The sequence below is a fragment of the Suncus etruscus genome, chromosome 7, assembly GCF_024139225.1.
Source record: "Suncus etruscus isolate mSunEtr1 chromosome 7, mSunEtr1.pri.cur, whole genome shotgun sequence".
Classification (NCBI taxonomy): domain Eukaryota; kingdom Metazoa; phylum Chordata; class Mammalia; order Eulipotyphla; family Soricidae; genus Suncus; species Suncus etruscus.
The window spans coordinates 20,511,940-20,631,842 of record NC_064854.1 but is presented as its reverse complement, the minus strand read 5'-3'; the positions used below and the strand labels follow the sequence as shown (position 1 = coordinate 20,631,842).

Below are 119,903 nucleotides of genomic sequence, written 5' to 3'. Positions count from 1 at the left end.
AGGAGCAAAAAATACAAAGTGGAGAAAGGAAAGCTTCTTCAACAAGTGGTGCTAGGAAAACTGGTCAGCTTCATGCTGACCATGAACTCAAGACTTCTCTCTCTTTCTAACATCACACACAAAACACACACAAGTCAAAGTGGATTAAAGACCTTGATATCAGATCTGAAACCGTAAGTTTCAAGAGGAAAATGTAGGCAGAACACTCCATGACATTGAAGTGAAAGGCATCTTCAAGTATGAAACATCACTGACCAAGCTAGTGGAAGCAAAGATAAACAAATGAAAATACATTAAATTAAGAAGTTTCTGTAAGAAACACAATGGTAGGTTGTTTGCCTTGCATGTGGCGACCCAGGACAGACCCAGGTTGAATCCCCGTCATCCCATATGGTCCCCATAGCCTGGCAGGAACGATATCTGAACACAAAGCCAGGAGTAATGCCTGGGCGCTGCCAGGAGTAGACCAAAAACCAAAACGAAAAAAAAAAATTTTTTTTTGTAGCTCAAAGAAAATTATTCACCCAATACTCACATAGCATATCAAAGATATATAAGGCTCTGGTAGGGCTTAATAAGATTAAAAATATCCAACTCTATCCAAAAATGGGGAGAAGAGATAAATAAAAATTTCCTCCAAGGAAAAATACAGATGGTCAAAAGGCACATAAAAAATGCTCCACATCTTGGGGCCAGAGCGATACCACAGTGGTAAGGTGTTTGCTTTGCATGTGGCCAACACAGGACGAATGGCAGTTTGAATCCTGGCATCCCAAATGGGCCCTGAGCCTGCCAGGAATGACTTCTGAGCAAAGAGACAGGAATAACCCCTGAACACTGCCGGGTGCGACCCAAAGACAACAACAAAAACAATGGCAAAATGCTCCACATTACTAATCACCAGGGATGTGCACATCAAAACAATAAGGTATCAACTCACACCACAGAGACTGGCACATATCACAAAGAATAAGAACAACGAGTGTTAGTGAGGAGGCAGGGAGAAAGGGACTCTCATTCACTACTGTGGGGAAATGTCAGCTGGTCTAACTTTTTGGAAAACAATATGAACATTTCTCAAAAAAGCTAGAAATTGAGCTTCTATTTGACCCAGCAACACCTCTCCTGGAAATACACTTTAGGGACCCTGAAACACAATGCAAAAAAAGACACCTTCAGGGGTGGACTGCTGGCACAGTAGTAGGATGTTTTCCTTGCATGCGACCAACCCCGGACAGACTCAGATTTAATTCCCGGCATCCCATATGGTCCCCCAAGCCAGGAGCAATTTTTCAGCATAGAGCCAGGAATAACTCCTGAGAGCCGCCAGGTGTGTCCTAAAAATCCAAATAAATAAATATAATTAAATTTAAAAAAGACACCTGTACTCTTATATTCATAGCAGCACTATTCACAATAGCTAAAATCTGAAAACAACCCATTTCTGAGGACAGATGAGTGGAAAAAGAAAGTATGGTACATCTACACAATGGAATACTATGTAACTGTTAGGAAAGATAAAGTCTTGAAATGTGCTTATACATGACTAGACATGGAGAGTATCATGTTGAAAGAAATGAGTCAGAGTGAGAGGGACAGGCATAGAATGATGACATGCATATGCGCTATATTAAAAAACGGTATGAGGGGCCCAGAGAGATAGCATGGAGGTAGAACATTTGCCTTGCATGCATGGTTCAAATCCTGGCATCCCATATGGTCCCCCAAGCCTGTCAAGAGCAATTTCTGAGCATAGAGCCAAGAGTAACCCCTAAGTGCTGCCAGGTGTGACCCGAAAACCAAAAAAAAAAAAAAAGGTATGAGAATAATACCTAAAGACAATGGAAATGTTGGGGGGAGTGCAATTAGGATAGAGAAGGGGCCACTAGGACAAAAAAAATAGTTGGAAATGATCACTCTGGATAAGAACTGAAAATTGAAAGAAAGTAAAGTGATATTTGGGACACTCCTTAAGTAATAGTACTGCAAACCACAGTGACTCAAGATTGGGGGGTGAGGAGGGAGAGAGAGAGAGAGAGAGAGAGAGAGAGAGAGAGAGAGAGAGAGAGAGAGAGAGAGAGAGAGAGAGAGAGAGAGAGAGAGAGAGAGAGAAGAAAAGGGAAAAAATGTTTGCCGTAGAGGAAGACTAGAGGTGGAAGAGAGCTGGAGACAAGAGTGTAATTGTGGGCCCGGAGAGATAGCATAGCGGCGTTTGCCTTGCAAGCAGCCAATCCAGGACCAAAGGTGATTGGTTCAAATCCCGGTAGTGCGTTTGCCTTGCAAGGGCCAATCCAGGACAGACCTTGATTTGATCCCCTGGCATCCCATATGGTCCTCCAAGCCAAGAGCAATTTCTGAGCGCATAGTCAGGAATAACCCCTGAGCATCACTGTGTGTGGCCCAATTAAAGAAAAAAAAATACAGCTTAAAAATAAATTCCTGGGGCGGGGAAAAAAATAAATTCCTGTCTTGTCTCAAGATTGACTTTGCAGTGGATTTAACCAAAGCACACACAAAAAAAGGATCCTTTGGGGCCAGAGAGATAGTACCTCGGAAGGTTATTTAGCTTGCAATGCAGCTGATCCAGGTTCCATTCCCAGCATGCTCTATGGTCCCCTGATAACTATCAGGAGTGATATCAGAGCACAGAACTAGGAATAACCCCTGGACATCACATGTATGACCTCCCAAACAGAAGAAAGAAAGAAAAATCGACTGTGGAATCATTTTTCAGTGACTGTCATGATTTTGACTCAATGTTAATTATAAATATATACACTTTGGTAGGTTTATTTGTTCATTTGGTTTTGGTTTTAGTTTTGGGGTCACACCCGGCAGTGCTCAGGGGTTACTCCTGGCTTTGCTCAGAAATCGTCCCCACCCCTGGCAGGCTCAGGGGACCTATTAGGAAGTCAGGAATCAAACTACCCGTTGGTCCTGGCTTGGCTGCCTGCAAGACAAACTCCCTACTGCTCCGGCCCCTGAAACAAGGCTGTTTATACAAAGTTGAGAAAATTTATTGATTTGTTTCCCCTTACACGTTCATAGGGAAAGGCTTGCCTGTAACCCCTGAAGACAGAATCTGCTCTTAGCCCAAACTGGAGAGTCGGGGACAGGGGTCAAGAAAAATGGTCATTTAAAATATTATTACTTTGAAATGTTTTGTCCTTAATTATATCCAAAGTATTATCCTGGCTAAATGGAATTTGCAATCCCACTAGAACTGGAAATGCTAAGTTGTTAATATCCCCCTAGGGACCCACTTCCTACCAGGCCACCTTCGATGATTTCATCACAGTTTAAATATAATAAAAACTCATGTTATGCTCCAAGGCATGAGAGATCCTAAATGGGCCTCCATCGAGATAATACTCAGCCTCGTGGCTTTTGGGGTAACACTCAAAAAGGCATTGCAAAGGGGAAAGAGGGGAGCTCCTGGCCAGCAAACTAAACAGCATGGGTTATCTATCTCTTTAAAGACATTTCAAGCACCTTTGAGTTTTACATGCTTTGTTTTTGCGTGGAAGGGAAGGACCCAAACAGTTGCTGTCTGAATTTGTTATTACTTGAATTTTGTCTGCCACCTTTCAGAGCGACAAGAAACTACCGAGTTCTAAGGAATCGACACAAAATTGTGTTTGTTCCATGTACTTTTTTTTTTTTTTTTTTTTTTTCTGGAGAAAGGGCCCTGAGATTTGAGATTTGAATGATCTGGAAGCTCTTGCTTACACAAGCTGTAGGAATGGGACAGAAGCTTCTCCCAGGGGCCTGTCCAGCTCCGAGGGGTCCATCTTACTCTGCTCCTGCTCTCCTAAGCCTGGCTGGGGTTTAGGCCAACAACACACCTAGGAAGCCACTTATGACTTCTCACCATGCAACTTTGCACGGGTACCCACAGACCCAGTCTCTTTTCTGCTTCAGGGGAGCTCCCCAGAACTGGCCATGTGCAAGAGGGACTCTCCAGGCCCGCGGTGGGTCAGTTTGGGGTGACACTTAGCTACATGTTCCTTAAGTTTGGAGATGCCATTTCGAGGGGAGGGCAAAGGAGCTCCTTAAAGAAGGGGTGCGCTGGGCATCACACAGCCAAGGATGCACCCCCCCACCTGCTCGGGAGCACAATTCTGCGCTCCACCAGGGTCCCCCTTCTTTCCTTGCACCTGCGAGGCCTTTTCCCTCCCTGAGTCAGCAGGGAGTGGTGGTAAGGGGGGGGGGGGGGGACTCCCCAATCTCCAAGTTCTCTGGGGCCAGGCAGCCCACACATAGAGTGAGAGGGGAGACCTCAGGAGTGCCTAGATCTCCGCACATCTTAAGAACCCTGCTATCCGCTTGGCAAGTTTTTAATTTGTGGGTCCCCTCCCAGCTCCCCCAAAAAACTTGCTTAGAATCTTAGCTTGGCCCTGATCTCTCCTTCCCGTTGACTTCTCCTTCACCCCTTTCTCCTTCCTCACCCAACACCCATCCCAGCTCGGCTTGGAGGGTCCCCGATGGCCACCCCCCAACCCTCCACCATCCCCAAGCGCACCGTCCCCCAGTGGGGAGGCCGGCTGCCTGGTCGGGCAGCAGCTGGGCATCGGGGCCGGGGCCGAGGCCTCGGGGCGCCTGCGGTGGCCAGGCCGGCTGCGGTGGTGCTCGGCCAGCAGGTGGCCCCGGGGTCCCCCCCAAATGGGCGCCGCCCCCTGGACGCCCCTCCTCCCGCGGGGGCGGTCAGCGAGCGCCCTGACCCGGCTCGCACCCTGCGCTGCAGCCGCGTCCCCGGGGCCGCGCTCGAGCTGCGTGCGTGCGTGCGCCCAGGCCCGCGCGGGGCTCCCCGCGATCGGCCGGCTGCGCCCCCGAAAGGAAAGTTGCGCGCGGGCGGCGCCGGGGCAGGGGCGCGCGCGCTTGCGGGAGGGAGAGAGGGAGGGAGGGAGCCCCAGCGTTCCGCGGCGCGGGGGGCGCAACTTGTCCCGCCGCCGCCGCCGCCGCCGGGGCCGGAGAGGAGACACGAGCCCGCGCCCGCCGCGCCCGCCGTGCCCGCCGCGCCCCGCCACCGCCGCCGCCGCCGCCGCCGCCACCATGGAGTTCTCGGCGAGGAAACGCAGCCGGAAATCCCAGAGCTTCAAAGTGGTGAGCCGAGGAGGTAAGGGGGCGCTCCCCGGGGCCCCCCCAAGTCCGTCCCCCTGCGGGGGGCCCGGGAAAGTTGTGCCGGGGGAGCAGAGGCGGGGTGGCCCCTCGGACGTAAACAATGACACTTGGAGAGCCCCCCTTGGCTCGCTTCTCGGCGCTCCCACCTTCTTCGCTCCTCCTGGGGTGTTGGTTTGCAAGGCCCTGAACCCCGATCTCGGGGTTTTCTATCGGAGGAAGGGAAGCTTTGAACGCGCGCACCCCCCTTTTTATTTCCAAGAGAAGGGAAAAGCAAGCGCCCGCCCTGGGGTGCGGGGTTTGGGGGGGGGGGAGCTTCTTGGGCAAAGGAAGACATGCAAAGGAAACCCCAAAGGAGGTTTGTTTGTTGACATCCAAGCTCTTTTTTTTTCTTCTTCTTTTCCTTTCCACCCACCACCCCCCCTTGGGGACGTGATTGGGGTGGGAAATCCGGCACATTAGGGAAGCAAGTTCCAAATTTAATTGAAAAATATTTTTTAAATAAAACCCAAACAGTCCGCTCCTGAGGATATATATATATACATAGCAGGTGCACCAGCCAGCCAGCCAGCCAGTCTCGGGGACCCCTGGGGTCCTTTTTATTTTATTTTTTTGAGGGGTGCTAAAAGTTGCTTGGCTCCCGGCACTGTTTGGTTCACTTTTTAGGGTCTCTGTTTCTCCCCCACTCCACTCATCCCCCCATATCACCCCCCATTGGACTTTTAAAAAAACATCAAAATATCTCAAGTTTTGTGCAGATTTCAGAAAAGGTCTCCCCAGTACATGTGTTACTAGAAAAGCAAGTGATGGGACATTTCCCCCATCCACCCACTTCCCCATGGCCCCCACTTCCAGTTCACCTTCCAAATGCCAGAGTTAAAACCACCGGTGTTTGGTCTCTGCTTGGAAAGGAATTTGAGCTCCAAATCCAAACTATAGAGGCTGTTGAGTTTTCCTGGGGAATTGGATCTAGCCCCTAGCATCCAAGCAGAACCAGGCCAGGATTTCAAGCCCCTAAAGAAGTGGGGGGGGGGGGGGTGGGAGAGGCAGGCTCATGGAAATGGGGAGACAGTTGCACAGACTCAGGGCCTCTAGAACGTGTGTTCTGTTCAGCCAGTTTTCCTGAAAGCTGAAAGTTGGCCTGAAGACGGTTGGATAATAGACGTTTTGAAGATAATGTTCCTTCATATCTATTTCCCCTGGTGATACTGTTGAATGAAAGACCTGGCATAGTTTGACGTCTTCAAAAGATCTGGCCTTTCTACTTGCAACGTGAATTCCCTCCTTGACACCCCCCCCCCAAAAAAAAACAAAAAAAACCATGTGGATTCTCCCGGTCATTTGCACTTTCGAAATCTTCCCATATGTGATCAGCCAGTCTGTTTAGTTCAGGATTGGGGCACAGGGAACTTAGTGCATTACCTTAAAAAAGTGAAAATAGTTTTGAGAGACCTTGTCCCTAGAGGTCTAAGGCCTTAAAACTGGAGAGGCTCTGAGAGTCACCTAAGTTAGGCTGATTTTCAGAAATATGCTTGCCAAAGCAATCACCTTGAGGGAAGAACTCGGTAAAAGATTGTACTTGAAAGCTGGACTGATGTAGCAGCTTTTTCTTCTATTTAAATTAGGCCTGATTCTTTTCTCTCCAGGTGCTTGTTAAAACATTTTTTTTAGAAAATAAATTGCTGCAGATTCAAATGTACTAGAGAGGGCTGGAGAGATAGTATTGTGGGTAGGGCGCTTGCCTTTTGCACACAGCTAACGGGGTTCCATCCCTGGCATCCTATATGGTTCCCCCTCCCCTCCAGCATCACCAGAATGATTCCAGTGTACAGAGCCAGGAGAAAGCTCTGAAAATCACCAGGTGTAGTCCCCAAACCAAAAGATAAATAAACAAAATGCACTGACAAAGGATTTATTTTGTGAGTGATGAGCAACTTGCTTTCTTATCCAAATTACTTTTTTTTTGGAACTATAAAATCAGTACTTTTCCTATGTGCTTGCCTGGAAGAAGCTGGCTTTCAAAAACCACCGTTTTTCTGGGCAAACTAAGAAAACAATGTCTAGCTAACTCTCAAGTATACTGCAGCTCATCTACTCCTGGCGGGGTAAATTTGTGGGGTTCGGTTTGAAATTCTCTTTGCCCCACTGTTGAGCAAGGACTTCTCTTCCTTCTAAACATCCTCGCCATCTGAAAGGCAGGGACCCTGCAATTGGCATCTTTGGCCAAATTGACTGTGAAAACAGTTGTGATCGAGGGAAGCGGTTTTCTCAAGTCAAAGTAATATTTCAAGTTTGTTGTGCTTCTTCCAAGTAAGCCAAGTTGTGGGGAGTCTCTTTAGGTGACAGCAAAACCTGTGATAAATCGAATGTTGGAACATTTTCTTATGCAAACTAAAATGCAGCCCGTCCCTGCTCATAAGGAGATTCTGGTCTCCAACTTGCCTTTTCTATTGTGCATTCATCCAAATTCTAATTTTAGTTTATTTATTGTTTTTTTTTTTTATCTAGATGATCACCATGAGGTTTATAAGATCTCAGAATTCAGCCACGATGTTAATGGGCAGGCCAAAGAGACACAACCCATTTTTATAGGTAGGTCTCTATGTCAGTCAATGTCTCAGCAAAAGTGTGGCCATTTGCAAAGGGGGTTGGCGTATTTGTGTGTGAGTGTGTGGGTGTTTGTGTGTCTGTCTTTATGTGGGGGGAATTCCCCCCACACCCAGTGTTTGCCATTGCTTAAAGTCTGCCATTCTTCTCGAGCCCTTTTATTTTACAGATTGCCAATAGATCCCTTATTAACATTGCTAAAAGTTGTAATTTCAGACATAAATGTTTATTAGTGTCTACCCACAGTGCTAATTACCATTCCCTCCCCCAGCCAGATGCTGACTCGGCGGTTTTGCCCCTCCGCGCTCACCCATTCCCATTGCATATTGGCTGGCATGCTTCGCTGGCAATAGTTTGTGTAATTGGGGTATTACATCTTTGACATCTGGATAACAGAAATTCAATTTCCAGGAAGCCGCTATTTGTTTGGTTTTGCTTCTGCCTTGGGTGGGATAGAGGATTAATGTTCTGTCTTCTTCTAATGTCCCTTCACCTCTTGTGGCCTGCTTGCTAATTCTGCCATGACAAAATTCAATTCAATTGACAGTCAAAAGCGCAAGGGAAATGAACGTGGGGGGAGCCCACCCAGCCACCCCTCAATGGAAGGGATCACCACCCTGCTCCTCTGCTGTGCTCTTGACCCTGTGGTTGGCGCCACCAATGTCCAGGGGCTGAGCAAACAGGCCTGCTGGGCCTTCTCCTATTTCTGGGACGCTCCCAACCAGGGGTGTGAAAGGACAGGTATGTGGCCGATCTTTCAGGGTGCAGGTATTGGTGTATCCACACCCACAATTGAAATATCCTGTGTCATTTGGGATTGCAGGCAGTGGACCCCAGTTTAGGAGCAAGGGGATCTGGGTTCTGCACATTCCAGGAGGGAGTGTGAAAAGCAAGAACTGGGGTACAGGAGAGGAGCCAAAGGGCAGCAGTATTGTGCCTGAAATGCGTGAGGCCTCATGCCCCAGTCTCATGTGCCCTGGGTTAGCCAAATCTTACCTTGTGGTCCCTCTGACCCCTCCAAAGAATAAGCAATGGGTATATTTGCCATACCTGAGGGTGTTTTGCAGTGGAACTGAGCAAGGAAAGCGGGGTTGATATTCAACCCAATATGAGTAGTATTGCGGCTTTAAGAAGCAAAACAAGGGGCCCGGAGAGATAGCACGGCGGCGTTTGCCTTGCAAGCAGCCAATACAGGACCAAAGGTGGCTGGTTTGAATCCCGGTGTCCCATATGGTCCCCCGTGCCAGCCAGGAGCTATTTCTGAGCAGACAGCCAGGAGTAACCCCTGAGCAACGCCGGGTGTGGCCCAAAAACTAAAAAAAGAAAAAAGAAAAAAGAAGCAAAACAAAACAAAACAGGAAAAGGGGTGATAGTGCAACGGGGAGTGCATTTGCCTTGTACACAGCTGACCTGGGCTCAATCCCCAGCATCTCATATAGTCCCCCAAACCTGTCAGGCGTAATTTCTGAGTGTAGAGCTGGAAGTAACCCTGCTGTGGCCAGTGTGCCCCAAATATGTAATTAAAACAGGAAAGTCGGTGCCAGAGAGATAGCATGGAGGTAAGGCGTTTGCCTTGCATGCAGAAGGACAGTATTTCGAATCCCATATGGTCCCCAGAGCCTGCCAGGAGAGATTTCTGAGCATAGAGCCAGGAGTAATCCCTGAGCGCTGCTGGGTGTGACCCAAAACCAAAAGAAAAAGAAACAAAAAAACCAGGAAAGTCAAAGGACAGTGGCCACTCCTCTGCAAGTGCTCCTTTGCTTTCAGGAGAAAGTGGATGGCACGTGGACCCTTTACCCTGGCACAGGAAGGGAAAGTGCCCTCCCCCCAGCACCTTCCAGCACCTTCCACCAGGGGGGAGCAGCTTTCCCATGCCTGGCACCGAGCTAGGTGCTTGCTTCCTGCTCAGAGAACTGAAAGCCAGAAGGTAACTGGGCCGCAACAGTCGGACCCAGGAGCAGATGCCAAGGAGGCTTAGCCTGTCCTTTGCCCCCCTCACACTGAAGGCTTCTGCCTGGCTGTTCCGTGCCCCACAATTGCTGACTGGGAATACTGTCCCTTTCATGTAGCCATTTGAAATGAAGAATTTGCCCTTTAGAAGAAAAGACATTTGTCATTAAAAAATAAATAAATAAGTCTAAGAACATCACATCCTTGATTCGGCCCTTGTTCCCCAAGCAGGACTTTTTCCGCTATTTCTGTGGGGAGTGTAGACACTGATCAGTTGGGCCTATGGTGGCCCAGGGTGGAGCCATGCCCTGATGTCACCCCTGTCCAGGACACAGATTCTGGGGGGCCAGGTGGGCCAGTAATGAGGCTGCAGAGGGAGACTGGCATGAGGCCGTGGGCCTACCAGGGAAAGGCTGCCCGGGCTGTTTCTCCAACCCAGACTTGTTGTGGGGAAAGCATGGTGGCTCCCAGAGAATGTTTCTGTCCTGTGATCCTTTGGCCCAGACTTTTCTGAGCAAGTGGAAGAGCAAAGGTTGGCACCAAGCTGGCATGATGGCGGATGGTACTGAGGTGAAGGCCTCTGGGCTGTTGGGCTCTGAATGATTTGCTTCTAGGTGCCCTTCCCTCAAGTTGGTCTTAGCTTGAGTCTGTCCACAGTTGTCAGGAAACATGGTGTTCAGGAGATGTTGTTCACCAATGGTCAGGCTTGTTGAAATTCGAATCCTCAGCCTGTCCCCCTGGTGGTAGGGAAGGACTTTCTGCACTTAGGCCTGAGGTATTTTAGGGACATCTGTAAGGTCAAAGTATGTCTTGGGGAGGGAAAGTGTGTAGCTGACTTTGACCAAAGTGCTTGATCAGATGGAGCTGCTCCAAGCAGGGAGGCCCAGGGATACCACAGGAACTGCCGTGGAGAACAGGCAGCGCCAGGCCCGACCCTGTGGACATTGACTTGTTCTAGTTACTCTCTGGCGATAAGACGCCCATAAAAATTGGGGCTGTGCTCATGGGCGTTGACAACAGCCAGAGTTCCGGGAGTAACACGCTCAGGGGTGACGGGACCCTGTACTCAGCCAAGGGAGTAGTCCTGTTTGTGTTTCCAGAGGGGAGCACTGCTTAGAGCAGGGGTCTCAAACTCGCAGCCCACAGGCCGTTTGCGGCCCTCTGTACAACATTTTGTGGCCCTGCCCTAGAGGAATCTTTTTTTGTTTTGTTTTGTTTTAGTTGTTTAGGTCACACCCTCCAATGTTCAAGGCTTACTACTGACTTTGCACTCAAGGATCACCCCGACTTTGCCTCCTGCGGCCTGCAGGTAAATTGAGTTTGTGACCCCTGGCTTAGAGAGTTCCTCTTACCTCTGATCCAGCTTAGAGAGACATTGGGTGGGGGGGACTTGGGGACAAGTGTCTGTCTCTGCGAACCCTGAGTGATTTTGCTGCTGTGTATGAAGGTGGAGCGAGATGGGTGGTGTTGATTTCCCCAGCATGGAGAGAATTGGAGAAGGATCCAGAAGGTTCTAGAAGGTTTCAGAGGGAGGTGGTGGGGGCGAGGGACATGGTGCCCTTCTGTCAAAGTGGAGCTGCCCTATGTCATTTGAAAAGTTCTGAGGGGGTAAAGTTGCTGCTCCTGAGTGTCCTGTCCTTAAAGCTCCATCTCCCCTGGTCAGGTCCTTTCAAGGATCATCTGGGAGTTACATGGTGATAGTGAGTGGTGCTTATAGGAAGGATTTGATGAAGGCTTTTCACTGAATATCACACTAGCAGTAAGGAGATTTACTTCATATCCAAACGGCAATAAGGGAATTCACTCAGTATCGAAACAGCAATAAGGAGATTCATTTAGTATCAAAACAATAATAAAGAGATTCATTTAGTCTCAACACAGCAATACCGTTTGCTAAGTATTGTGTTTTTGACTCGTGCACTGTAGTATGTGATTGTGAAATACCTAGTTTGCAGGTTTTGCCCTTTGGGGTTATACCGAGAAGTGTTCAGGGCTCACTCCCTGTAAGGAACCATGATTACCAGGAATGGAACCCTGCCCTGGTTGGCTTGGTGAAAACCAAGTGCCTAAACTCTGGACTCTCTCTCTCTGGCCCCCTAGTTTTTTAGGCTTTCGACACATTCATCCATCCATCCCTTCAAGAAATCTTCTCTGGGCTCTGGAAACAAGGCAGACCTTCTCTGGGGAGCTCATTGGGGAGGGGGGTCTCTGGGATCTCCCCAAAGATGGCACACTCACATTCCCACCGGTGCAGCTCCTCTCCACAGCAGGTGGATCTCGTATGTGGAGGAGAGGCTGCACCCCAGTTAGCTGTCAGCATACCCCATATGGGTTGCCCACCAGAGGGTTGGCAGGACTGAGGTTTGGAGTCTGGGTGGAATTGAGGCTTACGCCATGGTGCTTTTCTGGAGAGGATTCTGCCTTGCCTGGCACTGTAACCCAAAATTTGTGTTTTCCTCCAAAAAGTACCATTGCTTTTTTTTTTTAGGTTACCTATTTTGGGGGTCCATGCCAGGCAGAGCTTAGAGGTGAAGCCTGAAGCTGCTCTGGGGACCATACACAACGCTGGAGATTGAACAGGGACCAGCTCTGTGAACCTCAGACACCGTACTAGCCTGTGCTGCATAGACTCTTGTAAAACGGGTGTAAACTCTGCTTCTCTCTGAGTCAGGCTGAGCCAGGCCTCTTCCTCCATGATACACTCACTTGGCACAGAAATGGGAGGGGGGGTTCTCATGCTGATCTCTGAGCTACAACTGGGATATTTGAGGGACCTCACCCAGCAATGCTCAGGGCTGACTCCTGGTTCTGTGCTCAGGGATCACCCCTGGCAGGACTCAGAGGAACCATCGGGGGTGCTGAGGGACCAAACCTGGGTTGACTGAGTGCAAGCCGAGCACCTTTCCTGCTGTGCTAGACTCCAACCCTGGAAATGTTTCTAGAAGTCGCTGGTACAAACCAAAACTGAGGGTCAGCACCCTAAGTGGCCCAGCTCACCCCCCCCCAAAGTGTCCACACTAGTACTAACACATTTATCCACAGTCTGGCCTGTGATCTGCTTCCCAGAGCCATCAGAGGCAAGGGGCGACTCTTAAAGTGTGGTAGAAAGCCACAAGCTAAACATCCTCCAGCCTTGAGCACTGTGGGAGGGAGTGGGAAGTCTGCAGGGGCACCTCAGCCCCCCACCAGGGCACCCCAGTAAGACAGGGATATGGCCTTCCTTATGGATCAGCATCCAACTTCCCACCAAGGAAGGACAGCACCCAAGAGCTATGACAAGTAAGGTCTTCCCTTCCCGGGGAGTACCGTGACCCCCCCCCCCATGAGATAAGGATTTGGGAATTTCGTGTTTGCAGCTTTGGGTTAAAAATAGCCAGAGGGACTCGTGGGCAGCAAATCTGTGTGTGTCTTAAGTGCCCAGTCTGGGTGCTGCCTCCTGAGTCAGGAGTGAGGGGTGTGGGGGAGGGGACATGACCAGGCGTTGAACCCCAATCATCTCATGGATGAGCCTGCATAGCTGCCCTGTAGGTGGAGGCCAGGACTCCATGTGATGGGACAGGCCCTGCCTGGAAAACCCATCTTGGCTTCATGCTCTTTTAGCTCCAGCCATTTCCCTTCTGTGCCATCAGGCCTGGCTTCCTCTGTGGGTCCAGCACTGGCTCTATCTGGTCTAGGAATCTCACACTTGCACCTGTTCTCCCTTTTCTTTGCTCCTCTCTTCCTTTATTTATTTTTTTTTGTGTGTGTGTTTTTTTTTGTTTTTTGTTTTTTTGGTTTTTTTTGGGCCACACACGTTTGATGCTCAGGGGTTACTCCTGGCTAAGCGCTCAGAAATTGCCCCTGGCTTGGGGGGACTATATGGGATCAAAACGTGGTCCTTCCTTGGCTAGCGCTTGCAAGGCAGACACCTTACCTCTAGCGCCACCTCGCCGGCCCCTGCTCCCCTCTTTCTAATCCCCCCAAAGGCTCCATGGAGATGCCATTTTCTCCAGGCAGTCTTCTAGGATTCCCCTAGCCTGTCTCCTTTCACGGCCTTCTATGTGTCTGTCTCACCTAAGGCATCATTAGCGGGGAGTGGGAGGGCCTCAGGGCTGTGAGCACCCCAGAGATCACCTTTGTGGGCCTCCTGCCCTGAGCTATACCAGTCATATCACAGATATTACCACCCAGAAGCCAAGGAGAGAGGGACATGGTCAGTTTCAAAAGCTGAGTCAAGGGGGGATCAATTCGTGTTAGCCCAGCTCTGAGCTTGCTCCCCGACAGCAAGGGCCAGACGTACCTGTTTCACCTTTCTCATGGCTGACTGGATTCAAATCCATCCCTGAGGCTGGAGCCATAGTTAGTGAGGAGGGCACTTGCCTTGCACGCGGCCAACCCAGGTTTGATCTTCAGCATCTTGAATGGGCACCTGAGCCTGCCAGGAGTGATCTCTGAGCTCAGAGCCAGGAGTAAGCCCTGAGCATCGCCTGGTATGGCCTAAAAGCCAAAAAAAGAAAAGAAAGGGCCCGGAGAGATAGCACAACGGTGTTTGCCTTGCAAGCAGCCGATCCAGGACCAAAGGTGGTTGGTTCAAATCCCGGTGTCCCATATGGTCCTCCCGTGCCTGCCAGGAGCTATTTCTGAGCAGACAGCCAGGAGTAACCCCTGAGCACTGGCCGGGTGTGGCCCAAAAACCAAAAAAAAAAAAAAAAAAAAGAAAGAAAGAAAATTCAGCCCTGTAACCAGAAGAATGCTCATTGCATTAATGTTCATTCTTCATTAGGGCTCTAGCGAGCACCCCTTAAAAGGGCTCAGACAGGACATGCCACCGTCCTGTATAGCCCTCTCAACCCCTCGCACACTCTCGGGTACCCCTTGAATGTGCCGGTCCTTCTGGTCCTGCCCACCCTTGCCTACCTGGCACTTGCTGTCCCCAGCTTTGCCCCAAAGTCTCAGCCAAACTTCTGCTGGGCAGGTCTCTGAACTCTCTGCCTACTGCCCTGCCCCAGTGCCAGATCATGCTGGGATAAAGGACCTGGTGCCTCCAGGTCAACATGACAGAAGCCATAGGCCGTGGGCACTGACAGGGCACACAGGCCAGCTGCTTTGGGGGGGAGTTTCTCATGCCTGTATCCTACACACCGTGGGGGTCTCTACACACCACCCCAGTTTTATTCACTGCAGCAACTGCTAGAACTGGGCTTGTTCCTTAGCTAAGGGGTTCGGGGGCTTTTAGAGTGAGTCCAGAGACCTCAGTGTACTGCCCTGCCCAAGACAGACCCCAGATGTCAGGTTAGCACAGAGGCAGAGAACAAGCTGGAAGCCCCATCAGCACCCCAAGAAGAGGCCTGGGAGGGCACATTTCCTGTGGTCCGGGGGCATCTTTTAGACAAAGAACCATTTGCTCCATGCCTGTCCAGTCCTGTACTTGAAAATCCTCACGAAGCTTAGACTGATTTCCTCCCAATAATCTGAGATCATTCACATCCTTGTAAATCCGAATCAAAAAAAAAAAAAAAAAAAGTCTTCTCTTAGTATTTCCTTTCTTTCTTTGCCTCCCCAACATGTACCAAATCTAAGGTGTTGTTTAAATTTCAAGAGCCTTACAATGATTTTTTTTTCCCCTCTCCAACTTGGAAATCAAATTTTCTATCTGAAAGGTTAATGGCAAAAACTAATTATGCTCTCTGGTAACCAAATGTGTGACGAGACATTTGTCTCTGTAATTAACAGCAAGGAACTTTTATCGTTTCATAAAACCCGACACTACCCGCAGGAGCCTGTGCGCATTTGTTTGGATGGGATGTCCAAAACAGAGATGTTTATGGATGATATAAAGTTGAACCGAAATCAAATGCAGGTGTCTGAGCGTCTCCTTGCATTTCTCATTGTTGAAATGGAAGCCAGAAGATTAATAACTTGACTTTGTCATGATAAAATAAGTAATGTGTTCTTGGAACAGTGGTACGGTACATAAGTTACTCAGTAATTCCAAGAATTTATTCTGTTCCAGGAATAATATCCTTAACAATTTATTTTTACGGAAAAAAAAAAGTTGATGCAACATAATAGCATCTGAAGTTGCCTGGATGGATGGCTAATGGAATTATAGCTCAAATCTCACTTTACACCTAAAAAGCGCAGAGCCCCACCAGAACGCCAGGTAGAGGGAAAACTGAGAAGTGGAAAAGAGTCAGAAGATGCACAAGTTAAGGATCTTCCGTTCCCATTAATTCATTCTCATTGCACATATATAATTTTTTCAATTACCAGCACGACTTTAATGGACGCCTTAATAAGCACGGCATGAAATACGGTGGCAAAAGTGGCCGTGGGCTGTGCTCAGTTCCTGTTGCTGTTCAGAGCATCTGTGGCTGGCTGTGACAGGTGCCCCTGTCTTTGTGCTCATCTGGGGCAAATAACTTAGTTTCCCCCACCCTCACCCTACACATTGGCCCGTGATGCTGATAGGGAGGTGCATCTCTTCTTTGCTCTCTGCCTCCAGGAAGACAGGTCTGTGCTGGAAACACGAAGTTGGGGGTGGGCTCTGTTCACTGTCCCAACCCTATCATGACCCCCTTACCAAACACAGGGGCCTGTGGTGTCTCCCATTTCCCACCTCCTTGGCACTCAGATGTGAGACAGGGATTCCTGGCTCTGGTTTTAGTCCATTGGTCTGAGTCCCAGAGCTGTTAAAGCTGCTCAAAGGAGCATGAGTCCTGGCCAGCCAGGGTTGGATAGTGCCTGGTTAGCACCTGCTTATAAGTGCAAGGACCCGGCCGGAGAGATAGCATGGAGGTAAAGCGTTTACCTTGCATGCAGAAGGACCGTGGTTCGAATCCTGGCATCCCATATGGTACCCCGAACCTGCCAGGAGTGATTTCTGAGCATAGAGCCAAGAGTAACCCCTGAGCGTTGCTGGGTGTGACCCAAAAACCAAATAATAATAATAATAAGTGCAAGGATCCAGGTTTGGTACCCAGCACCATGTGCCCCATCACTGGTGGGTGTATACTGGAGGTCCCCCCAAGGTATGTTCCTAGTGGTCCCCAGGAACACGGGACCCAGCAGTGCTGATGGGCGAGTGTAGCTGCAAGGGATTCCTGCCCTATGAGCACTGCTTGGGAGTGTTCCCACCAAATTAAATTAAATTAAAATAGAAAAAGGGGCCAGAGCAATAGCACAGCAGAGAGGGCATTTGCCTTGTAGAGCTGACCTGGGTTCAATCCCCAGCACACCATAGGATCCCTCGAGCCTGCCAGGAATGATTCTGGAATGCAGAGCCAGGGGTAAACCCTGAGTACCATCAGATATGGGCCACAAACAAACAGAAAACAACATTAAAAAAGCCAAATATAGCTTTTTACACCCATTGGTCATGGGATCAACAGTAACTAGAGACATAACAATAATACCAGTAAAGAGCAGAGTGCAAAGTACTCACGTGGGGCTAGAGAAGTGCTGTAGGAGAAACAGTGCTGGCCCTGCACACAGCCAATGAGGGTTCAGTCCTTAGCACCAAGGGGTCCCTGAGTCCTGGCAGAAGTGATCCCTGAGAAGCATGGGAAGGGGAAGAAGGAAGGAAGGAAGGAAGGAAGGAAGGAAGGAAGGGAGGGAGGGAGGGAGGGAGGGAGGGAGGGAGGGAGGGAGGGAGGGAGGGAGGGAGGGAGGGAGGGAGGGAGGGAGGAAGGAAGGAAGGAAGGAAGGAAGGAAGGAAGGAAGGAAGGAAGGAAGGAAGGAAGGAAGGAAGGAAGGAAGGAAGGAAGGAAGGAAGGAAGGAAGGAAGGGGAAGGAGGGAAGATAGGAGAGGAGGAGAAAGGGAAGAAGGGAGGGAAAGCTGCCTGATGTAAGTGCATTGCATGTATGAAGTAGAAATTCATGAAACTTTATTCTGTTCATGGGATGTTTGTGTGTATGACGGAACATATATTTATAGGTTCCAGAGAGATAATAAAGCAGCAGGGCACTGGTCTTGCATGTGGCCCAGGTTTGATCTCCAACATCCCATATGGTCCCTCCAGCATTACCAGGAGTGATTCCTGAGTTCAGAGCCAGAGAAAGCCCTGGGCGCTGCTGGGTAAGGCCCAAAACCAAACCAAAACAAAAAGCAATGCATTCTTTTTATTACTGTGATCACCGGTAAAGCCTCCCTATACTTATTCCCTTATTCCCATCAGTCTCTCTCAGGAAGACTCCCTGCTCCCACATGCCTGGGACACCATATTGGGTCCTCCGACCCTTGGGAGGAAAAGGAGCTGTAGATTTAACCCACTTCCCATCACTGACATCATTAACAATGGAAGGGGGAGAAGGTGGGCGCCACCATGTATATTTACTTGGAATATTTTTTCAGTGTTAAATAACTGGGAAATATTCTAGAACCAGGGTTTAAGCAGGTCTGGGATAGTCCAGAACATAGCTTTGTAGAGTCTCTCTTTTGAGGGGTCGTTTTGTTTGTTTGTTTGTTTGTTTGTCATTCAAGGGTTACTCCTGGCTTTGTGCTCAGGAATTCCTCCTGGTGGTGTTTGAGGGAGCACATGTGATACCAAGGATCAAACCCGGGTCTGCCACAAGCAAGGCAAATGCTCTCTCTGCTGTGCTATCCCTCCAGCCCAGCACAGTCTTTTTCTATAAATTCTGATTTTTTTCTATTCTACTGGTGAAGGCAGAAGTCTGCTTCCCTGTCTGCAGGAATTTGGAAATAGCCCAATCTCCAATCTGGCTCTTGTTTCCCCTAGAGGTGTCTGCAGCCTTGGAGCACTTAAGCTCCGTGTTTCCCAGAATCACAGTCACAAATCTTTGTTCCTGCATCTTCCAACTTTTAATCTGGGGCTTCCCAGGAGCGAACAGGCATCCATGAGCCATGGCTACTAGTGGGAAGAAAGTTTTTGTGCCTGTTCTTAATGGGAGACCTGGCAACTGAGTGAGAATTCAAATATCAGGGGTGCATGGGGCCCCTCCCTTCACCCTGTGTGTTCAGGCCGCACCCAGCACTTGTCACAACACCTCTTGGGTCCCCACACAGTTTGATGATGGCGCTAAGGAGGCGTTTCCTGGCGTGGCTGTGTTCTTGAGTGAAGACCCGGTGGGTCAGTTAAATCTGGAACTATCTAATGTTCTTTTTCCTGGGGAAACTGTTGGGCTGTCTGGCTAAGCTCTCAGCCTCTTATCTGCATCACCAGACTGAGTGCATGCCAGAGGGTCTGAGAGGAGACCTGCACTTTGTGTCTGTCCCCTTTCAGGGGCCTTTAAGCCCCGATATGTGACCATAGAAGGGGGAGCACAGAAGGCTGGTGCAGGAGGGGGGCAGGGTGGAGGGGTTAGGGCTGCATCGTCATAAACATGAGGCCACCAAGTCGGTCCTGTTGTAGCATCGGGTGCCTTGATGAAAGCAGAGCTGGGGGAGAAAATGGGCTGAGCCTGGGCAGAGCTTGGAGAGGCAGCTTAGGCATGCGGAGTTGTGAAACCCTCCCGCCCCGCCCCGCCTCTTGCCGTCCACATTCCTGGACAGTCTTACAAAAGGTGCCTTGATGTCCTGAGCTCCTATCAGGCGTGTCCCCCTGCTCCCCTGCTTTCCGGCACCCCACAGGGCAAGGGGCATGGAACCCTGGACAGTGCTTCTGTTTGCAGAGAAGAGTGCAAAGCCAACTTGAGTTACCCCACAAGAAAGGGGAAGGGAACATGGCCTAGATCTCCATTTTGTATACCTGGAGTGAGGGTCATGTGTGTTGTGTGTTTTTGAGCATGTGTGCGTGTGTTTGTGTATGTGTTATGAGTTTGTGAATGTGTGTGTCTTTGTGTGAGGGTGTATGCATATCTGTATACATGAATGTATGCGTGTGTGTCTCTGAGTGTATGTATTAGTGCATGCATGTTTGTGTATATATTTGTGTGTTTTTGTGTGTGCTGTGTGAGCCTGGCTGTGTGAGCCAGGGTGCTGTGGTAGCCAGGCTCTCGGGTCTTGTTCCCCTGGTGGATGAGGTAACCATATCCTCATCAGCTGGGGACTTTACTGTTTATCTGGCACATTCTTCTGAGCAGTTCTGGAAGGTTCGCTCCATTCTTTGCCAATAGGTAAAGATAGACCTTCATTTCATTACCCTGATGGAAATTCATTTCTCTAATGCTCTATTGATAAACGTCTGGCCCGCTCCCAACGTGTCAGCAGTAAATGGGCCGCAGTTAACGTCCTTCTGCGTTTGTTTAGATGTTCCTATCCATGAAACTGCAGGTGTTTTTCCAAAAGTGTCCCCTATCCAGCATACACTAGAGGGACAATAGCCTGACACCATCACCGGAAATGGGCCTGGTGCATGGCTGACCCTGGCCACCCTGCCGCACCCACCTGCCATGTCGCTTCCAGGACATTCCAAATCAGGAAGGCGACAAGAAGGGAACTGGTTTATGCTCTCTTGATTGCCCCCATCCTGTTCTCTGCCTGTGTCTTCCTTGTCTTCTGTGGCTTCACTGATAAGACACCTTGTGTGTGCTTGGGGTTTGGAGCCTGGCCCCTGTTCTTGAACATTCCTTAGCTGGCGGGCTCTGATCTAGTCTCTGGCTGGCAGGAGTAGCTCAGCCCGGCTGCATGTTCCTGTTCGTTAGAGAAGTGAGATTGCACTGGTGGAAGAACATTCTGGGGTGCAGGGAGCAGATACTCTGTACTGGGTCATTTTGCGTGTGGCTGGTCCCATGGAAAATCCTTCCCCAGCCTTTTGCGTTCTGATCATGTGGTCCAGAACTGTCTCTCACCCACTTTGCTTGTTCTTTTTCCCTGACACCACTGTCTCCAATCACTCTGTTCACTGTAGTCCTCTATCTGTCCCTTGGTGCTCTCCGTGCCCAAGGTAAAGCTGGGCTGCTTCCTGCCTATGTGAGCCTGCACTTTCAGAAGCCAACATTGGCCTCCCAACCTCTGCTCCCACACTTGTCTGTTAGACCCCAGGCATTTGTCTTCTGTTCTGTCACAGCTGCCTGTTCTTTGAGGACACTATAACTAGTAGATCTCTAAGGAGGCAACATTTACAAACATCCCTTAGAAGCTACAGCCTAGGGGCCTTCTGGAACATTCAAGCCCACCTTTCTGGAACTTGGTATCCCAGCAGTCTTGTTGCTCTACTGATCTGCAGTGCGGTGGTTGGAGAGAGAGGATATCATCTGTATTTTTATTTGGGGGTGCTCCCAATAAGGACTTGGGAGGCCTGGTGGGGCTTTCCGACAACTTTCGGCCAGACAAGCAGATGAATTCAAGAGCTAGGGACACTCAGGTCACCCTGATTGTGCTGGGGGCTTCCCCAGCAGCCATGTTTTGTGGGGAGACCGCATGGTGTAAGGGACAGAGCCGGGATCAGCCGCACATCAGGGGTGGAGCCAGGGTCAGCTACGAGCCAGTCAGGTATCACCCCTGCACGACCTCCCTAACCTTGCATTAATTTGTTTTGTTTTGGGATCAGACCTAGCAGTACTCAGGGATTCCTCCTGGCTCTATGCTCAGAAATCACTCTTGCTGGTTCTCGGGGGGGGGGGGGGGGGGGGCGGTACTATACGATGCCGGGAATTGAACCTGGGTTGGCCATGTGCAAAGCAAATACCATCCCTGCTGTGCTATTGCTCCGGCCATTCTGCATTAATTTTTTTAAGGCAAAATGTAGAGCTGTCCAGGAAAATGGTTTCTTATTACCTTAAACCTCTCATGGGCCTGACTGCCTGAGTGTTATGTTAGGTTCTTGGAGGGAACAGGTGGAGGATGGCACAGAGTGACTACCCACCTGCACACACATTGCTTTTCCTGGTTTTCTTTTTTGTTTTGTTTTGGTTTTTTGGGGGGCGGGATCACACCTGGCAGCGCTCTGAATCTATGCTCAGAAATCACCCCTGGCAGGCACAGGGGACCATATGGGATGCCGGAATTTGAACCATCGTCCTTCTGCATGAAAGGCAAATGCTTTACCTCCATGCTATCTCTCCAGCCCTCTTTCCCTGGTTTTCTTGACTCCTTTGCCCATGAAGGCCCATCTCGGGTCCTCTCCTGCTCAGAAAGCCTGTTTCCTAGTGGGGTTCCCCAACATCCTGTGATATTTCTCTTCCAGCTTCTCAGCAGTTAACCTGTCCATTCCCTGGACAGTGCTAGAACCTTCCTAGAACTGACCTGTGCGGGGCTGTTAAGTCTTAAGAGAGACAGAGATAAAGAGAAACAGAGAGAGAGATGGGGGTGGAATACTGTTGCTTATATTTCTTTTCTTCCTCTCTTCTGGCCATACCTTATAGGTAGCCATAGTACAATAAAAACTTATGGAATGCATGCATGACCCAGAAATTAATTGATTTGAAATCAATTTGAAAGTGCCTTAGTGTCCTTTCATTGTAAAGAACAATGGGCCACTGGGCCACCCTCCATTTCCATTTTGTAGGACCCAGACACAGGGCATGTCCACAGACCATGGAGCTGACTACTGGGATGTCTCTCAAGCGACCTTTCCCCTCTTCCACTTTCCAGGACATTTAGGCTACACTGGCTGGCACACTTCCTTCTGGAATGTTCTTCAGGGATGGTTCCAGGCCTCGATTCTCACATACACACACTTTCATAACACTCTGTTCCTGTGAACACCTCTGCTGAGTGTTGTCTCTGAGGCCAGCCAGGGGGGACCCTGAGAGGATCTATGGGGAAACTGGGGGCATAACAAGGCCGCACTTCCACCTACCAACCACTGGCTGACTCTTCATTTTTCTCTCACACTCCAACACTGAGATTCTGTTGTCTGGTTTGGGGTGCCACTCCTTCGGTGCTCAAGGCTTATTCCCAGTTCTGCTCAGGGATCAATCCTGGCAGGACTTGGGGGGGAACCATATGGGATGTCAGAGATGCAACCCAGGTCAGATGCATGTAAGGTATGTGTAATGCGTGCTATACTCTTGTTCCAGCCACCCAAGAAGTCTTTTTTTTTTTTCATTTTCTCCTTGGAGATGTCATTACCTGGATAAACCAAGGCCTCTGAAAGCACCCAACTTTTTTCATGTGTATTCACAATATTGTGCAACCTTGACCACTCTCCATTCCACACAGAAAAGCCTGACTGTCCCCCACTCTCTCCCCTCATCTTCTCCGGAGCTGCCCCCGTCCAGCCTTTGGGGAGCAGCGGGAAACTCAGGCACAGATGTTACCCAACTGTCGGCCTGAAACAGCTATTTCAATGCATTTTCCCCCTGGTTGAGGATAAACAATGAACCGCTCATAATCACCTAGTGCTGGGCCAGAGATGATTGAGCCACTCAAGACTGGCACCTTCTCGGCAAACATCCCTTCTCTTTTCCTGCTCTTTGGGTTCTTTAATCTATTTTGTTGACTTTTTCATTATCTCCTTGAGTTTCTCAATAGCCCCTTTAAAGGATCCCAAACTGTTCAAGACACTTGGCCTAAGGGCCGCCCCATGCCTAGCAGGGCAGGGTGGAGGTGGCTCCGCGCCCTTATCCCCAAGTGTGGCCTTGGGGTGACCAGGCAGGGGCAGAAGCCCTGGTGACAGTGGGTGACGCCACTCTAACCAGGCTGGTGGCTGCCACTTGCCGTGGGGGCATTGAGCTGACCTACTTTGGCTGCCGGCCCATCTCTTAATCCTGGCATGAAGGTTTTGACCTTTGTCCACACTCAAGAAGGAAATGGGGCATCTCTGTACCGGAGGCCGTGCACCCCTAAGCTACACGCGACCCAGGTGCTTTGAGTCTATAGAGAACAAGTGGTGCCCATGTTCAAGCCCTGGGGGTGTTCTAGTATTTCAATTCCTGGGGATGAGCTCTGTCCCTTCATTCCAACTAGGTTGTTCTCCCCCCCCCCCCCAGTCCTCCCTCAGCCTTCTCTTCTACTCCCTAAATCTATTTCTTTTTTTTTTGTTTTTTTTCCGACACACTCTCACAGTGCTCGGGGATTACTTCCTGGCTCTGTGCTCAGAAATTATTCCTGGAAGGTTCTGGGGACACTATGGGATACTGGGGATTGAACCCAGGTTAGCCATATGCAAGATACATGCTCTCCCCATTATGCTATCCATCCAGTTCTTGGTCCCTAATTCTGTTGTCCAACTCAAAACCAATGTTAGCTCTATTGGATTTCCCACCTTCATTTCCTCCTGCACCCACTGCCCAAGGCCAGCACCCCACCAAGTCCCCATGAAGCAGCTCCCTTGTCTCTCTTCCCACTTTCTCCCCAAACCCCATACCCCAAACCCTGGTCCCGATAGTCTGCCACAATCAATCCTGGGGTCTCTGGCAGAATCTTCTCACTGGCTTTTTCGGAAAACCCTATATCTGCCCTGTATGGCCAGAATAGCTAGTAAAAAGGCCAGACTAGTGGCGATCCTTGTTCTAAAAGAGAGACAGATGGACAGACGGACCTACTTTAAATGTTCTCAAGTAACAGCCCCACATATCCATCTTCTACATAGCTCAATGGCTTCACATGTGAATTTTGTGCCCCTGGCACAGAACTACTATTGAGGGAAAAATGGGGAGAAGATGGAACCTCTCGATCACAGTATCTCCAGGCAGGGAGAGCAAGGTTTGGGGGAGCCAGGATGCTGCCTGGCCCACTGTCCACAGCCTGTAGAGCATGAAGGAACTGGAGGACTTTGCAGTGGGACTACAGAAACTAGAGCTTTAAGTCTTGGGACTTGGCAGTTTGCTAAATCGTGGGACACTGAGGGAGGGAGTGTCCAGAGACCTGGAAGCATTGGGGCCTGCTTTCAACACAGGGATGAGTGTAAAGGGATGTGGGTAGAAGTGCTGAGAGATTTGATGGGGATTGATATCTGTCTGTCTCCATCAGGGCTGAGAAAGTGCTGGAGAAACATGAGGGACATTTAGTCCCAGTGCTGCACCTGTGCCCGGTGTTTATCACTTATTTTGTTCCTCTAGACTTGATTACAGGGGGTTTTGTTTGGTTGGTTGGTTTGGTTTTGGGGCCTGACCTGGGGTGGTGCTCAGGAATTACTCCTGACTGTACTCAGGGGTCATTCCAGCAGCCTCAGGGGACCCTATGGGATGTCAGGGATCGAACCCAGGTTGGTTGCATGCAAGACAAGTGCCCTCTCCACTATGCTATCGCTTCAGCTTCTGGTTATAGTTTTGATCAGCTACATTTTTGACTCACTGGATCAAGGCAGAAGGGATGGCTACCCATGTCACAGTGCTGCTATAAGGCCAGGGAAAATGGACCTCTGCGCATGGGCCACTATGGCAAGAAGCTATATGAAGGTTCCATGATATGTGTATCCTCTCCTACAAACACACAAGCCCAGGCTTAATGTTTGGGCTTTCTCTTTGTTGTGCTGCACTTGTCCCAGACTATGATCATCCTGCAGCCACCTGCCTACATTAGGGCGAGACTAAATATGTTCTATTGTTTCTTTACAATAAGGGAAAAGGAGTGAGTGAAGTTAACCAAGCCTCCTTGGCCCAAGAAGGGGAGTCCTTCAAAGATCCCTTTCATGGGCCAAGGGGACCCATGTGTAAGATGATGTTTGGGTTTGGGTCTCGTGTGATGGAGTGTAAGTGAGTATGGAGATGAATTTGGCAACCTGCCAGGGGTGTGTAAGGGTCCCAGAGAGCCGTGTATTCATGGAGAACCTGTTAGCTTTTCCTGACCCTGCCTTCCCTGCTGAGAAGTAAGAATTTATCACACCCAGAAGACAAGGATTATTCTTGCTGCAAACCTCAGTGCTCACGGGGTTAGGCGAGGGGGATCCATACCTGTTGTGCTCAGGGCTGACTCCTGGCTCTGCACATGGGGGTCACTCCTGGTGGACCTGGAGGATTATGTAGGATGCTGGGAATAGAACCTAAGTGAGCTCTGTGCAAGATACATGCCCTCCCCTGCTGTACTGTGGCTCCAGGCCCAAAATTCCCACTTTTAAAAGCTTAAATCTGAGTCCAGAGAGATTGCACAACAGAGAGATTGCCTTGCACATGGCCAACCCAGGACAGACGGTGGTTCAATTCCCAGTTTCCCATATGGTCCCCTGAGCCTGCCAGGAGCAATTTCTGAGTGCAGAGCCAGGAATAACCCCTGAGCACCACTGGGTGTGACCCAAAAACAACAAAAACTTACATCCAAGGAAGCTGGAGAAATAGTATAGTCAGAGGGCACTTGACTTGCATGTGATTGACCCAGGTTTCATCCTGGCATCCCATAGGGACTCCTTGAGCCCACCAGGAGTAATTTCTGAGTGCAGAGCCAGGAGCAATCTCTGAGCATTGCCCAGTGTGTTACAAAATTAATACGTAAAAGGGCCCAGGATATAGTTCAGATATGAAACACTAGTATTGTTATGTGAGGTTCTGAGTTCCATCCCTAGCTCTCCAAAACCATTTTTTCTCTGACTTGAAAAATTGTTCTGTGAAAATGTCCTTATATTTTCAGCTGAACTATATAAAATGCCAAGACTAATAAAACAGTTACCGGTTTAGCCGCAAAATCTAGCCTAGCTGATGCTAAATGCATGAAAACATTCACGGGATTAAATGCACCGCCTGTATTTGCAGAAAACGGTATCTTTCCAGTTCGCGACTTTCTGTTGATCTTTTATTCTCACAGTTCAAATTCAAAGCATTGGGTCGTATCATGGATGAATGTTGTGTCACCCTCTTCAGACTGCAGCTCACTAGCCTGATTAGACAGGGGAACTGGCCATATTTCGGTGCAGATATTACAGATGTGCAGTCCAGGAGAACCATTTCCAGCTGCTCCAGACAGGGGCTTCCTCTCGTGTTATTATTTATAGAAAATATTCTTATCCCACATGATTTTTGGGTTTCCCCTCATTTGTTGAAGCACTTCCTGACTAATGCAGAGATGACTTCAACTGTTTGGTGGGGGAGGAGGGTGCCCCAAGCTCAGCAGTGCTCAGAGCTTACTCCTGGCTTTGTGCTCACTCCTGACTGGGACCTTATGGAGTGTCAGAGATCAAACCCAGATCAGCTATATACCAGGTTCTTCCCATAGTACTATCTCTCCAGCTTCAGATTCTGTTTTTTTTGTGGGTTTTTTTTTTTTTTTGGTTTTTTGGGTCACACCTGGCAGTGCTCAGGGGTTATTCCTGGCTCCAGGCTCAGAAATTGCTCCTGGCAGGCACAGGGGACCATATGGGGCGCCGGGATTCGAACCGATGACCTCCTGCATGAAAGGCAAACGCCTTACCTCCATGCTATCTCTCCGGCCCCCGGGTTTTTTTTTTTTAATTCACTGAAGACAAGAAAATGGATTCAATCCCCGGCACCCCATATAGTCAGTCCCCTGAGCCTTCCAGGAGTAACCCCTGAGCACTGCCAGCTGTGGCCCTAAAATAAAATTTAAAAATATATAGCAATGCACCTGGAAAACGCTTGGTTTCTGCAGTCCACAGCCAGTTTTTCAGGCATTACAGAAGTTTTGAGAACATGCACCTGGGAGCAGTCATCTGTCCTCTTTTCAAAGAAAGGTTTTGTTGAGCTGTGGAATTGTTGCGTTGTTTCTTTTATTTTTCTCCCCCCCCCCCCTTTCTGCTAATTTACAGTGATATCTTTGGCTCTGTTTCCATTAGAAGATGAAAGCATGGAAATTAAAAAGCAAGTTACAGGAATGAGAAGGTTACTGAATGACAGTGCTGGGAGAAGATACCAGCGAGTTGGCAAGGAAGGAGAGAAACTCAAAGAAGAGCCCCAAGATCCGGAGTCCGTCTGGCCGCTGCGTTTGAACAACTCTGTGGAGACCTCACCGACTCTCCACCCGCCCTCCCGGGGGGCCTGGAATGAGCTGCCACCCCACAGCGGGCAGTTCTCAGAGCAATATGGCACCCGTTCTAGAACCTTCCAGACCCAGTCTCACTCCGCTGGAAGCCCCAACGGTATGGCTGTTATCCCACCTGAGGGTGGGAGTAGGGGAGCATTTGATTGAGATCTTTTCAGCCTATTTTCTGGAGCTAGTACATTGCATGGGTTTATAGTTATTCTTAGTCATCAGCCATAGCTGAGTTAACTTAAAAAAGGAAGAAGGAGAGAACATGGAGGAGCCTGAAAATACCAGGGCTTAGAAGCAAGACTGGAGTTTCAAATGATTTCTTAATAAAGAGCTTCATTTTATTAAGCAATTAAAGCTCTCTTGGGTTTATTGTGATAGTACAATGGGGAGGGTATTTGCCTTGCACACAGCTGACCCGAGTTTAATTCCAGCGTCCTATATGGACCCCTGAGCCCACCAGGAGTTTTTCCTGAGTGCAGAGCCAGAAGGAGCCCCTAAGCATTGCTGGGTGTGACCCAAAAAAAAAGTGAAGAAGAAGAAGAAATTAAAGCTATTTTGGATCCACAGTTACAGTATAGCATTTGCATAGTACACTGCTGATCCAGGTTCGATCCCTGGCACCCCATATGGTCCCCCTGAGCTCGCCAGGAGTGATTCCTGAGTGCAGAGTCAGGAGTAACCTCTGAGGATTGCTGGGTATGACACCCCCCTACAAAAAAGAAGTTAAAGCTTTCCTGGGTCTAAAGTATAGTACAGCAGGAATAGCATTTGCTTTGCATGTGGCTGTCCCAGGTTTGATCCCCAGCATCCCATATGGTCCCCTGAGCCTGTCAGGACCAATTCCTGAACACAGAGCCAGATGTAAGCCCTAGGCACCAGTGGGTGTGACCCAAAAAGAAGTTAAAGCTCTCATTCACTAATCACAGATATTCTCACACACAAAAAAAAACTCTAATAAGTACAAGAGCTGCCTTTGGTCATTACAGCAGCTTTCTGGTCACCCTGTGCATAATTAATACATCGCCAGGCTCGTGTCCAGGAAGGAGACCACCAAGGGTAAGCCCAGCTATCTCATAGTTCAGGGTACCAATCACCTTTTTCACTGACTGGCCACCTGATCCATATTTTATGACTTGCTTCATGAGGATTAGAAATGACTTTTCTAAGGGCCGGAGAGATAGCATGGAGATAGGGTGTTTGCCTTGCATGCAGAAGGTTGGTGGTTCGAATCCTGGCATCCCATATGGTCCCCCGAGCCTGCCAGGAGCGATTTCTGAGCATAGAGCCAGGAGGAACCCCTGAGCGCTGCCGGGTGTGACCCAAAAATCAAAAAAAAAAAAATAAATGACTCTTCTAAAGTCAAATTTCCTTCATGTAAATTCTTTTTTTTTTTTTTTTGCTTTGTTTATTTGAGCCACACCTGGTGACGTGCTCAGGAGTCACTCCTGGCTATGCACTCAGAAATCGCCCCTGGCTTGGGGGACCATATGGGACATTGGGGGACCGAACAGCGGTCCATCCTAGGCTAGTGTGGACAAGGCAGACGCCTTACCACTTGCACCACCACTCTGGCCCCTAAATTCTTCATTGTTTTTTGGTTTTTGGTTTTTGGGGCCACACCCTGCGGTGCTCAGGGGTTACTCCTGGCTGTCTGCTCAAAAATAGCTCCTGGCAGGCACGGGGGACCATACGGGATTTGAACCAACCACCTTAGGTCCTGGATTGGCTGCTTGCGAGGCAAACGCCGCTGTGCTGTCTCTCCGGCCCCAAATTCCTCATTGTTATGAAAAAGAAAAAAAAAAAACATGACTTTTTTTCCAAGCTTAAGGAAAAAGTGGGTTTTTTTAAAGTGGATTTTTTTAAGTCACATTAATTTTCTGTACATGATATCGGATGTTCCTTGTTCTAAAAATTAACACTACACATGCAGGTCTACAGTTTTGTTCTACCAAGAGAAAGGAAGAATGTGTTTTCAAGTTCAGGGAGATAGTATAGTGGGGTAAGGGCCCTTGCTTTTTGCACAACTGACCCAGATTTGATCCCCAGCACCCTAAATGATCCCTTGGGCCCATTAGAGTGAACCCTGAGCACAGCTGGGTGGGATTCCCAAAAAAACTTTTCCATTTCCTTGGAAAGTTAAGGATTACTTTCCAATTCATTGCCCTTCAAACCAATGCTCAGTTGTTGGTTTGATTATTTTCTTCTCTTTTATTTCTTATGTGGTAAGGTTTTAGTCCACACCTGGCAATACTCAGGGGCTGTTCATGGCTCTGTACTGTGGGGGGGACTATAGCTGGTACCGAGAATTTGAAGCAGGGTCTTAACCATCACATCTTCATGCCTATGTAACCAGTGCTTCTTCCTATCTGTTTCCTCTCTGGCCCCGAGTTTTGGTTTTTCTAAACACTATCCAGTTCTGAGGCAGAGAGAGGAGGTCATCCGAAGGCACTGCTGCTGGAGTTCTGGGGATCCCAGGACAGATGGACCATCTCTGTCGCCAGTCTCAGACCTGCTGGCTGGCCAGCTGCCAGGGCTGAGGGAGAGGGCTCTTTAAAAACTACTCTAGAGAACGGAAAAGTCAGTTCTCTTTAAAATTAGAGAATGATTTATAACAAGATAAAAAGGGTTGCCTTTGTCCTCTGAAAAACGATAAAAATAGTCCTCAGGATAGTGGCTAGAAATATTCTCTGAGGCACTCCTAATTCTTCTGACAGTGGGGAGAGAAGAGGAGGAATAAAATAACTCCATGGCACATAAGAGTTAGCCAACCCCACAGGCTTGGGGAGGCACCTTGGTACGCCCCAAGATGTGAGCTTTTCAGGTGGGCTCAGAAGGATATTTTTTTTTTAGCTCTGACAAATAGTGCTGACTGTAGGATTCAAGTGAAAAGGCCATGTCGCATGGACATGGCACGGACACTGAGTGCTAGAGAGGATCCGTCGCTGAGCCAAAACCTTAAACTTGACCTTGTGTCCCCCACGAGAGAGACTGTGACAGCAATCTTGGGAGCCACAGGAAGGAGTTATCCGAGTCCCCAGATATCTCTCCAACACAGATCAGAATCAATTCATGAAGGAAGAGATTAAAAGATGAGAAGATGCAGATGAGGGAAGGGTAAGGACAGAGAGGAGGGAAGATACAGGGACTGTATCTAGAGTACCGTATCAGCAAGATCATCTCAGGGCCATAGAGAGAGAGGGCAGTGGGCAGGGTGCTTACTGTGCACACACGGCCAGCCAGGATCCAATCGTCAACACCCCGTAAGATTCCCCGATCCCCTCCAGGAATGATCCGAGAGCACAGAGTCAGGAGTAAGCCCTGAGCACTGCAGGGTATGGCCCCCAAACAAAAACCAAAATCCCTCTTACTGTCAACTTCAGGTACATCATCCCCCTGCTTTTCTGCTCAGGTGCACCCCAAACCTACCACATCTCACAAGGCTGCAACCATCTTGATTGTGGTCACATTTCTCGAACTCGGATTTTTGTAGTTGGACATTCAATCCTGATTCCTGCTTTTGGTACATGTGCAACTGTCATGTTTCTTTTCTATTTATTTTTTTCATAAGCCCATTCCAAGGACCCTTTTTTTATGCCACGATGTGCATTTCATAGAGCAGAAATGAACTGGAGTGACAGGAGAGAACCTGCTGTGACATGCATGTTCCCACAGGCACCTCTTCCTATGACACAGCATGTTCCTCCCAAGATCCAGGCCTGGATACTTAGGTCAAATTGAACCCTGCGTTTAGGTGCTGTAAAAATCACTGGGTGTGGGGCCGCAGAGATAGCATGGAGGTAAGGCATTTGCCTTTCACACAGAAGGTCATTGTTTCGAATCCCGGCATCCCATATGGTCCCCCGAGCCTGTCAGGAGCGATTTCTGAGCCTGGAGCCAAGAGGAACCCCTGAGCACTGCCAGGTGTGACCCAAAAAAAAAACAAAAACAAAAATCACTGGGTGTGTTTTCCTGGGGTATGGAAAATGCCAGGTGGGTTGCAGAATCCTGAATCAAGAACACCCCATTTGTTCTTTTCCCCCTGGCTTTCTGATTTGTTGCTGTTGTTGTTCTTGTTGTGAGTATAACCTTCTTTCTGTCGTGCTTAGGAGAACTTCCAGTGGGGAATTTGTCAGTGGGGTCCAATTGCTGTACTTGCAACTGCCAGTCCACCTTGCAAGCCATTCTCCAGGAGCTCAGGACCATGCGGAAGCTGATACAGATACAAGCAGGTATGTGGATGTGGCATGCAATGAGGCTTCTGTTTTTTTTATAGGAGATTATTTAGCAGTTGAGGGCCAGGCATGTGCACCCCATTAGGGCCCTAGTGTGGGAAGCCACTGAGTTTTCAATGTGGAGGAGCCCTTTTGGCAGCAGGTCAGGAGTGCAGGGCCAAGACCTGAGACACCCCAGAGACTTTTCTGTGGTTCAGTCAATACATGCGCCGGCTGCCCCTGGTCCCTCCTGGGATGAGTTTGTTCTTTGGGATTCCAAGTCTCTGTTTCCCCTCCTGCATGACTCATCTGAACCTCATGTCCCTCCTGTGACTGGAGCACTGGTTTTCAAAACGGCCAGAGGAGCCCACAGAGCTGAGCTTTGCAGAGCAAGTGGCCTTGCACACACTGCCTGACCCCAGTCTAATCATGGGTGTTGCAGCCCTGTTTATTTGCACAAAGAGGAGGAGACACAGACTCTTCTTAGCCTTGGTAGAGACTTGCCCATCATTTCTCCCTTAGTAGGGGACAGCATTGAGGAAGGTTTTTAGCAGTAGTCCTAGTGCTTTATAGTGAACTCTAGTCCAACTTGCATATTCAGCGATGTGGCTTGATATTTAAAAAAAAAAACCTTAATCTTAGACCTGTCCATCTCCCAAGATTACCTGAAAGAGAATTGAGCAAGAGAAGCTCGGAAAAGCACCGCCCTAGGTAGTACCCAAGGGAACGTCCGGCCTCTTTGGCTGGGGCTCCATCATCCCTCTCGCCTCATTCCCTAATGCTAATCTGTGTTCTGAGGATCCCAGAAAGGTTAATATCAAATAAATAAGACTCTCAGGAAAAAGGTCCCTTCATTATGTATGGATTCCCCCCCCCCCCCCCGCCAATCTCTCCGAGGAAGAATTTGTTAGCACTTACGAAAATACGCACCTGAAACTGTAATGATTTATTTTGTTCTATAAGCTCCTTACTACCTAAATGGCAAACTACAAATTACCACCATTTAAATCCTTGACGGAAGCCCTTTTAGAATCTATTAAGTAAATGCCACTTTGTCACCGTGTTTTCCTTTCTGAACCTTGGCAGATTAGGGCCGTCAAGGGTTCCAAAGGTGGAGAACGGATAAACGGAATAAATGATATGCCTTTAATTTTTTTACTCTTAAGAATTTGTGTTGTGGAGGGGGAAGCAGATTTGCTTAAGCTCTGTTGCCTAGAAGACTTAGATTTTAAATTGTCTTTAGAAAGTTTCGCCTTTAGGGAGAGAATGGCAAACCCGGGATGCCAGAGACTAGAGAACTATGTGGTGAGATTCAGGACAAGAAAAGCATTTTTACACGAGGGTGTAAAAAACAAAATTGGGCTTTTTTAAAACTTGATGTTGAAATTGAGAGGTTGGGAGAGGAGTAACCTCTAGGATTGACCATTTTAGTAACTTTTTGTTTGTCCTCTGGGTAGGGAATGGAGATCTAGCCTTGAGTGAAAATTCAGATACAAAGGAAAAATGCCCCCTTCACAGACTGGTATCGCTTAGAACAGGGGTGGCGAACAAGTTCGACACAAAGAGCCAAAATGTTTAAACTGTGAGAGCCAGAGAGCCACACCACGCAGTGACCTGCCAAAACAGACAAACACTCACACGAAAGCATATCACTTTAACAATAATCTATTAAACACATATTGCATTTTGCCGTTTTGAGTGAGGGTCAAAATCCTGCAGTGATGGTCAGGGTGTGCTGCGTCCTCCACACTAAGAACTCACGGCAAGATGTGACCCAACATGTGCCACATGGGTCCCCCGCTCGCTGGCCCATGCAGTTGTTTCTGTGGAATGGGAGACGGGCGGGCGGGACTCCGCGCTCGGAGATCTCTCCTCAGAGGTCCCTCCTCAGAAGCAGCAGAACAAAATCCAAACTTGGCAAAGAGCCACAGTATAAAAAATCATGATAAGAGGCGAAGAGCCCCATTCATTTTGACCGGGAGCCGCGCCACGTGTTCGCCACCCCTGGCTTAGAGCTTTGAAAAAAGTATTATAATAATAATAATAATAATAATAATAATAATAATAATAATAATAATAATAATAATAACTGTTGCCCCACCCTTACTGGGAAACCCCATTCACGTGACCTAAGAAAGGACTCAGTGATCCTGAGTGCCGCCAAAGTGGAGAATCAGTGAATTAAACTAAAACTCTCCAATGCACTGCTAAGGTTCATCTATAATCTTCTTTCCAGTCTGAGGAGGAAAAAGACCATCTTTCAAGTGTCCACAGTCTTTATTTGCAGACTGATGGAAATGATCCACCCTCATGTGCCTTTAAAGAGCTGGCATTTGGCTTCAATTCATGTGCATTTCTTTAAATTAAAAAAAAATGTAGGTATGTGTGATAGGTAGACTGGTGAGCTCTATTGATACACTGAATATTATCGGATAAGAATGTCACAGTTTTCATGTGGGTCAGGAATTCCATGTGAATATTGTTCAATGGTTAATAAACAACTCATCGTGCACTTGTGAAAACTGCAATTACTCGGTGTGCTAAGTATATATTCGGTACTTAGACTTACTTATGCCTTTCATCTTTGAAATTCAAGCTGTGTTACTAGAATTTACTAATTTGCTCACCTTGCAAAGAACTGCATTCCTTTCTCTCTCTCTTTTTCTTTTTTTGGTGGTGGTGGTGGTGGTGGTTTGGTTTGGTTTGGTTTGGGTTTGGGTTAAGCGCCATACTCAGCTTTGTTCAGGGCTTATTCCTAGCTCTGAGCTCTGCCATCACTCCTGCTGGTGCTTAAGGGACTGTCTGCAATGACAAGGATCAAACCCAGTTGACCCTGTGCTGCCCACTGCACTATCTCTGTGGCCCCAAAACTGCATTATATTCTGTAGTGGTTTTATGTAGTTGCGTGGTCGGAACCAGCAGTTCAGTGCTCAATGCAGGGGGATGGTTTTCAACACTGAGTGGGCAGTGCTGTGTGAGGCAACAAGAAGTGACCGCTTTGAGTGACTGGCAGATTTTCCCCATCTGCTTCCATATCAATCCAATTGGATTCTGATGGTCGGACATGTCCACAATACTATCCCTGTCTTCCTCAGGTTAGGAGCTAGGACAGGCGAATCTCACCTTGAGGGACAGTTGACAGTTCCTTGGGGGGCTGACCCCAGAGCATGAAAATCTAACACCTTGATATAAGTTCCACAGTCTCCTGGATAAGAAACTGCCTGTAACTTCCCCATAAAATCCTGCTTGAATATTTCCTCGCTGATCATCCCCCTTTCCCCAGTGGGACACTGGGATCATTCACCTGAGCAGGGAGCTGAATTTTCTCCCAGGGGTTTCTCTGCCTCTGGTTATTTCTGGTCCAGCACAAGGTATGGCTGGCTGAGCTTTGTCCTCAGTGAATCTCCTCTTGGTCGGAGATGTTGCTGAGAGGACCAGGAGTGATAGGACAGCAGAGAGAATAAGTACTTGCCTTGCAAGTGGCCGGTCTGGGTTGGATTCCCAGCATCCCATTTGATCCCCCTAGCACAGGGATCTCGAACTCGCAGCCCATGGGCCATTTGCGTCCCTCCGTATATTTTGTGGCCTGCGGCCGACCTTCAAATACCGCAGTATTCGCAATTATTCGCTTACTGAATAATCTCAATAAAAATCGCATTAAAGGGCCGGGCGGTGGCGCTGGAGGTAAGGTGCCTGCCTTGCCTGCGCTAGCCTAGGATGGACCACGGTTCGATCCCCCGGTCGTCCCATATGGTCCCCCAAGAAGCCAGGAGCAACTTCTGAGCGCATAGCCAGCAGTAACCCCTGAGCGTCACAGGGTGTGGCCCAAAAACCAAAAAAAAAAAAAAAAAATCGCATTAAACATTCACATACCCCAGCAGTTCCGTTTGGGGTATGCAAATATTTAATGCGATTTTTTGTGATTTTTTTCTTATTAATGCGATTTTTATTGCAAATATTTGGTAAGTGAATAATCATGAATACTTTGCACCTAGCGCAGACGTCATTTCCGCTGCACCGGCCCACTGTCCCTTGCATTATCGGAGGCCTAAGGGAGAGAAGTTTATTACAGAATTAGATGTTGTCATACCTTCATCATGACTTCATCAAAGCCTGCAGTGAAGAGAAAGATTGATGATGAGCACAGACAATTTCAGGAAAAGTGGGAGATGCAGTATTTCTTTGTTGAGCATAGGGGCATCCCCACATGTCTCATTTGCTCAGAGAAAGTTGCAGTACACAAGGAATACAACTTGAAACGCCATTATTCAACTAAATATGCTGAGGAATATGTGAAATATCAAGGAAATGAGAGAGCCAAACAGGTTGCAGTCTTAAAGCATGTCTAATGAGGCAACAAGATTTCTTCAAGAAAGCAACCAAAGAGAATGTTGCATCAGTTGAAGCTAGTTACATGGTTAGTGAGAGGATTGCTAAGGCAGGGAAACCATTCACAGAAGGAGAATTTGTTGAAAATTGCATGTTACAGGCTGCAAGTATTATCTGTCCGGAAAAGAAAGGTAAGTTTAGCAAAATCAGCCTTTCTGCCAACACTGTGGCAGAGCACATTTCTGACATGTCAAGTGACATTTATCATCAACTGTGAGAAAGCCAAATGTTTTGATGCATACTCAGTTGCTCTTGATGAGGGCACAGATATAACAGACACTGCACAGCTCACAATTTATGTTCATGGTGTTGATTGCAATTTTGAATTGACAGAGGAGCTGCTCACAATAATTCCAATGCATGGCCAGACCACTGCTAATGAGATATTTTGGCATCTGTGTGATGCCATTGAGAGTGCAGGTTTGCCATGGAAGAGGTTTGTTGGAATAATAACCGATGGAGCGCCATTGATGACAGGGAGGAAAAATGGACTGGTGGCACTTGTTCAAAAAAAACTTGAAGAGGAGGGTGTAGAGAAAGCCATTGCTCTTCACTGCATTATCCATCAGCAGGCCCTTTGCAGTAAATGCTTGCCGTGTGACAATGTGATGTCTGTTGTTGTGAAATGCATCAACCAAATCAGATCCAGGGGCTTAAAGCACAGGAGGTCCTGTGCTTTTTTAGAGGAAATGGAGTCAGAATATGGAGATGTGCTCTATTTCACTGAGGTTTGTTGGCTCAGCAGGGAAAATGTCCTGAAAAGATTTTTTGAGTTGAGAGAAGTGAATGCCTTCATGGAGAATGATGGGAATGCTGTTTTTGAGTTGAGTGATCACAAATGGCTCATGGACTTAGCTTTTCTTGTTGACATCACACATAAGCTGAATGTACTAAACAAGATGTTACAAGGCCAGGGGCAGCTTATCAGTGCTGCCTATGACAACGTGAGAGCATTCTCCACAAAACTTGTGTTATGGAAATCCCAACTCTCTAAGACAAACCTTTGCCATTTCCCAGCATGCAAGGAACTTGTGGATGCAGGCATACCATTCAGTGGTGAGAAATATTTTGATGCTATTTTTAAGCTAGAGAAGGAATTTGATCACAGATTTGCAGACTTCAAAAAGCACAGAGCCACTTTCCAAATTTTTGTGGACCTCTTTTCCTTTGATGTGCAAGATGCCCCTCCTGTGCTTCAAATGGAGCTCATTGACCTGCAATGCAACTCTGATCTCAAAGCCAAGTTCAGGGAGATTAGTGGAAAAGCAGGCATGCATGGGCAATTTTTGAGAGAATTGCCCCCCAGCTTCCCTGAGCTTTCCCGAATATTCAAGCGCACCATGTGCCTTTTTGGGAGCACATATTTGTGTGAAAAGTTATTCTCCATATTGAACTTCAATAAGTCAAAGTACAGGTCTAGACTTAATGATGATCATCTTCAAGCCATACTGAGGGTCTCAACTGCTTCCTCTCTAAAGCCAAATGTGGTTCAGATTTGTGAGAAGCGCTGTCAAGTCTCTGGCAGCAAGGAATAGGCAAAAGATGCCATGTTCAGAAGAACTGTTCATGATCTTCACTCAATGTTCTATTCATGTTCAGAAGAAATAATTAAAACTGTTAATAATGACGTTTGAGGACTTTTTTTTTGTGAAATCCCGTATGCGGCCTTGCCTCACCCCGACTTTGCCTCCTGCGGCCCCCAGGTAAATTGAGTTTGAGACCCCTGCCCTAGCACCATCGGAAGTAATCCCCGAGCACAACCCAAACAACAAAAACAAAGATGGAGCAAAGGGGAGTGAGACAGAGTTATATCTCCCAAAGTCCAACACATGTGCCTCTAACTTTGTTTTGATTTTGTTCACAGCTGGTGCCCAAAACAGACAACAGCCCCCAATTTCCTTTATGTGCTCCCAGAGAACGGCTGTCGCCCGCAAGAGAAATAAAAAGAAAAAGGTCCCGCCAAAGACTGCTGAGCCTCCGGCTGTAAACCCAAAGCCTAGCGTGCTGGAGCCAGAGAAGAAAGCGGATTTTCCCAAACCTGCTGGGCTCCCCGCCATGGCTGCCCAGCCCAGCCCCACAGAGGAGAAGCACCTCCTGGGCTTTGGCATTGTCCTCGAATCTCCTGCCTCCGATGTAAGTTGATATTTTTTTCTGGCTGCTGCTTTAACTTTTCTGGAGCGTCATAGTCTGAACTCACTTTGCCTTTTGCATGCATCTCCCTACTTGCTTCATCCCAGTCCAGAAAAGGAGAGAAACTTGTAGGATACACAAGGGGAAAGAGGAAAAGCAGAGGATTTGCCTTGGAAATCTTTCAGTGGGTCTCTCTCTGTTCTTTGTCTCTGCCAGACGCAGGTTGGCATAAATAACCCTCTCCCTCATTCCTGTAACATCTTTCATTTTGCATGGGCTCTTTTCAATTTCCTCAGCTTAGGGAGCTAAAAGAACATAATTAAATCCTTTATAGAGGGGCATCAATGAGCAGAGCCTTCCAGATAAGGTCACACCTTTCGAGAAACACAAACTAATAATAATAAAAAAAAAAATAAGGAGCATTAGTGGTAATTCTATTTGAAAGAAGCTCTGTTGCTAATTAGGTTGCAGAGTCGTGCCACTTAGTCTGTGTAATGATAGGCTAACACACTGGGAAGGGTTTTATCTATTTTAATATCAGAGCTGGGACGTGGTGCTGGGCCCGGCATGGGGTGGTGACAGGTGAACCTGCCATCGGGCAGGGGCTGAGGGGGCATCTCTGTCTGTGGCCGAAGCAGGTACCCCTCGTCGTGTGCTTCTTTACAACTGTCCCTTGTTTACGTTTTCCAAGTACGTAAGTGCTGCGAGGCCCTGCATGTGGAGAAGTCTTAAAATAAACAAGAAATGAACGGCTCTATTATTATCAGGTTGCATAGGATGAGCCTCCTGTGGAGAACGCCCACAAGCATCTCGATAGGATCGGAGTGTGGCCCTACCTTTTACACTGGAAATAAGAAATAAATTGCTATTTAAAAAAAAAAGAAGTGTTCCCTTTCAAACGGTAGAAAGACAATTTGCCAGCATAGAGCCACATTCAGAGGTTGTTTTAAAAAGTGAGGAAGAGGGAACAAGGCAGCAAATACAGTCATCTTGGGACTTTTTTGACTAGAAAAATCTTTGGAACTTTCAACTAGTCCTTGGCACTAAAGAATTTTTTTTTTTGAGGGGGTCACACCCAGCAGTGCTCAGGGGTTACTCCTGGCTCAATGCTCAGAAATCGCTCCTGGCAGGCTCAGGGGATCACATGGGATGCCGGGATCCAAACCATCATCCTTCTGCATGCAAGGCAAACGCCCTCCCTTCATGCTATCTCTCCAGCCCTAAAGATTTTTTTTTACAGTTGGTTTTCTTTTTCTTTGTTGGTTTTTTGGGCCACACCCAGTGACAATCAGGGATTACTCTTGGCTATGCGCTCAGAAATCACTCCTGGCTCCGGGGACTATATGGAACACCCAGGAATCAAATCCAGGTTCGTCCTGGATCAGCCACGTGCAAGGCAAATGCCCTACTGCTCGCTGTGCTATCACTCCAGCCCAAGGATATTTGAGGGGAGGGTGTCTGTCTTTTTGTCTATGAATGGATGCTACAATTGCTTAGAAGTTCTTTAAGGCTAAAAATGTAGTTTTAAAAAGGTCATTCATTGAGGTTGGAGACATAGTACAGAGGGGAGGGTGTTTGTCTTGCATGTGGCTGACTTAGGTTCGATAGCTGGCATCTCTGTGGTCCCTCCTGAGTACCACCAAGAGTACAGAGACAGGAGTAAGCCCTGAGTATTGCAGAGTGATGCCCCAAAACAAAACAAAATAAAATAAAAGACATTCACAGTGATGTACTGACCTGAATTAGTCTGCTCGTTTGAATCTATCACATGTGATACAGCAATTAAGACCTTAGTTAGGGCCCGGAGAGATAGCACAGCGGCGTTTGCCTTGCAAGCAGCCGATCCAGGACCAAAGGTGGTTGGTTCGAATCCCGGTGTCCCATAGGGTCCCCCGTGCCTGCCAGGAGCTATTTCTGAGCAGACAGCCAGGAGGAACCCCTGAGCACCGCTGGGTGTGGCCCAAAAACCAAAAAAAAGACCTTAGTTAAAAAAACTTATAGATTATCTATAGACAGGTCAATTATTGCTCATTAGAAATAATGCTTAATGTTGGGGCTGGAGTGGTGACGCAGTGGTAGGACATTTGCCTTGCATGTGGCTGACCCAGGACGAACCCGTGGTTCAATCCCCTGGCATCCCATATGGTCCCCCAAACCAGGCGTGATTTCTGAGCACATAGCCAGGAGTAGCCCCTGAGAACCACTGGGTGTGGCCCCCCCCCCAAAAAAAAATAATATTAATAATGATTAATGTCAGATTATTTTCATCACACTATGAATATTTTTCTTGAATTTTCTAAGAATTCATTTTTGGGGCCAGTGAGGTGGCGCTAGAGGTAAGGTGTGTCTGCCTTGCAAGTACTAGCCAAGGAAGGACCTCAGTTCAATCCCCTGGTGTCCCATATGGTCCCCCCAAGCCAGGGGCAATTTCTCAGTGCTTAGCCAGGAGTAACCCCTGAGCATCAAATGGGTGTGGCCCAAAAAACAAACAAAAAAAAAGAATTCATTTTTATTTTTGGTTTTGGGGCCACACCCAGCAGCACTCAGGGGTTACTCCTGGCTCTAAGTTCAGAATTTGCTTCTGGCAAGCTTGGGGGACCATATGGGATGCCAGGATTCAAATCACCGTCCTTTTGCGTGCAAGGCAAATGCCCTACCTCCTTGCTATCTCTCCGGCTCCTAAGAATTCATTTTTGATAAGCATGGAAGTATCAGGAACAATTAGTTGATTGTATAGATCATCTCCCAATTGGCTAATCTAATGCTAATAACAACTTTATCCTTTAAAAAAATCTATTAACGAGGACCAGGAGGACAGTCCAGGGTAGGAAGCTTGCCACGAAGCATGGGAACTATAGTTAGGGCAAAAAAGGGACAATAAGGGCCCAGAGAGATAGCACAGTGGCGTTTGCCTTGCAAGCAGCCGATCCAGGACCAAAGGTGGTTGGTTCGAATCCCGGTGTCCCATATGGTCCCCCGTGCCTGCCAGGAGCTATTTCTGAGCAGACAGCCAGGAGTAACCCCTGAGCACTGCTGGGTGTGGCCCAAAAACCAAAAAAAAAAAAAGGGACAATAATAATAATGAGAGTTGGAAATGATCGCTCTGGACAGGAACTGGGTGCTGAAAGGAGATATAGTAATAGGCATGCTACCCCTTCATAACTATATTGCAAACCACAGTGTCTAAAGGAAAAGAGAGAGAGAGAAGAGAAATGTGTCATAGAGGCAGGCAAGAGGGAGAGCAGTGGGAGAATGGAAGGAAGACTGAGGACATGGGTGGCAGGAAATGGGTACTGGAAAAGGGTGTTGGATATTGTATGACTGAAACTCAATCATGAACTATCCCATGGTGATACAATTAACAATATTATAAATTCAAAAATAAAGGGGCTGAAATAATAGCACAGCAGGTAGGCCATTTGCTTTGCTTATGGCTAACCCAGGTTCGATCTCCGCCATCCCATATGGCCCCCAAGCCTGCCAGGAATAATTTCTGAGCACAGAGCCAGGCGTAACACCTGAGCAACTGCTGGGTGTGGCCCCAAAACCAAAAAATTTAATTTAAAAATCTTTTAAATTTCAAGTGTACTTTAAAGATAAATTGAGGGGGATCTAGTAGAGGCCTTAGAAATATTAGTAAAATGAAATAGAAGTGAACTAGTACAACAGGTAGGGCATTCACTTTGCACACAACTGACCTGGGTTTGATACCCGGCATCCCATATGGTCCCCCACACATATCACCAGGAGTAATTCCTGAGTGCAGGGCTAGAAGTGACCCCTGAACATTGCTGGTTGTGGCAAAAAATAATAAAAAAATAAGTAACATCATTTTTATGGAGAGTTGGAGGTTAAACACCCAATGGTACTTAAGGTTTGCCTATTATCTCTCTGGCCCCCAAGGTTTTTTTCATCATGATTCTTACTAACAAAAGCTGATAATTTAATACAGTCCATTCAGAATTGTCCATAAAAAATCAGCTCTAGTCTTTGAAGAATAACATGAAGAAAAGCAGGACCTAGATCAGGGGTGGTGAACATGCATCTCTCAAGCCACATGCAGCTCCCAGCCAAGATGAATGCGGCTCTTTGCCTCTTATCATGACTTTGTATACTGTGGCTCTTTGCCAAGTTTGGATTTTGTTCTGCTACTTCTGAGGAGGGATCTCTGAGGAGAGATCTCCGAGCGCAGAGTCCTGCCCCCAGGCTGCGTCCTCCCGTCTCCCATCCCTCAGAAACAACTGCATGGGCCAGCGAGCGGGGAACCCGTGTGTCACATGTTGGGTCACATCTTGCCTAACATTAGTTCTTAGTGTAGAGGACGCAGCACACCCTGACCATCACTGCAGGATTTTGACCCTCACTCAAAATGCAAAATGCAATATGTGTTTAATAGATTATTGTTAAAATGATATGCTTTTGTGTGAGTGTTTGTCTGTTTTGGCAGGTCACTGCGTGGTGTGGCTCTCTGACTCTCACAGTTTAAACATTTTGGCTCTTTGTGTCGAACTTGTTTGCCACCCCTGACCTCGATGCATATTTCTTGTACATTATCCAGCAGGCATACACCATTGGCTTCATCTCTTTATCATAAGCTAAGCTAAGGGTAATTGGTCTGTGATCCATGCTGACAGAGCATTAGTGAGATTGGCCCAAGTGGCCCTGGGGATTGGGGTCTATCAAATACTCACTTCCCTGAGTGAAGGGCCCTCTCCAATGGCACTACGAGATCAGGCTTGAGATGCTTCTAGTCTTTTACTCTTTCTTAGCCATGAGCCCTTCAAAATCCAATGGAAGTTAAGACGAGGAAGCAGAAAACATGTAGTAATCTTGCAGGGCTTATTTTATTAAAAAAAAAAAAAAAAAAAGACTGGTGACAACAGAAAAGATAAGTATGATGGAATAATACAGAGAATGTGTCTGACAGAACTCTGGAAAGTCCCAGCATGAGGAGAATTCTTAGGCCCAAAGTTGAGGAACTGGACAAGAGGTCCTGTGTGGACTAGAATGGCTGGTTTGGTGACTGTGACAGATTGGGACAGTATAACAGGAGGGGACAGTATGACTGTAGGGGACAATGGGACAGGAGGGTGAGGTGAGAAGCACAAAACCCTCTTGATGTCTCTCAAGGCCCTTGGTCTTTGTCTGTGGGCACAAGGGAGCCACTGCTGATTCCAGGGGCAGGAGAGTCAGGCCTGGTTGAACTGAAAACTGAGATAATGACACTGTGAAGAGTAGGCTCTAGAGACAGAAACCTGGGAGAGGCTTCTCAACCCATAGGGAAGAGAAAGAGAAAGGACCCTTAATGAGTGACCTACACAGAGGACTTGGTAGTTCCAAGTTTCTGCTTTTTTATTGTTATTGGGGGGGGGGGTTGGGTCACACCCAGCAGCACTTGGGGGTTGCTCTGCACTTAGAAATTGCTCCTGTCAGGTTCGAGGATTATATAAGATACCAGGATTGGAACCAGAGTCCGTCCAGGGTTGGCTGCATGCAAGGCAGATGTTCTACCGCTGTGCTGTTGCTCCGGCCCCTCAAGTTTTTGCAGCCCTGGAGAGCAAGGCTAGAACCAGGCCTTCTTGGCGGGTAGCACCAGGAGCCTGGTGCCTTCTGAGACTGGCTGGGCACCTGGCACACTGGAGGGAGGGCAGAGCTAGAAGTAATGTAGATGGGATGCAGCACATTGAGACTTTTGTGTGTGTGTATGTGTGTGTGTGTGTTTTGGGGGGTCACACCCAGCAGTGCTCAGGGGTTATTCCTGGCTCCACGCTCAAAAATTGCTCCTGGCACGCACAGGGGACCATATGGGATGCCGGGATTTGAACCAATGGCCTCCTGCATGAAAGGCAAATGCCTTACCTCCATGCTATCTCTCCAGCCCCTGCACATTGAGACATTCAAAATTTTCACAGTTTCCCTAGAACTTCCCAGAATGCATAATGCATGACGATCCCTTTTGTTTGTTTTGCTTTGGGACCACACCTGACAGTGTTCAGGGATTATTCTTGTATCTGTGCTCAGGGAATCTCTCCTGTTTGGGGAACCCTATGGGGTGCCAGGGATCAAACCCAGGTTGTCCACATGCCAGACAAGTCCTATCCTCCGTTCTCTGCTTCAGGCCCTGAAAGAAACCCTGAAATACTGTGATTCGTAGAGTCTCTTAAAAAGGGGTTGTCCATGGGGACACCCAGAGAACGGCCCTCGTGGAGCCAGAGACCATGATGGCCTGACTCCACTCAGTGCTTTTCATACTTTGCATTCTAATGACAACCAGCTACCAGCAGTGACTTGTTTGTGATCGATTCTTGATAGACACAATGAGCTCAGGGCAATGTAGAGTGAGTCGGCCTGGGGGCTAAGTGCCTGGGGCACACCTTTGCCCATTACCTATTACCTGGACAACCCAGACTCCCCAATTTAGCACTGATGAAAGTCAGTAGAGCACACACATCCCCCTAAAACGCTTCAGAAAGGTCTCATTATGCAAGGGCATGCAGCAGGTTTCAAGTGCCGAATGAGACTGTCTTTTCTAAAATTAAATTCTTAGTTCTACTAAAATTTGATCAAAGAAAAAACTCGTTGAATAATGACTTCCTGCTGCCTCCTTCCTCTCTGGCCTCAAGGGCTGGTCTGTGTCACACACATGCAATTGGGGGGAAATGTGTTTTCATGTTCTTCAGGGACTGCAGAACGCCCCTTGCATGCAGTCTTTCTTTTTTTCTTTTTCTTTCTTTTCTTTTTTTTTTTTTTTTGAGGGTGGTCACATCCAGCAGCGCTCAGGTTTTACTCCTGGCTCTGTGCTTAGAAATTGCTCCCTGGCAGGCTCTGGGACCATAGGAGATGCTGGGAATGGAACCCAGGTCTGTCCTGGGTCAGCTGCATGCAAGTCAAACACCCTACCACTGTGCTATTTCTCCGGTCCCTTCTTTTTCTCTTACGAATTTATTTTTGCTTGAGGGGTGGCCATACCCAGCAGTGCTCAGGGTTTACTCTTAGCTCTGTGCTCAAGAATCTCTCCTGCTGGTGCCCAGAGGACCATAGGTGGTGCCGAGATTTGAAGTCAGGTTGGCCACATGCAAGCCCTACCCACTGTATATCTCTTTGGTCCTCATATTTGTAGTCTTATTTGCAATTCCATGCCACTCTATACCATGGATTTTTTAAATATAAAAATTACTCTTCATGGCCAGAGAGGTAGCATGGAGGCAAGGCATTTGCCTTTCATGCAGAAGGTCGGTGGTTTGAATCCCGGCATCCCATATGGTCCCCTGAGCCTTCCAGGAGCAATTTCTGAGCCTGGAGCCAGGAGTGACCCCTGAGTGCTGCCGGTGTAACCCAAAAACAAAAAAAAAAAAAAATTACTCTTCAAAAAAAAAAAAAAAAAAAAAAAGAGGGGACATGGAGAGATAGCATGGAGGTAAGGCATTTGCCTTGCATGCAGAAGGACGGTGGTTCGAATCTCGGTCATCCCATATGGTCCCCCAAGCCTGCCAGGAGCAATTTCTGAGTTTAGAGCCAGGAGTAACCCCTGAGCACTGCCAGGTGTGACCCAAAACCAAAAAAAAAAAAAAAAAAATTACTCTACATTGAATTACAAGTTTGCTGTTACTCATCTACACATAGAAACTGAGGTTCAGATGGAACAAGTTACTAGCTTAAAATAAAGACTGAAATGTTCTTTCCCTTTTATAATGTAGTTGGTTGCTGACTCACCCCAGGAGTTTAGATCTGTTTTTCTCTCCTTTTTCTTTAGAATTAAGTTATTTAAGTACTATGGATACAAAATTGTTCATGACTGCATTTCACTTATAGAATGTACACCACCCGTCATCAGTGCACATTTCCCGCCACTAATGTCCCTGTTTTCCCTCCCAAATCACACTCTACCTTCCTCTGTGGTAGGCATTCTCTCTCTCTCTCTCTCTCAGTAAAACTGAGTAGAAAAGGAGAAACACAAATAAATAAAAAGGCTAGGGGCCAAGCGGTCTTAGGTGCATTGGTAAAAAGAAAAAAAAGGACAGAATTAAATATCCAAGCCAAAGCAATAACAGTGGAATCAAGAGACCCAAACCTGAATAATCTAAACTTAAAATGGACCTGTAATACAGGCAGGCTGGGTGGTGGGAGTGTGTGGGGAATGAAATTGGGGAACATTGGTGGAGAGAACTTGACGCTGTTGGTGGAATTGGCCTTGATTCATTTTATGTCTGAAACCCAGCTATGAAGGACTTTGTAAATCACAATGGTTTCAATAAAATGACATTTAAAAAAATTTAAAAAACATGTGAAGAAGGCTCTGAGGTGAATTAAAACCAACTGGGGGTGCTAAGTGATAGCACAGCAGGTAGGACATTTGCCTTGCATGTGGCCAACCAGGGTTCAATCCCCAGCATCCCATACGATATCCTGATCCCTTCCAGGAGTAACTCATGAGCACAGAGCCAGGAATAAGCCCTTAGCACTGCTAAGTGTGCCCCACGCAAAATGATGATCATTCACTCCAAATTCCCAAGTCCTCCATAGCTACATGATTCTATGCTATGCAGCCTTCTCTCAAATGTTTCTACAGACAAGGAAGATTTCTCACTATATGTCTTTCCATGGCTTTTGACAAGACCTAATACTGAAAATAGAACCTCTTTTTTTTTTATGAACTATAAGTCGTCATTGCTTTAATGTGCTTTTAAAACTGTGCCCAACAATAAGATGTAGCCATTTCAGTCACGTGTAATATGTTATCCTCTTTTTTTGGGGGGCCACACCTGGTGGTGCTCAGGGATTACTCCTGACTCTGCACTCAGGGGTCATTCCTGGTGAGCTCGGGGACCATATGGGATACCAGGGATCGAACCTCAGTTGCTAGTGCAAGGCAGACACCCTTGCCACTGTGTTATCGCTCCAGCCCTGATGTGCTTTCTTGTTGCATATGTGCCCAAGATATGTGCATATCTTGCCTTTAATGAACTCTTTCTGTTCTTTTGGTAGCCAGAAGTGCAACTTGCTGAAGGCTTTGATGTGTTCATGCCTAAATCCCAGCTGGACTCTATATTGTCAAACTACACTCGCTCAGGAAGCCTTCTGTTTAGAAAACTGGTGTGTGCATTTTTTGACGATAAGACTTTGGCTAACTCCTTACCCAATGGGAAGAGGAAAAGAGGACTCAATGACAACCGGAAAGGCCTAGACCAGAATATTGTGGGTGCAATCAAAGGTTGGTCTGCATCATTTAATTTTGGGGGGGGCCTTTGTTGAACTTTACCTTCTTCATTCTCGAAAAAGGTAGCATTGGGGTCAACTCATTACAGGCAGAGTTGCTTGATCACTGGCAGTTCACCAACTGACTTGGCCCTGGGGTGTGAGTGCTGTAACTCAGTACCCCAATCATCAGGAGGATTTGGTCTTTCAAGGTGATGATGTTTTGTTTAAAATAGAGATTTTCTTCTTTTGTTAAGGTTCAGTTTGATCTGCCACAGAGCCAAGAAAATGACAATCATGATGTTTTCCTTAAGTGATTTTTTTTAAACAAAGGTATTTTGCTTCTCATTAATTGCTAGGACTTTATCAAAATGTGGTTTCAACTTTAATTTTTCAGTTTGAGTAAAGAATAAAGCTATTCTATTTTAAATTAAAAAATAAAACAGGATCAAAGAGATAGCTCAGAGATTTGGAACACTTTCCTCATTGCCATGCATGACCCCAAGGATGTGCTAGAATTGACCCCTCAGCACCGCTGAGCAGGACCCAAACCAACCCATTATCCCCCAATTCATTGTATTAAATTTTAAAATAGGGCCCGGAGAGATAGCACAGCCGTGTTTGCCTTGCAAGCAGCCGATCCAGGACCAAAGGTGGTTGGTTCGAATCCCGGTGTCCCATATGGTCCCCCGTGCCTGCCAGGAGCTATTTCTGAGCAGACAGCCAGGAGTAACCCCTGAACACTGCTGGGTGTGGCCCAAAAACCAAAAAAAAATAAAATAAAATTTAAAATAAGGGGCCAGAGCAATAGCGCAGTGGTAGCGCATTTGCCTTGCACAAGGCTGACCCAGGACAGATCTCAGTTCAATTCCCAGCATCCCACATGGTCCGCCAAGCCAGGAGCAATTTCTGAGCACATAGCCAGGAGTAACCCCTGAGCATCACAGGACATAGCCCAAACCACCACCACCCCCAAACTAAAATAAAATTAAAAAGTTCTCCAAAGTTTAGAAACTGCTTTATCAGTGTTCCTAGACTATTGGAATCATAAGCGAACCCCTATATGTCCCATCACTTCTGGCCACATCTGTCACCTCTGGTCAGTGATCTAGAGTCACGCAGGTCCACGGACAGTGCTCGAGGGCCTCCTGGCTGGTGCTGGAAGCACTGACAGTCCATGAATGAGCAGGTCTACATTTCTACTTTGTGTCATGTCCTAGAATCATTTATTAATCTTTAAACATTGTTCTCAGGGTGCTTCTAAGTATAATTTTCAACACTGGCAATAGTTAAACGTTATTTTCAAAAATTAAGATAAGTGGGACCAGAGTGATAGCACAGCAGGAAGGGCATTTACTTTGCATGCAGTTGATCCCTGGCATCCTATAGGGTCCCCTGAACCTGCCAGAAGTAATTCGTGAGCCCAGAGCCAGAAGTAACCCCTGAGAACTGCTGGGTGTGACCTCAAAACAAAACAAAAAAAATTAAGACAAGTGAACTAAATACTAAACACAATTATCCAGGAAAGTAAGTTTGGATCAGGCCTTACTGATAGCATCAGATGTTGGCTCAAGGTATATTATTCATTTCTGGCTTTTGTGTCTGTGCTGGTTGACACCTGAATTAGGGGATGGCCCCAAAGAGCCTTCTCCCCCCTGATCCCTGTCAGCCTGCAAAAATGAATCAGTATATTTCATGGTGCTTAAAGGACATGCGGAAATCTACGATGAGCTTTTTACAAAATTATTAGAATTTTCAATGCAATTAGTAAGGGCCAGACACACTTTGTCCCTGACTAAAAGGACATAAACCTTCACTTGCAGGAAATTTTTCTCATTCTCCCACTGAACTTTTTCACCCAAAGTGACAGCTGAATTGTTCTAAGTAAGAAAAGGTACAGCGCTGTCCCGGTCTGTGCCATTTCAGAAAAGAATGACTCAGCCTGCAGTGACACTGCAAACCAGATTACAGCTGTGAAAAATGACCCTCATAGACCTGGGCTCTGCAGAGAGGAGGGTCTGTCTCGGTACCCACAGGCCTTGGGCACCTGCAAACACATACACCTAGCTGGGGGCCTTCACCTGAGCTGTTAAAGACACTGAATGGTAGCCAGGACCTGCCTGGATGATGATGATGTTTTCTTCTTCCTCCTCCTCCTTCATGTCCTCTTCTTCCTCCTTTTCTTCCTTCCTTCTTCCTCCTCCTCCTTCCTTTTTCATCCTCCTTCTTCATCTTTTTCTTTGTTCTTTTTTTAAGGCAGAATGCTAAGATTGTGAAATCATTTGGAAATTAGGGAACCATAAATGACCACATTCCTTCCCAATGACAGAATTTAATAATATACAGTAATGACATATGTCATTACAAATAGAAGCAGAAGTGAGTTTGTTCTGTCCTTTTCAGTCTAAATTATAGACATTCTACAATTGTTTGAGAAAATCTCTTAGAAACAGAAGAAAACATGCCTGAATTTTTCCCCTATCCTCTTTAGGAAGATTTTAAAAATGGCTATGGAGGGGAGAGAGAGAGGGGGGGGAGAGAGAGGAGAGAGAAAGAAGAGAGAGGGGAGAGAGAGGGGAGAGAGAGAGGAGAGAGAAGGGAGAAAGAGAAGAGAGAGGGGAGAGATGAGAGAGGAGAGAGAGAGAGAAGAGAGGGAAGAGAGAGGAGAGAGGGGAGAGGAGAGAGAGGAGAGAGAGAGAAGAGAGAGAGGAGAGAGAGCTCTCATCAGCTGCAGTGTATGTTTTTTTTGGGGGGAGCACACCCAGTCTGCTCAGTGCTTAATACTGGCTTTGCACTCAGGAATCACACCTGGCTGGCTTTGGGGACCACATGGGATGCTGGGGATCGAACCGAGGTTGGCCAGGTGCAAGGCAAACTTCCTCCCACTGTGTTATCTCCAGCTCCTGAATTGTATGGTTTATATGCAGGAATCCAGATTCATCCCTGCAGTCACACTGCAGCCTCTGAGCACAGAACCAGGAGTAGCCTGAGTACCACTAGCTGTGGCCTAAAACCAGAAATAAATAAATAAATGAGGTCTTAGACTTCTGCTCCTACTAAACTAATAAAGCAGAATTATCACAAGAGCTTAAATCTTCCCTATGCTTTTCTTTTCTATTAGAACAACGAAGGAAAAGACAAGCAGACAAATCCAAGCAGCTAGTGAGATAGTACAGAGGGGAAATCTGTTGACTTATATGTGGCTGATCTGAGTTGGATCCCTGGGACACCTTAGGGTCCCCTGAGCGCAGAGCCAGGAGTAATCCCCAAGCACTACTACCAGATATGGCAAAAAAAAATAAATAAATAATAAATAAATCGTGAAAACAAAACACAGAAATCCTTCCAGAAGCCACCAGTGGTCCAAGTATCTACTATATTCATTTGTATCCTGGCATTGTTTGTTCACTGACAGAGTTGACTCACTTTCATTTTTCCCCTGGTTATAAAATAGCATATACTCATAAAACAGACTCAAGCCATTCAGAAATCTACTGAAGCTAAAACTCCGGGAATCCCATTGCTCAGAAGTTCCTCTGTCCCTTCCGACCTTTCATTTCAAAGCGTGAACCTTCTGTCTGCTCTTTGTAGCCAACTCTTGCCTGACATAACACTGAGGGTAACTCTGCATGTCTGCGAGTTCTGTCCACCATACAAATTCACTGATGCAATTTGGGTGAATGACTAGACTTAGACTTTTAATTTCTCAATCTAACAGTGTCCCAGTGATGAGTCTATTACTAGACCTGCCTGCCTCCTGTGCTCTTGATTAGAAACACTTAATAACCAAGTCTTCGGAACTTCTACCAGTTAGCAAAATGCCAACTAAGGCAAAGAGAAGAAACCAGGATGCAATAGACATTTAGACTCATTTAATTCCCCTCAAGCACTTTTTGTTGTTGTTGTTGTTGTTGTTGTTCTTGTTGTTAGTGGTGGTGGTGTGGTGGTGGTGGTGGTTTGTTCAGGACCATACTTGGAGGAAGTGCTAAGGGCTGGCAGGGTAGGGGGATTCTCCCTTCTATGTGCTTTATGGTCCTGGGTCTAGCAGGCTCAGGGAACTATATGGGATGCCAGGGGTTGAACCTGGTTGGCCATGTGCAAGGCAAATGCCCTACCCACTGTGCTATCTCTTCAGCTACTGTATTTCATATATTTTACTTTCACAAACTCCAAGTGGATCAATCCACATAATATAAAGTGGTTTTCAGAAGGAGCTATTAATTGATGGTCTTATCAAATAACTCTGCCTAGTTTTTCTTGCTGTTGAGAAGTATAACAAGGGAAATTTCTCGAGCTCAAGTTTGCTGACCCTTTGTCATCTGGAAAAGTAATACAATGCGTTTTTTTCCCCCTATATCATGGTATTACTCTTGCGATCACATACTTTGAAAAGACTTTGCAAATATTGAGTCACGTTTACTCTGTCTTTTTTGGAATTCTGCATCAATATTAGATTAAGTTGAAATGCTCTGTAACTTTAGAAAATATGGAGATTAGCCCCATTGTTCTGTAAATCTTAGATGTACAAATAACAGCTGGTTGATCAGTACAGTAATGGGAAAACAGATGAATGAAAATCTGTGAAATGCATATAAGGAGGAACAGTAATAGGCTGAAAAGAACACTGGTGGAATTATCAAAAAATCTCCTATTAATAGTTAATATTCTCTCTGAATGTATCTTAAAAATAAAGTGGAAACCTCCTTATACATAGAGATTTTTTTTTCATATATTCTGATGTTTGTTGTGGCTAGTGCTGAGGGTAATTCATTGATGAGTATGATTAAAGTACTGGTGAGGAGCTCTTTTATTCATTTATGGAATTTTTAACTTTGTATAGGAGCAACTTAAGATCTTATGATATGATGGAGTCTTGGTTTTTTTTTTATTTTTTATTTTTGGGCCACACCTGGTAACGCTCAGGGGTTACTCCTGGCTATGCGCTCAGAAGTCGCTCCTGGCTTGGGGGACCATATGGGACGCTGGGGAATTGAACCGTGGTTCGTCCTAGGCTAGCGCTGGCAAGGCAGGCACCTTACCTCTAGCGCCACCGAGCCGACCCCGGAATCTTGAGTTGTAATGTTGAGGACTGTTCTCATCTTGGACTTGTTTATGGCCAGGGCCCAATGGTCATTTCCAAGTGGGCTGCTTTTATTTTTATGTCCACCTGTCAAATCTCCCTGCTCTTTGGCATGGCCTACCAGTGGGACACAGTTTCTTGCAGTGAAAGTTAGCTAAATATTGATATCATCATCCACTATCTGAATTCTTCAGAAAAAAAAAAACTATTTAAAAAAATTAATTCTGCTCCCTAGCAATGAATTAAGGCTGATAACGATTAAACTATCCCTGATTCTTGCATTCTCTCCTATCAGAGGGGAATACACACACTTCTCAGGTCTGAGGGGTGATCAGTGGCTCTTATTTACTCCAAAGGTGGGACACCCTGACCTAGACATCCACAGGGATTTGAACTTTCCGGTGTGTGGGTGGGTGAGGAAGTTACAGTTCCAGGCTCATGGTTGTAGGCTGATCTTTTCTGTTTCCTTTCAGTTTGGGTTTTGAGTTGGGGTCTCAATTGCTTAGGGCTGACTTCTGGTTCTGCTCTCAAAAACCACTCCTGGGAGTGCTCAGGGGAATGAAAGTAAGGCCAGGCAGGGAATCCAGTTTGTCTTTGTGTGAAGCAAGCACCCTACCCACTGTGCTATCACTCTGGCCCCAGGTTCTCCAACCTTCACTTGGCTTCCAACAAAGTCTCTCTACATGGGACATTGCCTTTACCTAAATTCCTCTGAAAAAAAAGTCCCCCAGTCTCTCATTTTATTTCAGAAACTCTAGAGAGGATCTCTGCCTTTGGAGAGTCTATTTGTTTAGTTTTGTGTTGCTTTTTTGGTCACAACTCGGCAGAGCTCAGGGGTTACTCCTGGGTCTGTGCTCAGAAATCGCTCCTGGCAGGCACGAGGAACCATATAGGATGCAGGGATTCAAACCACCATCTGTCTTGAATCAGCTGCTTGCAAGGCAAATGCCCTACTGCTGTGCTATCTCTCCGGCCCTATTTTCTTTTTCTTTCTTTTTTTTTTTTTTTTTCAACTGAACAGATTCATTCATTTCCTTGAGATTCAACCAAGAAAGGGACATCACTCTTCTCTTTGATCTGACACTCAGTCATCATGGCTTTGGGTGGAACTTAACCTCTAATTTATGATTTATGCTATTTCATATCAACTTCTAGAAGTTCCCAGAACTCCCTATAAGAACCAAGCTGAACCGTCACTTTTCACTCTCCTTAGCCTCACTGACTTCTGTTTACAAAGGAGGGAGCTGAGGCCGCACACATTAAGTAAATTTATTCCCTGCCTTCAGCCCATCAGGCTTGGCCTCTCCTCTTCCTGCAAAGCTGTCCCTCTGGTCCTCATCCATGATCTCTGCCATGATCCACACATTTTTCTTTCCAGGGAGAGTGCTTGAAAAGAAAAGACTCCCAACTTTCCAATTCCCTGCAATTTTACAATTTGTTTAGAAGTTCGACTAGTGGGCCAGAGCGATTGCATAGCAGTAGGTCATTTGTCTTGCATGCTGCCAACCCAGGATGGACCCGGGTTCAATCCCAGCATCCCATATGGTCCCCCAAGCCTTCTCGGAGTGCTTTCTGAGCACAGAACCAGGAGTAACTCCTGAGCACTGCCGGATGTGGGTCAAAAACAAAAACACAAACAAAAGTTCTAGGAAGCAGCCCATGCTAATTATTTTAGTGGCTGTGTATGCAAAAGAGAGAATGGACTTGATTCCTAGCACCACATATGGTCCCCTGAGCACTGCCAAAGAATGATCTCTGAGCACAGAGCTTTGAGCAGTAACAGGTATAAACCAAAATCCAGAATCATCATCATCATTGTTGTCATCATTTCAGCAGAAAAACAGGTGTTTTGAACTATCCCAGGCAGCCCCACAATGCCACTCATCTAAGTACCAGTCAAATACAAAACGGAAAGAAAGCAAGATGGAGGAAATCAGGTGATCGATTTCTCATCAGTGAAAAAGGAAGTTCCTTAACTTTCAAAACCCAGCCCCTCTGCACTGGGTATGTAGCTAGTAAGAAGAGAACCACCCAACTTCTCTATTTTAAGTTGGAAAAGAGTACCTGAAATTGGACAAGGAGGACTGCAAGTCAGAAATGAGAAGGCCCAGCAGTTAGAGATGAGAAGCATCATAGATGTTGTCCATCCAAAACATCAAAGGTGATCTGATCAGAAAACCAAATTTATATCTGTTGGGGTCCCTGGGAGCATTGATCATAGTTGAACACTAGGAAACCAGCTCTACAATATTCAAAGAATCATTTTTTCATCCTTTCACTCCTTCCAGAGAGTACATTATTTTTCATAAAGTAAATATTAGAGAAAGCCAGAGCAATAGTACAAGGCTAGGGCACTTGCCTTCCACACAGCCCACCTGGGTTTGATCCCTGAGACCCTACAGGGTCTTCTGAGCCCAATAGGAGAGTTCCCTGAGCACAGCCAGAACTGAACCCTGAGCACCAGCAGCTGTGACCTCAAACCAAACCCATATGAGAGTAAATATTTGGAAAAATAATAGAATCTACAGGCAGGCTAAGGAGGCCATTTCTGAGTTACACAATCTCAGGCCTTCTTAGTATATTAGTACACATATCCATGCATGTATGTTTGGTAGTTGTTGATTTGTATTTTTTTTTTTTTGTTTTGTGGAACCATACTCAATGGTATGCAGGGTCTGCTGCCAGCCAGAGGTCAACTTGGGAAACCATGTGGTACCCACTTTTGTGGGTCTTTCTTCTAAAGCCTGCATGCACAGCAGATGTTCCAGCGTAGGTGTTGATCCCCTACCATTTTTTTTTAACATTGCCATGATATCAATTTGGTACTACTGAAAGAAAACATCAAAGAAAACCCTTAGAGAAGTTTTTATCATCAGCCTCAAAATGGAAGCCCCAAATTTTCCCTTTCCCCTAGGTAATGGGCGATTAGCACCTTTCAAACAAGTCAGAAAATCCTGCCTCAGAGGCACTGCCCTGTCCATGGGCTCAGCATCGCCACCTGAGGACCCCCAGAGATAGGGAGGGACAGTCCGGAGTAATAGTCCTTTCTCCGAGCTTCTTTACAGGAAGAACAGACCAACCTGGCCCAGTGCCCACTATGGGGACCTAAGGACTCTCTGTCTCTCTGTCCCTGCGATTTTATTTGACCTCCTTCTCAGTTCCTAATCTATAAAAAATGAAGGTCTTTCCAATAAAGTTCCTAGAAATCTCTGATTTGGGAAACGTTTCTTTTTTGCCAGAGTGGGTAAAACAGCCAGTAGATAGTACATCACCACTACCTCAAAGCTTGTTATTTATTACCTGAGGGTAGTGGTTTACTTTGACATGCAGCAAATGCGTTCCATGCAAATGCGTTTTGCAGAGCCTGCCCGAGTGCTGTTATTTCTCAATAGTTGTATTATGAATGAGCCTCTCTGTGGGCTTTTTTAAGTGGAAGTAAATTAAAACTGAACTTTGTTTAATTTGAGAAAACCCTCAAAAGGCATTTTCACTTTAGGCAGGGCCATCGAAGCCAAGGCTGAATAAAGGCATTGAGAATCGCCTGTTTTCTCCTCTGCCCATCACTCACCCTAGACTTTCAGAACCCTGATTCAACAAGACTGTTAAAAGCTCCAAGGCCCACTAATGAAAGGAATGCAGATTTACACTTCTCTGCCACTCTGGATCGTGAGCTGGTACATTTTCTTCCAAACCAGTCTGAGATAGGTTGGCTTGGTCAAGTTTTAAACTCTTCATTTCAGTTCTGACATTCCCAGATTCAGTCATTGTAGTCTGAATATTTAGAAGTAAGACTTGAGGGACCAGAGTGATAGCACAGCGGTAGGGTGTTTGCCTTGCACAAGGCCGACCTGGGACACACCTGGGTTCCATCACTGGCATCCCATATGGTCCCCCAAGCCTGCAAGGAGCTATTTCTGAGCACAAAGCCAAGAGTAACTCCTGAGCACTGCCAGGTGTGGCCCAAAAGCCAAAAAAAAAAAAAAAGAAAGAAAAGAAAAGATGTAAGCCTTGAGTGTTAAATTTTCATATACACGTGTGGGTTTTGGTTAACTCTATAAAACAGTCACTGTCTTGGGCATTTTTTCATTACAGTCTGTCCCACTCTAAGGTCAGCACTAAGGGATAAAGGAGTAGGTGCTGCTATGGTCAGCTTTGACTCTGTGTGGCCTCCAGACAGCCCTGCAGTGTTCTGCAGCCATGAGTTAGCAGGATAGTGCACTGGTCAGCTCCTCTGCACACCAGCTGTCCTCAGCCTTGGACACCAACTCATCTGGGGAAACTTGTGCAGGATTCTTTCCCATTGAAACTGAGGAGCGGGAGGCACATGTGAAATCCAAGGTTAGAGATCTGAGGAGAGAGACAAGACTCCTAAGTTTGCTCCCAAAGCTTGTGGTTTTCTCCTTATGGCCTCCTAGAAACTACTTTGGATTTCTATGGCACCATGGAAGTTTCTGTTGGGAACTCCAGCAGGTGGATTCAAGTCACAGAATATAAAAATATTTAGCTTCGGGGCCCGGAGAGATAGCACAATGGCATTTGCCTTGCAAGCAGCTGATCCAGGACCAAAGGTGGTTGGTTTGAATCCTGGTGTCCCATATGGCCCCCCGTGCCTGCCAGGAGCTATTTCTGAGCAGACAGCCAGGAGTAACTTCCGAGTATCGCCGGGTGTGGCCCAAAAACCAAAAAAAAAAAAAAAATTAGCTTCGAGGCTGGAGCAGTGGCGCAGCGGTAAGGCATTTGCCCTTACACGCGGCTGACCTAGGACAAATTGGGGTTCAAGCCCCCGGGATTCAATCCATATGGTCCCCCAAGCCAGGAGCGATTTCAGAGCACATAGCTAAGAGTAACCCCCGAGTGTCACTGGGTGTGTGCCCCCAAAACAAAGATATTTAGTTTCATCCAACATTGCCAAATGGTTCTCTAAGAGTTATATACCCACCAGCTTCATGTGAGAAATCCTATTTTTTTTTCATCCTTGCCAACATCCCATGCTAACAAACTTTGAATTTGGATTGGGGTGATGCTCTCAACATACTAATGAGATTGAGCATCATTTCATATGATTCTTCGGATTTTATTTTCCTCTGAAAATTTCCATCCATCTCCTATTTTTTTTTTCCATCAGGTTGTGGTTTTATTGCCTTACATGAATTCTTTTGTCAGTTATATGTTACACATTTTTTCCTTGCTTTCCAACTTGTGAAACTTTGCTTATGCTATCATTTATCATGCCAGTGTTTTGATTTAGCAGTCAAATTTCTTTGTGCTTTGTCGAGTATCCATGTTATTTTCATTTTCATTACTTTATCTAAACACCATGGTCTACATTGCAGCTCATAATACAGTTGTTTTTGGCATTCCATGGTGGGACACCATGTTACACCAGTGTAGCATCCTCTCTACCATTTTCCCCAGATTCCTATCCACCCCCAAACCTCCCCCCTTAGCAGGCACAAAATAATTGACTTTATGTTGCTTATTTATAGCCAAGTGGTAATGGAGTTATTGGGGGGGGGGGGAACATCAGCAAAAGAAAATTTGTGAAAATCATTGTATCTCACACTTGTCTAAAGGTTTGCTAGCCTGTTTCTTCCTAGTTGATCGTTTTGTGTTATTGATTTTGTTTGTAGACCTTAGGTAGCTTCTATGCTAGTTTAATACCTTATTTGGTGGGTTCCTACTGGTGTGTCAGTATTGAAAATGTTTAAGGTGGGCCCGGAGAGATAGCACAGCGGCGTTTGCCTTGCAAGCAGCCAATCCAGGACCAAAGGTGGTTGGTTCGAATCCCGGTGTCCCAAATGGTCCCCCGTGCCTGCCAGAGCTATTTCTGAGCAGACAGCCAGGAGTAACCCCTGAGCACTGCCGGGTGTGGCCCCCCCAAAAAAAATGTTGAAGGTGGGGCTGGCGAGGTGTCGCTAGAGGTAAGGTGTCTGCCTTGCAAGTGCTAGCCAAGGAAAGATCGAGACCCCGGTTCGATTCCCCAGCATCCCATATGGTCCCCCCCCAAGCCAGGGGCAATTTCTGAGCACTTAGCCAGGAGTAACCCCTGAGCATCAAACAAGTGTGGCCCAAAAAAAAAACAAAAAAAAAATGTTGGAGGTGTTATGTTGCCCCACATGCAGTCATTTGCTCCAGGAATATAAGTTCTCTGGTTATCATAGCAATAGCTATGGGGCATGTCTGTGTCTTTCAGAATTTCTAGAATTATGAGAAGGCAGTGAGATGCTGCCCACATTCACTCCAATAAGACCCCAGAGTTCTCAGCCAAAATGCTGGCATAGTTGGAGTTTTAGTCTGTTAGGCATCTCTGCGGAGATCAGTGGCAAAGCAGTGAAGTTGGGTCATTGGTGTGGCAGTGATTGTGGGTCATGGTATTACTGCTGAGGCTTCAGCAGGGCAAGAACTTGGTGTATCCCTTCTCTCAAGAGTGCCCCAGTTTTCAGCTGCAAGGCTGGTGTACCCGCGATATTTTACAGCTTGGCTTACATCTGGAGCTTGCTGATGCGTGGACATGATGGAGGCTGTGGGACATATCTTTAAAGGTTCATTTAAAGAAATTCTTCCTTCTTTGATAATATAATGGCATCATTTTTTTAAAAACAGTTTCAAATTATTATCTTTTTTTTTTTTTGGGTTTTTGGGTCACACCTGGCAGCGCTCAGGGGTTACTCCTGGCTCTACGCTCAGAAATCGCTCCTGGCAGGCTCGGGGGACCAATGAAATGCTGGGATTTGAACCACTGACCACCTGCATGCCAGGCAAACGCCTTACCTCCATGCTATCTCTCCAGCCCTGATCATGCTTAATATCTTAAGGTCGCGTACTACTTCTACTTTGCACTTTCTGATTTCAGTGTCATATTCAAGTTCAGTTGTCAATGATTCTGGATGAGGGTCTGTCTGTTTTCTTTCTGGCATTGGCCAGGAAATGTCTTTATCCTACCCTCATTGTGAAGTGATGGGGAGTTTGTTGGCTGGGTAATTTACTCTAGATTGAGGCGTGTTAATTCAGAGGAATTTGACAAGATTGTGCCTTTTAGATTTGGCCACTGTTACCAAGTTGCTGCTGTCATTCTCTTGTTCTTTGGTACATCATGTTGCCTTAAGATCTCTGTCACACAGGGACCAGAGCAGTGGCACAAGTGGTAGGGCATTTGCCTTGCATGCGCTAACCTAGGACAGATCACAATTCTATCCCCCAGCATCCCATATGGTGCCCAAGCCAGGAGCAATTTCTGAGCACGTAAGCGTCACTAGGTGTGGCCCATAAAGCAAAAAAAAAAAAGATCTCTGTCACTTTGGAGGGTCTGGAGAGATAGTATAGTAGGTAGGGTACTTGCCTTGCAGTCAACCAAACTGGGGTTTGATCCACTTGAATGCAGAGCCAGAAGAAATTCCTGAGTATTGCCAAGTGTGACCCCAAAACTCACAAAAGAAATATTGAAAAATGAATCTTTTGGGCCAGAATAATAGAACAATGGGAAGGGCACTTGCCTTGCATTCAGCCCACCCAAGTTTGATCCCTGACACCCAACATGGTCCCCTTAGTCAGCCAGGAGTGATTACTGAATGCAGAGCCAGGAGTAAACCCTTAGCATGTGTGGGCCAACAGCAAAAAAAATTTTAATTAAAAAATAAAAATATGTGACTTTGGGCTACTCTAGTTCCCAATTATAAGTCTAGGCATAGACTTATTTTACCAGTCTAGTTGGGACTTAAGCTTCCTAAAACCAACAGTATATGACTTCCCAGTTCTGGAAGATTTCATCTACTATCTCTCCAGTTTTTTTGTTTTTTTTTTGTTTGTTTGTTTGTTTTGGTTTTTGGGCCACACCCGGTGACGCTCAGGGGTTACTCCTGGCTATGCGCTCAGAAGTCGCTCCTGGCTTGGGGGACCATATGGGACACCGGGGATCGAACCACGGTCCGTCCTAGGCTAGCGCTGGCAAGGCAGACACCTTACCTCTAGCGCCACCGCCCGGCCCCCTATCTCTCCAGTTTTCTCCTTTGCTCCAATCTCCATTCTCCCTGGGAATCATCTGTTAGTGTCTCCTGGTCCTTTTCATTCATTCCTCCATGTTTCTTCATTTTCTCTTGCTCCCATCACTTCTCCCTGTGCTCAATTCTGAGTAATTCTTCAGCTCTTTAATCAGTGGCATTAGGGTATTGATAGCCTATTCTTAGGATGTTAAGTTTCCTATGACACCGTTTCTTTTTGTAAGAGCCTTTTGGTTCTTTGGAACTCAGCCTTCTGTGCTTAATGCTTTCAGTCCTCTGATATGATTCGTCATTTTCAATAATTTATTTCCCACCCTGTTAACAAGTTAATGAGTGCCTAGTCCTTGATTTTTGGAGGATGACTCTTGTCCTGTGGTGGATTTTTGTCCTGTAGGCCCACCTGTCCTGGGCCGTGTTTCCTGTATGTTTGCCATGGAGAAGCCAGTATTCCAGGCAGGAGAATCTCCCTTCAAAGGGGTTCTGCATTTCCTTCTATCTAGAGCCCATTCATGAGGACAAGAATTCTCAATAACACAGAGAGTATCATTTCAGCATCTAGAGTTTTCTATTAAAACTCCTTTCCTCCCTCCAACACTGGACAAGGCTACCTGCATCTCTTTGAGTCTCTGCTTTGCCACCACCCTCACCCCACCCCATCCCCTGCTTCCATTCAAACTCTTCGTTCAGTTCCAAGGCTTTTTTATTTCCTTTTTATTTTTTTTTTTATACGAAAGGACCTCTTCACTTTTGCTCAGGGGTGTAAGAGCCAACCAGGTTGGCAGTTATAGCAAGGATCTCAGGACAGGAAGTTCTTAGGTCACCTGGCTCCACCCCAGCTGCACCCAGCATACTCAGGGGTCCATGTGGTGCTAGGGATCAAACCAAGGCAAAGCCAGCCAGCTCTTTGGTCACTGTGCCACAGCTTCCTACCACACATACCCCAATTTTCTTTTCTCATCTTTGTGAAAGTCAGCACTTCCCCATCTCCACCTCAGGATCAGTACATGTTCTAGAGTCTAGGCCCTGAGGGGGACCTCTCCTGTCTCTCCCCCAGTGCAGGACCAGGCTGGGCTTGTCCTTGTTGGCTACTCTAAATGTACCTTTTCTCCCCCTGTCCTTGGCACCATCTGCCTTTTGTCACTGAGTGCCTTTTGTGGTATTCCCTTAGGGAGACCATAGAAGAGACAGTGCCGTGACAGAAATCCACCCTCAGAGTCATCTCACATGGCCTTTTCTCACTTCATCTCTCATGTCACACTCTGCAATTTCCTGCCATATTTCAAATTTTATTTTCATTATTACTGGATGTTAGGCTAGTCATTGGTCAGTGATCTCTAAGGATATGGGAGCCACAAACCATCAGTAACTATGGGACTGGCGACTGCTATACCCACCAGCCCTTCCTGGTTTCTTCTCCTCTCTTGGGTTCTCCTTGTCCCAGGAGACGTGAATGTTGAAATCAGGCCAACTACTGTTCCTACAATGAGTTTACCTAAGTGTTTGGCAGAGGGAGGAAGTAATGTAGGTAAGCTTCTCCCTGTAAACCGAAAGCTCGGAATGAGGAAACTGAATGAGGGAGGCATTTCAGTCAGCACTGAGATGGGATGACAGGATGTGCACCAGTGCCAAACAGTACCTGGCCACCACCACTGTGAGAGGACAAAGGAAAGGTTCTAGATAGATTAACTGCCACTCCAGTGATCACAGAATGAAAAAGTGAAATAGCTTTTTCTGCCAATGAGAAGAAAGTTGGAAGAGTCCAGACAGAATAAGTTAGAAGTTAGAAGAGAAAGAAGAGTCCAGAGTCTATCAGGGGTCTCAAACTCAATTTACCTGGGGGCCACAGGAGGCAAAGTCGGGGTGATCCTTGAGTGTAAAGTCAGTAGTAAGCCTTGAACATTGGGGGGTGTGACCCAAACAACTAAAACAAAACAAAACAAAAAAAGATTCCTGTAGGGCAGGGCCACCAAATGTTGTACGGAGAGCCGCAAACGGCCCTCGGGCTGCGAGTTTGAGACCCCTGGGAGTCCAACCAGATACAACTGTACCTCAAGTCAAAGACTAAATCCAAAACAAGAGCCTAACAATGCCTCTCAGTTCTTCGCAGGCTGAAAGAGGTGAGGAAGCTGAGGAGGAAAGGCCTGGACACAGCTGAGATGGTTCTTAAGATATAGGAGACAAGAAACTAAGACACCATGTCAGCAAGAGTCAATGTGGGAGAACAGCAGGCTCTTCCAAAAATCCAGCTGAAGGTGCCAGTGAAGGGGTCACTTTCACAGTGACAATGTTATTGGAAGATGCCATTCAGGTTAAAAAAAGGAGTGCCCCCTGGGGGCCGAAGAGATAGCATGGAAGTAAGTGGAAGTAAGGTGTTTGTCTTGAATGCATCCCGGCATCCCATATCTCCCCCCCACCCACCCCCCATCCTGGCCTTCCAGGAGAGATTTCTGAGCATAGAGCCAGGAGTAACTCCTGAGCGATGCCGGGTGTGACCCAAAAACAAACCAAAAAACAGTGCCCAGCTGAAGCATGTCAAAGGACAGTTGATTTTCCATTGGAAGCAACTGCTCCTTGACTACTGAGAAGATCCTCGCTTTGTGGGTTGTGGTAAATCCATTCTGCCTATTCTCAACAATGGGGGAAAGGTCCATCTGTTGACATGGTTCCTGGAACATCTTAAGCCCACTTTGGAGACTGCTTTTCAGAAAACAAAGATTCTTTTCCACAGAATTGACAACGCGCCTGGTCACCCCTGAGCTTGGATAGAGAGAGGATCAAGGAGATGAATATTTTTCAGGCTCCCAAAGCCAACAACCATTGTGCCCGGGGAATCATGGGGTCATTTCAGTCATGTCTTAACAGTGAAAGACAAACCTGTTACGGCAGCTGCCATCTTGGCAGCTCCTCTGACAGATCTGGGCAATATCGGCTGAAAACCTTCTGGAATGGATTCAACATTCCAGATGCCATGGAGAACCTTTGTGATGCGGGAGAAAAGGTCAAAGTACCAACAGCAACAGATGTTTGAGGGCCGAAAGGGAGGCACCATGGTGGAAACAGAGAACCAGTGTTGGGAGTTGGATTTGCAAATCTGACGGTTTACAGGCTGAGAATGAACCGGAATGGATGATCAGTGGCTGTTTTTGGAAGAACAGAGAAAGTGGGGCCGTGAGGTGGAATCTACCCCATCGGGAAGAGGAAGAGGCAGTGTGGAAATGACAACAGAGGATGTACATTAAAACATAAACTCAGCTGAGAGCGCATTGGCAGAGACTGCTGACTCCAATTCTGAAGGAGATTGGACTGTGGGTCAAATGCTAGCACCTAGCAACACTTTACAGTGAAGTCTGTCAGGAACAGGAGCTTCCATCCATCTATGCAGCAGACAGACGCTGTTGCTGGCTCCTTTGAAGAGAGTGGCCCTGCCTCTCCATAACCAGACGCTGAGTCTGCACCCTCACCCCCTACAGAGGGAAACTCACCCAAGGCATTGTCAAAATGTGGACTGTGTATGTGTGTTTTTTAGTCAAAATACCCATGCATCTGGAGCAATAGAACCTCAGGGAAGACATTTGTTTTGTATGTGGCTGACCCAGTCTCAATTCCCAGCATTCCATATGCTCCCCTGAGCACCACCAGAAGTGATTTCTGAGCACAAAGCCGGGAGTAAGCCCTGAGCATCGCCCGTTCTGGGCCAAAAATAAACCCAAATATTCATGCATCCTAAACATACGACAGCGTAGAGCAAGCATCACTGGAATTTGCCCCCAGAAACCCCAAAATTGGCTTCTTCACGATAGTCACTTTACTTCGATGTCTACAGCTGAACTGAGATCATCTCTGAGGCTGGGAGTGAGTCTGCAAGTGGAAATGGGATCAACAGAGGCAGCTCCTGAGCCTGTTTGTTCATCATGTTCTCACTGCCCACCTTGTCTCCAGAGACTCACTTTCCTCCTCTTTCTTTCCTCCTTTTTATTCTTTCTTCTTCATTTCTGCCCCTCACAATCCTGGCTGCCACACATTGCTCTGAGAGGCACCTGTATCCTTCCCTGTCAGCATTCCTAACACTGAAAATTGCCCCTGTCCCACCGTTCCCTCAACATAGGACGTGTGTGGCCTGTGGCCAGGCTTCTCACAGGTCAATACCCTTCCTGACCCAGTGTGCGCTGGCTTGGAAAGCAGAGGGACAAACACCCACCCACAGTTCCAGCCAGGGCCACAAGCAGGCAGTTTCCCGGAGGCCCCTTCAACATGACTGGCTCCTCCTCACCCCACTGTTTTGGTGCTGACGAACTCTGCCCCTCATTTCAGCACCCTGATTCCAGTTAAGGGAAAGAACTGGGTATCAGCAGAGAGTGCCCTTTGCAATTGTACTTAATCCTCGTACTTAATCCATTTCTTTAGCTTTAGCCATTGGAGCTTCTGCTCGGGCTGATTCAACCTCTGGGTTGATCAACTTTGAGAAGCTGCACGTGTATAAACTAGTCTGGAGAAGGGTCCCAACAGGAAGCACTGGAAACTGATGTTAGTGTGGTCCTTTTCCTTTTCTTTAGAGCCCCTCAACTGCCATGTTTTCTTTTGAGGAATTATTAGAATGGACAACAGCAAAGCATTGACTGAGAACTGTCTGTCTGCTCTGTGGAGAACAACATACATTATGTCATCCAGGAAAGCCCGAATTCTATTAGAACATTTGGAAGGGAAGGCTGACTGGAGTTGCCTGTGTCTGGGTTGAGTGTTCTGGGATGCCAACCTGCCCATACCCAGCCTCCCTCTTCCTTCCTTGCCAAAGGCCAGCTAGCCCTCTTGATTGGGGGATTTCTCAAACCCTCCACTCTCCTCTTCCATGTCCATCATTCCCCTCTTTCAAGTCACTACAATCACAACTTTGGAGGAACTCTTCACTTAGCTTATATTGATGTGCTTTATCCAGAATTTATTTTTATTTTTTTTCAAAATCCATGTAGTACCTCTGCTACCATTGTAATTAAAAATTAAATAATTGATGTGGAAAATCATTCCTTGGCAATGGATGGACTGAGGGACCAACTCTGTCACCACGTGTTTGGCTTTGTAAACTGGATTGTTGGGTTTACAGTTCCAGCTCTCGGGTTACTGCAAAGATTCGAGGAAAGATAGACAGAAAGTGCTTAGCTGGGCTGCTGCAGACAACCCGTGTGCAGAGTAAAGAGGGGAGTGGGACGTGGCAGTGCTGGTGGACTACACCCACTGCGGGGGGGGGGGGCATTCTGTGTCCTTCTCTGTCCTACCCTCTCCTTAGGAGCAGGGCACATCCATTAGACCCCACTTGCAGTTCTTCCTGTCCACTTCAAGTTTCTCGGTACTGGAATCCACCCTGCCAAGAGTTCCACATGCAGAGCAGAGCTGGGCTGTCACCATGGACCTGTGTCCTCTGACCAAGCAGTGTCCCTGTGAGTCAATCTTTACGAGTCCCTCCTGCTGCTCCAGGGTCTGCGAGTGATTTCTGTGGGACTCCATGCCCTGCTCTGCCCAGCACAGGGAACAGAAACAACCAAGTGACAACTTCTCTAGGAACTACAGAGACAACCCCCACTCAGCATATCCCCTCATGCCTCTGAGTCCCCTGATGACGCTATATAGTGCCACCTTCCTAGGGAAACTCTGCCACCCACTCCCACTAGCTTTTTATTATTTATAAACAATGAAAGGACACAGCTCAGTGCAACATCTGAATACTGGTCATTTCCCTGACAACAGACGTCACACTCTCTATCTTGGGACCCCAGACTACACTCTAGAATCAATGCTTCACCTCTTCTTTCATTTACTTTGGTGATGGGGCCATGCCCGGTGGCACTCCGAAGTTACTTCTGGCTCTGTGCTCAGGAATTACTCTTGGCAGGCTTGGGGAACCCTATGGGATGCCAGGATCGAACCCAGGTCAGTGCTTAGAAGGCAAATGCCCTCCCCACTGTGCTATCACTCCATTCTCCTTCGTTTCCTTCTTGGCTTCCATCCTCTTGCTCAGATGACTGGGACTTGTTTAGACTCAACCCCCTGCCTCTCCTGGATGTATTAGAATGGAAAAGGCAAGAAATGTTTCTTAAGACCTATTGCATCCTGACAATGAAAGCAAATTGTGATTCTGTCCTTCTTAATGACGCATCATGACCAAAGGAGGCAGACTGGGTCTGGCCAGCGCCGCCTCTTTTCACATCATTTCTCCTAATGTCATTGTTACCAGCATAATAGCATGACCTTTAGCGAAAGATTCAGATCTGGGGGAAAATATATTCCACTCACTCTCTACCTCTATTTATTGAGCATTTTTAGATCAATACAGAGGCAGAGAAGAGGGTTTCATCTTCAGGACACAGAGGCAAGTTAAAAGTCTCTTTTAAGTCTGAACGGAGTTCACAAAACAGAATGTCAGAAATCTGCCCAATGGAAATGTTTGTTTGTACAGGTATTTTTCAGAAAGCCTAAAGCTTTGCCTTCAAAGGTCTACTAGACTCAAGAGACGTATTTCCCTGGATTCCTACTAAAACCTTCTAATTTCTAAATGAAATAAGGGGAAAATTTGCAAGAGGGACTAGGAAGGCAGCATGAGGTAAAGGGCAAGAGTACAAGTGAAGCAATTTCTGAGCACTTAGCCAGGAGTAACCCCTGATCATCAAATGGGTGTGACCCGGAAAAAAAATAGAGTGCAAGGGTGGGGTCCTGACTCAATCCTGGCACCATGGGGCTCTAAATGCCACAACTATGAGCCATCCGAACACCACTGGAGGTGGACCAGGTAATCCCTGGCATGGCATCCTCTGGCGTTATCACTGAGCCATCTGGTTTATTGGCTGGTATGATTGAAAGTACCCCTGAGAGCTATTTAGAGTCCCTAAGCTCTGTTTAGGAGGTTTTGCCCACACACAAAAACAAAAAAAGATGATGAAAAGAAAAGACACTTAGAAACTAAAAAGAAATTGTTGCCTTTGCAATAAGTGCCAGAACTTTCCCCTGAAGAAGAGCTCTAGAGAAAACACTGTGAATATTCTCACAGAAGGTGGGGAACTTTTCAGCACCTTCCCTGCGTGGTGCTCGCGCCTGGCAGCTGCCACACACAAATTCTGGGAATCGTCTGGAAGTTGGCATCACCCGCATCTACCGTGTTAATTTGGAAGCACTACTTCTAATGTGTGCTAATTTGGACACACGCATTTCATAATCTCAGGGAAGAGAGGTTGCTATGGAAATTGATTATATAAATAATGTGACAAGGAAGGCGATGTTTACCTGCTAAGACAGTAGCTTCAGTCATTTTCTGGCACACATTTTCATATAAACTAATAAGGTGCTAAGTACAAACATTTTTTTTCCTATTCATTAAAACAGGACTCGAAGAACCTTCTGGCAATTCTCTGATTAGGAAACATTATTATGGGCATTTCAGTATACTAAATAAACAGTGTCCTTTAGTGAAATGCTATTAATTAAGATTTCCTACCTATTCAATAGGCCTTTCTCCCCCAATTAGTTTGTGGGAGCAAATGTGTGCGCTCTGATGTTTGCTTCTATTAGTGCCTAAACTGGCAAACAAGTTCAGTCACCAAATGTTTCCCAGCTTGATCTTCCCTGGCCCCACAGCTTGTGGGTTTCTACCAGACCCCATCCACTGGGGTCCCTGGCCTCCCCTCAACTCTGCAGCCCACATCTTCCACACCCACCCCATGTCCCTGTGATCTTCTCTGCCCACCACAATCGCTCTGCGTCTTTCCTAATCCACTATTGTCCTTTTCTTACTGCCCTTCTTTTTCAAATGGAACCGATGGGAGTGTGGCCTGTGGCAGGGATTCACTTCAGCCTGCTCCTCCCCCATGGGCCTGTGGTGAGCGTTCACCTCAGCCTGTTCCCCTGTGGGCCTGTGGCGGGGATTCACCTCAGTCTGTGGAGTCTGCTTCCTCATGAGAGGGCCATAAGAATCACACTGATCTGCAGCCAGAGAGATAGCATGGAGGTAAGGTGTTTGCCTTGCATGCAGGACAGTGGTTCGAATCCCGGCATCCAATACGGTCCCCCGAGCCTGCCAAGAGTGATTTCTGAGTGTAGAGCCAGGAGGAACCCCTGAACTCTGCCGGGTGTGACCCAAACCTTCCCCTCACCCAAAAAAAAAGAATCACACATATCCCTCAGGAGCCTCACCCTTCTGTCTCTTTATGCCCTCAGCCTTTCTTTTTCAAATTATTTTCTAAGGTTTCATTCTAGGAAAAAAATTACCAAAGGCATTAGAGTTTTTGATGTGTCTCCTTATATATTACTATGCCAACATACATGTTTTTGTTTATTGTTTTATTTTTGTTTGTTTGTTTTTGGTTTTTCGAGCCACACCCATTTGATGCTCAAAGGTTACTCCTGGCTCAGAAATTGCCCCTGGCTTGGGGGGGCCATATGGGACACTGGGGGATAGAACCATGGGCCTTCCTTGGCTAGCGCTTGCAAGGCAGACAGACACCTTACCTCTAGCGCCACCTCGCCGGCCCCCCAACATTCATGTTTAATTGTGCAAGGATGCCTCGATTTTATCAAGTTTTTTGACATTGTTTCTGTTTAAGTTGGTTTAGTGCATGTTTGTGAACATACTTTCTCTGACTTCTTAGTTGGACATTTTCCTGAAGTTCTTTTATGCTAAATATATGTTGTTCATTTTCCACACGGGAACTTTTGAAGTTGGTCTTTTATGTGAATGAGCTATTTCTATAGTGGTAGATTTTCAAGCTTCTGTCATGAGTAATGCAACTAGCTATTCTCATTCTGGTGGCGTGTTTACATTTTCATTCCATAGAAAATATGCAGAGTGAAATGAGTTAAATCTTTTTAATATTAAATGTTAATATTAAGAGCCTTGAAAAACATTAAATTTACCAATATTTAAAAGACACCATATGCAGTACAATGTGATTGCACACCTGAGCTTGCCCTTACAGAGAGTCAGATGAAAAGGGAGAGTTTAAAAGTGCTCAGGAATCGGGGCCGGAGAGATAGCATGGATTTGCCTTTCATGCAGAAGGTCATTGGTTTAAATCCCGGCATCCCATATGGTTCCCCATACCTGCCAGGAGCAATTTCTGAGCATGGAGCCAGGAGTAACCCCTGAGCACTGCCAGGTATGACCCCAAAAAAAAAAAACCCAAAAAAGTGCTCAGAAATCAGTGGGGAGGGAACTGGACTGGCACAAAGCCAACCCAGTTTCAATCAGAGCCCAGCCAGCTGGGATCCCTGAGCATAAAGCCAAGAATAAGACCTGAGCGCTGCCTGGTATGACCCCTAAAACAACAGCAACAAAAAGATAAAAGTGCTTAGGAATGGAGGGTAAGGCAGAAATGCCGACATGCAATGCAGTCACACATGGTATGGCTTAATGAGAGAATTGTCCTGCTTCCCTTTGCCTATCACGTGGTTTTCCAACATTCTTTGTTCTTTCCTGGAAGCCAGTAACTAGGAAGAACTTGGCTCGGTAAAGATCTGGAACTCTCTTTATTTGGTTTGGTTCGGGGGCCACACTAGGGCTTATCCCTGGCTGCACTCAGGGATCACTCCTTCTTGGGCTTGGTAAACCCCCTGGGTGCTGAAGTCAAACCCAGGTCAGCACACACATGGCATGCGCCTGCCCACTGTACTATCTCTTTGGCCCCAGATCAGGAGCTTTACTGGCTTTATGGATTTTATTATTATTAATTTTATTAACACTGCATTATATGAATTGCTGGTTATGTTGGTAGAAATCACAAAAAAGTCATACTTATATGATTTTTGCATTCAGTTGGGAATTAACCCAGACATGATATCACTTACTATATCCACTGAACAGTTTCTTAGGGCAAATGGATCCTATGGAAGTTTTTTCCTCTCAATTCATGAGACGCATGTGCATGTGTTCAGAGGGGCAGAAAGGATGGATCCTACAAAATATTTTTTTGGTTTTGGGGCCACACCCAGTCGCACTCAGAGGTTACTCCTGGCTCAGAAATCGCTCCTGGCAGTCTCAGGGGACCATATGGAATGCCGGGATTCGAACCACCGACCTTCTGCATGAAAGACAAAGGCCTTACCTCCATGCTGTCTCTCCGGCCCCAAGATCCTACAAAATATTAATGACTCTACATCTATATCTTAAATCAGATATGAAGCAAGACTTAAGCAAGCCCTAAGAGCTGGTTTCATTTATCAGGCTCCATCTTCACCAAAGGAAGGTCCTGTGAACATTAACTGTTACTACAGCATTGATGTCTGCAGTGGAATAAAGTAGAAATAGACTTTCTTGGGGCCAGAGTGATAGCACAGTGGCTAGGGTCATTGCCTTGACGCAACTAACCTGGGTTTGAGTCCCAGCATCCCATATGGTCCCCTGATCACTGACAAGAGTGATTCCTGAGTGCAGAGCCAGGAGTCCTCCCTAAGAACTGCTGGGAGTGATCCCCAATAAAAGAAAAGAAATAGACTTGATTTCCTTCTGAGGATATATTCCTGTTTCCTAACTGCATCTTTTGTGTGTTAAAGTAACAATATTTCACATTTTCTTTCAGTCTTCACAGAAAAATACTGTACGGCTAATCATGTGGATAAACTTCCCGGCCCACGAGACTGGGTCCAGATTCTGCAAGACCAGATTAAACTGGCCAGAAGAAGGTTAAAAAGAGGCTCAGGTAGGAACACGCTGCCAGAAACCACTGAGTTTGGAGACTTTGCCAAATGCATTACTCTGCTCTGCAGGATCTCGTTGGCTTTTGTCATTTGAAAGTATATGAAGTATAATATGCCATGTTGTGTTTTTTTTAAGTCTTACTCAAAGGAATTTGAAAATCACCAAAGATTGGGGCCATCAATAATATAGCAGGGAGGGCACTTGCCTTGCAGTCTCCTGACTCAGCCTTGATCCCCCATATCCCATAAGGTTTCCCCAAGCATTGCCACAAGTGATTCCTGAGTGCAAAGCCAGGAGTGAACCCCTGCGTATTGCTGGGTTATGGCCGAAAAACTGAAAAAAAATTACCTGTAGACTAAATATTAAAAATGTTATCGTGCCACTTACATGTAATAATAAAACAATATATGACTAATCTCATTGTGGTCTCACATGTCTGCATATGAGGTTTGGTCTCTCTGTCATGACTTCTATTGCTTACTAATTTTTGTTTCTTTGGATTTATATGATTTTATAAAATAATATATCACTAATCTCATTGAGGTCTTATCCGCATATGAGGCTTGGTCTCTGTGTCATGACTTCTATTGCTGATTTTTGTTTCTTTGGATTTACATGACTTTATAAAAATGTATGAGCTTCTGGGGGCCAGAGCAATAGCACAGTAGTTTGCCTTGCACGTGACCAACCCCGGATAGACTTGTGTTTGATTCCTGACATCCCAAATGGTCCAGGGGCCGGGAAGGTGGCGCTAGAGGTAAGGTGTCTGCCTTACAAGCGCTAGCCAAGGAACGGACCGCGGTTCGATCCCCGGCGTCCCATATGGTCCCCCCAAGCCAGGGGCGATTTCTGAGCACATAGCCAGGAGTAACCCCTGAGTGTCAAACGGGTGTGGCCCAAAAACCAAAAAAAAAAAAAAAACAAATGGTCCCCTGAGTCTGCCAGGAGTGATTTTTGAGTGCTGAGTCAGGAGTAACCCCTGAGTGGCTGGGTGTGGCTCCGAAACGATAGATAGGAAGGAAGGAAGGAAGGAAGGAAGGAAGGAAGGAGGGAGGGAGGGAGGGAGGGAGGGAGGGAGGGAGGGAGGGAGGGAGGGAGGGAGGGAGGGAGGGAGGGAGGAAGGAAGGAAGGAAGGAAGAAGGAAGGAAGGAAGGAAGGAAGGAAGGAAGGAAGGAAGGAAGGAAGGAAGGAAGGAAGGAAGGAAGGAAGGAAGGAAGGAAGGAAGAATAAAAACCATTATGAGGGCCCGGAGAGATAGCACAGTGGCGTTTGCCTTGCAAGCAGCCGATCCAGGAAGGAAGGAAGGAAGGAAGGAAGGAAGGAAGGAGGGAGGGAGGGAGGGAGGGAGGGAGGGAGGGAGGGAGGGAGGGAGGGAGGAAGGAAGGAAGGAAGGAAGGAAGGAAGGAAGGAAGGAAGGAAGGAAGGAAGGAAGGAAGGAAGGAAGGAAGGAAGGAAGGAAGGAAGAATAAAAACCATTATGAGGGCCCGGAGAGATAGCACAGTGGCGTTTGCCTTGCAAGCAGCCGATCCAGGACCAAAGGTGGTTGGTTCGAATCCCGGTGTCCCATATAGTCCCCCGTGCCTGCCAGGAGCTATTTCTGAGCAGACAGCCAGGAGTAACCCCTGAGCACTGCCAGATGTGACCCAAAAACCAAAAAAAAAACCAAAACCATTATGAGAAACACCACATGAATAAACCAAAAGGGATTTTAAGCCAAAGATTTATGTTGGTATTGACTTAAAATGTTTACATGACAATTCTAGAATTCTAGAAAATTCTAGTAGTGAAATTAAGTAGTGACAATTTATTTTGTTTTTTGTTTTGGGGACACACCCAGTGATACTCAGGGGTTACTCCTGACTATGTGCTCAGAAATGGCTCCTGGCTGGGGGGACCATATGGGACACCGGGGGATTGAACCATGGTTCGTCCTAGGCTAGCACAGGCAACGCAGATGCCACACCGCTTGTGCCACTGCTCCAGCCTAACAATTTATTTTTGATGACTTGATATCTCAGCTTCCCCAAGGTAACACACACTGGTTTTTCCCTTTGAGGACAGTTTTCTGCCATCAGAATAATCATCTCTTGGAAGCTCCAGATCTCTCAATCCTGCTGTTTCTGTTTTTATTTGAATGACTATTATTTACACCCTGATCAAACCACGGGACCTGATCAAAGTGTAGAAATTAGCAAGACAGACTTTTAGATGCTAAAACGGTCATATGGGGGTGCTGTGGGGTTCCAGAAGAGCAGCAGGATGAAGCATAGACTTGTGCTTTGTGTATTCATGAATGGATGAATAGTCTCTGCTTCATGTATTCATGGAACGTTTGCAGAGACAGGGGCGAGGAAGCAGGTGATAAGGCCCAGGATGGAGCAAGCTCAGTGCCTGGGAAAGGCCTTAACTCAAAAGACACCCGGGCACGCTCAGATCAAGTGATTTTTTTTTTACTGGGGAAGCCCTGGGATTATAAAATAGTCAACTTTCTCTAACTTCCTTTTAATTCAAAATGTACTCTTCAGTGCCTTCTTTCATACTTGATACTGTTTATAAAGAGCAATAACTACTAATATTCTCAATGGATAAAGAAAAACACAGTGTGTCATCACATTAGATAATAATGTCGCTACTGGGGCCGGAGAGATAGCATGGAGGTAAGGTGTTTGCCTTTCATGCAGAAGGTCGGTGGTTCAAATCCCAGCATCCCATATGGTCCCCCGAGCCTGATAGGAGTGATTTCTGAGTGTAAAGCCAGTAATAACCCCTGAGTGCTGCTGGGTGTGACCCAAAAACCAAAAAAAATAAAAATAAAAAATGTCACTAATAACATTAGTCAGAATATCTCATCTTCAAGGAACCAGAGAGATAGTACAATGGGGAGGTGTTTGTCTTGCACGTGGCCAACCTGGGTTCTATCCCCAGCATCCCATCTGGTTCCCATCGGGTCTAACCAATTCCTGCACCTTATTTTCCCCATGACAACCACAGACCTGTGCCTAGTCCTGGCCTCACAGGGGCTGGTGGGGGGGGGGGGGTGTCAAAGCACAATGGGAGGAATTCTTGGTGCTCCTGGCAACTGGAGGGGGAAAGAACTATATGTATTCAGGATTCATATGTGGGCCAGAGCCATAGAGCAGCAAGGAAGGATCTGGCCTTGCACACAACAGAACCAGGCTTGATCTTCAGCATCCCAAGGGTTCCCCCAGAGCCCACCAGGAGTAAGCTCTGAGCACTGCTGGATGTGGCCCAAAAACAAACAAGTAAAAATAAACCTGAATTCTGATGTTACTCATTTAAATGTTGCAGAGATAGGGAAAGGGACTATATTCTAGGATATGTGCCTCTAACCAAAAACACGGACCAAAATCCCCAATATTTGAGGGTAGAAGATGTTACAAACTGGGGCATAGGCCATGGGGAGAACATCAGCTTTGAGATAGTCTTGCTGGCGATGGGTGACAGGACAAAAATAAGAAGTACCACTTGCATTTCATTTCCCTGAAACATGTGTCTTTCCCACAGAAACCCAGCTCTCTTTCTGCCCTATTCTCAGCTGCAAGGCACCATAATAATAGTATCTGGTCTCTGTTTCTGTTGTTCCAATGAATCTCCATTCTTCCAGCTTGCTCTGTCCTCTGCAGATTGGCCAGCAGTCCCCAAAAAGCTTAGTTCTGTAGGAGGGGACCCCGCCCACATTGTTGCCCCCACATTTTCCTCCATCATAAGCCTTCACACACAAGACTGCCCCTGCTGTGGCCCATGGGAGCATTGTTCCAGGTATTGGACCATCCCCCTATGGATAGTGGAGTTTGGGTGATCTGCCTAGATATTGGGGTTGGCACCTGCCATTTCCCTTCTGCTTGGGGAGCAATTCTGTGATGCTACAGATCTTGGGGGAGGCCATCGCTAGCCCTTTGTGCTTATTGTCCCCCTGAGTAACTGAGAGAGGAGCCCTAGTTCCTTCATGATGCTAAGAGGAACTGAGGGGCCTAGATCAATAGCCCTACTCACTTTCCTGCTTTTGTTTGGTTTGGGGCCACTCCCAGAGGTGCTCAGAACTTATTCCTAGCTCTGTACTTAGGAATCTCTCCTGGTGGTGCTCAGGGAATAGAACTCACGTCAGCCATGTGCAAGGCAAGCACTCACCCCACTGTGCTATGGCTCTGGCCTTGTTCTTGCTTTTTTGTCTTGATTATTTTCTATCTAAATGATAGTATAAACAGCATTTCATCAATATTCTTCACCTTCAACTTTATTATTTATCATCTTTGGCTCAGTTCCTGGAATTAGGTGCCGACTCAAACCGGGCCGGCTGGTCCGTGTGGCAGTTATAAGGCCCTTACTCTTTTCTAGGAGAAACAGATTTGAAAGGTTCTGGGAATCCAAACAGAAATTCATTTGGGGCTCGCACGGCATGTAATCATTTTTTTTTTTAAGAAACTGGAATGACTTCTTTCCTGGTGTGGGTTTTTATCATTTTCATTAGATTATTTCCTCAGAGTTGAATGTGTATGCGTGCGTTAGATCTAAGTCACGTTGCTCTCTATTCAATTTTTATTGAGCTTACTCCATCTTTCCAAATTTCCCAACCTGGCTGTCAACTTGGGAAGAAAGATTTTGAGCTTGTTGCTCTGGAGAGATGTTATCATTAAATCCAGACACACAACACTTCATCCTGTTCATGCATTACCATCTAACATATATAATGGAGCCAGAGCGATAACACAGAGGTGGGGCATTTGCCTTGCATGCAGCTGACCCAGGACGGACCTGGATTCTATCCCCGGGATCCCATATGGTCCCCCAAGTCAGAAGCACTTTCTGAACACAAAGCCAGGAGTAGCCCCTGAGCGTCACCAGGTGTGGCCCAAAAAAAAAAACCCAAAGACAAAACAAAAAAGAAACTATTTAGGGCCAGAGAGGTAGCACAGTGGCAAGGCATTTGCCTTGCACACAGCCAATCCAGAACTAACAGTGGCTCGAATCCCGGTATCCCAAATGCTCCCCCCAGCTTGATATCAAAGCATGTGATAATTGCAAAGTAAGAAAGATCCCAGGCAGTGCCACTTTTAGGTAACAGTGCTGTCATTCAACTTAGCAGAAATAGTTTCGTTTTTTAACTTCCCCAATTCTCAGCATCCTAATTTGTGAAAATGATTATTATAAAAAAAAAAATTCTAGGGGCTGGAGCGGTTGCACAGGGCAGAAGGTGTCTGCCTTGGGCACGCTAGCCTAGGATGGACTGCGATTCGATCCCCTGATATCCCATATGATCCCCCAAGCCAGGAGCAATTTCCGAGCGCATAGCCAGGAGTAACCCCTGAGCATCACTGGATGTGGCCAAAAAAAAAAAAAAAAAAAGCAAACAAAAAACAATTCTAGGGTTTTCAGAGAGTTACATGCCAACATATATAAAGTACTCATATATAAAGTAAAAGGAAAACATCTAATAAGTGATGGAGATATTTGCTACTATTCCTATTTTTGAAGAATTTTTTAAATTCCAATGAAACAACCACTATATTGTTCATCTACCCGTCCAGTCACTCAGGCCAATCAGAAAATAATAACACCTGCTAGCAATAAATAGAAATAGGACCTACCTTCATTCAGTATTTTTTAATATATAGAATAATTCCTTTTAGAAAGTAACATTTTGGGGGCCGGGAAGGTGGCGCTACAGGTAAGGTGTCTGCCTTGCAAGCGCTAGCATAGGACGGACCGAGGTTCGATCCCCCGGCGTCCCATATGGTCCCCCCAAGCCAGGAGCGACTTCTGAGCGCATAGCCAGGAGTAACCCCTGAGCATCAAACGGGTGTGGCCCAAAAACAAAAACAAAACAAAAAAAAAAAAAAAAAAAGAAAGTAACATTTTGGGGCTAGAGCAATAGAACAGTGGGAAGGGCATTTGCCTTGCACATGGCTGACCCAGGTTCGATCCCCAGTATTTTATAGGGTCCCCCTGAACACAGAGCCAGGAGTAATCCCTGAGTGTGGCCCAAACACCAAAAAAAAATAAAGGAGTAAAGGGGCCGGAGAGATAGCATGGAGGTCATTGGTTCAAATCCTGGTCATTGGTCTCCCCAGCCTGCCAGGAGCAATTTCTGAGCGTGGAGCCAGGAGTAACCCCTGAGCGCTGCCGGGTGTGACCCAAAAACCACAAAAAAAAAAAAAAAAAAAAAGAGTAAAGAAATAAAAAATAAACATCATTTTAAGACCTATTCTTTTTTTTTCTTTTCTTTTCTTTTGGTTTTTTTGGGCCACACCTGGTGGTGCTCAGGGGTTACTCCTGGCTCTCTGCTCAAAAATCACTCCTGGCAGTCACAGGAGACCATATGGGATGTCGAGATTCGAACCACCATTGGTCCTGGGTCAGCCACTTGTGAAGCAAACACCCTACCGCTGTGCTATCTCTCCAGCCCCAAGACCTATCCATTTTAAAGACTCGTCATTCAGAAACAAATTTGAATATGATCCGCACTTCATCTGTCAACCTAGTCACAATATTTTCATCTTGCTCTTCATCTCATGGCTTGAGAGTAAAGCTCTCTGTCCTGAAGTGCTCATTGTCAGCATCATTTTTAGTGCTCTCTACTCTTCTCCAACCACAATCTCTCCCTAGTGATCCCTCCTTGACAACCAGCTGATACCAGGCCTTTCTCTGCTGTTAGTATATAGCAGTCTGTGACAGAAGTGAATGCAAGTGGAAACTTTTATTTTTTGGTTTGGGGCCACACCCAGTGGTGCTCAGGGGTGATTCCTGGTTTTGTGCTCAGGAATTACTTCAGGCAGTCTCGGGGGACCATAGGGGATGCCAAAGATTAAACTTGGGCTGCCCGCATGTAAGGCAAATGCCCTTCCTGCTCTGGCCCAAAAGTGGACATCTTTAATTGTGGCCATCTGCCTCAAACCTGATTGTGCTGGCGAATGACAGCTGTCAAACCTTGCACAGAGACAACATGAGTTTGCTTCCGGCCAGCACAGAATTGCAGTGGGTTACACATGGTGGCTCTTTTGGCCAGTTGGATGTGCCCACTTCTGCCATAGGAGGAAAGGGGCTGCTGGGACATGAGACGTGCCACGACAGTTCTTCCCAGGGCCTAGAGGAGTGTCTCCAGCTTGTTGGTGGTAGACAAGCTTCTTTCCTGTTTAGAGTAAGCTTTCCAGTGTCTATCTGTAGGGAAAATGTGTCAGAGAGGACCCCTGGTTAGGGCTTGAACACACAGTGGGGGTGTGTCTTTATGAATGAATTGTGACCTTTAAGGCCAGCAAACATCAAGGTCTGAATTTCCAGTCATCTTCAAAATCTTCAGTATTCAGTTCAGTATTTCCCAAGTCTACTCCACAGAAATGCTTCAGAGAGTGACCAGTAAAATTCTTCCACAGGAATTCACTGGCCATGCCTTTGATGTCATATTGGAACAATTCATGTTAGATCCTTGGCAAATATTAGCATCATATAAATAAGTAAGAAAATGAATTGAAGTATGACCAGAGAGATAGTCCAGCAAATAGGATGTTTGACTTGCACAAAGCCAACCAAGCTCGATCCCCAGCATCCCATATGGCCCCTTGTACCACCAACCAGGATTTATTCCTGAGTGCAGAGCCAGGGATAACCCCTGAGCATTGTTTGGTGTGACCCAAAACCAAAAAAAAACAAAAAACAAAAAACAAAAGAAAACAAAAACAAATTGAAATCATCACAGTGATGGAAAGAATAAGGTTCGCAAGACAAAATATATTTTTTATTCAGGAAAAGTGTTTTGATCTTATCTTAAAATCTATTTTATTTAAAAAATGGCACGAAGAATCTGTAATGTGAACCTGCTGAGGGGAGAAGAAAGGTGAAAGCTATTATGTGTACTGGAGTTTTTAAATTATATTACTGTGCTCTCGGTACAATGAATGAGCGGCCCGAAACTAATGAGATTTGTGTTTTATGTTTGTAACCAGCAGAAGTAGCTGACAGTGATGAAAGACTGGACAGCATTTCTCTACCACCAACAGGTAAAAACACATTTACATTTTCATCACTGCTGGGAAATATAGCACATCAAAATATTTGCATGAGAAAGATTTTCAGCATCCCAAATGCAATCTCCAGCAATGTGCTACTGAGACAGGACACCCACCCCCCACCCATCACTCCAGGCAGCGGCCCTAAATGCCCTTTGTTCCAAAATATTTTTCACAGTGAATGTGAAAAACTCCAGTCCCTTGTTCCAAAATATTTTCCAGTGAATAAAAACTCCAGTTTTCTCCTTGTTTCTTATTCCTATAAACTGCAGGACTGAAACCAGAAAGACAGTACAATGGATAAGATGCTTCTGGCATGAAGTTGACCCAGGTTCGATCCTAAGAACTGAAGGGCAATCATGTTGCTTAACCAATACCTCTTCACTCCAAACCCTGGGCCATCTAGTATTTAGCACAAACTTATTCTATTTAGAACATGAATTCCAGTCTTATAATGCAATAATACTCTTTTATACTGGGGGCTCACACCTGACAGTGCTCAGGGCTTAGCTTATTGGCCCTGCACTCAGGAATCACTCCTGGTGGACTGGGAGGACTATATAGGATGCTGGGGATTGAATCCAGGCCAGCCACTGCAAGGCCAACGCTCTCCCCAATGCGCTATGGCTCCAACCCCTGATAGACTTCTTAGACAGTCGTGCCAACCTCCCCCAGAAGCACTCAGGTTGGCGGTCACTGCTCTTCCCACCTGGCAGCTAGCAAATGCTGTGCTTTTATTTTTTACTCAGTGGCTTAATGAGCCAAAGTTGGTATGACATACTTTTTCAAAAACTAAAACGATAAGGAATAAAATTTCAATTAGTTATTCTGCCCAAAGACAGTCATTACAGAGGGATTTCCCCACACATACACACACCAAGATTTTTCTCCATATTTGTTTTATTATCATTTTTTATGGTGCCAGGGCAGAGCCCAAGGCCTCACATGCAAAACCTGTGCTGTATCTCAGCCATACCCCCAATCCCTTGTTTTCTTTTATTTATACAATGGATAAGAAACTTGAGAAAGTTTTGTCTCCTGAATTGTTTCTTTTAATCTGGCGTTTCCATTCTGTTACAAATCTGCATATACTTTTTGTGGTGGCTGTTGTTGGGTTTGGTTGGATTTTTTGGTTTGTTTGTTTTATGGTTTGGGGGCCACACCTGATGCTCAGAACTTACTCCAGGGCCTGTCCTTGGAGATCATTCCTGACAAACTCAGATGCTGGGGGTTGAACCTGGGTTAGCCACATGCAAGGCAACCTCCCTCCCCACAATTCTATCACTCCCGATGCCTTATAAGCATTTTAACACCTGCATGATGGTCTGCCTTCTGGGTACACCATGTTATTTAGCCATTTTCTACTACTTTCTGCACACCAGATGGAGCAACCCTCACTTTTAGTAATACAAGCCAGGGATGTTCATGTAACCAACAACCAGGATGAAGATCTGAGTGTCCACTCAGCACAGCTCCAGCCAAGGCCAGACCTTAATGAGGAGAATAGGGATGCAGCGACCTCCCGTATTCAGAATTCTACTTGTAGCCACTGTCATAGAAAAACAGAGGCTCTGGGCCAGAGCGATAATACAAGCTGGGAGGGCACTTGCCTTGCATGCAGCCAACTCAGGTTTAATCCCCAGCATCCCTTAGGGTCCCCTGAGCATCCTTTTTTCTGTTGCAGGTACCATGTTTGATCCCAAAAGAGAAAACACGGAAGACACAGTGCCAGATTTCACAGCCTGACTCTCATTCAGCGACACTACTCCTCAGAATATTTAACTCTCCTCCTTGAATTTCCTCAGAGATCCACATAGCACTGTCGGCCTTCCTGCAAAGTGTGGGTGTTCTGTGAAATTTGCCCGTCTTGTTGGAATCTTTTTCATATACTTCCTTTGTAATGTGATCATTGAGTCTCTCTAATTGGGTTATAAGATATTTTTAATCATTTTTTTTAGAGTTGATTTATCACTCCCTTAAAAAGTCCAATGTATGATCCAGTGCAACAGAAAAAAAAAGGAGCAGTTCTCTTTCCTGTCGCCCCCCCCCCAGATCTTCCATGTGAATATGTAGAGTTCTGACATATTTATTTTCAGTTAAACGGCGAAGCTACAGTAGAAAGGAAAATGGAAAATGGCTCTTTCCCATCCTCAGGGAGCAATTGTAAAGGCCAAAATGAATTTGATTTTTATTGAATTTGAAGATGAAAAAGTTATTCTGGTGACTGGACAGCTCTGATCTAAATGCAATCATTCATTACATCAAATCTCTTTCAAATGACTAGTCATAATTAAGTGCAAGGGATAGATAAATTCTTGGAAAAACCACCTTTCGTGCAGCTAATATTGACATAGCAAAAAAAAAAAAAAAAAAGAACAGCCAACTAAAAGGCGGGCCACTCTGAGCGACTAGTTACCTGAGTGATTGGACAGAGAGTTTACCTGTGAGTGAGCCAGTGTTTTGTGGCAATGAGCCACCAACACACTTGACTGAGGATATACACTTTCTTTGGTCCCTATCCTCCACTTGATATGAAATGTACACAAAAATCTGAATGAATTTTCCAGAAGTATCTGGCCACGTTGGGACCTTGATCTAAGGAAATATTTACCTCTAGCTACCTTTCTCCTCCAGTGGATTTAAAATCCACATTTTGCTCAGAATTTTACACCTCATTTAGGGAAGACAACGAATGACTGTGAGTCTTTGATATTTGATCCATAGGCTTAGAAGAGATTGGGGGGTGTGATTATTTTATACCACTCCCTAGTACTGTCCCGTCCAAGGGTAAGAAGAGGTCACTCAGTCTACTCTCCCCTCAGAACCCCAAGTTGCGCACATAGGCTGCTATGGTGAAGCCCATGGTTCCTCAGGACCAGGTAACTCATGCGTGGGCCAGCCAGGCCTCAAACCTAAATTCCTTCCAAGAATCACCAAACCCAGAATGAGAAGAAACCACTGAGAATCCCTTTTCCCGAGACAACTGACCAGTGAGAACAAGATAGGAGACATCCCTGTGGTATGACCAAGCTACTGGCATTATATCTCATGACATCTTAACTGCCAGACAACTCCATGTCTTCTGTGTGTCTTTTGTCTTCCTTTGGTCACTCTAAGGGCCAAAGAAATCATTTCTATCACAGCCTGATTAGTCAGCTGTTCTCACTTCAATACAGGCATTCATTCTCTGCCCCTGAATCTGGTCCCTTGGTGTATGAAATGATATTACGAAGTACCAGGAACCATGGGCTTTGACTCATCTGCAAAGTCTTTTAAAATGTGTCTTCTGCCTCTCAGAAGGAAATATGTCTCAAGGGAATTGAAAAAATCAGTTAGTGACCATGCAAGAAAACTCTGTGGCTGAGACAAAAGTCAAAGCATTTCTCTTCCAACTGTGGGATGTGTGAGTGAACTGGATCCAGCCATCAACTGGCATAAGTGCCTCCTTCCAAGCCTGGGTAACACCTTGACTGGTCAATACTTGAAGAGGAGTGTGGGGAGGATCACCCCTGCTCACTATGAAGTGCAATGGGTCCACAATTTAGAAAGGCAGATCCCAAAACCGCGCATAAAATGTTTTCTAAATTCTGACTGTATTTGTGTTTATTTACTGTGGCTACTGTACAGACTTTATCCAGAATTCCTTTTTATAAGCTTTCTTAGCAAAAAAAAAAAAAAAAAATCCCTCTGTACGGATAATGTCTCAATTTGATGTATATATGTTTTATTAATATGTAAATATTTAGATTTTTTTAATTACTATCTTCTTTTAAGAAAAAAAATTTCCACGCCAGGCTAGTTGTGAAAAAATGGTGTTATAACGTTGTGTTGTGAGATCAGCTCCTGAGATGTTCTTCATTCTGTTTGATCGGAGAAAACAATAAATGACTTGAACCCCAGATGCTATCCTGCCCCGGCCTGGTCATTGTCCCAGCTTTGATGAGCGGGAGTCGGTTATCAGGAGTCATGGGTGCTCATTCCAAGGTAGTTCTTGATATTTGAGTGTTCTTTCCCCAAATGTCCGCTCTCCTCATGAAGTTCATTCTTTGGGAAGAAAACAAGCCACTAGACAACTTCAAGAACCCCTCAGAGGTGGTGGGAAGGCCCAGAGCTTTACCTGACAGCCACAGCCGAGGCCAGAATAGGTCCTTCAACAATACTTGAGCAATAAATACCGGTTTGCTTGAAACCTAATTTTAAATGAAGACAGCCGCTTTATAATCTTCACTTAGAAGGTTAAGCTCTGCTTCTATGGAAACAACACATCGGAAGCAGAAATCCATCTTCTCCCAGGCAAAGGTGGCAGGGCTCGAACCAGCAGCTCTAGTCTTCTTTTCTAACGCTGGGGGGCGCTCTGCCTCCGGGGGGCCTGACCCCTCCAACCTCCAAAGGTCACTGTCCCATTCCTGAGCCTAGATAGAACTCTGGCAGGTTTTAAGATCCATTTCTTAGGTCCTCTTTTTGCCCTGAATGAATTGCTTGGTGGCTGCCAGGGGAATAATTGCTAAGTGGCTGGATTTCAGTAGAGAAGGTGAGAATAAATTGCTTGCAAACAACAACCAAAAAAATAAGAGGAGGGTGGGGGAAATTAAATTACTTGCACATATCCTGCGCTATTAGAATCTGAAGTAAGGCAGGCTTCAAGTAATCCTTAGTACTACAAAAGTGTTTGTGAAGGTGCCAGTCTTGTTACTCAGCCCCAAGGCTCTCGCCCACCACAGGGTCCCCAGAAGGGGACTCATCTCCATCATCGTAGAATAAATGCTTCAATAAACTCCCCACCTTGTTTCAGCCTCGTCTGGACACTGAGCCAGCTAGAGGGAGATAGCGTGTGAGTTCAGGACAGCCAGGAGAGCCAAGGATGGACTGCTAGGCCTGACCCTCTGGATGACAGTTGGACTTGGACATGCCCTTGGATACCTCCAATTGCCACTGCACTGTCTGGGCATTCTGGAATGTGAGCATGTGTTCTAAGTAAGCAGGCCTGATGGGACTGAGTTATACAGACCCATGGGCTGAAGGATCGCACATTAACGAGGGTAAGGCAAGAGTTCTAGGGGACCTCAAATGTCCTCACCTGGGAAAGCAAGTCCTGGAGAGTGGACTACTTGGTGTGGAAGAGCCAAGGATAGCTTTAGGAAGGAGAGAGGCAATGGTGGTGGGAAGGGCCCTGACCCATTGCATACCTCAAACTCAACTATAAAGGACCTGTTGATCACAATTGTTTCAATAAAGTAAAATTTATATAAAAAAATAAAAGGAAGGAAAGAGGATTGGCCTAGCCATCATGGGGCAGGTGCTTTGTTTTGAACTGGCCAAGGAAGGAGCAACTTGGAGAAGGAATAATAAATGTCACTGCTCCACTGTCACCCTCTTCAATTCATTAAACAAGCATTTGCTATATCCTTGGGGTGTGCCTGGTACTATTCTCAGGGCTGGGAGCGTAGCAGTTAGTTAGCCTTCCTGCTTGTATGGGGCTCACATATGCTTTGTGATCCCAGAAGGCTGGCACATCAGTCCACAATGTATTCTTGGACTACAGAAGGGTGAGAGAACAGCTTTACCCCAGAGAAAATCAAGACAAAGCATCAATCACTCGGTGAAATGCAAGTCTTAGCTTCACCCTAGCAGAAGATCTGGGACCATCAAACCTTCAGTGACCATTAATTCATGGACCTTTTGCTCTATTCTGCCAACTAGCAGGTTCTGAAATTCCCTGGCTATTTGCATGTTTGTGGATTCATTTTTTCCACTGGAATCTGTCAGGTGGTATCCAGAAGCCTTTATGAAAGGCCATCAGCTCACAGGCCTTAGAGTTGTAGGCATGACTGATTTTCAGGGTGACCCCCTGTCCCCAGAGGAGTGGCGAGGACCCCACCAGCTTCTTCCCTGCCCCCTGGGCTTGGACCACATGCACTTCCTCTAGCCTCTAAAAGGTCCATTTTGTTTTGTTTTAGGTTTTATTTGAGGGGCGGTTTTGGTTTGGGGGCCACAACCAGTGACGCTCAGGAGTTACTCCTGGCTCTCTGCTCAGAAATTGCTTCTCGTAAGCTGGGGGACCATATGGGATGTCGAGGGTCGAACCCAGGTCTGTCCAGGGCAGCAGCATGCAAAGCAAACACCCTATCACTGTGCTATTGCTCCGGTCCCTAGAATGTCCATTTTGGACAACATGGAGAGACTCAAAAGACTAGCAAGGAGCATGAGAATTTAATCTCTCATCATGCAGAGCAACACACAGAATTTACACCCAATTTCTACACTTTGAGGCCCTCAAAAGCATACACTGGTCACTCTCCACAAATAGCATGTGTATGTGTTTATTTTTCATTTCCACTGTGCACTCAGCAAAACTGAAAGAATCCAAGGGAACTAAGGAAGAAGTCGCTCAGGTTTTCTGCACCAGTTCACAGGTGCTTCACTCTCAATCTGCCATACTGGCTACACTCTGATGTCCCAAATAGTCTTGATATTCAAAGGCCTTTCTTTGGGGCCATTTTTATCTGTTAATAAAGAAACAAAGGGCCTTTTACTCCGAAGCTCTGAAACAAAGCTACTTTTAGATAATTCCTTTAAAATACCCTTTCAAATCCAAGTGGACATGAGCATATTAAATGGGAAAGGTGAGCCGAAAGCCTGGTCTCTCCACCTCAGACCATGCAACTCCCCACCGCCAGGGCCATAAACTGATTCAGAAAATAAAGGGTCCTCGCTCAAATGACAGTGGAAATCTATTTTTACAAGGGAAATTAAGCATCCAAAATTGGCTCAATGAAGTGGTGGGCCTGTAGCATATTCTGTTAGAAGATCTACTTTGGGCTTTATGAGTGGAAAGAGAAAGAAAATACATTTGTTTTGAGGAGGTGGGCCTAACACTAGCTGCACTCGATAAATTAATTCCTGCAATGCCCAGGAGACCCTGAAGGATGCCGAGGATCGAACCCAGATCAGCTGAGTGCAAGGCAAATGCCCTCTCCACTGTATTATTATTGCTTTGGCCCCAAGAGAATACTTTTGGAGGGGATGTCACAGTCAGCAGGTGTTCAGGGGCTATTCCGGCTCTGTGCTCAGAAATTCTCCCTGGCAGGCTCAGGGGAGTCCATAGGGATGCCGAGAATTGAATACAGATATATGCAAGGCAAACACCATTCCTGCTGTGCTCTTGCTCTGACCCTAAGAAAATGTATGTTAATAGATGATACTTATTCTGGATATGGCTACCCATTCTGTAGACAGGCTATGTTTCTAACCACTGGATAGGAGCAATCGGAAACTGAAGCAGAAGCCTCATGACCCAAACCCAAGGGATTGGGGAGGTAAGGATCTGGGAGCAAATGCCAACAAAGGAAAAAGTCCACACAAAATTTAAATGAATAGTACAGGTCTAGAAAAAGTCCAACATAAGCTTTCTGCTCCTAACACTAAGGCGTGCAGGCAGATAGCTCAGTTGTAGAAAACCAAAACCACAAGCAGGTTTTTCCCTGAGACCCAGGGTTATTTATTGGGAAATAAAAGACCACACACCTGGAGTTGGAAAACAGGTAGGGTAAGGAACCAATCCAAAAGGTACTTCAATCTAAAGATGCTTCAATCTGATGAATGATAAGCACCAGCAAAGAATTATCCTGAAATGAATGAAGACTAGTTTTTCCAACAATAGGTGACTCAGTTAACCCAACCTTCCTACCCTCCTTTCCTTCACCTCTTGCACTTTTTCACTGGAGGGAATGAACCATTTACACCCCTTCCACCTACCTCATGTGCCTCTGACCAACACTCATATTTCACCTTTGGAGCATCAACCAAGAAAAGCTTCAGCTTTTTTTGTTTGTTTGTTTTTGGGGGGGCTTTTTTGGGGGGGAGCCACACCTGGCGAGACTCAAAGGTACTCCTAGCTCTGTGCTCAGAAATCGCTCCTGGCAGACTTGGAGGACCACATGGGATGCCAAGGATCGAATCCGGGTTCTTCCTGGGTCAGCAGCATGCAAGGCAAACACCCGGCCACTGTACTGTCACTCCAGCCCAAAGCTTTGATCCTTGATTCTCCTCTTTCTTTGGTGTGTGACATGTGCTATTGGAGCATTTATTTATTCTCTCCATCTTTTAGTTTCAGTGTGCCCCCCACCCCAAGTTTCACCTCACTTTGCCCTAAGGGGACTGGCTCACCAGTCATGGAAAAGTGACTTTTAATATCTTTTAAACATTTTTTATTTTTGGTTTGGGGCCACTCCTGGCAGTGCTCAGTCATTACTTCTGGTTGGCTCAGGGAACAATTTGGGATGCTGGAGATTGAATTCAGGTCTGTTGCATGCAAGACAAACACCAATCCTCACTGTGCTATCACTTCAGTCCCCCCTCTCCCGCCCAACTTTTAATGTCTGTCCAAGTCCCTGGTCACTGGCCACTGATTGATTATTTTAAAAGACAGGAGCCAGTGTACCGTGGCCAGGCTACAACATAGAGCTTTGATCAGAAAATGAACAAACTCCTGGGGCCGGAGAGATAGTATGGAGGTAAGGCGTTTGCCTTTCATGCAGAAGGACGGTGGTTCAAATCCCAGCATCCCATATGCCTGTGCCTATCAGGGGCTATTTCTGAGCAAAGAGTCAGGAGTAACCCCTGAGCGCTGCCAGGTGTGACCCAAAAAACAAAAACAAAAAAAAGAAAATGAACAAACTCCCAAAGATCAAGAAAGTACTTTAGGGTAGAAAGTATACATTGCTTTGGAGGGGGGAAGAAAGTGCTAGGAGCTGGCAGAATTATCTTGATTTTATTTGGAATAAAGAATGTAGGAGAAAAGCCAAGAATTATCTTCAAATTGTGAGACTCGCTTCCCTCATTCACCCACTTAAAACATGTTATAAAGCTGTAAAAATTGAAGTTACGTGTTTAGGCTCAAGAATTAATCATAAGGGCTGGAGCGATAACACAGGGGATGGCAACCCCCATTAAGAGTAATTTTCTGAGTGTAGAGCCAGGAGTAACCCTGAGAACTTCTGGGTGTAACCCCAAAACAAACAAACAAAAAAAGAATTAACAAGAAAGCTCAAGTTGGACAATGGTTTCATAGATATGACGCCAAAAGGGCAAGAGATAAAATAAAAGCATGAATTAGACGCTAGAGAAAGAAAACTTGGGGCACAAAGGACATGAGACAAGTGAAAAGACAACTCAGAAGGGGAAAATGTATTTGCAACCCCTAGACCTGAGTAAGAAGTTGTATCAAGAATACATCATGGGCCCGGAGAGATAGCACAGCGGCGTTTGCCTTGCAAGCAGCTGATCCAGGACCAAAGGTGGTTGGTTCGAATCCCGGTGTCCCATATGGTCCCCCGTGCCTGCCAGGAGTTATTTCTGAGCAGACAGCCAGGAGTAACCCCTGAGCACCGCCGGGTGTGGCAAAAAAAAAAAAAAAAAAAAAAAAACATCATGAGGGGCTGGAGAAGTGGCACTAGAGGTAAGATGTCTGCCTTGCAAGCAAGGAAGGACCTCGGTTTGATCCCCCGGCGTCCCATATGGTCCCCCCAAGCCAGGGGCAATTTCTGAGCACTTAGCTAGGAGTAACCCCTGAGCATCAAACGGGTGTGGCCCAAAAAACCAAAAACCAAAAAGACAAAAACAAAAACAAGCAAAAAGAAAAGAATACATCATGAAGGGCCGGAGAGATAGCATGGAGATAAGGCATTTGCCTTGCATGCAGAAGGACAGTGGTTCGAATCCTGGCATTCCATATGGCCCCCCGAGCCTGCCAGGAGTGATTTCTGAGTGTAAAGCTAGGAGTAATCCCTGAGCGCTGCCGGGGGTGATCCAAAAATAAACAAACAAACAAAAAAAAGAATACAACATGGGGACCAGAGAGATAGCATGAAGGTAGGGCATTTGCCTTGCATGTAGAAGAATGGTGGTTCGAATCCTGGCATCCCATATGGTCCCCCAAGCCTGTCAGGAGCGATTTCTGAGCGTAGAGCCAAGAGTAACCCCTGAGTGCTGCTGGGTGTGACCCAAAAAACAAACAAACAAACAAACAAAAACAAAGAAAAAAGAATACAACATGGAGAAGCCGGAGCGATAGCACAGAGGTAGATCATTTGCCCTGCACATGGCTAATCCAGGGTGGACCTGGGTTCGATCCCTGGTGTCCCATATGATCCCCCAAGCCAGGAGCGATTTCTGAGCGCATAGCCAGGAGTAACCCCTGAACATCATCAGGTGTGGCCCCAAAATAATAAAAAACAAACAAACGAAACTATTATTGCTCTGAACCTTTGGTCAGAATTTTTATCTAGACGCCTCTTTTCGATTCTCCTGGGTATGAAGAATGAGATGTGGAATTGCTGGGTTATATTGTAACTGTCTGTTCAGCCTTTAGAGAACCACCCATATTCCCCCAAGATTGGCACTGCTTTTACAGTCCCCCCAGCAATAAAAAAAAGGTTCTCATTTCTCTCCAGACTCACTAATGCTTATTTACTCGTTCAACATCTCTTCTTAGAACTCACAGCACTTGGGCCAAGAAAATCCCAGAGTGAGGCTTCTCCTTCAAAATGGATATAAACCTTTGTGTGGCTTCTCTGCAGATGAAATGAAGTGCCCTGTAATGATATCGATAAGAAAGCTGACATGGGTTGGATACCGAGCCCCAAGGATCATATAGAACTTTCCTCCTGTGTTATCCCATTTAATATTTATAGAAAATCCAGGTTAAAGCCTGTTCTAGAAATGAATAAAAGGGAATTTGCTGTGGAGGGAGAAAGAAAGGGTATTAAAGCCTTGCCCCAGTGCTGAATCCTTCACCCTCTATCACCTCTGAAACCACACATACACACACCCAATTCTGCAGTTTCTCCAGGTGTCCCCCGCAAAGAGCCTTTCCAGTAAGCCACCCCTAAAGCCATCTCTGTATGTTCCCACTGGTGAAAAACTTTTCTCCAGATAATTTCTCACAACTTGATCAGGAACAACTTATTGTAATCAGAATGCTAACTGATTCTGTTGATGTCCAAAGCATGTAGAAATATTTGTGTTCTGTCTGTCTGTCTGTCTGTCTGTCTCTGTGATTTGCACTATTGTTAATGAAGGGATGAAGGGGTACCATGCACGTCACTTTATCCCCTTTCAGCACCCAATATTGTTCAGATTAATCAGTTTCAGAGACAGGCAGGAGTGAGTGGGAGGGAAACTCAGTGTACTGGGGGTGGGAAAAGTGCACTGGTGGTGTACATTCTAAGACAGAAACTCAATTATGAACAATTTTGTAACCATGGTGCTAAATAATTTTTTTGTTTGTTTTGGGGCCACACCCGGTGGCATTCAGGGGTTACTCCTGGCTCTGCACTCAGAAATCACTCTTGGCAGGCTCAGAAGACCATATGTGATACCAGGAATTGAACCCAGGTCTGTCTCGGGTCGGCCACAAGCAAGGCAAATGCCCTACCATTGTGCTATCTCTTCGGCCCTAAATAGTTTTTTTTAAAAAATTAGGAAACAGGGCCCGGAGAGACAGCACAGCGGCGTTTGCCTTGCAAGCAGCCAATCCAGGACCAAAGGTGGTTGGTTCGAATCCCGGTGTCCCATATGGTCCCCCGTGCCTGCCAGGAGCTATTTCTGAGCAGACAGCCAGGAGTAACCCCTGAGCACAGCCGGGTATGGCCCAAAAAACAAACAAAAAATTAGGAAACAGGACTGGAGCGTTGGTGCAAGCAGTAAGGTGTTTGCTTTGCACATGCTGACCTAGGACTGACCACAGTTTGATCCCCTATGGTCCCCCAAGCCAGGAGCGTGATTTCTGAGGCATTGCCAGAAGTAACCCCTGAGCATCACCAGTGTGGCCCTAAAACAAACAAAAAAATTAGGAAACGGGCCCTGAGAGATAGCACAGCGGCATTTGCCTTGTAAGTAGCCGATCCAGGACCAAAGGTGGTTGGTTCAAATCCTGGCGTCCCATATGGTCCCCTGTGCCTGCCAGGAGCTATTTCTGAGCAGACAGCCAGGAGTAACCCCTGAGCACCACCGGGTGTGGCCCCCCCCAAAAAAAATTAGGAAACAAAAAACCGGGAAAGCTTACTATGGAAGTGGTATAAAACAAAGGTCAAAAATCATTGCATCTTTTATGAAGCTCACCACAAAAATGGTGAGTGCAGCTAGAGAAATAACTACGCTGAGAACTATCATAACAATGTCAGTGAGTAGGGATGTAGAAAGCTATCTCGAATGCAGGCGGGAGTAGGGGAGGGAAGAGATGGGGGCATTGGCGATGGGAAAGTTGCATGATGAAGGGGGTGCTCTCATTATGACTGAAACCCAACTACAATTATGTTTGTAATCACGTTGTTTAAATAAAGAATTTAGTTAAAACATAAAAATTAAATTAAATCCTTATGATACAAAAAAATCATTGCATCTTGGACTGGAAAAATTGTACTGCAGGTAGGATCTTTAAAAAAAAGAAATATTGGCCTGGAGAGATAGTACAGCGGCGTTTGCCTTGCAAGCAGCCGATCTAGGACCAAAGGTGGTTGGTTCGAATCCCAGTGTCCCATATGGTCCCCCGTGCCTGCCAGGAGCTATTTCTGAGCAGACAGCCAGGAGTAACCCCTGAACACCGCCGGGTGTGACCCAAAAACCAAAAAAAAAAAAAAAAAAGAAAAGAAATATTGGGGTCGGAGAGATAGCATGGAGGCAAGGCGTTTGCTTTGCATGCAGAAGGATAGTGGTTCAAATCCCAGCATCCCATATGGTCCCCTGAGTCTGCCAGGAGTGATTTCTGAGCATAGAGCCAGAAGTAACTCCTGAGTGCAGCCAGGTGTGACCCAAAAACCAAAAATAAAAAAAAAAAGAGGGCCGGAGAGATAGCATGGAGGTAAGGCGTTTGCCTTTCATGCAGGAGGTCATCGGTTCGAATCCCGGCGCCCCATATGGTCCCCCGTGCCTGCCAGGAGCAATTTCTGAGCCTGGAGCCAGGAATAACCGCTGAGCACTGCCAGGTGTGACCCAAAAACCACAAAAACAAACAAACAAACAAACAAAAAAAAAGAAATATTGGGGCCAAGTGATGGTGCAGCGGTAGGGCGTTTGCCTTGCATGAGGTTGACCTAGAAAGGACCGCAATTCAATCCCCCGCTGTCCCATATGGGCCCCTAAGCCAGGAGCGATTTCTGAGCACAAAGCCAGGAGTAACCCCTGAGAGTCATCACTGGGTGTGGCCCAAAAAAAACCAAAACCAAATATAATTATATGTATATATACAGACTAATAAATCAAAGCAATTATACAATACTTAAAATAACAACTACCTTATTTCTGAGCCTAAGCAATAGGACAGCAGAGAAAGCACTTGCCTTGCATGCAGTCAATGCAGTCTCCATCTCCACCATTCCATATGGTTACCCTGAGCCCAAAGTGATCCCTAAGCACAGCCTGGTGTGGCCAAAACAAAACAAAACTACCTTGTTTTGGAAGCAGCTGTGTCGTTTCTCTCCTTCTGGATTTCTGTTCTGTTTCATTTGGGGGTCACACCAGGTTCTGCATGGGTCACTCCCAGGGACTTCTCAGGGGTCCAGGCAGTGCCTGGCATCAAACTCAGGGTCTCATATCTGGAAGGCAAAGGTTCCACCTGAGTCACACTTCCCAGCCCACATTTGCATTTTTTTATTTTTTTGTTTTGTTTTGTTTTGTTTTGGGACCACACCTGGTGACACTCTGGGTTACTCCTGGCTATACGCTCAGAAATCGCTCCTGGCTTGGGGGACCATATGGGACTCCAAGGAATCAAACCACGAGCTCCATCCTTGGCTAGTGCGTGCAAGGCGGACACCTTACCACTTGCACCACTGCTCCAGCCCTACCTTTGCATTTCTTTGCTGCTGACTGTACCAAGCAGAACTAACCCTAAAACTGCTTAGAGGGACTTCCTATTTGTTTAGAAGTGAGTTTTCCCAAAAAAAAAAACTTAGTCTCACTGATATTCTAAAACATGCCCTGTGATTTCTAAGGACAGCAAACCCCATTCTGTTTGTCACTGGGAATTTCAGCACCCAACAAAGACCAGTGGTGAAGGGAATGTCAGACTGAATCAGAAATAGTATAAGATCTCCAGTAGAATCAAGTGAATCAACCCAGTTTTCTTGATGTGACACCAATTAAGTTGTATTGCTAGGAAGGTCCAGACACATCTCTCTTCCCTTTTCGCTGTTATTTGTGGCTGATTAGCCCAGAGGCCCTTCTACCTTAAAGACTAATTCTTTAGCTTAAGTCACAGGATCACTGCTGTGAAGGGAACTGAAAGCTCAGAACCTACAGAGATACACAGTGTCACTACCTGTGCTTTATAAATACAGCTTAGTTTTGGGCCCAGAGAGATAGCACAGCGGCGTTTGCCTTGCAAGCAGCCGATCCAGAACCAAAGGTGGTTGAGGTTCGAATCCCGGTGTCCCATATGGTCCCCCGTGCCTGCCAGGAGCTATTTCTGAGCAGACAGCCAGGAGTTACCCCTGAGCAAAGCTGGGTGTGGCCCAAAAACCAAAAATAATAAATAAATAAATAAATACAGTTTAGTTTTTAGTCTTATTTGTTTGTTTTGGGGCCACACCTGGCGGTGCTCAGGGGTTACTCCTGGCTTTCTGATCAGAAATCGCTCCGGGGACCATATAGCATGCAGGGGATCAAACGTGGGTCCATCCCAGGTTGGCTGCATGCAAGGCCAAAGCCTTACTGCTGTGCTATGGCTCCAGCCCCAATAAATACAGTTGTGCGTGTGTGTGTGTGTGTGTGTGTGTGTGTGTGTGTGTGTGTGTGTGTTGCTTGTTTTGGCTTTTGGGTCACACCCAGCATGTGTGTGTGTGTGTGTGTGTGTTGCTTGTTTTGGCTTTTGGGTCACACCCAGCATATGTGTGTGTGTGTGTGTGTGTGTGTGTGTGTGTGTGTGTGTTTTGCTTGGTTTGGGTCACACCCAGCATGTGTGTGTGTGTTGCTTGTTTTGGCTTTTGGGTCACACCCAGCATTGTGTGTGTGTGTGTGTGTGTGTGTGTGTGTGTGTGTGTTTTGCTTGTTTTGGCTTTTGGGTCACACCCAGCAGTGCTCAGGGGTTACTCCAGGCTCTGTGCTCAGAAATTGCTCTAGGCACAGGGGACCATATGGGATGCTAGGATTCGAACCACTGTCAGTCCTGGATTGGCTGTTTGCAAGGCAAATGCCCTATCGCTGTGCTATCTCTCCAGCCCCAATAAATAAAGTTTTATAAGTAAAACCTGGGAAGAGCACCTGGACATTCAGTTCTCTGGGAGGTTGCTTGGATCTAGGCTGCGCCTTGATCTGTCTAAAATCAAGAAGAATCTGGCCATCATGGACTTTTTCATTGCTGAGGAAATGAAAGCCAATGAGTAAATGCTTGTGCAAGATAGCACATCCCCCAAAAAATTCATGTTGAATTAAACTTAACCCCAGATTCTTCAAACTGCATGCCCCCATCACTGTCAGAGGTGGTCCCCACAACAAGAATATAAACTAGGGAGCATGGAGAGTGAAGTTTGACAATCATCATTGCCACTTCATCGAATGTTTCTCCAAGTCACTTTTTTGTTTGTATGGGGGCTGCACACAGAGCTGCTCAGGGCTTTACTGCTGACTGTGCCCAGGGGACCATATGCAGTGTCAGCAATCGGACCAGAGTCGGTCACATGTGAGACAAATGCCTACCTCTTGTCCCTTGGGTCTCTCCATATCCCTTTTTTTGGTTTCTAGTTACAGATAGAAGGCATGTGAGCGCTAAGTGATCTGGAAAATGAAAACACAGAGGTCTCAGAGGATGAATGTAGGAGATATAAGCCTTGCCTGCTATGAAACAGCTGTATTAGAAACATCTTGGCAAATCTTGGTGTTAAAATTAGAGGGGGGAAAAAAGGCAATACCCGTAGAAATATTTTCCACTGTAAGCCTGGCCACACAATTCTCCAAGTTCTCATGCTCCCCCTTCCTCCTATAACCAGCTTCTAAGACCATGTATGTATGTGACTGAGATGACATCATGGCAAGGTGGATGGTGCATAGATCCCTTGAGTTTATAATTGGAAGACCACCACCTGACCCATATCAGATTTTTGCCAACTGTCCTAAGCCACAAAATATCTGGGCTAGGGGCCTGGCGGTGGCGCTAGAGGTAAGGTGCCTGCCTTGCCTGCGCTAGCCTAGGACGGACTGCGGTTCGATCCCCCGGTGTCCCATATGGTCCCCCAAGCCAGGAGTGACTTTTGAGCGCATAGCCAGGAGTAACCCCTGAGCATCACCAGGTGTGACCCAAAAACCAAAAAAAATATATATATCTACCCCTGCGGATCCATGCTGCGAGGCCCTCCCCACCAACTCCCCCTAACGTGGACTGTTACCTGAAACCGGACTTAGGTCTAAAAGTATCCTCAATGCAAGAACCCTTCCAGGACCTCCCTGCCACAAATCTTTTGCCACTCTGAAGAAGATCTGGGGATGGGATGGAAAGATGCCTGGGGACCCACACACCACAAGAAAAACCAAAAAGACAATGGGAAAACCTGTATTTCCAACATAAGCATAAGAACTGTATCACACCACCTCTTTACCCGCTTTTCCCCAAATGTAAGATAGTCATATGCATCACTTTGGCCCTTTAAATACTTTGCTACCTCATTTAAAAAAAATCTGGCCTACATATACATATGTAAGCACATACATTTTTGATACCTACTTTTTTTATTTATTATTTTTTCATCTTTTTTTTTTTGGGTATGTAACCTGTTTCTGTTTTCCCCTTTTGACCACCCCCAAATGCACCAACAATATAAGGTAGCACCATTTCCCCCTGCAAAGGCACACTAAAATAAAGGGAGATTCTTACATATATATATATATATCAAAAAAAAAAGAGAGCTCTTATCTATTAGAGATAGGAACTCATAGTTGTTTACAATAGAGGGATATATCCTACCTTGAAAATATGTCATGTGGAATTAACTTAGACCTCAGGTGTTTAGATACCATCAATCCAGCCTTGAACCCTGGATCCCAGACACAGGAACGGCACAGTCCTTCACAACTGCTACAGGAAACAAATCCCACCCGGGACAGCCGCAATACTGCGAGGCCACCAACAAATGCCAGCTCTAATATGACATCCTGACAACGAAGAAAATGGGAACAACTTGACCTAAGTGAAGGTTATCCAACCTTTCTAGCTAACGACAAGAAAAAATCAGAAGACTTGTCACCCTTTGGAAGGCCCAAAAGCCAAGATTTCGAGTTACAGATGACTGCTGCTAGAACCATGACCAGACTGTATACAGCTTGGGACCAATAAAAAAGCCCTAACCTAGGGTTTGAACTACGATCTGCACAATGAACATGATCCCCAGATTCAAAGGTCTGGCAGAGACCATTGTAATGGAATGGGGCTTCTGGAAGCACAAAGACACTGTCCTAGGTGCCATCCTAGCTTCAGTGCAAAGACCAAGATCACCAACCACAGAAGATGAATTAAAATGACAATGATGGAACAGAACTTCTAGAACCACAAAGACTGACTTCATCATAACTCCCACCGCAGGATCTGTGCAGATACTGAGATCCCTAGTCACAGAGGCCTGATAGTATCACCCAGGACAGAGCAGAGGTCTTACAAACACCACAAAAGCACCACCAGGAGAGTAAGTGATCCTGAACAGAGTCTATAGTTGATCCCATGACAATACACTCCAAGGGCGGAGAAACCCCATATCTCTTAGGCCAAGTGAATTCCTTTTCGAATGACCCCAATATTTACTGTGCCTGGGCAGGAGGGAAAAAAAAAAGCACAAATCATTATTTTTTTATATATATATATTATTTTATTTTCATTTATTATTATTATTTTTATTTACCCATCTATTTTTGGTCAATTTCTCTGTTTGGGTGTGATAATTGAAGTTGTCCCCAGTTATACTTATTCTTTCTCTTCCTTTCTGTTCTTCCTTTGTATGCTATGCCATGTTTCCTATATCAAGACCATGACATTTTTTTGTTTGTTTGTTTGCTTGTTTTGTGTTTATTTTTGTGGGTTTTTATTTTTTTTTGTTTTTTTTGTTTGTTTTGTTTTGTTTTGTTTTTGGTGCTTGTGCTTATTGTTGGAGCCCTCACGGGATATTTGACACTTCTTTTTGTACTGGTGGAATGTTTCACCTTTTTTCTCTCCTTCATTTCTCAAACCGATGTTGAAAACCTCTGGAAGAATTCCACTTATTTTCGGCGTATTAGACTTTTACCCCAGTTTATTACTTTTCTCTCCTTTAAACAAAACCACGTAACTTGAACTAGCTAGTCCTGCCCCCCCAATTAGAGGGGGAAACAAGGGAGACACCAGGACCAAAGAGGTGCAAGACTACTATGCAGTAGGCTAGATACAGAGGAGACCACACATCCTAGCTACCCTGGGGGTGAGGGAAGAGGATATGGGTGGTAGGACAAAAACGGAGGTGTAGGGAGGACAATTTGGTGATGGGAATTCCCCCTGATTTTATGTAAATATGTACCTAAAATATCATTGTCAACTGTATCAGCCTTTGCTCCTGTCCTTTGCTGGGAGAGAATTCCGGCCAGCCGCTTTCTCTTAACCGGAACAGAAGGCAAAAGCAGCTACAAATAATTCGCGAGTGTTAAGCTCTTTTGTGAACACCTAGAAAATTAATCCGTAGAAGTTAATAATAAAAGCTCAAGCTGAATTCCTGTCAAGAGGTTTATTGAGAGAATAAGCAAAGCTTTTATAGCCTGTTTCAGTGGGAGGAGCAAAAACACAGGATTGAAACTTAAACCAATCAGATTTGTACAGGTACAACGATTTTTAACCAATGGGAGCAGACACATTTTGATGGCGGGAAGGATAAGGAGAAACCTGGCAGGATGGGGGGAGGGGAAGCAAATCCTTAATAGATTCTAACAGTTTAAACCTTACAAAAATCTATTTATGACTATGCTTGAGAGCAGTTACAAAAACAGATTCCATGGAAAGATTAAGGAACCTAGTTAAGCCAGGTTCTCTGTGGTGAGCTAAGTTTATTTGCAGGGTTCTTTTGGCTCAGGGCTATGCAAACTTTTGGCTTGAATCAGGCAGCGGTGAAAAATCCATACAAAGTTCCTTTAAACATGTGGGTACTCGGTCGCCCACATCTCCCCCTGTTTAGTATACAATATGGAAGGGACAGATGTGCCTCGGTGGACTGGCCACACTGGGTGAAGAGGTGTGGGGCTTCCAGTCACCGCATCTGCTACCCTTGAGTCAGTCGTTTCCAAAGCTTGGCAAGGCGCGAGCGCACAGATTGAGGTCTATGCGCCAGCTCCTCGATTACTTCAAACTTAAGTGGTGGAGAGTTGGCAGGAGGGGAGATGTCAGGCGTCAGCTGGTCTTCTGAGGTGCATAGCTGTTGGTATAAAACTTTTGAGTCCTTTCTGGTTGCTTCACCCACTTGATTTTTCACGAAGGTGGTGAGTTTGCGAAAAGCCCAAGGACCAAAAGAAACTAGCAACATGAAGCCAATGAAGGGTCCCAAAAAAGCTGGGAGCACTGTAGTTATCCATGGAGTGGTAGAAAACCAATTTTTGTACCAGCTCTCACTCTGCTCTAAATCTTTTTGTTTATTTACTAAATCATCCTCTATACGTTGAATGCTGTCTCTAAGTAAACCTGTTTCATCCTTAAAAACACAACATTCTTCTTTAGGAGCTACACAGATTCCCCCTTTCTTCAAAAAAAAGGAAACCAAATTAAACCATGGTGGTTTTGCTGCACTATTTTTGCTAGGGATTTAACAATGTGCTTTAAGTGTTGTAAACTTAGTTTAAGTTTGGAAACATTATTAACAACAGTTATACTTAAGGCATTGACAGATTTTAGAGTATGAATTAATGAATAAATTATTGTGCCAGCACCAATAATACCCAGGCCCATTAATAAGGCAAGGGTAAGAGCAGTAGCTGGCTGTTTCCTGCGGAGGGAGAGAGACAGAGTTATTTTTAAGGGGTAATAAATTAGTTTCAGGTGTAACAGTTAATTTAGGCATTAAAACAACTAAAACACAGTAGTTTTAGGACTGAAAAAACAAATGTGAAACAATGTGGGGAGATAAACCAGTAGAACAGGCAAGAAACGTTAAATTGGGGGCAATCATGAACTGAAAGGAGGAATTAATGACAAGAATTTGATTACAATTTTTAATATTGGGTACCAAAAGGCAAAGTCCAAGTTTTACCACCTGTTACAAGGTGATGCTGAAGTGAGGCTTGGGGCTGGATCGCAGAGCGAAGGGGTTAGAGACAGGCAGGGGGTTACCAAAGCAGAAGGGCGGTTGAGATGAATAGCAGATAGGCTGGGTCAGTGATGGTGGAGGCGTTGACCATTTGTAGGATGAGGTTCGAGGTGAATAGCAGGTACCGAAGGCGTCTGCGTTTGGACGGAGGGCGGAAGCGTTGATTATGACAAGGATGAGCTGAGAAGAGGAGGGGGTTCCGAGGACAGCATGGGCTGGAAGGGTGGGGAAGCCGGCAGAGTTTTGAAGAGCCGAGGGTATGGGAGAGGTTGAGCTGACATTGCCAAGGGAGTTGGCTATGTTTTCGGCACCATTGTAGAAGGAGAAGGGAAGGAACTAGAGGTGTTGTCATTGTCTTGCAAGGAAGAGTGAAGTGAAGCAAACAAATTAATGAAGCCTTGGTTTGAAGGGGGTGGTTGGTGGCAGCCAGGCAGAGTACCATTCAGCATTGTGAAAGGTGGAGTCAGTCAGCAACAGGTTTGCAGGGATGGTAGCCAGCAGGAGAGGTGGCAGGCTGTTTTGAAGTGAATGAAGAGAGGACTGCAGGAGGCTAAGGAAACTGCTTGGCAGGAGGCAAAAATGGTTATTTTTGAATGCCACTGGAATGCCTTATGACTACTGTTGGACTTTAGCACACAAAAAAAATTTTATAATTAATGATAGCCAATTGTTTAAAAACCTTTAAACTGAACTTAAATGATTTCTTTTAAACTTTTTAGTTATTATTTTAAAGCTAGATGCTTCTTTTTGTAGCCACATTTGGCCTTATTGTATTGGCCTTAACTATACATAGCAGAAAAACTGGGGATTGCAAAGTTCAAAAATTCTCCAGGAAAAAGTTATTCCTGATGGCCATTTGAGAAATTTTTGAGGTTTACCATCCCCTATCTTTTTTGCCATGCTGATAGAACAAAGCTAGCTTAGCACAGGATTTTTAGCATGATTTCACAGTTTATAGATGACTAGACTAAGCTAGGTAAAAAATTAATTGAAATTTTAAAAATGGATAAGACTATAAAAATTGTATTTATAGAAATGCAAAAACAACAAATAGACAGACAGAACAAACAAGAAACACAACATTGTGGCCACTTTCACTGATAACACGCACACCTGAACAAAAGGATTGAATGAAAACTTGCATTAGAAAAATGGACAAGCGCTTTTAAAGTATTTAGCCGGCATATTTGTGAGAGAAAAGAAGAAGGAAAAAAAATTATTTTAATGTAGCTGGAATGGAACTGCTGAAAATAAATTTTAAGGTTGGCTTTAACACAAAACATTTTTTAAAACAATTTAAATTTGAAGTTTAAAACATGAAGTAAAATGTTAGCAGTTAAAAAAAATTTTTTTTTTTTTTTTTTTTTTTTTTTTTTTTTTTTTTTTTTTTTTGTTAAGTGACATGGTTAGGGGAGCGCTGAAGAAGGAGTTTCCACGCTGAAGTATATTATTTGCTGAAAATGAACAGGTTTGTTATAAATTGGTTTCACAGTAGAATAGTAAGACAGCTGTAATAAAGTGTTAAAATTTTTATGATTAAAGACGAGAGCATGAACTATGATTATTAAAGGTATAAAAAACTGACTTTAAAAAACAACTGTTTGTACTTTGAAGATTTTAAGTGAATAATTTGTAAAAATTATATACCAAATTAACAAGATGTGTAGACATTATAAAATATAGTTAAAGACATTTGATGCATTTTTACACCTAGAACTGAAGACCAAAATTATTTTTAGTACTTGTGAATTTGCTTATAAAATTTAGGTACCTTTATAATGCTAATTAACAATATTATTTTAAAAAAGGCTAACCAGAACATGAACAGAGACAATTTAAGATTAAACTTGGAGAATGCAAAATTATTTGTACTTACCTTTGAGTTTAAATTTAAGCTTGAAATTGAGAAAAGGGATAAGGCTACTTAAGGTTTAAGTTTTTTAAATGGCAATGCTATTTTGCTATATTTATTATGCATTTAAAAGAACTTAGGCTTAGTTTAGAGTTTTGGAATGTTTACACACTATTGTTAAGGAAAGCTGACCAACTTATTTTGCTTACTTGTATTATTTTAGTTGTTAAAAAATTAACTTTATAAACATGTGCAGTAATTTTAACAAAGGAGTTTTGCTCTTTTTTCAATGCAGAGGTAAGAAAGACACCTGTGTTATATTTACAAATTATTCCTTAAAAACAAAGTTAAAAATGTTACAAAATGTTATTTGACTATTAGATTTGAATAGCAGACATGGAGAGGAAAGAGCAATTAAAAAGACAAAATATAAGAAATATTTAAATGCAGATTAAGGAGCCTAAGCTACTAAAAAATGCCCATGACATGAACTATTTTACAAACTTTATATACTTTTAAGATTAAAAATAATTTTTAATAGAAATATAAGATTTAAACTTTAATACTTGTGTGTTTGTTTAAGTTTTAAAACACGAAAAGGTTTTTTATTTACTGATAATTTGTTATTACAAGTAACTGAATTATGACCTTGCTTTAAAATTTTTGAGAGGCATGAACAAAGGGTGTTTATTGCTGTTAGTTGCTTTTTTTTTTTTTTTTTTTTTTTTTTTTATGTTTTGCACCTTAGCTACACAGAAACCTACAGTTTTTAAAACAGGTACAAAGTATACCACATATACGCCACCTTTGCATAGGTTAAATAACTTATTATGACATTTTTTAACACATATAAGACTTTTTAATTTCACCAACTGTGGCCTTTATCTTTAGAAAAACATTTTAACTTAGGCATTTCGACTTAGGAGAAAGGAAAGCTTGTAAGGGATGGAAGGAGGAGGGGGGAGGACCGTTCTGCTCGCTTAAATCTTTGAAGCAGCCTGAAGTTTTTGTAGGCAACGGCCACTGGCTAACCCAGACAGGTGTGTTTGAACACCAGGTAATTTATTTTGCTTGGGGGTAGGTTAAAAAGCCGGAAAAGCGTGTGAATAGCCTAATTTTAGGCGTTCAGGAATGGGGGCGGGCTAGAACCGGCCACAGCTTCTAGCTCGCCGGCATTCTGCCCCGCGGGGGGCTGTGGGGGGTGCAGGCATAGAGAAGGGAGTGGAAGCGGGAGTTAGTAGAAGTTGGTTGCTGTGACACAGACCTGGAGAGTGACTCAGGCACAGAGTTGCTGACAAGCTGGGATTTGGAAAATGTGTGTTGTTTTTATAAGAGTTTAGAGACTGGGATATTTGCCCGCCCGCCGGCTGGCTAGAGATTAACAGCGCGGGGGGAAAAAAAAAAGCGGCGAAATTTTGGCCCGCCCGCCGGCTAGAGCTGTTCAGGGAAAAAGGCGGCGGTTTTAACAGGATTAGCACAGAGGTTGAAGCAGCAGAAGTGAAGATAAAGGGTTAAAGGAGGGAGGGAACTGAGAGATTTAAAGCGACAGGAACCTGAAAACTAGATTTTTGGTAAACATCATAAACAAAACATTAAGAAATTACAAATATATTTTTTGGTAACTTCTATGTGCCTGCGTTTTAATGCAGACTGAATATTAAGCACTGAATTTGGCTTCTGTGCTTGAGGGGGGCTGCCCATAAAAAAGCACAGGAGTCCCAAAGCCAATTGCGGGACGATAGGTCGGCACAAAAATAAATGTGTGCACACATAAGAAAGGCTGACTTACGCAGCGTCACTCCGGATGGGAGTTTACCCGACGTCTTACCACGTTAGCTCCTGGATTCGCCTGCCTCCAGCCGACGGGATGATCACATAGGATTCAAAACACACACGTGGGGCGCCATTTTGTATCAGCCTTTGCTCCTGTCCTTTGCTGGGAGAGAATTCCGGCCAGCCGCTTTCTCTTAACCGGAACAGAAGGCAAAAGCAGCTACAAATAATTCGCGAGTGTTAAGCTCTTTTGTGAACACCTAGAAAATTAATCCGTAGAAGTTAATAATAAAAGCTCAAGCTGAATTCCTGTCAAGAGGTTTATTGAGAGAATAAGCAAAGCTTTTATAGCCTGTTTCAGTGGGAGGAGCAAAAACACAGGATTGAAACTTAAACCAATCAGATTTGTACAGGTACAACGATTTTTAACCAATGGGAGCAGACACATTTTGATGGCGGGAAGGATAAGGAGAAACCTGGCAGGATGGGGGGAGGGGAAGCAAATCCTTAATAGATTCTAACAGTTTAAACCTTACAAAAATCTATTTATGACTATGCTTGAGAGCAGTTACAAAAACAGATTCCATGGAAAGATTAAGGAACCTAGTTAAGCCAGGTTCTCTGTGGTGAGCTAAGTTTATTTGCAGGGTTCTTTTGGCTCAGGGCTATGCAAACTTTTGGCTTGAATCAGGCAGCGGTGAAAAATCCATACAAAGTTCCTTTAAACATGTGGGTACTCGGTCGCCCACAGTCAACAATATGTAAGCCACTATGATCAAAAATAAATAAATAAAAAAAAAAATATATATATATATCTAGGCTTTTCTTGTTACAGCAGCAAGATACGGCCTGTGCTGACTAAGCTGGGGCTCCTGGTCCACCTCAGAGGGCCACAGTAGATTTCCCTTGAGAGTGGTTTTTCAGACACTTACTACTTTGATCTTTGTTCAGATACTATATTCGGATAAGGACGCATTTCTGAGTTTCCCTGCCTCGGTGTCTGCTTTACTTCTCATCCTCCCAAGCTGCCTGGGGCTTGTTGCACAGAGCTATAAATTAAGGACCAATCAGAAAGAAAACACACACACACACACACACACACACAAAACACATTCTCGTTTAAACAAGGCCTGCACAGGAAGGAACTTTTATTACCGTTTTATTCTCCTGCAGGGACCATTTTGAATTTTACTATCCTAATATTTACTTCTTGTTAGAGGGGAAAAAAAAAAAAGGCAAAACCTTCAGGGACCAAAGCAGTTCTAGACAGACACGTGCTCCATAGAAACTGGAGCCTGCACATTTGGGCAAGAGATTCTTGTGTGCTGTCACATGTGTTCTTGGAAACTATGCAGGCAGATGCCAGATGAAGGGGGTGGCAGGTTGTACATTTCCAGGCCATTAGAATTCACCACACCTCTTGTCAATGTCTTGTTTTGTTTTATTATTTGGGGTCACACTTGGGGGTCCTCAGAGCGTTTTCCTGGGTCTTCTGAAGCTCAGAAATCACTCTTGGCTGGCTTGGAGGACCGGCTGTCATTGACTTTGACTTTGGTTATCTGGTTCCCAAGGTGCCCTACTTGGGTGCCCCCAGTGTCAGATATGAAGGCATCCAAGAAATAAGATTGGATAGTTAGTCCAAGAGAGAGACAGAGAAAAGTGATCTAAGGACTCTTAATTTCTAAATTACCTGAACACAGATACTCACTTGGAGCACCCTACTGGTGTGAGTCCTGTATTCACCCTTTTGTCCTGCCACCTCTCCCAGAGGAAGACAATCCACAGAGATTTTACCTTAGGTGCCTCTTCCCTTTACACCTCCTTTTCGAAATGTAAAGACCCACTTCTGCTTGACCAGCATTACATAGGATTTGCCTGTTAGCTGCCCTTCCTCCCATGTTGATTGGCTCTAAACAATAAATACTATATGTGGAGAACAGTCAGGGCTCTCAGTTCATAAAGCTGAGAGTCCCCCCAACCCCATGCTTTTCTCTCTTAGGTCTTAATCCTCACAATGCCCCTGCTTCAGGCCTATTTACCCAAGGCTGGACTCTGGCACCACAGAGAGCATCAAACTAAGTCAACCTAACCCAGAAAGTAATTCCTGATGACTGCATTCAATAAGAGCACCTGTACCTCTCACAACTATTTCTAGAGCTAGAACCAGCAGTCATGTCTGCCTAAACCCACCCTTGATAGATGGGCTCCTGGAATTCCCAGCTGCCAAGAAATACATGAGGATGATCCCATGAACCACCACAGCCCCATCACCACCATAGGCTCAATTCTGAAGGTCCCATGACTTTTATGGATTGTAAAGCAGAGAAATAGTGTGTCCCCAACACAGCAGGGCACAGCAAGCATCAAACCCTCCAGACTTGGGAGAGAGTTTAAAGGGCTAGAGAGCACCTTGCTGCGCATTTGGGAGACCCTGTTCTATGGTATAGTCCCCTGACCACCAGCAGGAGTGACTCTGAACACTAAGCCAGGAGTAATCTCTGGGCATGACTGGGTGTGGCCCTCAAAATAAAAATAATAAAAATAAAACCTCAGGCCTTCTGCTAAAAACAGCCCTCCCAACTCCTGCACCTCTCTGGGTTTCAAACTGGAGTTTGACAGAATCTTAGGTGATCTCTGATCTGTGACCCTTAACAGAATTACACTTACCAAAATCACTGCGTGCAGAAACAAAACCAATTCTCTGTTATGAAGTAAGTCAAGTTCCCTTAAGGGCATGTTTAAAAGAATGATCATTGATCACAATTATGGTTTGAGTTTTGATGGGGAATTTTTGGTTGGTTGGTTGGTTGGTTGGTTGGTTGGGTCATATCTGGCCGTGCTCAGGGGTTACTTCTGGTTCAGCCCTTAGGAATCACTCCTCATGGTGCTTGGGAGACCATATGGGATGGTGGGGATGGAACTGGGTCAGCCACAGACAAAGCAAAGACCTACCTATTGTATTATCACTGTATAGAATTAAATCCTCAGGTTCTAAAACCAAAACACTGGAGAGATGCGGATCTGGAAGGAAATGGTGGTCTGGAAAATAATGAGAGAGAGAGAGAGAGAGAGAGAGAGAGGAGAGAGAGAGGAGAGAGAGGAGAGAGGAGAGAGAGGAGAGAAGAGAGAGAAAGGAGAGAAGGAGAGAGAAAGGAGAGAGAGGAGAGAGAGAAAGGAGAGAGGAGAGAGAGAAAGGAGAGAGAAAGGAGAGAGAGAGGAGAAGAGAGAGAGAGGAGAGGAGAGAGAGAGAAGAGGAGAGGAGAGAGAGAGAAGAAGAGAGGAGAGAGAGAGAGGAGAGGAGAGAGAGAGAAGAGGAGAGGAGAGAGAGAGAAGAGGAGAGGAGAGAGAGAGAGAGAGAGAGAGAGAGAGAGAGAGAGAGAGAGTGAGAGAGAGTGTGTGTCCAGAAAAGCAAGAGAGCATTTTTCCTCCCAATCCAGAGTATTTAATCTGACGGAAATGACCACACGTAGAGGTGGGACCAGGTGGTCCCAACACCAATCCAAGGTGCTATATTCAAAGATATTTCCAACCAATGAGTTTTTGAGCATCTATATCGTCGCTTGTGCTAATTTACCTAGAAAATCTGGATATGGGTCTGTAGCCCCCTGAACAATCTTAGCATAACTACCAAGATATTCGGCTTCAGAGTCAACTTTTCCCCAAGCTTCCAAAGCAAGATATCTATTTATCCTTAAAACAACATTGGGGGGGCGGGGGGGTACGGCGGAGAGATAGCACAGCGGTAGGGTGTTAACCTTGCACACAGCTGATCCAAGACCGTGGTTAGAATCCTGGCATTCCTTATGGTCCCCGATGCCTGCCAGTAGTGATTTCTGAGCACAGAGCCAGGAGCAACCCCTGAGTACTGCCGGGTGTGACCCAAAAAAGATCCCCCCCGCCAAAAAAAAAAAAAAAAGAAAAAAAAAACCACAGTGGTAGGGTATTTGCCTTGCATGCAGCCAACCTGGGACAGATCCTGGTTCAATCCTTGGTATTTCATATGGTTCTCACCCAGCCTGCCAGGATCGATTTCTGAGCTCAGAGCCAGGAGTAACCCCTGAGTAACACTAGATGTGACCCCAAAACAAACACGAAAAAAAACTAAACCCATCCATGTGTATGGTGATGGATCCTAACTAGACTTATTAGAAACATGACTGCTCAAAATATGAAAATAATTATGTTATACACCTCAAACTAATATAATACTGTATGTCATTTTGACTTCGAAAATTAATATCTTTAAATAATCAAGCATTGTCTCAGGTGCACACTGGCCATATTTCCTAAACACTTCTCACCAATTTTCTCCCCACTGCTTTTTATAGAGGTTTCCTTTGAAAAATTCTCAAGGGCCGGAGCGGTGGTGCAGCAGTAGGGCATTTGCGTTGCACGAGGCTGACCCAGGACGGACCTCGGTTCGATCCCCGGAGTCCCATATGGTTCCCTGTGCCTGCCAGGAGCGATTTCTGAGCGCATAGCCAGGAGTAATCACTGAGTGTAACCAGGTGTAACCCAAAACCAAACAAACAACAAAAAATATTCTCAATTTTTTGTTTTGGGGTTTGGGTTTTTGGGTCCCACACGGTAGTGTTCAGGGGCTGCTCCAGGGACCCAAGTAACATTGAGGATGAGTCTCAGATTGGCTACATGTAAGGCAAGCTTAACTCTTGAACAATCTCTCCAGTTGCAATAACATCATTTTGGAAGAGACACACACTCCAGCAGTGCTCAAGGCTCACTCCTAGCTCTGTGCCCAGGGGCCCATCGACAGTGCCAGGGCTGCCTGCATACAGCCAAGTGCCTTCCCCTGTGTGCAGTCCTTACATCCCAATAAACTCACTATGAATTACTCAAAACATTGACTCAACAAGTCCCAAAGTCGCAAAGGGTCATGGTACCCCTGACCTGTGTAGGTGATTCAGCATCCTGCCGCAGGCCACACCCTCTTCAACTGCCAGATGTCGTGCCAAGTCAAACGAGAAAGGTCTGCAGGGCATGGGGTTTGTTAGAACATTCTCCGGGCCAATTCAGCCAGCTGGAATCTGTGCTGTAGCATCATTGCCCAACAGCCAATTCTTTCTGGATGTTTCAACCGGGCCTGTGGATCACCCGCCTCATGCCCAGGCCAGCCCAGGGCCACTCACGTCTCGGTGGGGACTCACCTGGGGTGTGGGACCCCCACAGTACCCAGGGAGGTAAAACAGGTAGGAAGTAGCTGCTAGACTCCAGCGCAGCCAGTGTTCCCACTTTCAGAAAGTGGGTTTTGCTGCGTCTTCTGCAAGCCCAAATGGCTTACAGCAAAGCAGCAGCTACCAACAAGGATGTGGAAACATCTTCGAGGATCCCCAGATTCCTCACTCATGCCCACCACCATGTGCAGAAAACAGATGGGACTAAGCTGAGCACCCAGGTACCAGAAGCAGAAAAGTGTGTCTGGGGTCACACTAGTTGGTCAGGAAGTTGGGTGAAGCTCAGGCCATGGAAGGCTCGTATCCTACAAGAAGTATCTCTAGGTTGAGTCAAGAGCATGAGCCTGTCCAATTGTTTCAAGCCTTTGGGCTTCAAAAGGAAACTTTAGGAAAATGAGGCCAACCCACATCCAAACTGCTAATCATGTGTATTCCAAAATGTTCATGCCATTGGGGAAGGCACCACAGAGGTCAACTGCGCAGGTGTTCATGGCTGCACCTTGTCTTGGCATCTTGAGTTCATGCCCCCCTCAAGACAAAAAGACTTGCAAAGACAAATTCAGGGGCACTGCATACCATCCACATAAATTTGGGTTCTGGGGAGCCCCTGAGTAGTCCTTCAGGGCAACATTTTGCCTATGGTTTCTCCATCAGCTCAGAAGTGGGATAGGGTCCTGCCTACAACTGGAAATCTTATTATGGGGGGGGGGGTGGAGTACACCAGAGATGCTCCAGGCTTCCTCCTGGCCTTGCTCTCAGGAATCATCACTTCTGGAAGGGTTCAGGGGGGTCAGATGGGATGCTGGGATTCAAACTGGGATCTGTTTGTGTGCAAAGCAAGTACCTACGCAGAGGTATATGGGCATAAAGGACACACTTACTGGACACACACATTAAAATGGCCTGATGTCTATAGGTATTTAGGGGACAGAGACAGTTAGACAGAAATAGAGACAGAGGTGTGGGGTGTGTGTGTGTGTGTGTGTGTGTGTGTGTGTGTGTGTTTGAACATAAAAAAGATTGAAAGAAAAGAGATTGAAAGAAATAGAGCAAATATATTAAAATGGACTTTTTAAAATGATCTCTGAATTCCCTTTCTGCTTTCATTTCAAATCTTCGAGACTGTGTGAAAACTCTCCAACCAAATATTGAAAATTAGTGTTTAAAAGTCAACAGTAAGTCTATTTGAACAAGAAACTCATTCTTTATCTCCTTTACTCTTTCCCAAGCTATAATTGTGCCCTTTAAAATCTAAATATGCACTTCCATTTGCATGAATTCTTTTTATTGGGGGTTCCACGCAGTGCTCAGGAGACCCAGATGGGTCAGTGCTCAGACCTGGGCAGGGGGGTTGGGAACTGGGGGTCTCAGACCCACACCAGCTGGTGCTTGGAGGGATGTGAGGGACCATATGATGTGGGAGACCGAACCAGGATTCCAAGCAAGCAAGAACGGGAACACAAGCACTCTTTGCCCGCAAGAACCCCAGTTAAATCCCCAGCACTGCACAATCCCTCAGAAACAACCTGTGTGGGTGTTATGGGTCAAGGCAAAACACATACTGACCACATGCAAGGCCCTGAGTTCTACCCTGGCATGGTATGCCCCCTGCAGCATTTCTGGTGTAAACTGGGGAGGGGCATATAGATGTTACAGATCAAACCTGGATTAGCCATACTCGAGGCAAATGGCCCACCTGCTATTCTCTCCCCCTACACACACACACACACTGAGACTTTTTTGGGGGGTAAAGGAAGGGCTGTTGCCACACCTGGCAGTGCTCAGGGCTTACTCCTTGCTCTGCACTCAGGGATCACTCCTTGGGGATCACTTGGCTCTGGGGATATAGGTTATAAGGAGCAGAAATCACGTTAGCCATGTGAAAGACAAGCTCCTTCTCAAGTATTCTACCTCTCTAGTCCTGCACTAAGATTTTTTTTGTTTTGTTTTGGGGTCACACCTGGCGGTGCTCAGGGGTTACTCTTGGCTCTATGCTCAGAAATCGCTCCTGGTAGGCACGGGGGACCATATGGGATGCTGGGATTCGAACCACCATTGGTCCTGGGTCGGCCAGTTGCAAGGCAAACACCCCACAGCTATCTCTCCGGCCCTGCACTGAGAAATTTTATAGGTCTCCACAAGCAGTGTTGAAGAGGACAGTGTTGGGGGTCACTGTTTAGCATGCGCTAATATTATTTTTGGGGGGACGGGGCTATATCCAGCGGTGCTCAGAGCTTACTTCTACCTCTGCACTTAGGAATTATTCTTGGAGGTGGTCAGGGGGACCATACAGGATGCTAAAATAGAACCCGACTCAGCTCCATCCCGGAGCACTTAAATATCTTAAAAACCAATGAGTGGGGCCCGGAGAGATAGCACAGCGGCGTTTGCCTTGCAAGCAGCCGATCCAGGACCAAAGGTGGTTGGTTCAAATCCCGGTGTCCCATATGGTCCCCCGTGCCTGCCAGGAGCTATTTCTGAGCAGACAGCCAGGAGTAACCCCTGAACACCGCCAGGTGTGGCCCAAAAACCAAAAAAAAAAAAAAAAATGAGTGGGATCCCCAGGCTTATTGAGAAAGAGGGTTTCTCTTTAAGGATGGAAAAACGGTTCCAGAGAGTAGTACAGTGGTAGGGCGTCTGCCTTGCACGCTGCTGACCCTGGACAAACTTGGGTTCGATTCCTGGCATCCCATATAGTACACTGAGCCTGCCAGGAGTGATTTCTGATCGCAGAGCCAGGAGTAACCTTTGAGCACTGCTGGGTGTGGCCCAAAATTTAAAAATAAAAGGTGGCTTACCCTGGCTTCTTCATAAGATTTGTGCAAAAACCACTATTGGGGAGGGGGCAGGAGCGGTGGCACAAATGGTAAGGCGTTTGCCTTGCACGCATTAGCTTAGGACGAACCATGGTTCCATTCCAGGGCGTCCCATATAGTTCCCCCAAGCCAGGAGCGATTTCTGAGTGCAGTGGCAGGAGTAACTGAAAAGGGAAATCAGCCCCCCCCCCCACCAACCTTGGTGGGTGCCCTGCCCCTTAAGGAAGTCGTCACTGCCTCGGCCCCACCTCTACCCCTACCTCACGAATCATTGGTGTTATCGTAGCGGAAGTCCAGCCCTCAAGGACTCTTCTTCCCCTCCCACTTCCCATCCTATATAAGGGGGTAACGAGGGACCCACGAGGTCTTTGATTCTGGTGGGAATTCATAGACCCTGACCATTCATAATGGTCAGTATTAAAAGCACTTTTTAAAGCATCTGCTGGAACTCATACGCCTCTTCATTTCTTTGCGCCGGGCAGCTAAAATTAGGACTTCCGGACCTTTCATTTTGGCGAGCCACCAGGAGTCCTCACTCATTCTGCCCGGCACAAAGCTATGAAAAGGTGTCTGGTGAGTTCTGATGTGTGTATGTGTGTGTGTGAGCACGCTTTGCTTCGTGTCTGTCTTAGTCTGAGATTATGTTGTATTCTGTGTCCAGTGGGAAGCTAGCTTTGTGGTGGTTTGGCAAATGTTATGAGCTCTTTGCTCGATGTGGAAACCGAGTAGAAGCAGACTTTGTTTCATAGGGGGGTTAAAGTCCCCCCGGGTGACTAAGGAATCTTCCACCTGATGCGTTTCCAGGTGTGTGTGGTTCCCCATCTGATGCGTATACCAGATGGGCAAGAGGTTGACGAACTTTGGCTGCTTAGGTCACGACCCTGGTGGTACCCCAGGGGTTTAGTAAGAGCAGCTGGAAGACGTTCCGAGCTGCTGAAGAGGTTGTCTGTCTGTGATTTTTGGAGCTCAAGAACTTGGTCATTGGCATAGTTGTCTGTCTAGGATTTATTGTGGAATGCAGAGATTACTTGAACGCATTTTGCTTGGTTATTTGTGGCGCCACGCTGTCTGTTTGTCTGTCTGTTTCTTGTCTGTGTGTTCTATGTTTTTTTTTTTTTTGGTCTAACCACGGGACGCAAGCCCGACCCCCTCTCAAGGGCCGACCCCTGGGGAAAGGGGCCGACCGCCGGTGAGCCCGCGTCTCCCTCGCCCGTCAGTCGTCCCAGCAGCGAAACGCGCAACCCCCGCTGCCTGCGGCGCGGCGAGAGGGCGCCCGAAACCCGCCTAACCCGCTCCCCACCCAACCAGGAAGCTGGCGCATGCAAGGTCCACACTAGGGACTTGGCGGGGGGTGTTGGAAATTGCAAATCCCAGATTTCTCAAATGGCCATCGGGAATAAATTTTCCTGGAGAATTTCTGAACTTTGCAATTCCCCAACTATCCTGCCATGCGTTCAGGCCAAAAAGAGCAACTGGCCGTTTTTTTTCTAGCCGAAAAAAAAAAAAAAAAATGCTTTTTAACTCACCACGTGGTGAAGAAATTCACCACGCCCCAGGGCAAACTATTGTCCTCCCAGCTCCACCTGGCTGAGGAATGTAGGTCATTTACATATCAAAGAAAAATCTAGCAAATGGTTTGGAAGTCAAAAAAAAATTTTTTTTTAAGCATTTAAATTTCTAACTTAAAGGTTTCTTAAAAAAATTAATAAGAAAATGTTGCAAATTACTGTTGTTATTTTTGTTTGTTTTTCGGTGCACGTGAAAATTTTTAGCAGCGGAACCACTGCAAAAGAATGAGTGGCGAAGCTTAAAAAAAAAAAAAAAAAAGGGAGGAAAAAGAGAAGAAGCCGAATGGTAGGGCGTTTGCCTTGCATGCAAAAAGGAAAGTGGTGTAAAAGAAATTAAAAATGTGTAATAAAAAATGTGTATAATCAATCTAAATAATTATTAATATGTCTTTAGGTTAAAAAAAATGTAAATGTTTTTAAGCATGTTCTACCAAAAGTAGTAAGTATTCATTCTTTCTGGTTTTCAACATTAATTTGTGTAACGTAAATTCCTGGTGTTTTCTGTTTAGAAAACTAAGTGAATTTCTATATTTAGAATTAAGCATAATTAAAATATTATTTTGCAATTTTTCATTATATGTTACCAAGAACATTAATATTTGTATCACAGGAGGTTTTATAAAATTGGTCATGGTTTTATTTGAAAATGTATAAAATGTTTCGTTGCAGAAAAAAAAATTCTAAAATTATCTAAGTAATTTAAGTAATATTTGCTTTTTCTCTTCTCCCAGAACCTTTTAGTACCATTTATGTCATGGCATCATGTTGCTTTGCACAGAATACAAGCAAATGGCTTTTCTCTCTGCATGGGGAGTAGTCCTCATGCAAACAGAAAATCAAAAAAATTAGTAAGGGAACCCCAAAGCCCTCTTTCAGAGGAATAATTGGAGTTGAGGCGGTGTGACAAGCAGGCACCGGCGAGAAACTGAAATAAATGGCCTGAGTAAGGAAATTGAAGATTTTCCTAGAAGATTATCACAGCCTGTGGGCCCTGCTCTCTCCCTCAAGCTCAGAAGAGAATTCGAGGTCAGTCTCTTCCAAACCTGGAGAGGAGTGGAACAGACAAGTCACCTCTAAAAATTCCTGCAGAGGGTGAGATGCCCAGCCAGAAGAACCTCATGCTGAACCGACCAACTCATCAGCCAAACCTGAGTGACTGTGAAAAACCTGCAGTGTCCACAACCTATCCTCAAAAAAGCTCTGTAAGTAATGGGGGTGCCCCAGATGGAGATTTCTCCAACAGTGCTGTATATGTGCAAAGAAAAAAGCCAAGTTATTCAAATACCGGGTAAGGTACAAGGTAAAGGTGGAGAGAAAAACCATTTTTGGTAGCTAATTAAAATTCTAGTGGGCCTAACTTAAAACCCACTTCTTTAAAGTAACTCATGTAAAAATGCTCTTACTAGTTGTATTAAACCAAATCATAAATTGCAAATGCAAATGTTAGTCTAACTGAAGTAACTCAAAACTGTTTATTCATAATGCTATTATGCTTTGTTTTCTGTTAATTAATTTGTGCTATCATTACAGACAATAAGAACAGCTATGCCATTCAAGTTGTGCTATTTACTGCTCCAAGGCCTGAGTGGGTTAAGTAATATTCCCCTGTATAATTAATCTAATCCTTTTCAGGTGTTAAAACTGTAAAAGTAAACCAGTTAACTGCTCCTTTAGGGAAATATGAGATTTCACCCTATCTAGAGATTGAAACTGCAGTCCCCTGTCAGCCTGAAGTAGCTACAGAAGATTGATCTTCGACCACGTTCCCTCTAATAACTTCTAGGGTAATGAAATCTCTAAAGCAAAATGGTCATCAAAGAAAAAAAAACTATAAGGGGAAAATAAAGGCCGCAGAAATTAATAAGCCAAGTTAACTACTAAGAATAACATTATGCCTATCTATCCCAGAGGTTAAAGCAGGTAGCAAAAATTATGCTTCTCTTGGTAATGTTAAAAAGTAAAACAGTCATTAATAAAAATAAAATTTCTTCATCTCTGTCTAACCCAGTGCAGGAAAGGCAACTGGAGTTTAGGGCTCTCTACCCCAACAGCTGTTTAAGTTGCAAAAATGAAGAAAAGAAAGCAGAAACCTCCTTATTTTCGTTGTGGAATTCACAGCCTATGTGAGAAGAACTGCTGTCAAGGTGAACTGCATGCTTCCTGGGTTCACGCCTTCCATCTAAAACCTGAAAAGTGAAGCACACTGAGAATCCTCTCAAGATACGGGTCCGGCGGGCACACTTCAGCCCTAATGCACTCACTAACTCTGAAAATGCTCTCCCTGGCACTTGCTAAGGAAGGGCTCGAACTGCTTACCTCCGGTCCTCTACTTCCCATGTGTGTGTTTGGGGGAGCCGAAATGGGTGTGTAAAGCAAAACCTCAGCCTTTAACTCCCTCTTGGGGGTGGGGGGAATTGGCCTCTGGCTGTCCCTGTCTCACTAGGTAATCTAACCTTTGCTTCTTCTAGCTGTACTTATGTCAAAAGGTAATCCCGTTTAGCTTTAAATCTTCTGTTTGCTATTCATAACAGCACCAAATCTGTAAACCTGGGTCAGGTAGAAGGTACTCAGTGCTCAAAAGTCCTGCCTGATCCCTCTAGCCCAGGGTATTTACCTCCGAAACGGATATAAATATGTGGTAAAAATTTGGCTTATGCATCCCAGCATTAGTGCTCCCCAACATTAACATCATCCCAGGAACAGAGCCCATCCCTCTGCCTAGCATACATTTCTTAGGCACTCCTAGGTCTGAGCACTCTACTGGTAGGGCTCAGAAGTTGCAGGAAAATTGGTAACTGGAAAAGCAAAACTAGCAGGGCTAAACAAAAATAACAAACTCTCACAAAAGTTAATTTCAAATGTGTAAAACAAAATCAAGCACCATCAAGAGTAGCTGGCCAAGATACAAAGCTATTAAATGGTCCCTTATGGTCTTTATGGCATGGAATTCTCCCCTATCTAATACTCCTACTGGGGCCCCTCCTAAGCCTTTTTACTTCTGGTAGCCATTGGCCCATGCAGGGTTAGCTCATGCAAATAATTATGACCAGTAATATCAGAAAGTAAAGGCCCCAAAATCACATTGGCTTCTAGGATTAGAAGCCTCCAGTACAAGAAGTGGGGATTGAAAAGGGAAATCAGCCCCCCCCCCCACCAACCTTGGTGGGTGCCCTGCCCCTTAAGGAAGTCGTCACTGCCTCGGCCCCACCTCTACCCCTACCTCACGAATCATTGGTGTTATCGTAGCGGAAGTCCAGCCCTCAAGGACTCTTCTTCCCCTCCCACTTCCCATCCTATATAAGGGGGTAACGAGGGACCCACGAGGTCTTTGATTCTGGTGGGAATTCATAGACCCTGACCATTCATAATGGTCAGTATTAAAAGCACTTTTTAAAGCATCTGCTGGAACTCATACGCCTCTTCATTTCTTTGCGCCGGGCAGCTAAAATTAGGACTTCCGGACCTTTCATAACCAACCCCTTAGCATCACTCCCAGGTGTGGCCCCAAAACAAAAAAAAGGGTGGAAAAACGGTTACAATGAAGGTTGCCCAGGTCACAATCTCTACCTTCACACCCAGTGTGATCTTGTCTTAGGAGATGCTTTGGTTCATCGGGACTTCAGGAGGAAAAGGGCTGGCCCAGGTGAGCCAGTGGTCCAGGCCACACTTGGCTCAATTCAAGCTCCAGGCTGCCCATGTGCGCGCGCATCCAGGCTCGAGTCACCGCCGGCCACGCCCCTACCGGCTGCGGCCACGCCCACTCACACCCGTGAGCCTCCCCACATAGGCCTATCCATAACTGGACTCGCCCCTACCGGCTCAGGCCACGCCCACAAACTACTCCCGTGATTCCCCATAGGCTTATCCACGTCTGGTCCCACCCCTAATGGACGAGGTCACGCCCACACCCAAAGCCACACCCATAGGCCTACATCCTCCTGGCCCGCCCCTAACGGCTGAAGCCACGCCCAAAGACACTTCGCGTTTAGGCCTTTCCGAGTCTGACTCCGCCCCTACCGGCTGAAGCCACGCCCATAATCCCGCCTTTAAGTCTATCCACGTCTGACTTCGCCTCCACAGCAATGGCCCCGCCCCTAGGACGCGCTCTTCTCCCCGGTCCTAGAACGTACCTATTGTCACGCCCGAGGCCACGCCCCCTCGCCCTGGCCACGCCCTTTATCCCGGGAACTTGCTCTCCACTTCCTGTTTCTGCAGAACTTCTGACCCCTGCGTGCATCGCTCACCTCCTAGGTTCTTGGCTCCTAGCCCAGGTCTCTTATCTGCCCGGGGCCTGTGCAGGAGGCTTTTCCCCCGCAGGAAGGAGCAGCTTCCATTCGGCCTGGGTGACCTTGGCCTACACGCAGCCTTTTTCTTTCTGTGCTGGCTTCCCCTGGGGGAACCACTCACAGGCCTGAGGGTTCAGGGATGTTCCCCCTCTGTGCATGGTCTCCCCCGGGTGAGCCACCTGGGTGCACCGGGTCATTCCTGCCGTGCTCCCCTCTCCCACCTGGCTAGGTCTACCTGCCAGTCCCCAGGCTGCCAGCTGGCTCCACCAGAATCTGAGACTCACTCTGGGTTCCAGGGAAGCAGAATTCCCAGCTTCCCGTCCCCCCAACTTAGTGTCCACGCTCTAGTGGGGCTCAGTATTTTGATGATTGGTACAGTCCAGGTTTGTTGACCACCCTGAAATAGCATCTTTGGGCTAGGTAGGGGATAACTTAAAAGGATCGAAGCACATACTGAGTATGCAGGAGCTTTTGGTTAGGTCCCCAACTTCGCATGATCCCCTAAATTCTGAGTTGAACCGGGTGTGGCCCTGAAATGAGGTAGGTCAAAGCCCTGGATTGCAGGCTTCCTGGAGGAATCTGAAGAGTAACAGAGCCAGGAATAACCCCTCAGCACCGTCGGGTATAACCCTCCTCCCCATCAAAAATTATTTCATGGCACAGGAGCAATAATATGGCGGGTAGGGCGTTGGCCTTGCAAGCAGATAACCCGGGTTCAATCGCAGGCACCCATGTGGTCCTGAGCCTGCCAGGAGTAATTTCTGAGCAAAGAGCCATGAATAAGCCCTAGCATCACCAGCTGTGGCCCAAAAACATTTTAAAATCTTTTTAAATTTCAGGGCTAGAAATAGTGGAGAGATAAGACTTTGCATGTAGTCAACCCTGGTTTAAATCCCCAGTACTACATCTAGTCCCCATCAATGCCAGGGGTAACTGGGTTGGGTTATTTTGGGGGTAGGGTTTTTTTTTTTTTTTGGTGTTGGATTTTTTATTTCTTTGGGGGGGGTGGTTACACCTGGCGGCCATCAGGGGTTACTCCTGGCTCTGCACTCAGAAATCGCTCCTGGTAGGTACAGGGGTCCATATGGGATGCTGGGATTGGAACCATTGTCTGTCCTGGATTGTCTGCGTGCATGGCAACCTGGATTGTCTGCGTGCATGGCAAACTTCTTGCCGCTGTGCTGTCTCTCCAACCCCTCAGGAGTCATTCGAGACAAAAGTAACCCCTGAGCACCATCTGGTATGGCCCAGTACCACCTCCCCAATGGTTTTAGGCAGTGAGGATATGGCTCAAAGGGATGGAGCATATGCCTGGCATGTGGGAGCACCTGAGTTTGATCCAGGCACCATATAGTTTCTGAGCTACTACTGATCCAGTCTTGCAACATTGAAACACTGCTGGGAAGAGCCCCGGCCCACCAAGTTTCACTGAGTGTGGCCCCTATTGAAAAAAAGACATTGGGGCCTGGAGAGATAGCACAGCAGCGTTTGCCTTGCAAACAGCTGATCCAGGACCAAAGGTGGTTGGTTCGAATCCTGGTGTCCCACATGGTCCCCTGTGCCTGCCAGGAGCTATTTCTGAGCAGACAGCCAGGAGTAACCCCTGAGCACTGCCGGGTGTGGCCCAAAAACCAAAGAAAAAAGAAAAAAAGACATTGGATCAGACATCCAAAAAAGCAGATAAGTGACTCTAAAAACACACAATCCACAGAGCATGCACCAATCTGTCTCCCACCCTGTAGAGGAGTGAAGGAAAAATACATTCCAGGATGTGCTGCTTTGCCAGAAAATTGTCCCAAGCATGTGATGACCTCCCAATCTGTGCCTTGAGCCCCATGTCCTGGGGCGCCAGCTGCACTTGGTGACAGCAAAGGGACCCTGGTGGCCTGGGCAGATGCCTGCTGCCTTCCCTGGCAGCTGTCTGGTTGTGATACTACCCACTTGGGAACTAAGTGCCCCAAAGGGTGGATCAAGTATCCCCACTGGCTGGAAGGCATCTCCACTTCGGGCCAAGGCAGCAAGTGGTCCTGGTGGGAAGCTGAAGGAAGCCAGAAGCTGAAACCACTCCCAGACTTTGGACCCAGGAATGGAATGGAAAAGCCAGACTACCTTGCCTGCCTTCTAGAAGCTCCTTCTGAGGAGGAGGCTGAGTTTCCACAGCGAAGTCCTCCTGTCCTCTCCTCTCCAACTTTCTAGGACTAGCCCTGAGGAACAGGCAGTGAGAGGACTCTGACTAGAGTTCAGATCTGCAGGGTTTTGTTTGTTTGTTTTGGGGTCACACCTGGCAGCGCTCAGAAGTTTCTCCAGGGCCCGGAGAGATAGCGCAGAGGTGTTTGCCTTGCAAGCAGCCGATCCAGGACCAAAGGTGGTTGGTTCGAATCCCGGTGTCCCATATGGTCCCCCGTGCCTGCCAGGAGCTATTTCTGAGCAGACAATCAGGAGTAACCCCTGAGCACCGCCGGGTGTGGCCCAAAAAACAAAATAAAAAATAAAGTTTCTCCAGGCTCTGTGCTCAGAAATCGTTACTGGTAGGCTCAGGGGACCATATGGGATGCTGGGAATTGAACCTGGGTTCTTTCCAGGTAGTCTTCGTACAAGGCAAATGCCCTACCTCTGTGCTTTTGCTCCGGCCCCCACAGTTCTGCAGTTTTACTAAAAAAGTCACGACTGGAATCAAGATCAGAAAGAAAGTAAAGCAGGAAAAGCATTTGCATTACACCTGGCTGACCTGACCCAGGTTCATCACCTGGCATTCAATATGGTCCTGAGCCCGCCAAGAGTGATCCCTATCTTTTTGTTTTGTTTGTTTGGGGGCCACACCCAGTGGTTCTCAAGGGTTACTCCTGGCTCTGCACTCAGAAATTGTTCCTGGCAGGCTTGGGGAATCATCTGGATGCCAAGAACTGAACCTGGGTCAGTCCTGGGTCAACTGCATGCAAGGAAAACAACCTGCCACTGTGCTATTGCTCCAGCCCTGATCTTGAACACAGCTAGATATT

General features: G+C 46.0%; 1 protein-coding gene across 1 annotated transcript; it reads left to right on the top strand.

Moving 5' to 3' along the window:
• The first annotated feature begins 5,052 nt into the window (after nt 1-5,052).
• On the top strand, nt 5,053-81,072 carry BEND7 (BEN domain containing 7). Its single transcript, XM_049777799.1, has 9 exons — nt 5,053-5,116; nt 7,627-7,710; nt 27,222-27,524; nt 31,525-31,647; nt 37,883-38,151; nt 47,134-47,359; nt 70,977-71,096; nt 79,055-79,108; nt 80,802-81,072. The coding sequence occupies exons 1-9, from the start codon at nt 5,053-5,055 to the stop codon at nt 80,861-80,863; spliced, it is 1,305 nt and encodes a 434-aa protein (XP_049633756.1). The 3' UTR covers nt 80,864-81,072.
• Nucleotides 81,073-119,903: the final 38,831 nt, after the last annotated feature.

Bases quoted from the DNA above. Each gene is read 5' to 3' on its own strand.
- BEND7 (XM_049777799.1), top strand. From the start codon at position 5,053: ATGGAGTTCTCGGCGAGGAAACGCAGCCGGAAATCCCAGAGCTTCAAA. The intron at 5,117-7,626 runs GTAAGGGGGCGC...TTTTTTATCTAG, and splicing joins CAAAGTGGTGAGCCGAGGAG to ATGATCACCATGAGGTTTAT. The intron at 79,109-80,801 runs GTAAAAACACAT...TTTCTGTTGCAG, and splicing joins CATTTCTCTACCACCAACAG to GTACCATGTTTGATCCCAAA.